The sequence below is a fragment of the Diplotaxodon limnothrissa genome, linkage group LG22, assembly GCF_057381915.1.
Source record: "Diplotaxodon limnothrissa isolate DT_005_m linkage group LG22, D_limnothrissa_male_GT1.1, whole genome shotgun sequence".
NCBI lineage: Eukaryota > Metazoa > Chordata > Actinopteri > Cichliformes > Cichlidae > Diplotaxodon > Diplotaxodon limnothrissa.
The window spans coordinates 22,807,435-22,951,613 of NC_140616.1; positions in this window are offsets into that span (position 1 = coordinate 22,807,435).

Consider the following 144,179-nt stretch of genomic DNA (forward strand, 5'->3'; position numbering starts at 1 on the left):
GACAAAGAGGTTTCAGAATATTTCACATTTCTGAAAATTCAGAGTCTGACAGTGACTTTGAAGAAGAGGATGAGGTTGAGCACCATTTAGTAACAAAACGAAGACGAGTACCCCATCAGCAGCCAGCTTCAGGACCAGAACAAGCCCACCAGACAGCAAGTGAAGAAATATGGATGTCAATAACTGGTGAAATTGAATGGTCTTCTTGCCCAAGAAATGAGCCACCCTACAGAGCTGTTACTGTGATAAGCCAAGGCCAACACGGCTGACAGTTATTCATGTGCAGGACATCAAGTCTTCATTTGAGCTTTTCATCGCAGATTCCATCCAGAAAATTATTCTGGTCTGGTTTGCAGACCGATACCGATACGTAATATCGGATCGGTCCATCTCTAGTTTGCAGTAATCTAGAATGAAGGTGTGTTTTTGGAGAGAGGTGGAAGGAGATGGACCAAATTGATCTACAGGCCTACTTTGGGGTTCTTATCCTTGCAGGAGTTTTCAGGTCCAAAGGGGAATCCACAGAATCTTGTGGGATGCAGAAACCGGCACGAACCTTTCCATGCATCAATGTCTCTGGAAAACTTCAACAAAATTTCCAGGATTATCCATTTTGATAACCGAGATGACAGACCAGCTCAACGGCAGAGAGACAAGCTAGCTGCCATCAGGACAGTGTGGGATAAGTGGGTGCACCACCTCCCCCTGTTTTACAACCCTGGGCCTAATGTCACCATTGATGAGCGGCTGATGTCATTTAGTTGTGACACATGTTGCTTCACGTGTAAATGTGTTGTGTCTTTCCACTCACTTCACTTGATTATAACTGATTTATTTTTTTATAACATTTTATAAAAAAAAAACAAAAAACGTGAAGCACATTAATTCATAAATGTGATCTAACAAAGGTAAAGGGAAAAAATTAACCATGTTTGCTGTTCATATGGCTTGTAATTGGGATGAAGTAAACATCTGTTGAGTAATTTAACATAAAATTGTTTGATAGAGTTAATTTGGAAAGCCAAAACTCTAGCGGGTCCACCAGACCCATGAACACTGGCTGAGTAACAAAAATATGAACACCACACAAGGGTTAAAATTTTGATTCATCAGTCCAAAATACCAGTCTTCAGTAGTTCAATGGTGGTGTTTCATGGCCCAGGCAAGCCTCTTTGTCTTATTCTGATGTCTTACCAATGACTTTCTTGATGCAACTAGTCCTGTTAAACCTGTAGCTCAAAGTCTTCTCTGTTCACAGTCGAACCTGAGACTTGCTTACTATGACCACTTTTAAGCTCTGCTTGAAGCAGTTTTCCTGTGAGCTGCCTATGACACAAGCTGTTAACTCTCAGAAACTTGTCCTCTGATTCAGTTGTGGCTTTGGGTCTTCCAGACCTCTTCCTGTCAGAGTTTGACCCAGTTTCTGAGTGCCTTTTGATGGTTAAGTCAACTGCACTCACTGACACCTTGACTTTCCTTGCAATTTCCCTGTAGGGAAGACATACATTTTTAAGTGTTATCATGGTCCGTCTCTCTTCCTGTTAGTTGCCTTTTTCTCGCCATTTTTGTATCAACACACTACTTTCTGCAGTACAATACTGTTCAACTGATGGTCACGAGGGTATGGTACCAGGGTGTGTTCCAACACTGCTTTCATGCAGACAGAGAGGGTTATAAGTAATGCAGAAAAGCTGGAACACCTGTAGTAATTAGTAGCAACAGCTTTCAAGACTTGATCAATCTCCATTGCTGCAGAACATCTTTAAATTGTTAACTCATTTTGTGTTCCCTGAAAAAGGCATTTTTTTGTGTAAGTCTGAAATGTACATTATTTTTCAGTTTTGGGTGACCTTACCTTTTTTTTGGCAGTTCACCAATTACCTTTGTACCCTTTCAAGCTATTCATTGGACTTGAACGACTTGAATTACAATAAATAACTGAAAACATTTGGGTTTTCTTAAACTGGAAGTGTAATTTTAAACATAAGAATGACTTTTATTACTTGTGTAAAATTCTCTTCCAGTCAGTACCAGACTACCTTCACTCCACTGACAGTCATACATACATAGTGCCTCCACCACGTTTGACATATAATGTGGCATGTGTTGTATTATGAGATGTTTCTCTCCTACACATTTTCCTCTTCCTACTATTCTGATACAAATTGTTTAATCTATCCAAAGAATTATTATTATTATTCAGAACTTTGAAGGTGCTTAAGATACTTTCTGGTACAGTAGTGACAATTAAACCATCCCCTCTATTTCTTTTCATAAAGGGTCTCTTGGTATTGGAAATATGATACTTCTACCCCCTTATGTTTTGTCTGACTTGTTAGAGCTGGTCAGTGTATTCATTGATTCAAGAATGAACCAACTTGTTGATTTAGCCACCACCAAAGGCTTTAGGTCTCCAAAAAACCATGGTGAGAGCCATTATCCACAAATGGAAAAAGAGCACAAAGACTTGCCTCACATTTACCAAAAAACATCTGGATAATCTCCAAGACTTTTGGTACAGTACCGTATTCTTTGAACTATCCATCCATTCGCTTCCGCTTATCCTTTTCAGGGTCGCGGGGGGGCGCTGGAGCCTATCCCAGCTGTCATAGGGCGAAAGGCGGGGTACACCCTGGACAGGTCGCCAGTCTGTTGCAGGGCCAACACACAGGGACAGACAACCATTTGCGCTCACATTCACACCTAGTGACAATTTGGATTATCCAATTAACCTATCCCCACAAGCTGCATGTCTTTGGACGGTGGGAGAAAGCCAGAGTACCCGGAGGGAACCCACGCAAACACGGGGAGAACATGCAAACTCCACACAGAAAGACTCCGGCCTGATATTGCAATTGAACTCAGGACCTTCTTGCTGTGCGGCAACAGTGCTAACCACCATGCCACCGTGCTGCCTATTCTTTGGACTAACAAGAAAAAAACATCCTAAAAAAAACATTATACCAGCAGTCAAACATAGTAGTGATAGTGTTCTTTTGGACCTGGAAGAATTGCCATAATTGATGGAACCATGAATTCCGCTCTTTATCAAAATATCCTGAAGGAAAAAGTCAAGCCATCAGTTCATGCTCTGAAGCTTGCACTCGGGTTATGTAAGAAGACACTGGCATGACCTTAAGCAAATTGTTCACTCTCAAAAACCCTCCAACACGGCCAAATTAAAATAACTTTGCAATGAAGTGATGTGATGTGAAACACTGATTGCCAGTTATCAAAAACATATCGTTAGCTTCATAGCATAAGTGCCTAAGTCATTGACTTAGTCAAATGACTTAGGCAATTATGCTATGAAGCTAACGATATTGCAGTTTCTCTAATGTAATGGATTTTTTTTTTTTTATCATTTTTATTCAGTTAATGGGGTGACTAGATTCTTTGATGTGGCCTAGAAGCCACAACACAAAAACTGCACAAATTTAAAAGACAAAACAGCTCTTTGGCCTTAAATGAGAGGAACTTTGATTTGATTTTACTGCAGTGTTTGCCAGTACTATTGCTGGCAACTTGCTGACAGAAGTACATTACTTTTCTGGCATCATAACCCGACTACTCTCTAAAAGTATCACAAGAAGCACTTCAAATTTATAGTTTTACAAAGTCGTAGTTTATCTTCTTGGAAGAGTGTTCCTGATTTATCATCAACTGTTCAAGTTTTGTTTGGACTTTGTTGCCCTTGCAGTGTTCTCTGGTCATTTTCTTTTGATTTTGTTATTGTGCTGTGCTGCTCTTTAGGCCTTTGTAGTACTGTTATCAAAGGGGCTCAGAGATTGAACCGTGTTCTGCTGAATAAAATATTTAGCAGCTGATCTTCTGCAAATACTCAAGCAAAAGAGATAGAAAGGAGAACTCTGCTCTTGTACTTCTGTTCGTATCTTATTTTCTCATTTGTGTGAGTGTGTGTGTGTGTGTGTGTGTGTGTGTGTGTGTGTGTGTGTGTGTGTGTGTGTATAGGTGTGTGTTTCTGTGTGGCAAAGTTTGAAGTTCCCTTTAGGTCGCTTCCTATCTCTCTTCTTGGCTTGCATAGCCCTGCAGCTCTGCAGAATGGAGTTGTGCCCTGATTATTTTTACTTGTAGCATCTCTGCACTTCTGCACACTGTCAGAGTAATGCATAGACCTTATCTTCCACAGATACCTCTCTGCATATGAACTTAGCCTTGGGCAGACTACAAAAGGATAACAGTACAGATTTGGGCACAGGGGAGAGAAATGGTAAGTGGAGAAGGAGGGAAGGAAGAAGGAAAGAAGAAGTGCAAAGGATTAGTTCACCTGAACAGCTGATAAGACCCAAAATGGCTGGAAAACTTTTGCTTATAATTTAATAACAACATTTGTTTCTCTTGTCTCTTGGGTTTTGCATTTCATTATAGAGATAGGATAAAGTATTGAAAAGTAATGGGATGAATTTTAATGAAATGTTTGAGGATTTTTGTTTTTTAAAAATCTTTAATGCACCGATATAGAGGGCACAAAGAAACCCGGCCATGGGGGTGGGGAGGTTCACTGTACTCTTAGTATCTGTCCAAAGCTTATGTAAATGGAAAGGGCTGAGTCAAGAAGAGCATCCAATGTAAAATCTTGGCCAAATCAAATATTTGGATCATAACAAATGAGATTTCCATACCAGATAAGTTTGGGCCTGAGATAACAATGACCATCTCTCATGCTGTTCCCCAACAGAGTACAACTGTGCTGCTGTTGGCAAAGGCAACTGAAGAAAAAACTGATAAGACCTCTTAGGAAGCAGCAAAAGCCAAGCCAAAGTTTGGAGGTAATAGTAGTGACTTTAAATGTAGCGAGTATGGTTGGTAAAGGGAGAGAATTGGCTGATATGACGAACGGAAGCAGGTCAGATATATTTTGTGTGCAGGAGACCATGTAGAAGGGAAGCAAGGCCAGGAGCATTAGAGTTGAATTCAAGCTGTTCTACCGTTGATAGGAAAACACATGGAGTAGGGGTAATCTTGAAGAAGGAATGTGTAAATAGTGTTGTGGAGGTGAAGATAGTGTCAGACAGGACCACGAGTTTGAAGCTGGAAATCGAAGGTGTGATGTTGAATGTTCCCCACAGGTTGAATGTCAGAGGAGAAAGAATCAATAGAGAGTGTGCCCAGGTGAGAGAGATTGATTGGACTTTAATGGTATCTAGGTCAAAGAAAGAAACAGAGATGATGAGGAGGTGTTGGGTAGGTATGGTGTCAAGGAGAGGAATGCAGAAGGACTGCTGGTAATGGATTTTGAGAAAAGGATGGAAATGGCTGTAGTGAACATGTGTACCAAGAAGAAGGTGGAACATGTACATATAAGAGAGGAGGAAGGTCCAATTGGAAAGCAATTGGAGACGGCGAGGTCGAGTCGTAAGAATGTACTCAGGCAGCATCAGCTAGTCTGTAGGATGACGCTGGAAACCAAGAAGAGGAAGCAAGTGAAGGCAGAGCCAAGTATTACATGGATAAAGTTGAAGAAGGAAGATGGAATTCAGGTAGGAGTTGAGACAAATTCTGGTTGGTAGGGAAGTATTCTCAGATGACTTTGAAAATATAATTGTAGTGTGCTGACTAAAATGGCCAAACTTTGCTGGGGAAAGCGTACAATAAAAGTTAAGAGAGGAAATGTTTGGCTGCATGAGTAATAGAGAAGTATGTGAGGGGTGCAGGACATGTATAAGGACAGCAAAATAGAGTTGAGGTGTGTGGTAGAAGTGACAGATGGGTTTGAGATGGGTGTTCAACTATATCAGAGATCAGCTCTGCCCCCTCTTGTTTGTAATGGTGATAGACAGGTTGACAAATGGGGTCAGGCAGGAGAATCCATGGATATGATGTTTGCAGATGACATTGTGATCTGTAGTATTGTGGGAAGCAAGTGGAAGAGAGTCTGGAGAGGTAGAGGTATGTTTTAGAGAGAGGAATCAAAGTCAGTAGAAAGTTTCATTTGCACACAGAATACATTTGTGTAAATGAAGTTAAAAAAATCAGTTTGGACATATTAAAACGGATGGAGGACAAGGAGCACGTGATCATGGTTAGAGGCTATTCTAATGTGTTTGTAAATTAAAAGTATAAAAATATTGATAAATCACTGATTTGTCCAAACCTTCCTATGCACAGATTTGTGCATATGCACTGTTAGAAAATGATGTCTGGTGACTATCAACTGGAAAGAGAGCCTAGACTACACAGAAACAATTCATAGTACAAAAACAGCAGTGTCTTTATCTCATTCCAAAACACTAGTGTCCACGGACAAATTGCAACAACCCCACATAACTGAGTTTACTGAATCCCTCAAAAGGGGGTGGGTGGGAGTTTGCATATTATTTTTTATGGTATGAATTCTATATTCATTCACACTATCATAGCACCTCAGGTAAAAATATTCTGTGATTTATGCACAACAGTGCATTCATGTGAACCGTACCTTTCTTGTTGTCTCTCTGAGGCACAGAGTGCCCATTCACACACAGACACACACATACTGCCAGGGATAATCACAGTTCTCTGTGCCAGCTCTTGCCCTGGGATATGGCTGCTACACTCCTCAGATTTTTTAGATAATTGAACAAATTATGTGTGCCTTAATGTCATGTTCTGGGGTAAGTGTGGCTCCTAGCATTAAATACTTGCCCCTTTGTCTATTATTAATTGTGAAACTTGTTGTTATTCAATGTTGTTTTGCTGTGAAGGCATCATTAGTCACAAAATAGATCTCCTGTAGGCTACACTTGCTACCAGTCAGCCAGTTGGCAACAGCAGAAAAACACCAGTAAGAATGAATGTAGGGAGGGTGTATGGTAAACATGTCTGTGCTAGAGACAACGTGCACAGCAGCTGATGTGAAAGTGGCTTTTGAAAATAATGATTTCCCAAATAGAATTGCTTTCAAGATTGGCGCATCTTGCCAAACAGAGGTTTAAAAAAATAAACCTCAATGCTGAACTTTTGAATTAAGCACTTGATGTGCAGCAACTGATTTTCGCAGCTGTTACCATTTTAACATCTACCAGTTAACGTTAAAGAAAGTACATCTTAAAGTAATGGAAATGCCATGTATTTTCATTTTTGGATATTCACATATAACAATAGGTATAACAAATTAAAAATTGGAGTCAAGTTAAACTGTGACTGTAGTGTAGTGTAGTGCCAAAATTGTGTATTAGTCTATCAAGTAGATGTTCAGTTAAAAGAAGCAGGCAGGGGCTCAGGCTTTAAACCATGTCTGACTTACTGAGAGTCCTTTATAAGAAATCCAGAGAATTACAAAAGTCATTAAGCCTTATCATGGCTCAAACATTTGTGTAAAACTGCATCTGATCCAACTGGGCCTGTGAGCATATCATTTAGCGCTGCAGTTAATCGACTCTGACATTCACAGGCATGTTACATATTGATTGACTGATTTATTGATCATTTATTTTGAGCATATGTTTACATATATACACGATAGAGCATGTAGGAAGGAAAATATTGTCTTCTGGTACAACAGGTGCTCGAAAAGGAGTGGGAAGAAGTTATACACATATTCACATATTCATAGATCAGTCATGTAGTCGGGCAGCTTCTTCCTGAGTAATATGTTTTCTAACAATGATAACTTATCACATTGGACATATCTATATTGAAAACATCTCTTGTAGCTTAATGCTGCCCTCATCCCTGTACAGCAGGTACATTGATTTAAATTTTGGGAGATTTCACGTTGCTTGTGCTTAGACCCTAACCCATTCCACAATTTAACCCCACACGCAGACACACAGAAATTTTTCCAAGTAGTTCTCACCATGTGCACTTTAATATTCAAATTGTAGCCCCCATCTCTCTCGCTGAAAATGACTACGTAATTGCCCATATGAAAAACATCTATATAAATCTTATAAAGTTTGTATCTGTCTTGTGTGAAACTTGTATGAAAAGCATACAAGAGTGAAAACAGATATAAGATCCCTTGAAAAATTATATAAATGAAACTTGTATGTTTTGGATACTTACTAAAACAATATATGTAAGTAATGAGAAAGTGGCCACTTTCACGAGTAAATCATATAAGCCTTATGTGATTAACTATATGAAGCAAGCCAAATCTTATGCAAGTCTTTTATAAGTTTTTTCTATTTCTTTTCCATATTGGTGACCCGATAGCTTGCAAACAACTTTTTGAAATGCACCTTTTCTACTTCAACATACTGCTAAACACTCAATGCAAAATGTTAGTTATGAAATCTAAACTAAATATAAGTTTTGCTTTCAGGTTTTGCATTTATTGAAAAATTGCACTCAGGGGTCAATCAGGGATGTTGTAATACTGTTGTATACTTTTCTGCCATCAGGGGCCCGTTCTTCGTACCGCGCTAAATGAGTTAGCTGGATGAGATTGTTGACGATTTCGCGTGATCCTGGATCGTTCGGTTCCCCGAAGCCCATCCGGGACTTGCTGTCATAGCAACAGAGCCGTAAGCGTAAACCTGCTGGGGAGCAGGTTTACTTTATGTAAACAGGATTAGATCGCGGCCACGCAGGTATGTCCGCGTCATTCATACGAAAGCAACAGCGATATTCCACCACTGTTTCACCATAAATAAATAACATCAATGTAACTAAAGATAATGCAGCACTTGATCCTTTTATTGATTTCACACAGATAGATACAGGTCATTCCCTAAAAAAGGGAAATGTACTATTAACATTCTATTACATGTATGTGATTATTACAGATGTAATTCATATTTCAGAGTAGTAATTGTAAATTACTTCGTGTAATCAAGATGAGAGACCACGGCTATAAAAGCGAAGGTGGATTTGGGAAGTCTGTCGCAGTCATATCCTGTCCGTTTACGCGAGCAACCCATTGCGGAAGGTGCAAGATTGATAAGGAGAGTCCTCAGAATTCAGCGTATATTGCGGGACAGACAGGATCCTTTAGCTCAGCGCGACAGTGTGCTCATAGAGAGATATCGATTTTCCCGTGAGGGTATTATTCACTTAACCAACTTGTTGACGAGGGGGTGCAGGACCACCACCTGTCTTTTTTTTTGCTCTGCCCTTTTCTTGGTTGCTGTTATGAACAAACAAACAGAGTATTCCAGGGTCTCTTTCCAAGAGACGACAAGCAATATAAGTGATAAATATTACCATTCTGTAGAATATTCTTATATTTCACTTTTACCTGTTCCCATGTTCTAGTGGGTCCTGTTGTGGCTCTAATGTGAAAGGGGATATAATATAACATATTATAATATAATATAATGTAATATAATATTGGATAATATGGTGTGATATGATAAATCTACCCTACCGCCTACTGGTGTTGGCCAGAGGGGCCGATGGCGCAATATGGCAGCCTGGCTTCTGTCAGTCTGCCCCAGGGCAGCTGTGGCTACAACTGTAGCTGCCTCCACCAGTGTGTGAATGTGAGAGTGAATGAATAGTGGCATTGTAAAGCGCTTTGGGTGCCTTGAAAAGCGCTATATAAATCCACTCCATTATTATTGTTATTATTGAATTACTTACGAGTTTGATTTGTCAGCAACTTTCTGCCAGCCCTCTCTCCTTGCTTTTGCAGCCTTTGCAGTGTTCCCTTGCGTTTTAATTAAACTCTGAAACTCCTGAAATCCCTCACTCAAGAGTTCTTGCTCTGCTGCCGAAAAATACCGAGCGCGCTCCTTCGACATTTTCGCCGACCAATCAGAGGGTTGCCGATCAATGTTTCTACTATCGATGCGTAGCCCCTGTTGGGCCACCCAGTGATCTCACATTACTTCATCCAGCTATACTAATCGTCAACAACAGGTGTGTTCGGGGAACCGGAATAGCGAGCTCAGAGTTAGCGCGATGATTTGGTCTTGGATGTTTCATTTGATCTTGGATGTAGTAAGCGACGTACGAAGCACAGGGCCCTGGTCTTCGGATAGTTATCTAGTTTAGGTTAAACTCGCATCTTGGGTAACTCATCTGTGGCATGTTGTTATTTACTTCAAACTTTTTCACAACAGAAGTTGTTAGCTTTAAAATAACCAGCTTTTAAATGTTAAATAATGCACATTAGCTTGCACTGATGATTTTGGTTTGTACATTTGTAAAGATTTAAAGGCCTTATTCTCATTTTAAACAGTATAACAAAGAGGCTGCTGCAGTAATGCTCAATAATGAAGCAGAATTTACCACTGTAGAAAATACTTAAGCATTAAAAAGTAATGGGTTCCATTAGGTATGGCCAGTGGATAAAAAACGTTTATTGAACTTTAAAAATTCATGTAAAATCACAGGGGCACCTCATAGGAACTGCATTATTTAAAACGTGTCAGTAGCTGAGCAGAAGTCCAATAAGTGGAGAACAAATGTGATTGGTAGCCTCCCGCCATTACATCTATGGTTAAAAAAAATTAAAAAAACAAAACATTTAATTAACTCCACAGAAAGTGTATGGAAGGATTCTATGGAAGGCGTTGAGGTGTAATGGATTGGGAATGAGTCCAGTTTTCAGGAACCTGCACACATTCTGTCAGTTTTGAAGCTCAAGGTATGATCTATATGAATCATCACTGTTTCAGGGATTTGAAGCAACCTGCAAATCCAAATGCAGAAGACCAAAGTAGAATGCAGCGGGACTGTCTCTAGTCTCTGAAAGACTGTTTTGGGGGCTTTGATGTCAGATTGCCAATTGCTGCTGCAGTTTTTTTGCTTTTGTTTTACTTCTGTGCCAACTCTTTAGGCACTATAGCCAGGCAATTCAAATATGGGCAGACATTCTACATTAAACTGATATTGGTATCTTATGCAAGTGGCCATACAAACTGACAATCTGTCTATGCCCAGATTTGTTTATAGTTTCAAGTTTTCAACTTTTTTTTAAATCTCAATTTTAATTAAATATACAAAAATCAAAACAAGAGAAACCCATAACAGCCGGTCTATCAATCTTTTTTTTTTTACAGTTTTTTACAGCCTTTGGCTATAAATTGGTTTTGGTCGCTAGAGCCAGGAAGAGCAATTTTAGTTTTTTCTGCTGGTAAATGGGAAAAGGGGCAGCCAAGAACAGAAAATCTTTAAAACGTGAATTTATTTAAAAAAACAAAAACAACCCAAACTATTAAGTATTTTGAAATCTGAAGAAAGAGAGAAAAAAAGAAAGAAAGAGAAAAGAAATGTCATAATAAATTACAACTTTTTGCTTTTACTTTGTAAGTCTATGTCAAGTATGTAGGTGTCTTTTTCTTTGGAAAAAGACCCTGTTCTCAGGATTTTGTGAAATGTTAAATCTGTGCCTCACATTCCCTGGCAGTGATTTTCACATTTGGTCTAATAGCTTAAAATCTGATTCTAAATTTTATGTGTAACTCTATTACATCATATGGCAGAATGTCACTACCGAATTCTAAATACCTGAAAAAAGAAAAATTACACAGCAGGTTTTTATCAACTGCTAAAAAAATCAATATTTATGGAAAATTACATAAACTACAACTAATATCTGATTTAAACAGAAAAAACATGATACAGGAAGAAGAAAGAAAACATTGGATTTGACTGAATTTGTTTAAAAGTTCAACTCCAAAAAACAGCAGAAGCTGCTTTAGTTTTAGTTTTCACTTATCCTTTAAAGAAAAATCAAGGATATGTTACTATAAAGGCAAACATCTCTCAACAGACTGAGTGATCAAAACAACATAGTTCAAAACAACACTTTTCAATTTGCTTCTTCACTACTTCACCAGTTACAATCACCGCACTACAGTTGAGGATGACAGAGCCAACAACGAAATCCTTCTCACTGTGCAAAGAGTTCTTCCCCCAGGCTAAGTGTTAAATGCTTTAGACCTTAAAACCCCTTAAAGGGCTCATGTAAGAACTCCAGTGGGCATTATGCCAATACTTTCAATCATCACTTAGGACCCACTCTCTGGACGCCATTAGATGATGAATTCCAATTTTCAATTTCAAGCATTGCTGTTTTGGTGGCTTGTGTCCAGAGGGAAGTGTTTCTTGTGCAAACAGCAGCCAGGATAGCAGATTGTGTAATTGTCTACGTCCGCTATTCACGAGGATGGGGGTGGCTTGGGTCTTTGTGGCTTTTTTTTTTAAATTAGAAAACTATAAAACATGTATAAATATCACAAATTTGCAAGAGAATAGTTGTTTCTCCTCATTTGATACGCCAATAACTCAGCAACATAAAACAAAGACGGCGTAAAGTATGGTGTGGATTAAAATCGGTTTGCTATATTTTGACTTCAACTTTCCGTAACAGTGTCCTTTCTCATGGTTTCAGTGCTTTATAAGAAAGCACATATTATGCATATTAGTTTGAATTCAGTGGGAGATAATGAATTTTTCTCTGCGCATGCTCCCTTGATACAAATCTCTCCCTTCTTTTCTATTTTGTGAAGACAGAGCAAGCGATCTCTAAGGAAAAATCACACGAGGGCTGAGGGCTGATTGTGCTATTCAATGGAAGCGTTATTACAATCAGTCCATGGCTGGCAATGCAGACAAATTACTGATAGGGAGTCTCAAAGAGAAGGAGAAAAACCAAAGAAAGGAAACCGAAGGAGATGATATCAGTCTATCATAAATCCTGCCACCAACATTGAGAACTTTTAATTTGTTCAAACTGTCATGGCTGACTACATTTTGAAACCTTTGTTTGTCATCAGATGAAGTGAAATGCATTTGGATTTCTTGTGATACCCAATATATGTGGGAAAATGATTTACTTTTTTCCCCTCAGTGTGTTATTGACTTAATGGTGTATCATAGCAGTTAGTTGAGGGGATGTATACAGAGCTGGACTCTATGTGTGTGTGAGTGTGTGTGAATGGCATTGAGAGGCGAGGGGAGAAATTGGACTGTCTGGCAGTATTATAGCAGCTATCAAACCCTGCTGCTGCAGCAGTGCTCATAATCAGAGCCAGGGAGGCAAATTGACTGCTGAATAGATTTTGAGTTTTGCCTCTTGTTGAAATGCCCTGTCAAAACTGAATAGAATCCTGGCTGGAGGCTTGCGACATTGCATTTTTTTCTTGTGGAAATTATTCACTTATAATAGGGTGGATGACCTTTGACATTGTAGGGATGTGTCATTCAGCTAATGGCCTCATCCTGAGTCATAAATTCACGCGCAAGAGAGAAGAGGTGGGCTGAATTCATTCCCTCATTTGACATAAACCACTGTAAGCGGGATACTGCTATTAATTCATATTTGTCTTAACAATTGGAAACATGACTCTTGTTGAAGTGAGAATTGGGTACGAGCCTGCCCAACACCATGAAATCACTGACAGCAGCCCTAAGGGTTCTCTGTTAATTAAATCACCCACCTGCATACGGAAGAAAGTGGCCACATATGTTTATGCTAATGCACACAGCATATAGCAAAAGGTCTAATAAACCCTGGCATCCCTGCGAATTGGCAAAATGAGTTCTGTGCTTGGAATAGCACTGCCTTGTGAAACCAAGTAAATCTAAATCAAAGAACGTGTTAGTCACCTATGGGCTTCTTCCAAATCACGTCAGAGGGTTTTTTCACAGTCCAACGTATTAGATAGATGCTTCAACCTGCACTGCCACTTGTTCTCAAAGACCCGACTGAGCCACTTAACTGGCCTGTCGTTTGATATTGAATTTGGCAGTTAAAAAAAAAAAGAAGTTAAAATTAGAATGTTCCTGAGTGGCCCTAATTTCCCCGGATGACAGTGTTGGTTTTCTACTTTGGTGGGCACTGCTGTTTAGACAAGGGAGACTACCTGCCATGGGACATTGTGGGTAATAACGCATTGGCATTGCACCAACTTAAAGTAGATCTGACAGCAAGGGCACAGAGAGCCATTACTGCCTGTCTAGAGGATTTATGGGCTATTTAGGTAAATGTGATGGGTGCTTATCGTGGCAAAATTATTACTGTCAGAAAAACTTGAAAGAAAAACAAAATATTTCCCATTGATACAAAAAGGGTTGTACTTTATGCTTTTCATGTAGTTAGTAAAGCAGAGGTTATGTAGAACACACATTTAGAAAACAAATACAAAAATTCAAGGTCTGTATCTTATAAACTTTAAAAGAATGGGACACATTTAATCTGAAAAGAAAATCATCTAAACCTAGAAGCCCAAAACACTTTAAAAAATCATGACAAAGGACTGTTTAATGAAGGGCATTACATTAGAAATTCCTCTCGCCGGAGACTTCACGTAAGATAAACACATGAAATAAAAAGTTTGAAACTGAAACATTAGCTAAGGACTGGAAATCAGTGTGTGCTCGAGGTCAAACTGTGGCTAACTACCTCAGATTAAAACATCACAGTTATTTAAATTGCTTAAGTTGTTATGATAAAGCATTATACCAGGAATTTACACTAAATGCAAAAGGAAAACCATTTTGCTATATTTTAGCAGTGCAGAAAGATTAAAGCACTTTGGGAAGAGGTCAGGGTGACATGACAAAATAATTTAAAAAGTACTGGCTGACAAATGTGTTGTCTATATTTGCTCCAAAATGATTCTCTCTCTTGCAGGTGATTGTCAGAATATTACATGTGAATTTAACAATTTTACTGTACCACCAGTTTTTCCAAGTTTTGGCAAATCCACTTCAACTTACATGATTCAGCTGTCAGTAAAGTGTATTTTTATGTTTACTTGTAGGTTTTCACTGTCATGAACCGTAGTTCAGCACACAAGCTGGACCCAGAAGCAGAGACAACATGCCAAGGTGCACGCAAAATAAACTTTATTTTAACTAAGGGTGTCCCGGAAGGGTCAAAGGAAAACACGCCAGGTAACTAGAAAACCAAGGGACCGGGAAATAACTGAGGAACGCCGTAATCGGGACTGTGGGAGGCTGCAACAGAAAGAGGAAGAGGGTTACTGGGGAACGGAGAAATAACAGCATACGTGGGTAGAGAATTAATCTTACGGTCCAGATGGGGCCGTGGGAACCAGAGGGAGGGGTGAGGGTCTGCGGGGAAGCTCCAGGTGAATAGAGGAGACGAGTGCCGGTAGTGATCCAAAAACTCCAGGCGGGCAGGAAGACAGGCAGGAGAGGGCTCCAAACATGCCGAGCTGTTACCTAAGCGCACAAGGAAAGGGTTAGCGTTTGTTCCAGCAAAAGAGAATTTCGCAACCGCCTTCATGTGGAAGCATGTTACCGCTGAGAGGCGACTAACGGACTGGCGTGGAGCACACCCGTGGGCGTGGGCATCCCATCAGCTCCTTGGACACCGGGCCGCGGACCATGACAGTTACTTCTTACCTCTTCCCTCTGTAACTAGTTACATCACATGTATTTGTTTTTGGTCACATTTACTTTGTGTGGAATTATAGTACACCCATTCATACTGACATGACTAATTTTACTGATTTCATACATCAGACTGTTATTAGTGTTTTGTTATTGTTTTTAAATAAATATTTGTAAATTGTTCTCTTGTGTCCTTTCCCATTTTTTGTCATAGCCCATGAGCCAGGTTGCAGAGGTGTGGACTCGAGTCACATGACTTGGACTCGAGTCAGACTCGAGTCATTAATTTTATGACTTTAGACTTGACTTGAAAAAATGTTCTAAGACTTGTGACTTGACTTGGACTTTTACACCAATGACTTGGGACTTGAATTGGACTTGAACCGGTTTACTTGAAAAGACTTGATATTTTACCCCAAATATAAAATTTAACATGCATATTATATAGAGATTGAAAATGTGACGTCATTCACGGGTAGAACCGCAAAGGATTCTGGGAACTCGTGGCAAGCGGTACTAGCGCACGCAGGCTTTCAATTAAAATCAGTTATACAGCGATAAAAAGAAACACAAAAATGTCAAGAAGCCGTTGTATTATTAACTGCAATAGCCGGTCGCATGACAGCCACGGGAAGCCGACGGGTAAAGAGATCGGTTGTTATCGGATTACGTCGTTGAAGAGAAATTGTTCGAGCCATGTTTCCGAAGTAACAAAGAGGCGACGGATGGCCTGGATTGCAGCCATTCAAAGACCAATTATAACGTCCCAGAACACTCCAGCTCACAGGTTAGTCTGCTCCAAGCATTTACACGAAGGTCAGTGTTTTTTAGTAGTTAATACGTCATTTTCATAACATAATTGGTGATATAGGTTACAAGCAAGTCTGGCGCTGAACAGAAATTGTCGCGCTATGCTCCTTTATTTATTGTGCATAAATAGTAAATTATCCTGACACAATATTGCGTTTCGCTTCTGTTATTATGGTACATTGACAAAAACATATACTTTTATTCACAGGATAAAACAGTTGTTTTGTATCACTAATTGTCCAGTACGATTACAGCATACAGTATTATTGTCACTGCTACATTTCTGTGATGCTACCAGAAATTATTTCCACTGCTAATTAATTACCATTGAGCTCAAAGGTCCTATTAATAAACGGTTAACGAATGTGTATTTATGACGACGATTTGTGAGACTGGTAAACTTATGATACTTACGATGGTCTTTACTTTCTACACGGTGCATTTCAAGGTCCTGTACCCATCCGGCGGTAAACTGTACCTGGGCTTGTTGCAGTGACCTGAAGTTACTAAACTTCATGAGTGTATGCACTCACTCCAAGAACCGTGTAATTATAAATATGCATATAAATATGCTACGATGAGATAGCTGACTTCATCTAACTAGCAAATGTTTTCCAGGCTACGTTGGTGATTCAGTTTTTTTTAATATGTATGATATTTTTGTCATGCGATTTTAAAGCCGGTCCTACAACCGCATCCAAGAATAACATGCAGCTTATCTCAGAACTGTCGGTGAAAATTATTCTTGGAGCTAGGTTTAATTGAGCTGCATTTTAAAGAGGTGCAATTTCACAATTTGTGTATATTTTCTAAGTTCACTATTTTGTCATGTGTTGAGAAAAACACAGATTTAAAAATTACATGGTCTAATATTTACATTTAGCATATAACTGCAACATTATTTTTTCATTTTTTTTTTTTAAAGACTCGAAAGGACTTGAAATTCAAAATTTCAGACTTGTGACTTTACTTGGACTTTTACACCAGTGACTTGAGACTCGACTCTGACTTGCCTGACATTACTTGAGACTTGACTTGAGACTTGAGGATAAAGACTTGAGACTTACTTGAGACTTGCAAAACAATGACTTGGTCCCACCTCTGCCAGGTTGTGACAAAATCTGGGCTGTTTAGAGATGGTTTTGTGATATTTTGTTGATTTGGTTAATATTTGAATTTTGCACAGCACTGTTCTGTCTGTTTTGGTTGGTGTTTAAATTTTTTGTAAATTTTACAATTATTTTATAAGTGTCGTGCTACCGTTGAACCTGTCAACCTGTTATTTTTTATTGATCACAGTAAACAAAAGTGCAACACCTGTTTCGGTTCATAGTCTGGAATTTGTTGTAGCACCTCCATTTTGGTGTGCTTTTGTTTAGTGTCACACAGGTTTGAACCTCTCTGATCACATAAGTTGTTCAAGAGGGAAAGGACGGGACAAGACCAATCTGTCTTGAGTGAGTTTTTTTCTCTCTTTGGTGGTTGTGTTTGGAGAAGATTTGGTGATTTTGCTTGAAATAATTGGGAGTTTTGGGCTCAATCTTGGTGCGTTTCTGAGTTGAGCATAGTTTTTTTTTCTCCTTTTCATGCATATTGTTTTTCTAAAGCAGTGTGAACGTTTCCCCAGTAGGTTTAGTGATGTTCCTCTTTAGGATCAGTGTGAAGGGCACTGTTGCGTTACAGCCAACTGTGGTTAAAGCTTTGCTTGTGAGTACATCTGTGGATATCAGTAGAGTTGCTGGTGTCTCTTGCCCCCTAGTCCATTGGGCTCTGGTACATCGATACCCACCACAAGTGCTGTATGACAATTAGGGAGGAGATTTGCAATAGATTAGTTAGGGGAAGTTGCAGTTATTTATATGTGTACATGAGAATCTGTCTGTTTTAAGAAGTGCAACTTAAAACATTTACTGCTTATCCATCAGAGGAGTTGTTGGAAAAATGCACCAAGGAGCAGTTGTTGACATTTGTTGAGCATTATTCTGTTCCTGTGACAGATAAACATCTCAAAGAACCGATCAAAGCGTCTTTGAAATTAAAGTTATTGGAAATGTGTCTTATTAAGGCTGGCCAAGAAGGGTTTTCGTCTGTGTTTCATCCAATTCCAGAGGAAGTGCTTCACTTCAGTTTTCTGGACTAACTTTTGAGCAACAAGAAGAGCTCCTTTTAATTCAATTGGAAACATGAATTGGAAGTTAAAAAGCAAATTGAAGTTGAGATGATTCGTCAGGAAACAGAAAACAACAAGGCTGGACATTTCTCGTTTGTCCTTGGAAAAATAGGATGCTGATTTAGTGGGAAATTGTCCACTGTGCATCCTTTGGACAGTAATGTTTAGTTCCTCAATTTAACAAAAAGGACACAGATTCTTTTTTTATTTTTTTTATTTAAGTGTGTTTCTAAAGCAAGAGACTGGTTGGATGCAGAGTGTGCGCTGTTGCTTCAGTGTGCCCTCAATGGTAAGTCAAAGGTGATCTTTGAACTTTAACGATAGCTCTATTTTACGCCAAAATAAAGACAGCTGTGCTTAAAGCTCATGAGGTCATTCCGGATGCATACAGGCAGAGGTTCAGAACATAAAAGAAAAGAGATAAACAAAGGGAAAAGAACATATGTTTGAGTTTGCCTGAGACTTAATAAGTAATTTTAAACGGTGGCTAGGCGCACTTGAAATTTCCACATTTAATCACTTGTGTTAGTTAATGATTTTGGAGCAGTTTAAAAACATGTTGTGGTTCAAGTAGCAACATATATCACTGACAAAAAAGACACAACTGGTACTGAAACTGCTGTGTCAGCAGATGAGTTTGCGCTGTTCCATAAGAGTGATTATCGGGAGCGCAAACTAACAGCGGAGAGGAGAGGTTCTAGTTTGTTTTGGTTTTTTTTGGTTAATCACATACGACCAAGTAAGGTTGACTGGTTTAAATTAGATCCCAGGCACTGACAGAAGTCTGATTAAAATGGATGTCTGCAATTACTGTCATGAAGGGGGTCACTGGAAGGCAGAATGTCCTGGGTTGCAGGCTAAAACCAAAGGAATTAAATCTGCACCTGTTACATTTGGTGAATGCAAAAAGCCTAATAATGATTTGTCCATTCCTGCTGTTTTGGATGACTATATCCCTTTTATTAGGGATGGTTTTGTTTCCTTGGCAGAAGGTGAGGATAAAGTCCCAGATAAAATTCTAAGGGACACAGCAGCTGATGACTCAGGTTTTGACACTTTCTAATGGTGTTTTTGTGGGACTGTTATGGATTGCAACATGAGTAAAAAGTGTAAAAATGTTTAATGTTGGTGTTTATTATAGAAAATATTTTTAAGAGAAACCATAACCGGCCATGCTATCTCAATGAGAAATCAGTGTTACACTTCTTTGTTGCTGTTAGCCCTATATCTTTATATTGAGGATGTGGATCTTTAAAAAAGATTTATATATATATTTCTTAATTGTAGTGCAGTTACACTAGAGTAAAAATAGGATATCAACCTCCTTGCAAATAGAAAAATCTGTGATTTTCCAGTTATTGCATTCAACTTTTTTCCATTTGGTGACAAATTGTGACAACTGGCTGATTGATCATACAATGCCCTGAGCATCTGGGCTACCACTTTCAGTGACAAGGCAACTCTACAGTTATGCTTAATGGGAAGCAAACAGATTGTAAGCTTGTTGCAGGATATCTCAGTCAGTCTGCGACTCATCTCTTTTGATGAGTCTTTTAAATGACTCTTCAGGTATTACATCACCATTTGTGGAATAATTTCTGTTTCAAATTTTTGAGGTTCTGTTTGGACTCTGAATGTTAGTAGTCGCATGGATTTCTGTGGATGTACATAGCAACAGATTTGAAACAGTTTACAAAAGATATGCAATTTTCACTGATTTATCACAATTAATTGCTGTGTTATCACAAACAGATTGTATGTAATTGCCAACTTTACCCCATTCAACTACCAACTGATAACAGACTGGCTCTATCTTGTTGCCATTTTATCTCTGACACACCAAAGTTGCTTTCAGACTTGGTCCCAGTTTGTAGCAAACATTTCATTACCAATGAGATTACAAGCTCATTGCACCTGTTCCAGTCTCCAAAAGCTAAAGAAAGGATTAAGGAAATCAATTTTCTTGAAAAGGAAGTAAGTATTAAATGCTACTTAAATAATAGTGAACAGTATATTTTTTATGGGGACTACCCAAGGTAAGATGCATTCAAAATAAGATACACTATCCATGGTCAGGGTAATGAAAGCATATATCATCTATGCAGTCCAACAATGTGCCTTAGCTGAACAGATGTATCTTATTTTGTTTTTGTGGTCTTTCAAAATCTTGGTGAGCAAAGGACATTTTTTCCGCCTTAGGAAAAGACAATAAAGTCATATTCTATTCCCAGGCCAATGCCTTGCAGACTCCAAATGCAACCTTTATGCTACTACCGGTTCACCACTCTCATCACTACTCTGCTTCAATTTTTGTCCATATTTCAGCCTCATCAGATGATTTCTGCAGTCATTTTAGTAAATATGAAGACATTATGATACAGACAGAGCTGCCAGCCACTATATGTTCTCCCATTCTGCAATCTTCACAAAGCTTTCTGCACTACATCCATGCTCTAGTGCTTCTTCTGTCCCTTAATCGCTGGTCCTTAGCGGGACCACTGAATGTCATTACCGGCTCCTCTGAGCTGCTGACAGACACATGCTGGGGCCCAGGAATGGCACAAGCTCCCCAAAAATCTCATTACCACCGAGTCACATACATAGCTGAGAGAATGAAACAGGATGTCCACTCTCACACCATCTTCATTACATACCCCGCTGTGTCACTGAGAGAGCAAACTGTTTGAAGACAAATGGTCATTCCATTCTTCTTCTACTTGTCAGCCTATTATTAAAGTTCACAAGAGCTGTACCTCCTGTGAAAAGCTAACTCGCCCTCCACTCTCTCAAATCACTAATTCCTTTGAAGAACATGCAAAAGCCATTATGTCATATATACGTGTATATTATCATTCATATTATCATCAATTCAGAGAATACGTGCTTCTTTTGCGGTGGAGGAACACCAAAGTAATTGCTTACGGATCTTGCTTATTCAACATCTTTAAGAGTTCTGAACAAATGTCTGTCCTCCTCCAGAACATCTAATGTACGCAAACAAGCATTCCAACTTCTTATCTGGTATGCGTCTTTTATTTTGACAGCAAATGCGCACCTGCGGACTATTTATGTGCAGCCCTGTTTTCCTGTGCATTTCAAACATTGTCCTTTCTGATGGTTTTTTTTTTTTTAATATTTAAAGTAACATGGCTGCTATGAGGCCAGCAAGGATCCCTGTGGACCTTGCCCTACAAATGATCCAGGGGGGATGGGATGAAGAGCCCATTGGAGGCTTTGACTCAGAATCTGACATCTCAGATATAGAGGACCCAGACTATTGTCCCCCCCACTGAATGAGAATGAGCCCATCTTACTGCTCTAGCCACAATATTCTGAATTAGTCGGCCAGGGCTTGCACCTGGGTTTAGTACTGGCTCCCCAATAGATGCATGGAAGCTGTTCATGTCCGATAATAGAAGAGGTGCTGACATGCACAAACATGGAGGCATGAAGAGTAGCCACAGACAGGGGAAAAGAGTGGAAAAATGTAATCAAACATAAGCTCCTGGCCTTCATTTGACTGACCATTCTTGCAGGAAGTGAGAAGAACTGGGATGTACAAGTTGGTGTGCTTTTTGGGAGTCCTCTGCATAACCCATTGTACAAGGCCACTATGTCAATTCAAAGATTTAAAGATATTCGCCGTTTCTTGCACTTTGATGACAAGAGGACCAGAGCCTACCCACTGAAAACAAACCACATGGCACCTTTCTGCTACATATGGGGCCTGTTCCTGGTCAACTGCAGGCAGAAATTCATCCTCAGTGATTGTGTTACAGTGGGTGAACAACTTGTGCCTTTCAGAGGGAAGACCCAGCTTCTGCAGTATATGCAGAGCAAGCATACAAAAGTGATGCAAGTGATACAAAAAATTCTTAAAATTAATGAAAAAATAAATAAAAATGCAAAGGGCCTCATGACACAAACATGTTTTATGAGGAATACCTCAAATATGAAAATATTACATCTCTTTGTTTTAAAGATTTTGAAGAATAACAATCCAATTTTATAGCAAAATGTATTGTTTCTATTTGGGGTCATTTTTGACCCCACTCGTGGAAGAGTGTAGGTATTGGTAGGTTGTGCATCCAAGGGTCAAAGTATAAAATCAAAACTTTGCAAAAAAAGTTCAGTGTTCTTGAAAGCTGTAGGTCAGGGTTAGTGCAGAACGTTCATCATCAGCTGGTATTTAATTTACCAGGTTCACAATTAGATTTCTCAGAAATGTGCTGACAATCCTTTCTGCCTCAAAACATGACAGAATTTTTTTCTTGATTTAAACTTTAGTTTTTTACTTTTCTTGAATGACTGGATAAAATGTGTTCATATATGTTAAACAGGAACACTTCTTTAATATTTTTTTAATACAGCCTTATAAGAAATTGTTCTGGGAAATGTCCTGGATGCAAGCTACGTATGTGTTCTTACATCATATGAGTTTGTTTTTTTTATCTACAATGCACTTCCTTGAACATTTGTTTTAGCATTGTAACTTGAAGGATTCTATAAGAAAATAAAATCACCATCAAGCACCATTGCATAGTGGTAGCAATGAAAACCTGAAGTTTGATATTACTGAATGAAAAAAAAAGAAGATTCATACTTTACAAAATTCTTGCACAAAATGGAATATAAAAAACCCTTAGTGAGTTTGAGTGTCTTGCGCTGGAGCTGCTGTCTGTTACATCGACAGCCTTGATAAACTGGACATCTCTAAAGAACTGTTCCGCTTGCGGGTTGTTGGCTTTGAGACTGATGGCACAGCTGCTGTAGTGGTCTGATCCAAAGGAGCAGCTAACCTAACCTGAAGATCATTCACTGCACGAAACACAAAATACAACTTGTGACTCGTGATACTGTACAGACTAGCGTAATAGTTGGATATTTTCCTTAATTTTTCTTGCAAAGTCTAAAAGTCTGCTGCCCATCTCAGTAAATGGGATAGGAGTTTTCTCCTTCCCTGACTGTAGATTTGCAGAGCGATAAAGAGAAAAAAAATGACACCCTGCAGATGACCCTTTCATAGCAAACTGTCATGAATCGCCGTGCGGCAGGCAGGAGTAGGACCCAAAATGCAGGACTCACAGGCACGAGGGAATGAACTCAAAACTCAGCTTTATTCGCTGGCAGAACAAATATACAAACTGAACTGGGAAACCACAAACTAAGAACTCACAGAGAAACACAGGGAGATCCACACACGGCATGAGGGACGACGTCACACTGAACAGAGGGAGACGCAGACAGAAATACACAGAGGGTTAACGAGGGAAGTGGGAACACACGGGGAACACAGGTGACACTGATAATCATAACGAGACAGGGCAGGGGTGAACTGAACACTGACGGGAGAGGTGGAACAGGAAGTACAGGAGGAGAGAGAGCACGAGTAGAACACCAACGTAACAGGCAGGGGAGACACGGAATAAACACGAAAGGGGACGAGGGCTCATAAATACATAGAGGGCACACAGGGGGAAGAGAGAGCACGGGGAGAACTTAGACATAATGGGCAGGGGAAGCATGGAATAAAACATAAGGAGAGACGAGGGCTCACAGATACACAGAGGGGCACACAGGGAGACATGAAGGGCAAGGGATCAAAACTAGAAGCCATAGAATAAATCACACAAGTACAATAATACGAAAATCACAAAGAACTAAAAACGCTGGGTCAGGGGACCCAGGACCGTGACAGTACCCCCCCCCTCAAGGGCTGGCTCCAGACAGCCCAAACACAGAAAAACAAAACCAAACAGAAAACAACCCAGGGCGGGCGGCGGGGGCCCAGGACGGAGGGCTCGGAACAGAAAACAAAGAGCACAGAAAACACCGGAGCCCAAGAAAACAACCCAAAACACAGAGCAGTTCAGGGGGCCGACCGTGCGGAAGGCAACGGCGGAGACGCGGAAACAGTTCAGGAGGCCGACCGTGCGCAAGGCAACGGCGGCGACGCGGAAACAGTTCAGGAGGCCGGCCGTGCGCAAGGCAACGGCGGCGACGCGGAAACAGTTCAGGAGGCCGGCCGCGCGCAAGGCAACGGCGGCGGCGAAGGAGACGACGGAGCAGTTCAGGAGGCCGACCGCGCGGAAGGCAACGGCGGCGGCGAAGGAGACGACGGAGCAGTTCAGGAGGCCGACCGCGCGGAAGGCAACGGCGGCGGCGAAGGAGACGACGGAGCAGTTCAGGAGGCCGACCGCGCGGAAGGCAGCGGCGGCGGCGAAGGAGACGACGGAGCAGTTCAGGAGGCCGACCGCGCGGAAGGCAGCGGCGGCGGCGAAGGAGACGACGGAGCAGTTCAGGAGGCCGACCGCGCGGAAGGCAGCGGCGGCCCTCCAGTCCCAGGCGTGCCGGCCATGGCCCGGTGGGCGCAGGGCCAGACGAGGCAGCTGATGAGGATGCTGGACCAGACGAGGCAGCTGATGAGGATGCTGGACCAGACGAGGCAGCTGATGAGGATGCTGGACCAGACGAGGCAGCTGATGAGGATGCTGGACCAGACGAGGCAGCTGATGAGGATGCTGGACCAGACGAGGCAGCTGATGAGGATGCTGCGGCAGACGAAGGCTCTGAAGAGGAGGCTGCGGCAGACGAAGGCTCTGAAGAGGAGGCTGCGGCAGACGAAGACTCGGAGGCCGGGCCAGGCGAGGTTGCAGAGGCTGAGGCCGGGCCAGGCGAGGTTGCAGAGGCTGAGGCCGGGCCAGGCGAGGTTGCAGAGGCTGAGGCCGGGCCAGGCGAGGTTGCAGAGGCTGAGGCCGGGCCAGGCGAGGTTGCAGAGGCTGAGGCCGGGCCAGGCGTAGCAGAAGCACAGGCGGATGTAGCCGGGCCAGGTGATGACGAGGCGGTCGCAGATGGCGGCTGGACAGGCTCCTCGGGCCCTCCAGCTGATGCGGCGTGAGGCTGAACGGGCCCCTCGGACCCTCCAGCGGAGACAGGAGGCTGAACGGGCCCCTCGGACCCTCCAGCGGAGACAGGAGGCTGAACGGGCCCCTCGGACCCTCCAGCGGAGACAGGAGGCTGAACGGGCCCCTCGGACCCTCCAGCGGAGACAGGAGGCTGAACGGGCCCCTCGGACCCTCCAGCGGAGACAGGAGGCTGAACGGGCCTCTCGGACCCTCCAGCGGAGACAGGGAGGTGCTGGCCGGGCTCACTGGAACCCCCAGCGGACGAGGTAGATGGCGGCGTGGGAGCCGCGGAGTCCTGGATGAGCTCATCCGAGCTTCCAGCAGGAGCTGATGTAGAGCCAGAGAGGATTAGGACCCCGGGCTCAATGTTAAGCTGGCTAGAAAACCGCACTGCTACGGGGAACTGGGCCAAAGGTTCAGGTGCGAGCTGAGCTGCTGGACACACGGGGACCTGAGCTGCTGGACACACGGGGACCTGAGCTGCTGGACACACGGGGACCTGAGCTGCTGGACACACGGGGACCTGAGCTGCTGGACACACGGGGACCTGAGCTGCTAACGGTGGAGAAGTAAATGACTGCACAGGGGACTGAACTGATGTCTGTAGTAACGGTGGTGGTGAGAGTGGAGTAGGTGGTGGAGTTAATGACTTCACAGGGGAATGAACTAGAGGTAGTGATGGTTGTGGTGCTGGTGGTTGAGTGGGTGACTGTGCTAAAGGGGACTGCACTGGGGACTGCACTGGGGACTGCACTGGGGACTGCACTGGGGACTGCACTGGGGACTGCACTGAGGGTGGCTGCGAGGGAGCTAACTGAGCTGTGAAGGGCTGCGAGGGAGCTAACTGAGCTGTCGATAAGGCTGATGATTCCTCTACCAACTGAGCTATTGACTGGGCTAAGGATTGAAATAAGGTTTGTAGTAAGTCAGGCTGTGGATGTGACTGTGCTATGGGAAGCGAGACTGAATGTGGTGGAGGTGGCGACTGAGCTTCGGGCCGGGCGGCTAACAGAGCTTCGGGCCGGGCGGCTAACAGAGCTTCGGGCCGGGCGGCTAACAGAGCTTCGGGCCGGGCGGCTAACAGAGCTTCGGGCCGGGCGGCTAACAGAGCTTCGGGCCGGGCGGCTAACAGAGCTTGGGGCGAAAATGGTGGTGGTGGAGTTGGTGTCTGGGCTACAGGCGGCTTCTGAGCAGGAAACACAGGACACTGAGCTACAGGTGGCTGCTGAGCAGGTGACACTGGAGACTGAGCTACAGACGGCTGCTGAGCAGGGGACTGAGCTGAAAGCGGACGGGCAGCTGACTGAATAAACATAGCTCCAGAATAAACAGTTCCAGATGAAACAGTCTTAACTCCTGGGTCCGAAGGAGCATCCACACAAACGGTTTCTAAATATATAGGTTGGAGAGCAGAATATTGTCCGAGTTGGTCCGACTTGGAAGTGGCATGGAAGAAACAGTTAGTGTCACTCACCACCGGAGTTTGCTCAGAAACGTTAGGGCGGCGGCGGCGTGAGCGCCGTTTTCGCCGAGAGGGGGGAGGAGATGAGCCGGGCCGCGAATCCTCCAGCGGACCGGGCTGAACGTCCTCCGACCCCTCACACTGGAGAGGCAGCTCCGGGCGGACGCCTACGGTGGAAACAAGGAAGTCCCGGATGTGGGGGTGCAGCGCGCCGAACAGCCACGGGAGTCCGGACACCATCCGCTGTAGACGGGCGGCTACGACCTCCCGGTGTTCGTCTCCTGGCAGCGCCTCCCACTCCTGACAGTGGTACTCCACCGTATAGATCAAATCCTCCCGGAGCTCAGCGGAGGGGTTGTGAGTTGCTGGGTCCATTACTGGTGACGTCGTACTGTCATGAATCGCCGTGCGGCAGGCAGGAGTAGGACCCAAAATGCAGGACTCACAGGCACGAGGGAATGAACTCAAAACTCAGCTTTATTCGCTGGCAGAACAAATATACAAACTGAACTGGGAAACCACAAACTAAGAACTCACAGAGAAACACAGGGAGATCCACACACGGCATGAGGGACGACGTCACACTGAACAGAGGGAGACGCAGACAGAAATACACAGAGGGTTAACGAGGGAAGTGGGAACACACGGGGAACACAGGTGACACTGATAATCATAACGAGACAGGGCAGGGGTGAACTGAACACTGACGGGAGAGGTGGAACAGGAAGTACAGGAGGAGAGAGAGCACGAGTAGAACACCAACGTAACAGGCAGGGGAGACACGGAATAAACACGAAAGGGGACGAGGGCTCATAAATACATAGAGGGCACACAGGGGGAAGAGAGAGCACGGGGAGAACTTAGACATAATGGGCAGGGGAAGCATGGAATAAAACATAAGGAGAGACGAGGGCTCACAGATACACAGAGGGGCACACAGGGAGACATGAAGGGCAAGGGATCAAAACTAGAAGCCATAGAATAAATCACACAAGTACAATAATACGAAAATCACAAAGAACTAAAAACGCTGGGTCAGGGGACCCAGGACCGTGACACAAACAGAAAAAGAAGGCAGACATTCTTAGTCTGACAAAATTAGACATGTAGGCACATAAAGCTGGTGAAGCATATCTGTGCATATGCATGGACATCCATGGCTAACTTGATTGTCAGTATGTTGCTGCATTTTGAGATTAACTAATTTGTTGTTTGTTTGATTACATCCAATATTACCACAGAAAAAAGAACAAAGCACAAGGCTAAAATATTATTTTTAAAGTCATTAAGTTTTTAACTTTAGTTAAAATTCACAATTATTCTGTATGCATTTCACCAATACCAGCAATTAATATACTAGGCTTTCATAGCCCACTTTGACTCCTGAACAATTAGTATTAAACAGAATTGTGCTTTATGTTCATCAAGACATTGACTTACATGGCTTTTCTTGGGAAATTATCTTGTATAACAAGTACACTGAAAGCTGTTCTGGTGAACAGAGTGACCCATCTAATTACAATGACACTGCTGACTCTAGGTTGATGTCAAGTATACAGCCGTGATTCCTATATCTATATATATATCAACTTATTCTCAAAATTGTACCTAGTAAGACACATTTTTACTTAACTCTTTAGTGGCAGTTCCTGCATTTTATCATCATTTCATTTTTATTTATAATCTGTTAATAATCTAGTAACTAGTAGTCACACTGTCATGACGTTCTGATGGCAAAGTCAAATGTGGGTTGTTGAACTGCATAAGCAGAGTCTCTCGCAGCGTTCCAGTCATGCAGAATTTCTTAAATGATCTTGAGGGTTATAGAACAAAAAAGTCAAGTGGAAGACCCCCCCTAAAATTTTACCAGCACTGAGTCGGAGAATCCAATTGGCTGTCCATCAAGACACTGGACGATCCTCGACCCAAATTAAGGCCATTACTGGTGCCGACTGCAGCCCCATAGTCATCCGATGGCATCTGAGACTGAAGGGCTTCAAAAACAACAACTGTCTTCAAAGGCCAATTATTATGTCAGACAAAAACGTGAATGGGATTCACTGTCAGAATAAGAACAGGAAGAAAGTAAATATTGAGGAGAATATTAATATTAAGACAACTTATTACTAATGCCTAAGCACGCTATAACTTTTTAATAGATGGTTGAGAAAGAGTCCCTTGTCAAACACCTGTACACAACTGCGCTGCACATAAGCGGAAAATTAGATATTAGATATTAATACAGTAGTAACAGTTTTAGAGTCGTGCTTAAGATTTGGGGTTTAGATATCACAAAAATGTGAGATAAATAACCATTCACCATTAGAAGAAAATAATGAATTATATTGTTTTTATTAATACTTGGGTGGCAGCCATAAAAGGATATAATATCTTTATATTTCTTTCCAAAACTCTGGATAAGAAGTATAATTAACAGCAATGTGAGTTTCTATTTTGTGCAATACCCAGCTTTTGTTTTGTTTGTTCATATGGATGCAAACAGTCCAGTGTTAAAATCAGATGCATGGAACACCAGCCTGGATTAGGGGTAATTGTTATGTGAATGCAAAAGCTCTTAATTGCAATGCGTGCTCATTAGTCAAGTTTTTTTTTTTCTGTAGTCCATTTGGACTTATGCGCAAAATGACCAGGTGTGGTTTTGATGAAGCATTCCTAAGAAGACAAAATGTAATTCAGCATGCTAATCACATCTATTTAAAGTAAATCATGGCTTAATTAATCTTGAGTGGCTCTGATCAAAAGGAGATGTGGGTTGGTTTTGCAAGTTGGAGGGTCCTTTGGAATATAATGTGGTGCCAGAGAAATCCAAAGACAACAAATGATTACAGTGTTTGAGATGATGACTACTGACTGGAGAAGTGAAGACAACAAAATGATGGTTATCACACACATCAGTATGCTCTGCATATTAGCCTGGGATTGTGTGTTTGTTGTATTTGGCAGTTCTGTAAAGACGAAGTGATGCCTCTTTGCAAACAAATTGTTGAACTGAACACACAATTGTTATATCATGTTGTAGAGAAAATAATTATAGCAATATTTCCAAATGCAACCAAACTATTACATTATTTGAGTTTGAAATTGCCGAGGCTTAGAAAAAGGAAAATTGGGTATAGAGTTGATTTGCACATTGAAGGGAAGACATTAACTTGGGGATCTGGGGTTCTCCCCTAGGACATTTTGGCCATAAGACACTTCATTTCATGCATTGTAGTTGAATTTTATGCAATTTCTGGTTCTCTGCATCAATTTATTATGGAAATTATTTTGTTTTGACTCTATATATGTAAAGGAAAATACAAAATCAGGTACCAGTGGATTCTAAACATAGTGGAATATAACAGAATACAGCCCACATGCAATCCGTGCTTTCATACAAATACATGTATGTATTTTCCTCCCTGGGGAAAGCCTCTCTGATTTAATATGATCCTTGGTTTGCAAAAACATATTTTTATAATTTTCATGCAAGGCCACATCAATATACAAACCTAACCTATAGGTTTGTGTTCCAGTTTTATGGAGGTCTCAGAGTAGGTGTTTATTATGTGACTGAAGACTATGAAAAGGCATGATTTAATCCCCAATTTTCTTTGTCTCTTAGGGTAAGTTATCTCTTTAAATGTACAGTGCTGTCCAGTTTACACTGTGTTTGAGCCACTACTCATTTCTCTGTATGTCATGCAGAAAATGGGAAATAGGTGAAGCAATTTAATGAAGCATGTGCAAAGATAAAGTTAAAGAAAGTATAGAAGGCAGAAGCAGAGTTCGGAGAATTCTAACAAGCTTAATAGTGAATATTTGGTAAGACTACATTTATTCTTCTTATCATTTCTTTAAGCAGTATTATCAGGAATAGTTCTCCAGTAGTTTTTAAGTCAACATTTTTTTGGGTGGGGGTGTTGGCCCATTCTTTGTCAGGAGGATCCCATACTACTTTAGCAGTGCCAAGATCCGAGCTTTGAAGAGGCCAATCCATGAGTGATACCATTCCATTGCATAATCTGGCCATAATCCTCAGTCTTTTTCACCTGTTTCCCTCCCTTCCTTCACAGTCACCATTCCACTGAGACCATGAGGCTTCAGCAGGCGTGCCACCTCTTCTGTCCTCCAAGTTTCTTTTTTTCCCTCCATTTTCTGCATGGCTCACAGCACATCATTCCAAGATATGGCTTAGAGGTTTGTTGAGACCATAGAACAAGACTTTCATTCAGCGCAGGAGAGGAAAGCGCTGCTCTACTATAGTATAGTGAGGATGGGGTGCTGCTGACATAAACTGAGGATATAGTTAGGTTGTGGAAAGAACACTGAGGATCTCCTCAGTCTCACTGACACGCCTTCCATAATGGAAGCAGTGCCATTTATGGTCTCATGATTACGATAAGGGTATAAAAAGACCCATGTTAGAGTCACTGGGAAAGTGTGGAGTTACTGTATTATCTGACATTGCAATATGAAAGCTATTAGCATTAGAAATATGTTTATCCAGTCAGTGTTTTTTTAATGCAAATTCTATTCCCTTCCTCTTTCTGTGCACTGTCATGTCTATCACCATTTACAGTACATGCTCAGAGCAATAGAAGTTTGAACCACATGTTTATTCATTGGGACGCAGAGAGTGGAACACGGGATGAACAAGTTGACCTTGCTTTGAATATTGCTACATTTGCATATGAAAGGGAGGTTCATAGAGTTCAAGTTCAGATAACTAGAGAATATGAACGTTCGCTTTCCTCTGTCTCCTCCCACCATTCTTCCATGAGGCATCTGATCTCATTGCTCTTTTTATTTTGTCGGTGGTTTATTTTTTTGTGCTTAACACAAATAGATACAAATGCTTTCATGAGCACACATGCCACACACATTCTCTCTGCATGGCTCTCTGTGAAAAAGAACACATAGGCTCATATTGAATCCTATCCCACTTCATCTTGCGCTAAGCTCTTGAACTCTGTAATAGGCACTTAAGAATTCAACAGAGATATAAAGTTTACCGTGCAGTTTCTGCACAGTACCAAGGTACTAGAGGTGGCTATGACTGAGAGAAGACAGAAAAAAAAGGAATTGTTGTTAATAGTTAGAGTACTCCAGATGGGGTCTGGGCTAAACTCACTCTTCACTCTATCCCAGGTAGCATTCTCCATGGCGCTGGTGTCAAAGTGGAGAATGTGTCATATGATTGTTTGTACTTATGCTATATTATTCTTGACTAATATAAGCTTTTCAGTTACAAATAATGTGTTAATTGTTCACTGTTAATTTTCTAAGGTGCAGTGGTAACATTTTATTTATTTTGGTTGAAAAGAGCAGGTTTTTATTGATAAGCGTCAGACATGTTATTAGCTGGATTTTACTAGTATAGTGAGGCTAGCATTATGTACTTATATGATGTCCTGTGCTAAGCCAAACTAAGCTTAACCAGAGCCCAACTATAGGCAGTGTAATACACAGTCAATCAGAATAATAAAAGGGAACAAAAATAACTGAAATAGTCTACACTTCAACTAAAGCCACTTGCTAGATTTTCTTTAATAAATAGGAGTGAAAAGAGGTGATAGGCTCAAATTAAATAAATAATAATGGTATACACAGATGTAAACTTTCTTTTCTTATATGTGTAACATTTTTAATGATAGTATTTTCATATTTTATAAATGACTGATTAACCTTTAGCAAATCAAATATGACATCAAGTCCAAACCAGTTCTTTAAGCGCTAGCTGTTACTGAGTGATGGATTTGGAAAGTCTGAGTAAATAAGTAACAAATTATTTCGATACACGCTTATGGGCTTTGGGTTATAGTTAGTTAGCTACTCTTCTTCACATGAGTGTCAAGTCAGTTTCAGTTCCAAAGCACTCTCCTATATTTAATGGAGTTCGATATAGTGCTTCAAGAGTTCTACCACACAGGCAAACTCAGTTAATGAAGAGGTTAACAGTTTCTTTCTTGGGAACAATGCGAAGTTAATGCAACTGCTTAGAGTACGGAGATGATCATCTTCTTTGTCAAGGAGAATCCCAAATCAAAGGGCAAACCATAGAATCTCAAATATACCCTGCCAGTAAAGAAAAAGGATATATATATAAAAAAAAAAACACCCAGCACGCCCCTGCGGGCGGTTTATCCTTCAAGCTCGGGTCCTCTACCAGAGGCCTGGGAGCTTGAGGGTCCTGCGCAGTATCTTAGCTGTTCCCAGGACTGCGCTCTTCTGGACAGAGATCTCCGATGTTGTTCCCGGGATCTGCTGGAGCCACTCGCCTAGCTTGGGAGTCACCGCACCTAGTGCTCCGATTACCACGGGGACCACCGTTACCTTCACCCTCCACATCCTCTCGAGCTCTTCTCTGAGCCCTTGGTATTTCTCCAGCTTCTCGTGTTCCTTCTTCCTGATATTGCTGCCATTCGGAACCGCTACATCGATCACTACGGCCGTCTTCTTCTGTTTGTCTACCACCACTATGTCCGGTTGGTTAGCCACCACCATTTTGTCCGTCTGTATCTGGAAGCCCCACAGGATCTTAGCTCGGTCATTCTCCACCACCCTTGGGGGCATCTCTCATTTTGACCTCGGGACTTCCAGATTATACTCGGCACAGATGTTCCTGTACACTATACCGACCACTTGGTTATGGCGTTCCATGTATGCCTTGCCTGCTAGCATCTTGCACCCTGCTGTTATGTGCTGGATTGTCTCTGGGGCATCTTTACACAGCCTGCACCTGGGGTCTTGCCTGGTGTGATAGACCCCAGCCTCTATGGATCTTGTGCTCAGAGCTTGTTCTTGTGCTGCCATGATTAGTGCCTCTGTGCTGTCTTTCAGTCCAGCTTTGTCCAGCCACTGGTAGGATTTCTGGATATCAGCCACCTCCTCTATCTGCCGGTGGTACATACCGTGCAGGGGCCTGTCCTTCCATGATGGTTCCTCGTCTCCCTCCTCTTTCTTGGGTTTCTGCTGCCTGAGGTATTCACTGAGCACTCGGTCCCCTGCAGGTACCCTGCTGGGATAATAGGCTGGCCAAAGGAGGAGATAGATATATATATATATATATATATATATATATATATATTTATTCTATATATTAGGGGTGCAACGATACACAAAATTCACGGTTCGGTTCGATACTTTGGTGTCACGGTTCGATATTTTTTCGATACAAAAAAAAATGTTCATGCCTTTTTAATTTGTCATTTATTAAAATTATAAATATATATTTTAACTCAAAAGTACAGTTTTTAAATTTAATGTTGCTGAAACAAAAGTAATTAAAAAAATAAATATATCTCAGGGCTCTCAAAATTTCAAAATCCCTGGTAGCCCTTTGGGCAGGGACTCTTCAGTTTTTGGTAGCCCAAAATAAATTTAAGTAGCCCGAATAAAAAAGAGAGCAATTTTTTGATTGATGTTTTGTTTCCTTTTACAATATTATACATTAAAGTATAATATTGTAAAGGAAACAAAACATTAATCAAAAAATTGTTGAAAAACAAATTACAACATTGTATAAAAGTTACAATCATCAACTCAAATACTTGGTTCTAATTGAACAGAAATTTCTATGAACTTGTAAGAACTGTGTAGGACATGAATCAGTCTGTATCAGATCCTGAATTTGAAATTTCCACTGAAGTCACGGGTAAGAGACAAGTGGAACCAAGATCTAGGCCATTTGCTTTTTGAAGTTTGCAAAGACTGCTAAATTTTGCCAGTGGTAGTTCACTCTTTGCAACATAGTACGCTGTTCTAAACAGATTTTTCAGGTTTATTTTTAGTATGTTATTTGCAATTGGTGTTTGTTCTGGGAAAGATTCTGCAGACTGAGCAATAATGCATTTCTTGCATTTCTCATGGGTTCTAATGGGGGCCTTTCTTAAAATGACTGGTCCCAGTAACAAAGGCGCTTGTCGACTCAGAAATCGAGAGAAAACCAACAACACACCTGGCAGAACATTATGTTATTTACACGGGTGCACATAAGTGGTCCGCATGTGCGCATTCGCTGTCAAAATAAAAGACGCGCACCAGATAGGAAGTTGCAAAGCACTGTTTTTGTCCGCTAGAGTGGGATTTTCACGGCACATTCCACACCACATCTCTGTGCGTTCATCATTTGTTTGAAGCCAGCTCACCTCCTGCAACCACTTTTCCGAGAATACGCGCTTCTTTTGTGGTTCGGACTCCTTCTGACATTTGTTTGGAGGTGGAGGAAGACCAAAGTAATTGCTTAAAGGAGCTTGCTTCTTCGACATCTTTAAGAGTTCTAAACAAATGTCTGTCCTCCTCCAGAAAATCTTATGTATGCAAACACGCGTTGCAACTTCATATCTTGTGCGCGTTTTTTTTTATTTTGACAGCGAATGCGCACCTGCGGACCACTTATGTGCAGCCGCGGTTATATAGCTCGTCATATTGCAGCCACAGAAATTATTTTGTCCATGAAACCATAAAGCTGCACTTTCTTTTTGCCTTATAGTCTGATTTGTCATAACTTTTCCATTTTGTGGTAAGCTTTTCTTTGGCTGTCACTTCTTCACCCTGACCTGTCTTATTTGGCTCAGCAGAACTAAAATATATATCCTGCTGCTTTTACACACACACACATAACGGTCAGCGATTCTCTGCGCGATCAACCTCTCATATGTTTAAGCTTGCTGCGGGAGATTTCACTTGTCATGTTTGCATAGTAAGCTAACGATTGATAAGACGATGTCAGAGGAATTGGTGCGCAAATTATCATCACTCACCAATTAGTACTGTCGCTCTCTATACACAGTTCGTGCGATTGCAAAGTGAAAGCAAAAAACAAGCGCAAATTCAAACGGGAAGCAAGACCAAACGACACCTCCGTCTCCTCCTTGTCTGAGCTCGCCACATTGGTGTCAGAAGTGGGATGATGGTGGCACCCCATGTTCTGACCCGAGTGACTTTTCCCCCGCCGGTCGTGACCGGCCGGTGCGCCAAAAGAAGGCACCTGGACATTTGCAGGACTTTGTGTGGGGTAATGGGGTCGTCGGGGACGACTGACCCCTTAGGTGGGGGCTATGTAGCGGGTCAGGGCTGTTCGGGGTTCTGTTTGTACAGTTATGTTTTGTTTATGTTGCCATAGTGACGGGTGACGCCCTCTCGCTGCGACGGTGTGTCCTTCCGGGGTCAGAGGGCGCCCTGTGTGTTGTTGTTGTTGCTGTGCGGTTGCCGCGCTGAGCAGTTAGCTAGCGGCAGTGTTCTTCTGCAGATGTCAATAAACAGCTGTGCTCCCTGGCTAGCTCACGGGAAGCAAGACCAAACGATACCTCCGTCTCCACCTTGTCTAAGCTCGCCACAATATTAAACATATCAGGTCCCCATAAGGAGAATCATGTGCTAACGGCTGTCTAAATGACACGGGTAAAGTTTGTAGCATACATGCTTGTTGTTTTTGTCTGCTTCCACTTGTCTTTGCACTAGGATGATGTCGGCGTAAACGTGCAGTCATATTCGTTGTGTTCCCACTAGTGCTGTCAGCGTTAATCTCGTTGAAATGACGTTAAAGCCACAACATGGCAAATCTCCGTTAACGAGCTACCCCTGATCGCCCCGTGCGTGGGGCTAGATATGAAAACCAAAATAATTCCAAACGCCAGATCTGAATGAGGGTGGGGGAGGTTCAATTTGCCATGTTGCAAGGAGAGCTTAACTTCTGTCTCGCTAGCTTGCCCTGCGCTCTTCCTTCTGACGATGCTGTCTGTGTTGAGCCCTCAGTGGATCTGCGCTTGACAGTGCAGCCTAGGCGGAGTAGTCGAACGCAGATTCACTGAGCGTTCAACACAGATAGCATCGTCAAAATGAAAGTTGATAAAATAAATTGCTACATCGATCACTACGGCTGTCTTCTTCTGTTTGTCTACCACCACTATGTCCGGTTGGTTAGCCACCACCATTTTGTCCGTCTGTATCTGGAAGTCCCACAGGATCTTAGCTCGGTCATTCTCCACCACCCTTGGGGGCATCTCCCATTTTGAACTCGGGACTTCCAGGTTATATATAACCTGGAAGTCCACTCAGTATATTATGTATATAGTATATCATGATTAGTGCCTATCATGATTAGTGCCTCTGTGCTGTCTTTCAGTCCAGCTTTGTCCAGCCACTGGTAGGATTTCTGGATATCAGCCACCTCCTCTATCTGCCGGTGGTACATACCGTGCAGGGCCCTATCCTTCCATGATGGTTCCTCGTCTCCCTCCTCTTTCTTGGGTTTCTGCTGCCTGAGGTATTCACTGAGCACGCGGTCAGTTGGGGCCATCTTACTGATGTATTCGTGGAGGTTCGTTGTCTCATCCTGGACTGTGGTGCTGACACTCACCAGTCCCCGACCTCCTTCCTTCCACTTAGCATACAGCCTCAGAGTGCTGGACTTGGGGTGAAACCCTCCATGCATGGTAAGGAGCTTTCTTGTCTTGATGTCAGTGGCTTCTTTCTCCTCCTGTGGCTAACTTATTATCCCAGCAGGGTACCTGATCATGGGTGGGGTGTAGTTGTTGATAGCTGGATCTTGTTTTTACCATTCAGCTGACTCCTCAGGACTTGCCTGACCCTCTGCAGGTACTTGGTGGTTGCAGCTTTCCTAGTGGCCTCTTCATGGTTTCCATTTGCCTGCGGGATCCCCAGGTACTTGTAGCTGTCCTCTATGTCTGCAATGTTGCCTTCTGGTAGTTTGAGCCCCTCCGTTCTGACTACCTTCCCTCTCTTTGTTATCATCTGACTACACTTCTCCAGTCCGAATGACATCCTGATGTCATTGCTGTATATTCTGGTGATGTGGATCAGTGAATCGATGTCTTGTTCACTCTTGGCATAAAGCTTGATGTCAACCATGTATTACTGTATATTAATCGCATTTCATTTTGCATGAGCAAACAGACTCGAGAAAAAAGGGAAAATATACGCACTTAACATGTTTATTGAACATCTTGAACATTCATATTAAGAAAAAACAACGTAAACATTTATCCACTCTCTCTGTCACTCTTGGGGGGGGGGCACTTGAAACAAGGAACCAAAGCTATTTAAAGTGCGTGTTCTCAACGATATTAATAGGTCTTCAGTTTTTTGCAATCCGCTTGGCAATTGTGTCAGTCAATATTTCCGAGGTAGACTTACTGAGTCCCCGATGCTCTGCGAGTGGTTTGTCGCAAGCTGGGTGACACGTTAGCCAAAGTCCTAGCAGCATCCCCGACTAGCGTATGCTTCGCCTCAATGTGATATTTTAACCTGGAAGTGCTTTGGTGAAAAGAAAATTCGTTCCTGCACAATGTGGATAATACTTTGTCGGCTGACTATTGTTATTTTTTAATACTCAAATTTCCCATCTAGAGGGCAGATGTGCATTTATCATCTTCCATAATGAGTTGATTGATTCAGCTGCCCGTCACTACCAGATCAACTGCCCATTTGCGCATGTGCGAAGGTAACTCTACTTGGACAAACTGCCCGAAATACGTTGTCGGACACATTTCAGGGATTTTGAGCCATTTTGCAGTCCAGATGCGTTAATTACGTTGACCAAGTTGACGGTGATGGCGGATCAATTTGTGTTAACGCGTTAATTTGGACAGCACAAATGTGTGCGTGCGTGTCTACATATATATACATATATATATATATATATATATATATACATATACATACATACATATATATACATATATATATATATACATACATATATACATACATACATACATACATATATACATACATACACACATATATACATACATACACATATATATACATACACATATATATACATACACATATATATACATACACATATATATACATACACATACATATATATATATATATATATATATATATATATATATATATATATATATATATATATATATATATATATATATATATATATATATATATATATATACCATCAGTTTGATATGTATGATCAGCTTTAAAACATGAACCAGAGGTGCTCACTGACACCAGGTGAGGCAGGCAAGTGCTTCAGGGCCCAGGGCATTGGAGGGCCTTCAAAGCACTCACAAACTTTAAGTTATTGCAGTGGATATGTGAAACATTTGCAGTGGGGGAAAAAAGATAAATGAATAAAAAATAAAAGTAGGAGAGGAAAAGCTAAGGAAAGACAGTGGTTAGTGGAGCAGATAATAATGATTAAATATAAAGATCAATGATTAACTAGTTTAGCCTTCTGTAAATGTAAATATGGGTGGGAAACATTTGAATGATCAAACTTCTATTAGCATCACATTATTTCTTGTGTTTACTTTGAAGTTTACTATTACTTCACCTAGCTAGCAAAGCAGCCTAGTTGTACTGAGTACAGTGCCCACTCCTGGGATTCAGCAGTTCAAAATCCACTCCCATTACTCAAAAGCCATCAAAACAACTAGCATGTTTTTGCAGTAGTCTGTCATCTTTTTATTTTTTTATTTTTATAAAACGTGTAACTATGAATCTCTGTGTGTGTTACGTGAGTGACAGTTTAATTTTCACCACCTGCATTATTGGGCCACCTCTTCTGTGAAATGTAAGAGAGAACCGTCAGTGTAACGATGGTGGTGCTGGTGACACTTTCATTCATTATCATATATGACTCTGCTAAGCTAAGGTTATGTTACTAAACATAGTGTTATCGAGCTGTTTGCTATAGTGTTACCTGTTCTTTTCTTCACTGAAAAGTTTAACCTTTGGGAACATTATTCTAATAATATTGACATTTTTTTTATTCCTTGCCTTCAGTCAAAACAGACAAGGTTATTTTTTCTCCGCAGTTAAAATAATACACTCACTAACTCAGTTTCCCCCAGTTTAAGTCTAATTTTTTCCTCTAACTTGTCTGGCAAAGTCGTGCTGTAGCAGTGCCAGAAAGGTCAAAAAACAGTTGATTTTATGCTGATATGATGGAATATGACACAGCTTGATAAAATACAGCTTGACGTGTTGTCAGCTTTCTGATTTTCATTAGAGTTGAATATCTTAACCTTGCCTGTGATTGCAGAGGGGATGCTGAGAAGGACTGGAGATGGGAAATTTTGAGGAAACGAACAGGTGGCTCAATCTGTCTCCACATCAATCTCCTGGTGTCCTGCCCTAATTAGAGTGCGCTCATCCACCACACCTGCTAAAATACTGCTGTTGTTATTCTCAAATCATCTTGTTTTTGCAGCAATAATTTGCTGTTGAGACACTTAAGATTTTGATTGCTCGTGCAGTTATGAAATTGAAGATGTTGGAGGAATTGAGGACAAGGATTATTTGTTGGGTGTGCCGAAGTAATGCTTGAAGACATTTCTTTGAAAAGTGATCCTATTTTAAAACTCCAGCTTAGTCTTATGGTAACTCCATCTTGATCTTCTGTAGCCAGAAACTACCCTATTTGTTATATTTATTTAGCCCATAAGAAGGCTTAGGAGTTTGGTTAGTGGCCTGCATCCATAAACCCTATGTGTGCAACACACTGGCACAGATACACAGATTGCCAAAACTGGAGCTGGATTTTTTGGATGGATTGGGAATTCCATTTGTTTTTTTCTTTTCTGGCTCGTTGGATCTTTGCATAACAATGCTCTTAGTAAACCCGAGTAAGTAATATAAATAAGTAAATACAAAATAAATGCAAATACACATTTGTTAACTTGTGTCAGGTTCTGTCAAAAACAATAATCTGGTTTCAAAAGGTTATGTTTTGTTTAAAGTAATGAACACAGAAAATTGTAGTAAATTTTAAAATACATGGCTGAATATAAAGTTTTTGTCTCGTCAGGCACTGGGTGAGTAGGCAGGGCTCACAAAGGCAGCTCAAAGTGTTCATGTACAGATAGACGATTTTTGGGAAACAAAGACAGGTGAGAAAACACCCAGGAAGGGAGGTGGTTCCAAGGGGGCTCGAGGGGATCACCTTGGAGGGATTCCAACTTGCAAACCAAACCAGCAGCCACTCCACACAATCCGATCTCATTCACTCGACATGTCTCCAGACATGTCGAGTGAATGAGAAATCACTTGTGGAGATGACAGAGATGTAGGAGCCAGGGTTTCACTACCAAAATAGATCAATGAGTCTATCCACACCTTAAGTAAGAGCCCATGATTGCTTATCTTCAACAGGTGGGGACCAGCCACAGGTGAGTTGGGTGAGACTCAGGAGGAGTCCCGTCCACAGATGACTTTGAACACAAAGCAAAGAGAGAGAGAAATGAACAGAGAAATAGAATCCACTGGAGAGCCCGGGTCCTGACAGTTTTACATACAACACTTACAACCCATATGGAAAAGAAATAGAAAAAACTTATAAGAGACTTGCATAAGATGTGGCCTACTTCATATATTGAATCATATAAGGCTTGTATGATTTACTCATGAAAGTGGCCACTTTCTCATTACTTTCATATATTGTTTTAGTAAGTATCCAAAACATACAAGTTTCATTTATATAATTTTTCAAGGGGTCTTATACAGTGGGTCAAAAAAGTATTTAGTCAAAGTTTGTATCTGTCTTGTGTGAAAACTTGTATGAAAAGCATACAAGAGTGAAAAGAGATACAGTGGGGCAAAAAAAGTATTTAGTCAGCCACCGATTGTGCAAGTTCCCCCACCTAAAATGATGACAGAGGTCAGTAATTTGCACCAGATGTACACTTCAACTGTGAGAGACAGAATGTGAAAAAAAAGATCCATGAATCCACATGGTAGGATTTGTAAAGAATTTATTCGTAAATCAGGGTGGAAAATAAGTATTTGGTCAATAACAAAAATACAACTCAATACTTTGTAACATAACCTTTGTTGGCAATAACAGAGGTCAAACGTTTACTATAGGTCTTTACCAGGTTTGCACACACAGTAGCTGGTATTTTGGCCCATTCCTCCATGCAGATCTTCTCGAGAGCAGTGATGTTTTGGGGCTGTCGCCGAGCAACACGGACTTTCAACTCCCGCCACAGATTTTCTATGGGGTTGAGGTCTGGAGACTGGCTAGGCCACTCCAGGGCTTTCAAATGCTTCTTACGGAGCCACTCCTTTGTTGCCCGGGCGGTGTGTTTTGGATCATTGTCATGTTGGAAGACCCAGCCTCGTTTCATCTTCAAAGTTCTCACTGATGGAAGGAGGTTTTGGCTCAAAATCTCACGATACATGGCCCCATTCATTCTGTCCTTAACACGGATCAGTCGTCCTGTCCCCTTGGCAGAAAAACAGCCCCATAGCATGATGTTTCCACCCCCATGCTTCACAGTAGGTATGGTGTTCTTGGGATGCAACTCAGTATTCTTCTTCCTCCAAACACGACGAGTTGAGTTCATACCAAAAAGTTCTACTTTGGTTTCATCTGACCACATGACATTCTCCCAATCCTCTGCTGTATCATCCATGTGCTCTCTGGCAAACTTCAGACGGGCCTGGACATGCACTGGCTTCAGCAGCGGAACACGTCTGGCACTGCGGGATTTGATTCCCTGCCGTTGTAGTGTGTTACTGATGGTGACCTTTGTTACTTTGGTCCCAGCTCTCTGCAGGTCATTCACCAGGTCCCCCCGTGTGGTTCTGGGATCTTTGCTCACCGTTCTCATGATCATTTTGACCCCACGGGATGAGATCTTACGTGGAGCCCCAGATCGAGGGAGATTATCAGTGGTCTTGTATGTCTTCCATTTTCTGATGATTGCTCCCACAGTTGATTTTTTCACACCAAGCTGCTTGCCTATTGTAGATTCACTCTTCCCAGTCTGGTGCAGGTCTACAATACTTTTCCTGGTGTCCTTCGAAAGCTCTTTGGTCTTGGCCATGGCGGAGTTTGGAGTCTGACTGTTTGAGGCTGTGGACAGGTGTCTTTTATACAGATGATGAGTTCAAACAGGTGCAATTCATACAGATAACGAGTGGGGGACAGAAAAGCTTCTTACAGAAGACGTTACAGGTCTGTGAGAGCCAGAGATTTTCCTTGTTTGAGGTTACCAAATACTTATTTTCCACCCTAATTTACGAATAAATTCTTTACAAATCCTACCATGTGGATTCATGGATCTTTTTTTTCACATTCTGTCTCTCACAGTTGAAGTGTACATCTGGTGCAAATTACTGACCTCTGTCATCATTTTAGGTGGGGGAACTTGCACAATCGGTGGCTGACTAAATACTTTTTTTGCCCCACTGTATCTCTTTTCACTCTTGTATGCTTTTCATACAAGTTTCACACAAGACAGATACAAACTTTATAAGATTTATATATATCTTTTCCATATGGGAATCTTTGCAAGTGCCCAGTGTTTTCTCATCGAGATGCATGTCATATTCTTCATACGATAGTTAAACTCACCCCATACTTTTGGGAGCATGTCTGGAGTCACATCAGAAACTCATAAATCTCCTCTTTTTAACATAGGTTTCGGTTGTACTGGTAAAAAAGCACTTTGAAATCAGATGATTTCTTTTTTCAAAATACTACGTTTTTACAATATTTTAAGGTTGAAAACATTTTTAAAGCAGCATCAAATAATTGTCAGAGTCAAAGTGCTGGCGTTTCTATCAGCAGGGTATTAATTATATGTGTTTATAAAAACAATACCTTTGCTTATAAAGATTAATGAAGCTACAGAAGGCAGACACTTATTTTCTTCTGTGACTCTGAAAATTACACTCATTTGTCATGTAATTAAAACTTTGGATAAGTTGTTGTTTGTGTGTTTGTGCTTGGTAATTACAAGAGACACTATCAGTATAAACACGTTCTGTTTCTAGTTTTCACCAACAGTTGCACACCAATACACACATTATACATCATGCTGCGTGTTAAAAAAAAATGCAGTGCTTTCCACCACAATTAGGGTTGCCAACTCCCTGAAAAATAAATAAGGGACACCTCGTGGCCAGGGCCGGGCAACCCAGTTGTCTTCACCCTTCCCAGTGTGGTAGCTCTTTTTTTTGTGTGTGAAATTATTTTTTAACCATTTGACTTGAATTTGATTTAAGCAGATGCATATTCTTTGTGATATGACCATATAGGAAACAAATGATCATTTAGCCATTTATTTTTAGCTCAAAATGACAACATTAACACAGTAAAACAGGTCTCTTTCTTAAACAGAAGCCTGTCATGCTTAACTTTTGAGAATATAAGTAAATCTTTCTTTAAAAGAACTCTGTCCTGCTTAACTTAAAATTATATAAATTAATAGAAAGCAATAGAACGAAAAATATTCTTGTAACTGTGCACATTTAGTGCATTTAGTACAATTGGCTTCAGTTGAGGTATTATTTCAGCTTTTCTAATGCTAATCAGCTGCTCCTGTTTGTAAACCCACTTGTTCCCATGATTACGCATCATAACTCATCATCATTATTAATCTATGTATTACTTTTATGTATTAGTCATCTATTTGTTATAATCATCTATCCTTGCAGTTGTCTATTACACAAAATAAATTATATTATCACACTTCTGGCCACATAGCGCTGATATTCACTGCACATGCCCATATTAACCTTAACCAGAGGGTTTAAAAACAACAAACCAATGTTTACATACCATATCTGCTTCTGCCGTGGCCTGGTGGACAAGAAATTGGTTAAGGGTTCCCCGAGCTTTCACGCCCCTCATGTTCTTCATGTGCCCACCACTAGAAGCATGCCTATGGAAAAAGTGCGCCGGCACACAGTGCAGTGCGTTTTATAGGTGTTATCGTGCACTTTTCCAGCCAGGTGTTTTCCTTTTCCCATTCCTCCCCGTACTTTTGCAGCCTTTTTTTCTTTTCTTTCTCTGAGCAACAAACATTGCTGCTCTGATGCTGGGCTCACACTGTGCGATTTTTGGCCCATTTTGAGAAGATTTTTGAGTCGTGCGACCGATTTGGTGATCGGCCCGATTTTGGCCTTCATCGTGCATCGTGTAGTATACGTGGGGTAACGAGAAGCGATTAACACCTCACGACCAGCTCCCGATCATCAATCGCTCGTGAGGGTGTCACCACAGCCGCTCACACTGCACATGCGCAAACACGTAAACGTCGGTGAAAAAGATGGAGCAGCACGGCTGTGCAGCGTGTGATCTGGACACAAGCGATGGAGGCACAACTTGTAGAACTTTGGAAAGCTCATCCGAGCCTTTTCGATGTGGCATCGCAAAATTTCCTCGACCAATGAGATGAGCGGTAATCTGAATTGTCATACTCGAATTGTCATAAGTGTGCTGTCAGCTCATTGGTCACAAAGCAGGAGAGGGGCTGGGAATTATGTTTTCAAACAAAGCGTTAATTCCATAAACATTTATAGACTACTTTTGATTCTCACTGTATTACGGGACAAAGTGCGTCCCTTATTAGCTCAATACGGGACGTGTACTTTTGTTTCTAAATACGGGACGATTCCGTTTTTTAAGGGACGGTTGGCAACCCTAACCACAATTAATCATGTGAAAAGTGTGTACAGAATACTGTGTGCCTGTATTTGAGCAGTCATAATTAAAGCAAGTTATACTGATTTAGTTTAAGTTCTTTGGGGTAAAAAAAGTTTTAGTTTTATTAAAATTTTAGCATTTCACGTTTTAGACTATATTTCAATAAAAAGTAAAGCCATTTTTGTTCTAGTGCTGCTTAATTACATTTTTGTATAATCTTGAAGTTTTTAATTTTCATGCCATCCTGCAGCTATTTGTGCCTTTGTATATTGTTACCATGGCTACAGATGTTACTCCCTTCTTTTGCCAGGATAAGGGGAAAAGCTTTGTTTTTGCAATTAAAACTGTGCCGTCTATGCTTAGCGGGCTTTTTTGTTAGCACATCCTCAACCAAGGCCAGTGCCTCGTTTTGTAATTTTAAAGTAAGTGACCTGGATCCACGCATAATTTAATGGTTTCTTCCTTTGGCTGAGTTATTGCATAATCTTGCAGACATACAGACAAACGGCACTGAAAGTATAGCTCTGCCAAGGCCTCACCGTTCACCTTGGCTCATGCCTTGGATGAAGAATAAATGGTTGCAATGTAAGTAACTTTGAAAGGATGAAACAAACAGGAAAAAAGATGCCATTGCATGAACGCCTTATACTGTGCATAATGTTGGGGGTCTCTATTTCTTCTTTTGCAATTCTGTTTAAAATTTGTATAGTTTTGAGATTTTTGTGCACATACTAACAAAGTTTTTAACGAACATATCATTCCTGCTGATCCATTGCCATGGGTTTTTGAGAGGGACCCTTAAATAAACATATTGATTTATGAATTAATTTCTGTCAGTGATATGTTTTTTGTTTTTTTTTTTAAATTGTAAAACTATTACGTCAGAAGAGCAAAATAAAATTCAGAAGCGATAATTGAATATTCTAGTATGGCCACCTTAATACATGTTTCCAATTTTTTTTAGCAACCCTCAAGATGATGACTTAGATGTCTCAAGATCTCCACATGTCTCACGTGAGTTCTTCTTTTACTTGTTTGGGATTTAGTTAAATTGTGAAAAATATTTACACTGTATTACAAGCATGCAAGCATTAATGAAGGAGTGGCTTGGTGTAAAGAACGTACTGAATGAGTGTGGGACTATAATGGGATGTCACAATTGAAGCAGCTAAGTTTGTCATATTTCTTTCCTTCTGGATTTTTCACCATCAACATCAAGTGGTCTTACTGCAGTGTGAAAATGTTCAGAAACCACAGTAGCTTGGGAACCAAATGAATGCTGAGGTGTATGGTCGACAGTGATCCATTGAATCAATAAGTAGTTTTAAACTTCCCGTGGCATTAACATCAGCACAAAAACTGTGCGCTGGGAGCTTAATGGTGTGGGATTCCATCTGCAAGCTTCCTCAGTGACAGCAGCCAGTCAGTGTTATATATCGGTAGTAAAATGGAGAGAATGTTGTCTCCGGGAGTTTAGCTGATTTGATTTAGAGCGGCAAGGTATGGTGGGTGTGTTCCGGTTAAAGAACACGGAGGCAGCTTCCAAGTTTAAGAGATTTATTCAGCTGTGGTCTGTTGTAATGATACATAAGGCAACTATCAGTACAGCACACATAAAACATTCAACATGCCCAGACATTATTCTAGCACAGAGATAGCACAAGGAACTGTATTCAACACTCACATCTATAACAACTTCAATAATTACACAAGATTTATAATTAGCATTAACTAGCTTAGTAGCTTACATAGCATATTAGCGCATTAGCATAAGATAACATTAGCATAGTCACGAGGGAACAAATACACACAATAGCATCTGACATACGCAACATCATGTAAACAGAACCCACCTTCTGGCATTCACACACAGCAATAAACCAAAACCCACGAAATGCTGATGAGAGGACACAAGGAGCAATGCTTGGCTATCAGCAGCTACAAGGCAGACTAGCAGCACACGGCACAGAGTGGTGCATTCAAGGAGCGTCAGCATAGATATGGTGAGTTCAATGACGTAGGACATATCAATTTCCACAGCGCAAACACTATCTATAAACAAACCACAACACTTCAACCAAGCAAATAATGTGTAAACAGTGGGCTTTCTAACACAGCCGCCCGAATCCAAGGTAGAAGGCCACTCAGGTACGTGGATCCTTATCATCTTCAAGCATAGGGAGTGAGACCAAGCGGGCTACTGGTCGAATATACGTTTGATCTTTGACCTTAACGGCAGCAGTCCGGATGCGTCCATCAGCTCCAGGGTAAGTAGTCGTTACCTTACCAACAGGCCATAAAGCTCTTGGGAGCTGAGGATCAACTATGAGCACCACTTGGTCCGGTTTGAGGCATTCCGCATCCTTCTGCCACTTCTGTCTCTCTTGCAAGTTAGGCAGGTAGTGACGGATGAATTGGGACCAGAAATGGTCGACAAGAACTTGACTATGTCTCCATCTGCGATTCCCAATAAGGTTACTGGGATTGTAAACCACTTGAGGGAGTGATGCATCATAGCGTCCCATCAGCAGGATGTTAGGTGTGATGGGGTCTGGATCTGCTATGTCTGATGAGACGTAGCCAAGAGCAGGGGCGGAGCGTGGGGGTGGCTTACTGGGCTTAAGCCCGGGTTGTTTTGTCAGAAGCCCGGGGTCTTTTGGAGTGCAATTTTTTCATAGTTAGATGTCTGGCTGACAACTGTATAAAACAAAAAGTACACACAATATTCGAAGCACATAGTGCACACTGTGGGAATTTACGACTGTGCGTGAATCCCCCCCTGATATTGGTATGATCCGAGCTCAGACAGTAAGCGACTGAGCGAGGGGGCGGGGCAGCTGCTGCCCGTCAGTGCGCTGTTGGAGAGACGGAGCCAGCCATACTAAGGAGAGCTGAAGTTTGACCAGGTACCAAAGCAAATCATTCGTACCGTACAAATAATGTAAATATGACGGTGAATCACGAAAGATTGATATCAAACTGATCACTTGACCAATATTACGTTACTTGCTCTTCAAGTGAATCAACAAATGGCGAAATGAAAAGCCGAACAAATGCTATTTTGTTTTAGAGATTCTTAGCTTACGTGTGTTTATTTCATATTTTCAGTTCTTACCCTCCCCGACTAAATCGGTTTCAGTTATGTACTGAAATATAAGAATGGACATTAGAGGCTTCTTTCAAAGAAAAACTCAGGTAAATGTTATTTTATATATTATGCTTTGTATGTTGTTCAGTATATTTCTATGCAAAACAAGAGGGATTTCAGTACACAGCAGGATATTCACATTTGTAACCAGATATTTACACTTTAGGGAGAAAACATAAAACATTTTTACTGTACAACATCAATTTAGAGTAAACTTTTGTTTTAGATAAATATTGAAATATCTTTTGAATTAGTTAAATGTCACAATAAAGAGAGACAGAGCTTTCTGTTTTTTATCACTTTCATCAAATGTAGGAGTACATGTACACTAAGTTTGTTAATTAATAGGAAAACTCCAGACGATTCCATTCTGAGCTGAAGAAGCTTCTGATAGGTTAGTAGAGTCCATGTGAGTAAACAGGTGGCACAGCTGTGGATGCATATAAGACAAAACACAGAGCCTGTTTCTGTGACATAGGAAAATCAAGAGATGTCAACCAAAACACCAGGAAAAGAACTGTGGAGCTCCATAAGTGTGGCTCAATTTTGAATACAATTTGGTGCCATTTGCAATTAAAAAACACAGACAGTTTCTCTCTTTACTCTTAAAGTTAACAAATATGTTTTTATATTTATCAATCTAAAAAAATAAACATTTAGTCTGATTTGATGTTACAATTAAAAAAGTGTTTTTATCTGAAGAGTAAATATCTGGTTTCAACTGTATATTTGATGATTGTCAGCACAAAGAGGGAGAGAGAGGAACAGAGAGGGAGATGGAGAATGAGGACAGAACAGAGATGAACAAGAGCAGGTGAGACACATGTTAGTCAAATGGTTGTTTACCACAAGTATCACCGTATCATAGGTACTCATGTATCTCGTACCTAGTGTTTCTTTTTAGGTTTGTTATTTTTCAAATTCTATATTTATTAAGTTATGAAGGCTTGTTTGCACAACAAGGCTAAATAATTATATAAACCTTTCTCAATCTAAATATTGTACTTTGGTAAAATTAAAAAATAAATGTAGTGCAGGTCTATGATGATTTTTAGTGCTACTATCATCTAGTTCTGATTCTGGTTCTGTCTTGGTTAAGTCCCAAGTAGTCCTGATTTTGAACTGTTGTAGTCCTGTTTTAATTCTGGATCAGTTCTTGGTCTGGTTGAATTGGGGTTTAGTCCTGATACAGCCCTGATCTTGTTCTGCCTCGCTGCTTAATTAAAAAACTAGTTTAAGGTGTTCTGCACATGTGATATATATTTTTCCCTATATGAAGTCATTCTTTTTTGAACAAAACTCAAAACAGAGCCAATTAATCTTTCAGTCATTTCTACACCCCCCCCCCCCCCCCCCCCCCCCAAGGGAAAAAAAAATCCCACATGCATACTATCCTTTTGGGCTAAGCCCCGGGTGTTTCAAATGTCTGGCTCCGCCTCTGGCCAAGAGGCTTAGCATTTACAATGCCTTCCACTTCCACAAAGACCGTACGAAGCACAGTTTCAGGGACCGTCTGCTCCTTGAGTACGACCTTAAGAGCAGTTTTTACGGACCTGACCTCTCTCTCCCAGGCGCCACCGAAGTGAGGAGCACTGGGAGGGTTGAAACGGAAAGCAATCTGCTGCTCTGCCAAACGCTCCTTCAACTGAGGCGCCATGGTCTCAAAGGCCTCATGGAGCTCTCGGGCTCCACCGACAAAATTTGTCCCGTTGTCACACAGGAGCTCAAAGGGTTTGCCTCTTCTGGCAATAAAGCGCCTTAATGACATCAGAAAGGAGTCAGTGTCAAGGCTCTCGAGGAGGTCTAGATGCACACAACGGGTCGTCATGCATTTGAAGACTATGCCCCAACGCTTCTCTGTTCGACGTCCAATTTTCACAGTAAAGGGTCCAAAACAATCGACTCCAGTCGAGTAAAAGGGTGGTTTATACAGACGCAGACGAGCTGGTGGCAGATCTGCCATCTTTGGAATGGAAGGATTGGCACGCCAAGCCTGACAGTGCCTGCAGTCCCTCTGATACCGTCTGACTGCTTCCCTCCCTCGGAGGATCCAGAACCGGCGACGTAGTTCAGCCAACACTTTTTCTGTTCCAGGATGAAGGAGGGTCTCATCAAAATCCTGGATGATGAGCTTAGTCAGAGGATGTTTTGGGTCCAGTATGATCGGGTGGATGGTGTCTAGCTCCAGCTGCTCAACTCTTCGTAACCTTCCACCAACTCTGATGAGTTCCGTATCCTTATCATATTCGGGTGATAAGGAGTTCAAACGGCTGTTGGTTGGCAATGGTCTGCCAGACCTGAGTGCCTTAGCCTCATCTGGGAATGACTCTGACTGGGCCTTCATCAGGAGGAGTTTCTCAGCTTTGATGTAATCATCTGCTTCACTGTGCGAGCTTGAATTTGGGTCAGCCGCCCCATGTAGAGACCGCGCTGTTGTCTTCATTTCTGATTTCAGGAAGTTGAGGGCAGGCGTTAACCCTAACCTGTCCACAGAAATATGATTTCTTCAGCTCACCATCCTCTGGCTCTGGATATACTGGTGGGCTGGTCGGCCAATGTTCCTCGGATTGACGTAAAAACTCAGGGCCTTGGTGCCACCGGTGTGGTCGTGAGAGCTCCTTCAAGGTCTTGCCCCGGGTAATGTCATCAGCGGGGTTATTCGCGCTATCCACATATCTCCAGGTACTCCCATCTGTAAGACTCTGGATCTCTGCCACCCGCGTGCCCACAAAAACTTTATAGGTGCAAGATTCTGACTTGATCCAGTGGAGAACGGTAGTAGAGTCCGACCACAGAATAACCTTTCAAATGGGCAGCGTGAGCTCAGCTTGAAGGAGACCAGCTAGTTGTGCACCAGTTAGCTCCAACCGTGGCATGGACAACTGTTTCTTTGGAGCCACTCGGGATCTAGCCATTACAAAGGCAACATAGACTTCCTTCTGAGCAGTTTCTGTCCGCAGGTAAGCGACAGACCCATATGCTCTCTCAGAAGCGTCGCAAAAGATGTGAAGATCTCTGCTCGAAGTAGATGAATCAGCAGACGCTGGTGCATAACATCTGGGGATTTCCATTTGGATAAGATCAGGAATCTCCTTTTCCCAGGCAAGCCATCTGTCACGAAGGCTAGGTGGCTGGATCGCGTCGTCCCAGCCGAGCTGGTCCTTCCAAAGATCCTGTACCAGAATCTTGGCCCGTGTGGGGAACGGTACTATATAACCTAGCGGATCATACTGACACGCAAGTGTTTTGTAGACGTTCCTCAGTGTGGGTTCAGTTCTCTCCCCCAGTCGATGTCTGTATTTGAAGGAGTCACGAAGGCAATCCCATGTCAATCCCAGAGTTGGCTCCCAACGGTCCGTGCTAGACTGAGAGAGCCATAGGTCACTACTCTCAGATCTGACATTGGATGGAAGATGTTCAATGACAGCAGGGATGTTGCTGGCCCATTGACGTATCTCAAAGCCCCCGGTGTGGAGCCGCTGGCGCAGACTGTCGACTAGCCTCCTCTTGGGAGTGGGTGCTGCGGAGTTATCAGACAGTTATCCACGTAGAACGACTGCTCTACACAATCGACGAGGTCATGATTGGACCTACAAGTGTCCCGGATGTGCTGCTGCAGTGCATAGATGGTGCAGCAAAGACTGCATGTAGTGCCAAATGGTAGCACTTGCCATTCATAGATCTTCGGCTCTTCATTCCTCTTCATGTCCCGCCAGAGGAAGCGCAGCACTGGTTTGTCTGCTGGCAACAGGCGTATCTGGTGGAACATACCTTTGATGTCGCCACTCACAGCAACTGTCGAAACCGAAGAAGAACTCCTAGCAAAGATGGACCTAGGGCAGGTCCAGGGAGGAGAATAGAGTTGAGGGACTTCCCTTCGTACTGGAAAGAGCAGTTAAAGACGATCCTGTCCTTGTTATTGTGTCGCACCATGTGGTGAGGTATGAACCAGGATTCTGCAGTGGTTCTAGCTATCTCATGTGGCACCACAGCTACATAGCCCAACTTCTCCAGCTTCTGAATCTCCTGACAATACACTTCGGCACGTTGTGGGTCTTTGACAAGTCTCCTCTCTGTGGAGTAGATGCCTGGTAAGAGATATCAGGTGCAAAGGTAGTAGACCGAGGTCCAGCTGGAACAGTATGCAATGGATGCAAGGCCATGGTTACTGGAGGTGGAGCTACCACGGGCACTGGAGGCTGAGCCACAGTAAGTGCTGAGGGTGGAGCGACTAGCGGTACAGGAGGCTGACCCATGGGACCGACTGAAGGTAGAGCTGCATGGGTGCTCGAATTACTATTCTCCGATGGGCATGGTGAGACTCTGGAACCACTGGGTTCATGTGCCTTCTCTTTAAGGAGAGAAGTAACCATCTTGGCTATCTCCAACTCGTTTACCCTCTTCTTTAGCTGTCATCGCCTCTCCAGCTCTCTGCTCAATGACTCTTGAGTTCTAATGGCTTCTTCCTGTAGCTGCTGGGCCTCTCTGGCTTGAGCTTGAAGTCATTGACATTCATATTCGACTTGTTGATCCTCTTCTAGGTGCTGTTGGAATTCCTCAAGTTCCACCTGCTTTACTCGCTCTTCGAGCTGGGCTGTTTCCAGGTCTGATAAGGCGTGGGAAGGGAATCTGTGTTAAGTTTTGTATTGTTGATTGTCATTTATGCTTAGAAATATTTAACCATGTATGCTTAGAGGTGTATAATCATTTGTAGATTGAAAGAATGTCTCATCCTAGGAGGTCTGTAACAACTCTGTGTAGCATGAAGAGGGGGGTGCGTTCACTCCTCTACAAAGTGTTCTGGCATAGATCACACACCTCCTAGGAGAGGTCGTATCTTCTCTTTGTTGATATATGGCATAGCAAACACACGTATATCTCTTTAAGTATAAGAGCCTTTTGTTCAGATGGACCCGCTAGACTCCTGGCACCAGCTTTGGGGAGTCTTCACAGGGTCACATCTTGACCTCACACAAGCCACACACACACACACACACACACACACACACACACACACACACAAAGGCAAGGTACTCTTTGTGTGTATGTAGACGTCATATGTTAATGAACCTATGCATATTCATGTAACCTCAATAAAAGAGCAGTGTTACGGGAGAACGGACGAGAGCAACTGGGGTCAAGCGAAGGAACGGCGTTTGTCCGGTTCTCTCCCGTGCACGAGGAACATGAAGAACTTTGCTTACTTCGTGTCTTGCTTGCGGTGTAATTATATTGCCTTCAACGTTCCAGCGAATAGGTTCAAGCTACAAACCTATCAATCTGCCTATCGACGAGCGTGATGCCCTTGTGGATCTGGAGCTGGAGCTCCTCTGGGATGAGCGTGTTTTACCACTATGTGAACACTGGGAAGCAGTAGCCGGTTGCTTGGTTTGAGTTTGTCCCTCAAGAGGGAGTGTTGAAACCTCATAATCGGTTAGGTAAGCAGGTGGCCGTCGCTGTCTCTGCGAAACACGTGGGGGTGCTGAGTCAGCCTGGATATCTGTCTGTTCCATACCTTAATCAGTACTCTAATCCGGCTCGAAGGACCATAAATGGAGAGAATTCAATGCAACACAAACAGCAGAGCTGGACATTAGACTATGTACAAACATGAAAGCAGTAAATGAAGCACAGAGCAAACACAGCAGCTGTGGTCATACTTTCTTGGTGTTGTGAGCATAGCACATGGGTCATCGGACCGGTGGGCCTCTGAGTTGCTGGTGGACTCAAAATCCACGTGAGGCTAATGTGAACATCATTCATGAGGAAACCTACCACTTACTCACCCCCACTTACTCACCCCCAGAAGTCCACTGGAGCTTGTAAATATTCACTGGATATTTTTGGTGGCAAGTTGTACTGCAAAGGACAAATCTAAAGCATTGCGACTGACAAATTTAAAGCATTGCGACTGACAAATTTAAAATTCACCCACTCATAGCGTATGCCATCTGCAGACCAATTGTAAACAAGTTACAGCAGGTCCTTGTCTGTGGAAATGAGTCTTAGTGAGGAGTGTGTTTGAAATGGTGTGCAACAGAGGAAACCTGGTAAGCATGGAACATTGAATACTAAAACTGAGAGAATACCTGCAAGACAACACACAGCATGTCATAGACACAGTATGTCTGCTGCTCCAGAGGGTAATGGCTGTCCTGAAGAAGAACACAGGTAAAGCCTTCCTCTGTGTGGATGAGCTTCTAGGCTTGAAGTAACATACAACACAGTAAAGTGAACACATTAGAGGAATCTGTTGACAACCGTACCAATACTTGCATACTACTATATGAGCAAGCCCACTGCTGTGCTGGCTGACGCAAGAAGTGATGGATTGGGGATGCAGTCCTTCAACTCTGTGGGGAGCCTTGGAATCCTGTGGCATATTGCTCCAGCAGTATCACAGAAACAGAAACATGCTACACCCAGACAGAAAAGGAAAGTCAGGCTGGTGAGTGGGCATGCAAAAAGTTTGTCATGTATGTCAGTGAGCTGGAGCAATTTACCAATGCTTCCCAGACCCTGTGAATCTTTTTAATCACTCGGAGTAAAAATAAACTAGAACTTTGCTTTGTTGATTATTTCTTAATTGATTCAGCAGAAGCAGCAAATAATTAGAAGAACAGAAATGAATCACAAAGTGTTCTTGTCTGCAAGTACATGATGTTTTATGATTCATTACGCATTAAAAATCATAGCTAAGAGGGAACTGTGCAGTTTTGATGGGGATAGCAAATAATATTTTGTAAATCAACATGTTTTCTGTTTGCACTGTGCAACATATGGCCCAAAAGCTGCCATCAAAGACTGTCTGAATAACAATATAATCACAGGTAGGTATACAGATTCATGCAGAAAAAAATAATCTGCCTCTATCATTATGTATGATTTTCACAGATTTGCACAGAAGTTAAAAAGCACAACTACACTACAGTGTAGGTTCAACTATGAGAAAAGCCTTTGCTCATGATAAACAAATATTTCAGTATAAAGAATTATATTTTGGATTTAGGAATCAATCCCCTAAACCGTCGTGTTACTATGTCTTTGATGCATATGAATGGAAAACATCCTTCTTTTTCAGCTTGCTTTACAAAATGCAAAGCTTTCTGTTTTTACAATTTAATTTTATACTGTATAATAAACAAATGAAACTTGATATTTTGAATAGAGCCATCTTTTTATTGTAACTGTTACAAGAACATTGAAAGGCAGTTTGGCATTTCTTCATGTGTGTGAAGTACACAATAGCGTAAGTATTTACACAATAACAGACAAATTTACATTTACACAAGAAAGATATGTGCAAGTTATATACCTGCAAACATACACGCACATACATACATATATGCATCTGTACATACATACACACACATATTTCCACATACACGCTTACATCTATATACATACACATACATGCCATCTAACTAGCAGGTGCATTGAGAGGTGCAGTGTGATCAGTGATATTGCACATTGAGTGGGGGGGGGGATGCTGTTCCAACTATACTAAATAAGGTTATAATAAATACAGTTTAAAGAGGTAGGGGTGTTGGTTGCATTGAAGTATAAATACAAATACGATTTATAAATAAGGTTTAATGTCCATGAGTGTTGGCAGTGCAGTTATCCTCCAATCAGGGTGGAGGTAGGGCATGTTTGACAGCCTGTGGGTAGAAACTTCTGTTGAGTGTGTTTGTCTTTGACCTGATGGTAATGTTTACCAGAGGGAAGGGGGGGGGGGGGGGGGGGGGGAGTGAGTGTCCAGGGTGCGAGGGGTCTTTAATGATGATGCTGGCTTTCTGCTGAAGTCTGCAGCAGATGTCTCTGAGGGGAGTTAGTGAAGTGCCGATTGCCCGCTCTGCTGCCCTCACCACCCGCTGCAGTTTCCTCTTGTCCTCCGCGGTGCAGCAGTTGAACCAGAGTGTGCAGCAGTAAGTCAGAAGGCTCTCGATGGTGGAGCAGTTGAACCAGAGTGTGCAGCAGTAAGTCAGAAGGCTCTCGATGGTGGAGCAGTAGAAGTTTACTAGCGGTCTTTGGGGTAATTGGGCCTGACGTAGTTTCCTGAGGAAGTACAGCCTTTGTTGTGCTTTCCCTACCTGGTGGGAGATGTTTGTGGACCAGGTAAGGTCGGCCGAGATGTGGACTCCGAGGAACTTAAAGCTTTCTACCCTTTCTACCTCCTCCCCATCAATGTAGAGAGTAGAGTGCTCAGATCGCATTGTTCTCCTGAAGTCGATTACCATCTCTTTGGTCTTGGCTGTGTTCAGATGCAGGTTGTTGTCGTCACACCATTGCTTCAGATGCTGAACCTCCTCTCTGTAGGCTGATTCATTGTTGTTGTCGATCAGTCCTATGATGGTGGTGTCATCAGCAAATTTTATAACGGTGTTACTGGTGTGGATTGGTGAAGTCATGTGTGAAAAGTGAGTATAAGAGGGGACTGAGGACACACCCCTGTGGGACACCCACATTCAGAATCAGAGTGGAGGAGCTGTGCTCTCCCATTCTGACGTTCTGGGGTCTGTTGCTCAAGAAGTCCAATATCCAGCTGCACAGTGAGCGGCTGAGCCCTAAGTTGCTTAGTTTATTAACCAGTTTGTGGGGTTGAACTGTATTGAAGGCAGAGCTGAAGTCCACAAACAGCATTCTAACATAGGTGTTACTACTGTCCAGGTGTGTGAGGGCTGTGTGAAGAGCTGTTATTATGGTGTCCTCTGTCAATGGTGGCTGACTTAAGGCAGGATGGTACTACAGACTGTAGCAGCGAGAGGTTGAAGATGGTGGTGAAAACCTCTGCTAGTTGATCTGCACATGCTTTAAGCACTCTACCAGCTACACTGTCAGGACCAGCTGCTTTCCTCATGTTGACTCTGCACAGTGTGTCTCTGACCTGATGCTGCTCCAGCTGGTTGGGAGCGTCGTCCCTCTCTGTAACGGCAGGATTGGTGATGGTGTCCCTGTTTTCTTGGTCGAAGCGGGCGAAGAAATGGTTTAGGGTGTCAGGTAAGGTGATGTAGGGAGAGTTGGTTTGTGTGCAAATGTCTTTGTAGCCAGTGAGTGTCTTGATCCCCTGCCACATGTTTCTGGAGTTCTTTGTGTTAAAGTGTTTCTCGATGCGCTGTTTGTATTTGCGCTTGGCTTCTTTTATGCCTTTAAGCAGAGATTGGCGTGCCTCTTTGTAGACTTGTTGGTCTCCTGATTTGAAGGCGCTGTCACGTGCTCTTAGTAGGGCTCTCACCTCACTGTTGAGCCATGGCTTCTGGTTTGGGAATACTTTAACAGTCTTTGTTGTTGTTACACTCTCAGTATAGAAGCTGATGTATGAGAGTACGGCAGATGTGTGGCCCTCCAAGTCTGATCCTTCTGCAAAAACACTGCAATTCGTGTTATCAAAACAGTCTTGTAGGGCCGTGGTGGTGGTCCACATTCGTACAGATGTTTTTTGCCTTTGAATTAGAGGTCTATAAGCAGGGATCAGGGACAGAGAGAGATGATCAGAGAGTCCGAGATGTATGCGTTTCCCGCTAGCTCAATCGCAGTGTCTGGGGTAAAAGAGTCCAGCCAAGTCTCTGTGATGATCATAACACAGTAATCCAAACAGCGTGAGGTGATCCACAGCGCGAGGTGATCCACAGTCGTAGCTCATCCATCTTGTTATTTAGTGACCGTGAGTTGGTGAGGAAGAGACTCGGAATAGCCATGTGGGTTAGCACGTAGCCAAGCTCTCAGCCCTGCTCTCTTCCCTCGCTTCTGTTTCCTGTGCCTCCGTCGCCTACGCCATTTCAGTGGTGGTATGGTGAAATTAGAGTCAGTGACCCTCCAGATCTCTGGGGGAATTGAGTCCCAGTCATTGTCAATGAAGGTATGCAGATTTTTGTGGTTTAGAACCGCAAGCAGTGCTCCTGCATGTCGGAGGAAAAGTGAAACAAAAATACACAAAATAAAAAGAAAACCGCTAAGTTGAGGAGAGCGCCGGGCCGCTCATGAAGTCTTTCTTTTTAGTTATGATGAAATGTGTCCATTGATTAAAGTATACTCCTCATTTGAAATCTAATGTCACTCTATTCTTAGTTTCGTCTTTAAAGTACTAAATGACCTTAGTCTAGTCAGCCAGTTAAGTCATTCTCCATCATCTTGTTTAAGCTTGAAACCCGTCTCCTTAAAAAAGCCCATCATATCCCTATCTCCCCTCTGAATCACTTCCTATTTCCTCTAATAACCCTAATTACTCTAAAAACCTTTAACTCTCTACTTAGCTGTTATTTTGTTCTTCCTGAGGCACTTCTGTCTAAGAGGATTATTTACAGTTTTATTTTTAATGTTATCAGGGCACAGAGGCCTTGACCTTGACCATAATTGCTGGATTTGATATAATAATAGCTCTGTGCTCAGAAGACAAAAAGCAAGTTGTCTGATTTTTAAGTTCTTGGAAAATTTTCATTAAAGCACATTTATGGTCTGTGTTTCTCTATTAAGATAAGGAAATGTCGGGTTGTGATTGCATTAATATAGTCTATACACAGTGATAGTAAACATGATCAGTGTTCCCTCTAATTTTTCATGTGTCTGTATAAATGGTAAAGAGCAGTGATGACATTCCTGTTTGTGTGCAAAGTGACCAATGCAAGAAACACAAATGGGCCCTGACTCCCTGATTGTGGTGTCAGAAAGGAGGAGCCTATCTAGGTCAGACCTTCCCAAAGTGTGGGGCCCATCCCCTAGGGGGGGTGCAGAGTCATGGCAGGGGGGGCGCAGTATGAGAAGGAAAAAAAGAAAACGCTTGGACACTGCTAGCACGGGGCGCCCACACAAACGCAAAGCAGGAGATGAAGCATCGCTGAATATGTTTCCAAACCAACTTCATTCTAAGCCAAAGACTAGAAAATATGGTGAAGCATATCTTCCCTTTGGTTTCACATGCACAAGTGCCGAGGTAGGTCTCCCCTGCAGAATTGGTTTTCCCTTTGTCGGGAGCACGTGCTGGGCTCTTCAAATCACGGACAAACAGTATCCCACATTCTTGATTTTTAGTTCACAAACACTTGTTGTAATAAATAACTACTCCTGACATTTTGGAGATGTTTGCTCTTTATACAATAAAGTTACAGCAGGATACAAATAATATCAGGCGAATCCTGCCACGATTTGTTCCCACAGCTGTTTATGTTTTTAAACCTATTTTGCACAGAGAGGCATTTTTTGAAAAATGTATTGATAGCAATGTTGAATATTATTACACAGAAGAAAAAAAAACAGCTACATGTAAAATAATCACACCGTGACGCCTCTGCCTTTGTAAATGGAGGGACAGTAACTGCATGTAAAACTTGAAAATAGTCAGATTAACAGTAACAGTATTTCGTCTCTCTCTGCCATTCTGCAATTCATCTCATGTAAACATTAATGTGGCGCACAGCATGGCGTGAAAAGAGGCACATACTTTTGATGTTGCCAGACGAACTCTGTATTCCTCGTCCGCGAAAAAAACACGGGGACTCAGGGGTTGGTGTGGTTGTGATGTGGCGTGAATAAGGCACGGCGGGACCACGGAGCAACGTTCAGAGCCATCTTTATTTAATTCACGTCACACCACAACCACACCAACCCCTGAGTCCCCGTGTTTTAACACGGCGGGTGTGATTGCGGATGCCGTGCAGGTGCGTCCGCACAGCACCGCAGACCACGCCCCACCACAAAGGAGTTTTAAAAATTCTCAGTTTTCGGTGATTCAAAATGCCGTTTACGTGTGGACGAAACAGCTGCGTTTTCAAAAATACCCGTGTAGTTGCGGACGTAGGGTAAAATAGTATTTTATTACTACCTGTCATTTATTGCAGGTTACTTGTATTTGCTTAATTGTTTACTAAATGTTTGAGGTGTGAAATAAACCCCAATGAAGCAAAATATGGGTGTGTGTGGTTGGAGGATGTGTTAGTGCGTGCACGCGCGGGGGATGGGGGGGGGGGGGGGGGGGGGGGGGGCAAATGTTTTTCGTGTAAAACAAAGGGGGGCCCAGCAAAAAAAGTTTGGGAACCACTGATCTAGGTTGCAGACCATAGTGGATAATCCTTTTCACCCTCTGGATAATGTGTTAAACCCACCACAGGAGCGCATCAATCAAAAGATTCATTTCACCACAGAATCCCACAGGAAAAGGCTCCTACCTCATGGCCAACAAACTTTACAACTCTGTATAGATAGAAAGATACCTTATTGAAAATAACAGTAATTTCACTTCATGGAACAATAAAGTATCAACCTATATAAGACAGCTAAGAAATTTTCTGTCATTGCTATGCAGACGATACACAGCTGTACTTTTCTGTTAAGCCAAACAACCTCTCCTACCTCAATGAATGTTTCAGTGCCATTAATAAGTCGAAGCTTCAAATTCCTTCCTTCTTAATCCTGGCAAAACAATGGAGTTTTGCTGAGCAGGTCTGTCATTAGATGAAATCATTTAGTAAGAACTTTGGTGCTATTTCTATACAAAAGCAGAATTTTGAATCTCACATCTTAAAGCTCATCCAGTCTTGTTCATTCATTTGAAAAAAAAAAAAACCCATACAGTACAAAATATGATTTAACTATGGAAAATTTATATTAACATGATGTACTTATTGGTGTTATTTTTAATTATTTATATAGATTTATATAGATTATATGATCTATTTTAATCTTTTCTAGCTTTCATTTTTGTATTTGAGCATCTTTAACACAGCAATTTCTGGCCAAAATCTCTGTTTGGTTCCTTTATAATGAAATAAGGGCAAAACATTGATATAGTGATGTGTCTCACAAATAGTCCATTTGAAGGATTCAAAAACATGTAGGCATGCTGGTTACAAGTCATGCAATACACAGTCACATCTCTTTTTGTACCTTTCTTCCTTTACATGTTGCCAAGTTTGCTGTGGGCTAAATTGGTTTTCTGGCAGCAATGCTCAGTGTGCAAAACATGTTCATATAACCTTTGTTACTATGAGATATGGAAAATGGTCTTTTGGTATTTCTGATGTTTTGCGTAAGTGCCTAATCACTATGCACGTACATTGCCTTGTATACTTTTTAAAAAGATTGAAGCAGTCCTTATTTTGTCCTTGTTTTGGCATATAAGTATAAAACACAGCAGGTACTTTAGTATTTGTGGGACATAGAGACATTACAGATCAAGAGGTTATGGCTGAGTGGCTGCAGTCTTTGAAAAATAGTATGAAGCCAAAAATCAATATTAGGAAGACAAATTGGAGGATAAACTGAAGAGGGAAAGTGAAGTACTTTTCACCTTGACTAGAGAGATTACTTTCAGTTTGTTTGTTTTTGGCTCGGCAAACATGCCACTAGAAGAGCTTTTAATATGTGAAATAAATTTAAGGTAGCTCAGTTCATCTTGCAAGTTTCACTTTCAGTCAAGGTATATTTTGTTATTCTAATAGTCCTTCTTCAACATCTAACGTAGTGCTACTGAACAACAATATACAAACACATTTGAAAAAGAATCAGACATTGTAAATGGTAAATAAAACAATGCTATGATAATCAAACTTCCCCAATATAGAGTAATAAAAGTGCCTCTATGGCCATATCAGTGAAATTCTGAATTTTACAATCTTGATGCCTTTGCACGAAGGATTTTGAATGACACCAACAAAGTTTGCACTTGCTCTGCTTAATTCTGTTGGAGTCAAGTATATTCCAAATGGCAAAAATGGCGTTAAGCATTTAGTTTAACATGGCTGACTTCCTCTAGGGTTGGGGTATGACTGTTGAATGCTCTGAATGCACCTGCTGCCAAATTTGGCACATGACGATCATACCCGAGTCTGAAACAGACAGGTTCAGTGGAGCCATTTTTCAAGCCCACTGCACCAAAAATAAAGTTTTTACCACATCTGATGCATGCATGAAGTTTTCACACATTTTTAAAGCATCCTTCACTCCTCAACAAGTGCAAAACAAAAAAAACTTAAAAAGGTAATATAAAATATACAATCATTATATCATATCTATTCTAAACTAATAACTAAACTAGCAACCAAAATGATGAAAAAAGGTAACATAAAATGACTAGAAAAAATATATGCTAAATATTTTAAGATTTATTTTACAATTTTTTTAGACAATAAAGATTTCACAGTGGTGAAGATGTGAATATAGATTGCACAAGGTTGTAAAAGAATAAAAGACAGGCATCATGTGACACAATGCTTTATTCTGGTCTCCCTTCTTAAACTGTGGAGTATGTCATTGTCTCTGCTTGCCTTTCTGTAAAAATTACCACGTGTCATTGTATGAGCGAGCATTATCTGGGAATCATGGATTACACTGGCAACTGTCATTATATATACGAGCTGGTGAAATATTCTAGCCTGGGTCAAATTGGAGAGACTGATCAGAGCAGAGTGTCATCACATAAACAACACTAACAACATGAATGAAAACATGGCCTTCAACTGTCTTACCTTTGTAATTTACAGTTACTTTCTAAAGGTGCATGAACGTACGCATAACGAAAACCAATGTCGAGTTTAATTTAGAAGACAGGGATTAGCTAAATAGATCTGGTCTTTGCGATAGCCTATAGTAAAGAAATCACTTATAGTTTTAAGAAATTTAAATATCATATTGTTATCTATGCTGCCTGTGGGCTAATGGCACGCTATAATGCTCACATGAGCATTATACAAGCGTTTGCTGCTAAAGCCAGTTTTGGAAGCCTTTGTTAAAGATACAAAGGTTGTAAATTTTGATATGAGTGGGTGTGAGAGTATTAATGCCCTTGCACTTTCCTTTAAAAGAACTCTGAGTAATGGCTATATAGTGGAGACAGTTCTAGTTATTATGTCTAGTGCAGTTTTTTATGGCATCTGTGCTAATGCCTTTCAGCCACAGATATGTGCAACGCACTACAACATCTCAGTGTTCTTTTACTACATCTTTAATGCTCACTGCGCACAAAGTCCCTCAAACTAGGATGAGGCGTGAAGTGATGTAATCAACTATTTCAATTACATTGATTAATATGCTGTGGAGAGTCCCCAGAGAGCAGTGAGAGATCTATGAGGAGGGATTTGTGAAGAAAGTGGTGATTAGTTTTTGCTGTGTGCGTGTGTGTGTGTGTGTGTGTGTGTGTGTGTGTGTGTGTGTGTGTGTGTGTGTTTGTAGTAGAGAGAGATAGCTTGGAGGGTAGTGTGGATTTCATGAAATGGGTTAATGCTTCAAACTTATAGTTTCCATGACAACAGCAGTCTGATGAAGGATATGTAATTTGTGAAACTTAGTTGTTGATGCTGTAAGTATTTTTGACTTTGGTCTTGTTTTGCCCATCCCAAACATGCCCTGGTTAATTTAACCCTTTAAGACCTACCATAGAACAAGTCCGCCAGACCTTATGTTTACATTTTTACATACTGTAGGCCCATTTTTTTGAGTATTTTAACTTACTATACATCAATACAACCCTTATATCCCACATTTTAATAATATGTGTGTAACAAATCCATAGTAACTATAGAAATTGCTAAAAAAAAGTGCAATAAACCACGAAAAAATTGAAAAACGTTTTTTGTTTTTCACATATTTTTGTTGATACAAAAATATCAAACCTATATTGTCATGGTCCTGGGCCATGTTGGCCCAGTGTTCTTAGTTTTCTTGTATGTTTTATTCCATGTTTCCCCTGCCCATTATGTCTAAGTTCTCCCCGTGCTCTCTCTTCCCCCTGTGTGCCCTCTATGTATTTATGAGCCCTCGTCTCCCTTTGTGGTTGTTTCATGTTTCCCCAGCCCGTTATGTCTGTGTTTTCCCCGTGCTCTCTCTCCTCCTGTCGGAACCTCTGTGCACTTCCTGTTTACCTTGTGACTCTCACGCCCGTACATGTCATGTTCAGTTCACCCTGCCCTGTCTCGTTATGATTATCAGTGTCACCTGTGTTCCCCGTGTGTTCCCACTTTCCTCGTTAACCCTCTGTGTATTTCTGTCTGCGTCTCCCTCTGTTCAGTGTGACGTCGTCCCTCATGCTGCGTGGATTTCCCTGTGTCTCTCTCTCCGAGTGTTAGTTTACTTTTCCCAGTTTAGTTTTGTATTTCCTATGTCCTGCCTCTTCAGCAATAAAGCTGCCTTTTTGAGTTCATTCCCTCGTGCCTGTGAGTCCTGCATTTTGGGTCCTCCTCCTGCCTGCCACACAGCCGAGCCTTGACAGTACGACGTCACCAGATATGGACCCAGCAGCACTCAACCCACCTGAAGAACTGCGTCTGGACATTATCTACTCCGTGGAAAGACTCCTGCATCTGTGGCTCGAACATGAGGGAAAGGAATTTCGCCGTGCTGTGGAAACCAAACTACAGCGTTTAATCTCTGGTCTTCCCTGGCTACTCAGTGCGCTCCACCCACTCGAACAGGATTTAATCCGCAACGAGCTCCACCTTCATCCCCCAGCTGCTACTACCCACCTGCCTGAAGGGCCGGATGTGGAGCCGCTCGGCCCGTCAGAGCCATCATCAAAAAAGAAACGGCATTCACGCCGCCGACGCGCCACCCCACAGCCGGACATTCGGCCTTCTAATTCACCTGCTGTGCTACCAGAAGCTCCGTCGGCTCCCTCGCTGCTACTTCCAGCTCGGTCAGTTCCCTCGCAGCCCTTCACAGCTCAGTCAGCCCCCTCGCAGCCCTTCACAGCTCCGTTAGCTCCCTCGCAGCCCTTCACAGCTCCGTTAGCTCCCTCGCAGCCCTTCACAGCTCCGTTAGCTCCCTCGCAGCCACCCTCAGTTCAGTTAGCTCCCTCGCAGCCACCCTCAGTTCAGTTAGCTCCCTCGCAGCCACCCTCAGTTCAGTTAGCTCCCTCGCAGCCACCCTCAGTTCAGTTAGCTCCCTCGCAGCCACCCTCAGTTCAGTTAGCTCCCTCGCAGCCACCCTCAGTTCAGTTAGCTCCCTCGCAGCCACCCTTAGTTCAGCTCCATCATCCACACTACCACCTGTTTCTCTTCCACCACAACCGTCACTACACCCAGCCACTCAGGCTGCTACTCAGTCAGTCATTCAACCCATAGCCCTGCCGTTACTATACCCTGTAGCTGAGCCACTAGCCGCCCGACCCACAGCCACTTCAGCCACTCCTTCACCCGTTACACCTCCACTACAACCATCACTGCAGTCTCCAGTGTCCCCAGTGCAGTCTCCAGTGTCCCCAGTGCAGTCTCCAGTGTCCCCAGTGCAGTCTCCAGTGTCCCCAGTGCAGTCTCCAGTGTCCCCAGTGCAGCATCCCTTAGCACAGTCATCCACTCAATCACCAGCTCCACTTTCCCCTCAACTACCACTACCACCTCTAGCTCAATCTCCTGTGCACTCACCTCTGGTTCATTCTCCTGTGAAGTTATCTACTTCACCACCATCAGTAGCTCAGCTCCCACTCTCACCCGTGTCTCCAGCAGCTCAGCTCCCGCTCTCACCCGTGTCTCCAGTAACTCAGTTAGCTGCCCAGCAGCCACTCTCCGCTCAGTCTCCTGTGTCGCCAGTTTTGCTCATTCACTCCATGCAGAGAGGTAACTGGATTCCTACTCAGGGTACTTTCCATGGTTTAGCCGCCGTTGGCACAGTTTGCCACTCCAGGGCTTCCCCAGAGGCTAGGTCTCAGTCACCAGCTGATTCTGGACCCCTGAAGTTTAAGCAGCCCCCTAAGAACTGCACCATGTTCGCATTGCCTGGGCAGAGTCAGTGCTCAGTGCAGCGCCAGTTGTCCTCATGTTGGCCGAAGGACTTCATGCCTGTTGGCGTTGTTTTGGCCTCCGCTGGAGGGTCCGAGGGGCCCGTTCAGCCTCCTGTCTCCGCTGGAGGGTCCAAGGGGCCCGTTCAGCCTCCTGTCTCCGCTGGAGGGTCCGAGGGGCCCGTTCAGCCTCCTGTCTCCGCTGGAGGGTCCGAGGGGCCCGTTCAGCCTCACGCCGCATCGGCTGGAGGGCCCGAGGAGCCTGTCCAGCCGCCATCTGCAACCGCCTCGTCGTCGCCTGGTCCAGCAGCGTCCGCGACCGCCTCGTCGTCGCCTGGTCCAGCTGCATCCGCGACCGCCTCGTCGTCGCCTGGCCCAGCCGCATCCGAGTCTTCGTCATCGCCTGGGCCAGCCTCTGCCTGTGCTTCTGCTACGCCTGGTCCAGCCTCTGCCTGTGCTTCTGCTACGCCTGGTCCAGTCTCAGCCTGTGCTTCTGCTACGCCTGGTCCAGTCTCAGCCTGTGCTTCTGGTCCAGCTTTGGCTTCCGCCTCTGCAGCTCCGTCTGGACCTGCCTCCGAGTCTTCGTCCTCGTCTGGTCCTGCCTCCGAGTCTTCGTCCTCGTCTGGTCCTGCCTCCGAGTCTTCGTCCTCGTCTGGCCCAGCCTCCTCAGAGCCTTCGTCTGCTGCAGCCTCAGCCTGTGCTTCGCCTGGTCCCGTCTCGACTGGTCCTGTGCCCACCGGGCCTCGGCCAGTACGCCTGACACTGGAGAGCCGCCGCCGCTGCCTTCCGCGCGGCCGGGCCCCTGAACTGCACCGTCATCGCCTGAGTGGCCGCCGTCGCCTTCCGCACGGCCGGCCCCCGGACCGCCTTTGCCTGAGTGGCCGCCGTCGCCTTCCGCACGGCCGGCCCCCGGACCCTCTTCTCCTGGGTGGCCGCCGTCGCCTTCCGCACGGTCGGCCCCCGGACCAGCGCTGTCATCGTCGCCGCCGCCTCCCGCGCGGTCGGCCTCCTGAACTGCTCCGTCGTCTCCTTCACCGCCGCCGTTGCCTCGCGCACGGCCGGCCTCCTGAACTGTTTCCACGTCGCCGCCGTTGCCTCGCGCACGGCCGGCCTCCTGAACTGTTTCCACGTCGCCGCCGTTGCCTCGCGCACGGCCGGCCTCCTGAACTGTTTCCACGTCTCCGCCGTTGCCTTCCGCATGGTCGGCCCCCTGAACTGCTCTGTGTTTGGGTTATTTTCTTGGGCTCCGGTGTTTGCTGTGCTCTTTTGTTTTCTGTTCCGGGCCCTCCGTCCTGGGCCCCCGCCGCCCGCCCTGGGTTGTTTTCTGTTTGGTTTTGTTTTTCGGTGTTTGGGCTGTCTGGAGCCAGCCCTTGAGGGGGGGGTACTGTCATGGTCCTGGGCCATGTTGGCCCAGTGTTCTTAGTTTTCTTGTATGTTTTATTCCATGTTTCCCCTGCCCATTATGTCTAAGTTCTCCCCGTGCTCTCTCTTCCCCCTGTGTGCCCTCTATGTATTTATGAGCCCTCGTCTCCCTTTGTGGTTGTTTCATGTTTCCCCAGCCCGTTATGTCTGTGTTTTCCCCGTGCTCTCTCTCCTCCTGTCGGAACCTCTGTGCACTTCCTGTTTACCTTGTGACTCTCACGCCCGTACATGTCATGTTCAGTTCACCCTGCCCTGTCTCGTTATGATTATCAGTGTCACCTGTGTTCCCCGTGTGTTCCCACTTTCCTCGTTAACCCTCTGTGTATTTCTGTCTGCGTCTCCCTCTGTTCAGTGTGACGTCGTCCCTCATGCTGCGTGGATTTCCCTGTGTCTCTCTCTCCGAGTGTTAGTTTACTTTTCCCAGTTTAGTTTTGTATTTCCTATGTCCTGCCTCTTCAGCAATAAAGCTGCCTTTTTGAGTTCATTCCCTCGTGCCTGTGAGTCCTGCATTTTGGGTCCTCCTCCTGCCTGCCACACAGCCGAGCCTTGACATATATAGCTCAAAATTGTAAATGAAAAAAAGTTGCACAAAGTCCTTTCAAACTACACAAAATTTATTTGGAGTTTTTTCATCAATTCATTTTTGAGATATAATCATTTTTATAAACAGTAGTAAAAAACGAAAATCAATAAAATGCATATTGGGCACAATTTAACAACATGACAATAAAAATACAACATCAAAATGAACTATTTATAATAGTACAATACAATAATAGTACTTATAAGTGTCACAGGAATTTATATACAGAAAGGCACAGTCAAATATTGCTGTTCAGTAGCCCCGGTGGAGCATAACCAATAAATAAATAAATTAATATTTTGCACAATTTGGCAACATGACAATAATTTAAAAAAAAGTTTACAATAGTGCAGTAAAAGTTCTAAGTGTCACATTACTTTTAGAGAGAGAAAAAAGTCAAATATCATTCTTCAGCAGCAGTAGTGGAGGTGTGATAGGCCCTGTGACAGTTCCTGTCCACAATGACGCACAGAGCCACTTTGCATGCCTCACACTTGAAGGGTGTGCACTTCCCACACAGCCTGCACTTCCGGCGCCCCTTTGTGGCTTTGTTTTGACCAGATGCCCCTTCAACAATGGCAACTGGGATGTGTTGGTAGCTCTTCGCTCCTGATTGTGAGGACACCCCACAGAGTTCAGCGACCAACTGCTCCTGGAAATCCTGGTGCGTCATTGGCTGCTGCTCCAGTCTGCCACAGAGCTCCTTGCTGACCAAGTAGCTGTTTGTGACAGCAATGTCTATAAAGTGGTGCAGAACTGTCACATACCACTTCCTGCTCTTTCTCCATGAAGAATAGGAGCCAATCAGCTGGTCTGACAGATCAACTCCTCCCATAAAGCGGTTGTAGTCCTTTACAGCTGATGGCACTGGCACCTCAATTGCTCTGTGTTGTCCTTCAGCCTTGCACATCCTTTTCACGGTGTCTCCTGAGAAGGCACTGTGCAGAGTTGAGCACACACTCACCTCCCTTGTGTCCATCCACTTGATAAAAATGAGAGGGCCCTCTCTGATCCACCTGATTGTCCCTCGTGGAGATTTTTTTGTCAGGGCGTTAAGTTTGGTTTTTGGGACTCCAACTCTAGTGTCCCGAAATGTCCCACATGCTCCAAACCCCAGATCATAAAGGTGGTGAAAAAGTGCTGGGCTTGTATAAAAGTTATCACAATAAATGTGATATCCTGTTCCCAGGTAGTTTTTGTTTATAAGTGCCATCACAGCATCAAATGACAGCCCCTTCCCAGTTACCAGAGTTGACCTCCCTGTATAAATGTTAAAATCCACTGTGTAGCCTGTGTTGTCAGATAGCACAAAAAGTTTTATCCCCCACTTTGTTGGCTTGCTTTTTATGTATTGCTTCAGGAAAACTCTGGCTTTAGTGGAAACCATGCGCTCATCCACAGAGAGGTTTTGCTGTGGGTGGTATACAGCTTTGCAGGATACACGTAAACTGTCATACAGGGGACGTAGTCTGTGCAGGCAGTCATAATCTGTAGTTCCTTTTTTTCTGTCATTGAGAGTGTCTTCCGCAGGGTCACTCATATGAATATTCCAAGTGATGGTGAGGAACCGGTCTCTGGTCATGACCTCAGAGGGATATTGCACATGAAAAATCGAATTCACGCGCCAAAAATCTCTCATTTTAGGCAGCTTTAGAACCCCCATGTAGAGTGTTATGCCAATGTAATGGTACAGTTCAGCCTCTGTGAGATCAGTCCATGTGAATTTTTTGCCTGCAGCAATATTTTTAGCTGCATTTTTGTTTGTGTTGACACACAGTGTTCTTATAGCAGCATGGTCAAAGTATATCTTGAATAGTTCAGATGGCGATGGAAGGTCCACACATTCTGAAAATGGCAGCTGCACACCTGGCTTTCTTTTTGGACAGAAATTCGGTAGAGAATGAGGCAAGCTGTCAGGGTCCTTTTCACTCATCCAGGCAGCTGCATCACCGGGAAGTGACCTGGAGCGCTTGCCTCTTTTTGCCGGAGGACAAGTCATCCGACTCCTTCCCCTCCCTCTGCTTCCCTCCGGAGTAGGGGCTGCTTCAGTTGAGCAGGAGACTTCAGTTCCCTCCTCTTCAACATTATCAACACTATACACAAAAGAAATTGTACCATCTGTTCAATTTGTAAAGCACGAGAGTTATATAACGGTGCGTAATTTGGGCAAAATTGTGTCGCGGTGCGAAATTCCTCTTTTGCACTGCAAACGTAATTTTTCCTACGTTTCTCTTCCATAAAAAACATTATTTTATTTCAAACAATATACATACTTGTCTTGGCAAGGGTCAATCCCTTCAACGAAGTCGGCCTCATCCTCACTGTCGGCAGAATCAGGATCCGACAAATGGCCAGAAGCTCCGTATTCAGGAGGGGCGGTAATCAGATCCAAAGCTTCGCGCAATGTGAAGTATTTGGTGTGTCTGGATTGTTGCTGCATAATAATGTAATGGGTGGATGTGTTTGAGTGTGTAAAAAGTGTGTGTTCTGTGTTTTGTACATGTATGTTTCTAGAAAAAGCGACAATATACACGAGCGAGAGAAAAAACGAAATTTCCCGGGTGAAATGACGTCACTTCCTGTTGTTGTTGTACAGGTCCACGTGATAGGTCACGGTGACAACGTGACGAGGCATAATCAAAGTAGGAAGTGATGTGTACGGCTGATCAGATCGATAAAGAGTCTGGCTGAGGATTATGTTTTTTTTTTTATTTGTTCACTTTTTACATGATTTCTGCAAACATATTAGAGGAAGGAAACATCTCTCTGGGAAAAGCTGCATGTGCGATATGTAAGTACAAGTTCTCCAGTTTCATATGCAAAAAAAATTATTGCGCTAGCTTACGTGGTTGCAGTTCTACTGGGATTTAAAAATAGTTAGGCAAATCGGAGCGGGACCGCTCTGCTCGGTTCTAAAGGGTTAATCATAACACACATGACCTGATGTGGCCTTCACTGTCCGTTTTAGGAAGAAGAAACACTCCGGCATTCTTAAACATTCAGATTAGGTCTATGTTCACATAACAAACATCAAAAACCTCATCTGACTTAAGTTTGGCAGATTGCTCAATCAAGGCCATCTTCTCGGGTATAACCAGACAGCTTCCAGTGTGCTTCTTGAAAGTCTCAAAGAGCACTTTTTTGAGGAATGGCTTACATGAAACTAGCAGAGCCTTATTATGCAAAAATGGGGCAGGCAACACTAAGGAACAGATTGATCAGGGACAGTTGTTCTCCCAATAGCAGACACACATCTCTTACTTTCTCCTTTCGGATTCTACATGGTTAGCTCACTGTTCTTGTCTAAAGTTGTCTTAACTTATTTATTACACAGTGTCTCTGAATTTTCCTCATCACCATCTAATGATAAATTTCACATTCATTTGAGCATCGTACCATGATAGTCTGTGCCAAGTGTTTTCTATAATTCTCCATAACTGGAGCGCGCCAATACAATATTTAGTCTTTGTCCATCTAAATCTCAAAATAAACAACTCTGAAAAGTCACACATTTTCAATTCTTGGAGCCTGATATCATCCTAGCCATACTTAATTTTGTGGCATTTGACACTCAGCACCCTATAAAGTTTACGAAAAAATAGTGCAGTGACCGAAGAATATCCAGTTAAGTAGAGGATCCTAAGGGGATAAAAATGCCATTTTGATGTGAGAGGTCACAAGAGAGTGGGAAAACGTGTTCAAGCTAACACACAGGCTAAAAAAGTGCTGATAATATCTCTGTACAACTGAGATGTGCAGAAAGGCTATTTCAGGGCAACAAATACCCATCCATGCTAGTTTGTAGCTTGTCAATTCTGGGCTCCAGGAGATGTAAACCTCCATACAATGTCTCTTTAGAGAAACTGAAGGTTCTTCTTACACTTTGGCTTGCCCTGGCAGGTTTTTCCTTATTTATAAGTTGGGTTCGAGCTAATATCTTTGTCATTATTGAAATGTGAGTAGTTAATTAATAGACAAACCTTGAAAATGTATTTCACATTTTCTCAGAACCCATCTTGTTATGTGTGCTCAATAGTACACAAGGACAGAACCTGTTGAACCATGTTACCATTGCTACCCAAGGAAAACTTAAAATAAACAAACAAAAAATCTTGTTTTTGATATAATGTCCAAAAAGAAAACACCGGGTAGCACACCTGTTAGTAAATCACAAAATTATTACAGCTATTTCTATGTATCTATCACCATACAGTATGTATTTAAAATCATCTTGATATGTATTTTGATAAAATAAACTTTACGCGAGGTTCACTTAACAGTCTGTTTCCTAAGTGTTTAACTCTATCTCTCAGTCTTTATTTGGAAAGAGATTTGCTCAGTTGCTCAAACTGCATAAGCCAATAAAGATTTCAAGATGTTGATAAATGTTTTCAAAAAATCTAGTTAATAGAGTTTGAGTTAAGATTGCTTTGTCATGCCCTTATGCTGTCATATTGTGCAGTAAGCCCTGTCATGTCCCTGCTTTTCATTGTCCCTCTTTTCTAATTTTCTCACATTTAAAGTGTGACTATTTTAAGATACCTTTTTTAATACCTTGGTAGAAACTATATAATATATACTGTTAAAAGATCACTGTTGTTTCAAGTAGATATCACAGTATCACCCAATAGCCCATGTTGCATTCTGCGTCTCACACTATGAGATTGCCCGGAGCAGGATAAACACACCTCTCAGAGCTACCTTATCATGTTGGCTATAGACCCTGGCTTATTCCACTCACTGACAGCTACCTTTAGAGCTAACTAATAGCCCTGCCACCCACCTTTAATTGGAAATCTATGGCTGCATTTATTTTAGAGCACAGCTGACAAGCGCGAGTCTACACGTTTACGTATTATCAAACTGCAAACAATCAATTACTAGTGGACAGGACCTGATATTTCATGGGCAGTGCTTTTATCAATACATAAGAAGGATGAGAGGTCAGAGCTGAAGAAGAGTTTGTGGGGAACAGATTGTAGTGTGTATCAGATGAAAGCTCTTCTTTACCAGAACAATACCAAGAAGCATGGCCAAGATATAGACCACTAGTTTGTGAAAAGTTAAGAGCTTTTAGGAACTTCCTGTTAGATGTTGTAAGTCTTTCCTGTTCCTTCAGCATATAAGGTACTGATCTCACAAATTAGGTTGGTTATACATGATTGTAAACTGTTACAAGTTTCACAGGATTTTCCTGTTATTTTTTAAAAACATGAACTATATGTAGAACTAAAATAACTAAAATGAAATTAAAAGTAACTGAATAACCATGACATTTAAATCTTTTTAAGAGTCACAAATGTAAAATATTGTCACAAATATGTAATGCTAATTTAATCAATGAAACTGTTAAGTTGAAATGTAACACAGTATGAAGTAAAAAGTGTAAAGTTAAAAAAAAAAAATCAGGTAATGTTTATGTGTCGATTTATGGTTTTCTTCTGTTTTTGTTCTACTGCAGAATATTTTTAAGGTGGTTATCTGCTATAAAAAGACAGGCCAGGAAAATCTCCTTCATGTTTTTCTGTGTTTTATGCTCTGTTACTTTGACACAAAGGCATCTGCTGTGATGCTTACACCTCTGATAAAGTTTCACAAGTGTCAGCTTTCTTTTTATAGCATATTACAATTCCAATAACATTTTTCTGGACTTTAAAAAAACCCAACACATGCATATGAAGTGTATACAGTTGTAACAATTGTTACTGAAAAATGTGTTAAATGTATATATATTCTAGTTTTATGTACAGTTACATCTAAAATATATTACTGTTAAAATGATAAAAAATGAACAGTAATTATGAACACAGTTACCAGTTTTACAAAAGTCTCATGTTATTAGCTGAAAACATAAATTGAACATCTGTGAATATAATACTTTTCATGTGTTTTGGCCCAGTTTTATGGAGTGTGAATTAAAAGCTTTGATCTACTGCATCTACAGTGTGTGTGATTGTATATTTATGTTCATTTTAATTTGAGTGGGTGTGTCTGTGGGACTTGGTGATTTGCAGCATGCAGGCAGGAGCCATTTAATCAAACGAATGTGTCACAATGAGAAGAACTTTGAATATTCTGCACTCTTCTTGGAAAACAGGACAAAAACTTGACCTTGGTTATGAACAAAGCACAACTTGTATTCAGTAACTCTTCATGCTCTGCAGCTTCATATCTGTTTGTTCATATTGTTTCATTTGAGAGCCCATGTTCGAAAGTTCAAAGTTAAAGTGCCTGTTATTTATTTATATTTTTAAAGTTGTCCTGTAGTTTCTTAGCAGCACCATGGACATTTGTCAGGCTGCATGAGGCTTTTGTGAAGGGATTGATGGTGAGTGATGAATTAGCATAGTAATTGATAATTACTCAAAGATCAGCAGGGCCATTGTTTCTTAGACGGCTCAACATGTTTTCCCTCAGGTTTGGGTCAGCTTTAAAAGGAGAAATATAATTGAGTGCCTTGTGGCTTAATTAACGAGCTCGCGCTAATTACTGGAAAATGAATGAAGAAAAGGGGCCACACATGTGCACATGCTCGAGACTTTAATTCTTTTCATTTAAGGTTCCACAAGTTACTTTGAACATAGACAATTTGTCCTCAGACAAATTACTGATACATAATAACTGTGAAAACTGATTGACTACTAGATTAATAATCAAAAAATACCAAAAAAATGCAGCTTCTCAGCCAGGGGCGGAGCGTGGGGGTGGCTTACTGGGCTTAAGCCCGGGTTGTTTTGTCAGAAGCCCGGGGTCTTTTGGAGTGTAATTTTCTCATAGTTAGATGCCTGGCTGACAACTGTATAAAACAAAAAGTACACACAATATTGGAAGCACATAGTGCACACCGTGGGAATTTACGACTGTGTGTGAATCCCCCCTGATATTGGTATGATCTGAGCTCAGGCACTAAGCAACTGAGCGAGGGGGCGGGGCAGCTGCTGCCTGTGAGTGCGCTGTTGGAGAAACGGAGCCAGCCATACTAAGGAGATCTTAAGTTTGACCAGGTACCAAAGCAAATCATTTGTACCATTCAAATAATGTAAATATGACGGTGAATCACGAAAGATTGATATCAAACTGATCACTTGACCAATATTACATTACTTGCTCTTCAAGTGAGTCAACAAATGGCGAAATGAAAAGCCGAACAAATGCTATTTTTTTTAGAGAGTCTTAGCTTACGTGTGTTTATTTCATATTTTCAGTTCTTACCCTCCCCGACTAAATCGGTTTCAGTTATGTACTGAAATATAAGAATGGACATTAGAGGCTTCTTTCAAAGAAAAAACTCAGGTAAATGTTATTTTATATATTGTATGTTTATATATTTGTATGTTGTTCAGTATATTTCTATGCAAAACAAGAGGGATTTCAGTACACAGCAGGATATTCACATTTGTAACCAGATATTTACACTTTAGGGAGAAAACATAAAACATTTTTACTGTACAACATCAATTTAGAGTAAACTTTTGTTTTAGATAAATATTGAAATATATTTTGAATTAGTTAAATGTCAGAATAAAGAGAGACAGAGCTTTCTGTTTTTTATCACTTTCATCAAATTTAGGAGTACATGTACACTAAGTTTATTGTTAATTAATAAGAAACTCCAGACGATTCCATTCTGAGCTGAAGAAGCTTCTGATAGGTTAGTAGAGTCCATGTGAGTAAATTGGTGGCACAGCTGTGGATGCATATAAGGCAAAACACAGAGCCTGTTTCTTTGAAATGGGAAAATCAAGCGATATCAACCAAAACACCAGGAAGAGAACTGTGGAGCTCCATAAGTGTGGCTCAATTTTGAATACAATTTGGTGCCATTTGCAATTAAGAAATACAGATAGTTTCTCTCTTTACTCTTAAAGTTAACAAATATGTTTTTTATATTTATCAATCTAAAAAAATAAACATTTAGTCTGATTTGATGTTACAATTAAAAATGTGTTTGTGTTTTGATCTGAAGAGTGTGTAAAGTGTTGATGATTGTCAGCACAAAGAGAGAGAGAGAGGAGAATGAGGACAGAACAGAGATGAACAAGAGCAGGTGAGACACACATGTTAGTCAAATGGTTGTTTACCAAAAGTGTCACCGTATCATAGCTACTCATGTATCTCGTACCTAGTGTTTCTTTTTAGGTTTGCTATTTTTCAAATTCTATATTTATTAAGTTATGCAGGCTTGTTTGCACAACAAGGCTAAATAATTATATAAACTTTTCTCAATCTAAATAGTGTACTTTGGTAGAATTAAAAAAACAAGTGTAGTGCAGGTCTATGATGATTTTTAGTGCTACTATCATCTAGTTCTGATTCTGGTTCTGTCTTGGTTAAGTCCTCAATAGTCCTGATTTTGAACTGTTGTAGTCCTGTTTTAATTCCGGATCAGTTCTGGGTCTGATTGAATTGGGGTTTAACCCTCGTGTCTTGATACAGCCCCGACTTTGTTCTGCCTTGCTGCTTAATTAAAAAACTAGTTTAAGGTGTCCTGCACATGTGATATATATTTTTCCCTATATGAAGTCATTTTTTTTGAACAAAACTCAAAACAGAGCCTATTAGTCTTTCAGTCATTTCTAACCCCCCCCCCCCCCCCCCTTTTTTTCAAGGTAGAGTTATTTTTTTCCAGTTTATTTAATAGAAAAAAAGAATAATGTATTTGTGAATATACATTGGTTAGTCTGTTGTTTAATTTCCAACAAAATCATAGATCGTAGAGTTACCATTAAAATACATAGGAGTGAGTGCTGGTTTGTGGAAGGTGCTATGTTATCCCACCACCTTGAATATCATGGCGTCAACGTTCTGCCTAATATAATGTGACACCTGCCACATAAATAGTATGCCTAAGGTGGAGGAAAAGAGAACTCTTATGTGTTCCTGTGCTGTGGAGGAAAGCCTTTCATTTGTGTCTGCACCGTCAGACTTAGGTATGAAACTTCATAACCTATGTTTTATCTCTGTTTTATCCTTACAGAAAGTTCTGTGTGTGGAGTTACTTCAGAATGAAGAAAAAAGCAAGACTGCCGAATGTAAGTTATGCAGTGCAAGTATTTTGGTGGTAGCAGTGTTGGGAACTTCAACACCACAAACATGATTAAACACTTACAGAAACACCACAGAAAGGAGTACACAAAACTTATCTAGGCCTCCAATACTAAGAAGAAGAAAAGTGTACCGTATCAACAAACACTTTTGGAAAACATTCAGAGGTGTGAGAAACTCCCTCCAGAAAGCAATAGAGCAAAGCTGATAACGGAGAAAATTGTTGAATTTGTCGTGTTCGATGACCAACCCCTTTCTGTTGTGGATACTGTCCATTTTTGATGCTTAATGGAGCATTTGGAGCCTCGCTACGTGCTGCCAAACAGACATTTTATCTCTGAGTAAGCTATCCCAGAGAAGTACAAGCAGGTGTGTAAGTTCATCTCTGAATGTTTGGAAAGCATTCCCACGTTAAGGTTAACAACTGATATCTGGAGCTCGGATGTTTGTCTATTGTCATTACTAAGTCTGACTGTACAATGGATAGACTCAAGTTTTACTTTGCAAAAAGCAGTGCTGCTAAAGAGTTTGGTTCACATTCAGGAGAGTCCATCGCTACCGCTATGGAGTGTTTTGTCTTTTTAAATGTGAGTATGAACTCATACAAAATGCAGCACGACATTAATAAAAACAGTTTTGTTTAAAAAATTGACTATATCGGATTCATATCGGTATTGGAGATATCCAAATTTATGATATTGGTATCGGACATAAAAAAGTGGTATCGTGCCATCCCTAGTTATAAGCTAGCATTATGTCAGCTAATGTTAGGCTTGTTATACCTTGTTGGGTCATAAAAAATCAAATTTTCCCTCTGATAAAGAGTTTGATTATATTCTGATGAGAGTTACACTAAGCATCAGAGTTCAACAATTAGTTTCACTTCAAAGAAAGTTTCACTTATGCTGACTAACAGCCGCTAGCAGAGGCCGACATGGAATTAAAGCAAAACCAGAAGTTTTTACCAAAAGAAAAGTTCCAGATATTAAAAAAACTCCCCTCAGTTTCGCTGTCAATATAATATCACCAGTCTAGCTACGATGATGGACTTGAACTGAGAGGGGTAAGAAAACAAAATAAAGTTCACAGCAACTTTGAGGCTCACACTAGGGCTGCGCGATTAATCGTTAGAAAATTGCGATCTCGATTCATACTTATGTGCGATCTCATTTCCAAATGACAACGATTAAAAAAAAAAAAAAAAAAGACGACGACGACTGTACCGCATTTTGATCCGGGACGTAATCTGCATGAAAACAAGCGCTCACTCTTCCTGCTCAACAAATGACAAGGGCGGAGCCTTATACCACGTGATACAGAAGCTGTGCCGTGTGATGCTAAAATTAGCAGGGAAAAAACAACGGAGAGCACATCAGGGATGACGAGAAAGTGACTGGAACCACCCAAACATCAATAACGGGAACCTTATACAGCGCTTCCCTATACCCGTCGAACTCCCACAGGCACAAAGAAATTACGGAGGCTATCACTTATCACCTGACCAAAGATATGGCTCCCATCAACACTGTGCAAAACGAGGGATTTAGGAAAATGATCAACACCCTAGACAAACGCTACACAGTGCCGTCCCGCAACTATTTTTCTATTGTTGCACTACCTGCTCTATACACGCAGAGTCGAGCAACGGTGGAGACGGAATTTCAAGCAGTACAACATTTTGCGGCAACAACAAAACGTGAGACATTTGTTGTTTTTATGTTTATTTATTGTTTTTATGTTCAGTCTCAACTGTTACGAAGTTGATGTCCAGTTAATAAGTGCAATACATATTTATACTGGAAAAGAAAATCGTGAGAGAATCGTGATCTCAATTCTAAGCCAAAAAATCGTGATTCTCATTTTATGCAAAATCGTGCAGCCCTAGCTCACACCATACTGTATAAGTCTGGAATTATGCTAATTATCGCGATTTTGTCATTTTATTTGAAGAAGTTATTACAGAAAAAAGAAGTATGTGCATTTTTGTAAATACATACACAACTAGAAATAGTGAATGAAGGGATTGTTACCCATTTATTTGGGGCTTACCCTCTTTTCCTTGCTAATGTTAGTGATATTACTTTTATTTGCTATATAATTATTATTATATAATTTTGGTCTTTTTTCATCTATTTTTCCTGTGTTTATTCCCTTTCTGTAAGGTACAGAGTCTGATACTCTTGGTTTATTCCCCCTCCACTAAGCCCACCAGTGCTTCTTGTCAGTCATTTAATCTGGCAGAGGTGTTATCAACCTAATGACAGACCCAATTTCCTCTTCCTCTAATGACAAGCAAATAATACCATCACATCAAACTGTAAGCCAGATGAAAGCGAAACCACAGTGCACATAAAAGAAGAGAGGTGATGCAGCTGTTTGTCAACCAAGGACAGGGGTGTCTGTCGATCTTTCTTATCTTTGCCTTTCTCCAGGACGTTTGTTCTTCATGTGCCCGCCTCCGCTTCTGATGTCAGATAGAATGAAAGCCGGGTGTTCATCATCGGGATCCAGGAGACCATCGGAGCACTCACTAGGGTCTCCCATGCGCGCAATTTCCATTTCAAAGCCATCTCCTTTTAATGTTATAATTCCATCTAAGGCAATTGTTAAATGAACATTCCTAACTGCTGACTAGGACAAAGATATTTTGAAAAAAAAAGATAGGAAGATGTATGCATTGGTAATGAAGTAGAAAGAAGGTAGCGAGAGTGCGATCAAAGGTATGGTAATGTCTGTGGTAAAAAGGATAGGAACGTGCAGGGCCTCTGGAATAAGGAGGTGTAGTGAAGAGACAGAAAAGAACGCCTTTTGGGGAACAGCATGTGGAGGAAGACATGCAGCGGGTTGGAGATATTTATATAATATAGCATTAAGGCTATAGATAGGTTGGTTAAGAAATCATCTGAGATGTATAGTCCTCTTGTGGGCAAGCACCTGGGAGCATCTTGGATATTTCATTCCCACTTGTTTCAATGTCTTTAAGAGTGCAGTCCCAAAAAGCAGATAAAGCTGCACCTATGCTGTTGGAAGAGAGTTTTTAAAAATGTCAAAGTGCCGACTGCGCTTTAAAAACTGTAGACACTAATAACAAATCCAGGCACTTTAAAAACTTTGAGAAGAACTACCGAATGAGTTAGGAAGAGAATGGTCCCATTTAGAGTTCCACTTCTCCCCATTTTGTGTCTTTAATACCAATAAAGCTTGCTCACCTCCTCGTCTCCCATCTTTTCTCTCTGTGAGAACAGATGGATGAAGCTGCACCAGTGTCGCAGAAATGAAATTTTGAGGCTGATGAAACACTGACAGCTTTCCCTAGTGAGAAAACAAAGTTCACAACAAAAGACTGAAGCCGTTCCATTTATCTATTCAGACACTGTGATTTAATAATCCGTCTGTAGGAGTGTTATAGTAGTATTAGAATCAGCTGTTACTAACTTGAAGGACCCAAGCTCACATAATGTGATTATGAACTGTGTAAGAGGCAGATACTTTTGCACAGTACAGTTTACAAAAATATTTCAGGGAACAAGTGTTCCCACTTGGCAGGCTGCATCTTGGTAATGCCTTTGGGTACTTATTTGGTTACACTGAAGCCCCCAAATAAATGAACGGGAAGAGAGCTACAACTGTCTATTGTTACTGGGACTAACAACTGCCTGTGTATAATCACCAGCCAAATCTGAATTTCTATTTAGCTTGGTAAAAAGTTTAGATTTTTTTAAAAGCTTTAATTCTGCTGCACATATACAAATCAAAGTTATATGGTGTCAAGGCCTCCCTAAAGACTCAAACAGAGTGCTGGTGTAATTACGACAAATCTGGCTTAACTCAACAGAGCTGTTGAAAGACAAAATGACATGCTGATCTCATGTGCCAGTACAGCAATGCCATTTTGCCACAAAGAAATTCTCCTTTAGATTTTTACTCAGCATTTCTTAGAACCATCTCTATCCGATGTCTTGAGCATAACTCACTGTCTACTCTCTTACGCGTGCCTACTGAGGTATTTATGTAAGAACAAATTAGTTTTGACACATACAAAAGAAAAAAAAACATAAATTTTAATAAAGTGGGTAAAAAAGTCCATAAAAAAGTCTAAAAATCACTCTTCACATATCAGCACGAGAAGGCAATATCACCAAATCTACATGCGTGTCTTTATAACCTCTGACATCATAATTGTGAGCCTTTCATCTGTCTCAGCTGGAGGTATTCTGAGTCAACAAACACAATCTGTTTCTCTTCGCCTTCATCATCATTGTTCTTCTTTCATTTTTCCCCCTCATCTGCAATTAATGCATTTATTTCTAGGCTTCCTCTTGTTCTTCAAAGACACTCACCGGGTACACAGCTGTCGCTCCAACCATCAAAGTCCTCCTACACACCTCCGTCTGCCCTTCATCTCATTTTTTTCCACTCTCTCCTTCCTTTCTATCCCCTTAGAGCTTTGCACAATTACTTTTCTCTATAAATTCCTGAAATCCTCCACGTCTATCTCTCGATCTCCACCTTAAAAGTAGAAACTGGCAAACAAATATAGCAGAAATCTTGGCTCTGATGCTAAATGGTCAAGGCCAGTTTCTGGACTCTCATGGTCTCCATTTGGTCTCGGTGTCTGCAATCGTCCTTTCATCTTCCCACAGGATGCTGGTTGAAAGATCCAGGTGCACATGGCAAACACTTATTCATCTCTGACTTATCATTTCAGTCATGATACCTGACTCTCCACACCAAAACACCACACTCCCGAGCAGGGCACTTTGGGACATGACTAATGCTTTCTCCAAATGTTGTGATTCGTCTAATCTACATTGCCTTCTGGGTGTAAGACTTCCTTGAATGTTTTCTGAGCTTGCTCACATCAGGTTTCCACTTGGTTGGCTAGTTGATATCACCCACCCTGCTTTATATGCAGTCATTCCCCCATGTTTATATGTTGGTTTCCTCTCTGGTTTCTTGCTTCATCACGTTACACACTCATGCATAAGCTCACATGTATGCAGGTGATGTAGTCTAAGAAAGGAGAGAGTCACATAGTTCATGGCACCTGGTTGCTGCAGTGCATCATTATCAATAACAGCCAAGGTTGTGTTGTTTACACTGCCCGAGTATATTCTGCTAGTTGTATAATAGGCCTTTCTTTGTAAGCTTGTTATTTCCAAATAAAGAATACATTAAACTTTCAGGTACAAATGTTTCTCTCCAAGGAGGCTCTCCTCTAATTCAACCAAATATAGCTGCTTAAACATCTTTTCCTTCAGGCTTATTTAGCTAATCAGGGAAAAGAAATTTAGCTGTCAAGAGGGATTCCTTTTATATACTTGGTGTTTGAAACTTTACATTTCATGAACAATCTCGCTCTCACACACACACATATACAGAGCTATACCCCTAGGAAAGAAATTTACTGGTAGATACAAACATGAAAACACATTATTTAATAACATCCAGTACCGTACCTTTTATAATAGATATTAATATTTTATGAAGCATATAATGTTCAGCAGTGCTGTACCTTGACTTTATGGGAAGGCGGAGTTTATAGCAGTGCAATCACAGCTTTTGAGTCTTTGTTAATGAAACTAGTTGTCGATTTAATCAAGCAAACCTACCAATAGCCAGCATGGTGGTGGGTCACAAAACCCGGGATTTGAATGTTTATCACTTGCAATTTATCAATCTTTGACTGTGCTTGGGGTCCCTCTAGCTGACTTGTGTTGAACAAAACTTACCTTGTTTTTCAAAATTTTGAGTAAATATTTATTATTATATATCATATGATCCATCAGAGGGGCCCCAAAACAATCAAACAAATATTTTCTCCCTGGGTACTTCAGCTTCCTCCCACAGTTCAAAGACATGTGGGGTTATGTTAATTGATGTCCCATGTGTGAATGGTTGTCCGTCTCGCTGTGTTCGCCCTACGACAGACTGGCGACCTGTCCAGGGTGCATCCTGCCTCTTGCCTTAGGGATAAGCTCCAGCACCCCCGTGACCCTGAAAAGGTTAAGCGGATGGGTGAACTTATACAACTGATTCATTTTAAATACATCAGCCATATAACACTGAAACAAAAACAACTTTTCAATCTCTGTTCTTTTCTCTCACTCTTCTGTTGGACTATTCTGGAAGTTGTACATTGTAGGCAAGTGTTCAGTACATACTGTTTTTACTGAATTTTGGGACTCATTTTCACTTATAAACTCAACAGACTGAAGATATTCTGTCGCGGTTTCCCGCTGGAGGAGACAGTGCTGTGATTGGAATGAGGTATTTTATTGTGCACAGGTGAATATGAGGCTGTTTGCCATGTCATCAGTCTGTAGCTGTTTGTTTGCTTGTGCATACAGGAAAGGTCAGAACAAATGACCCGTGCCATCCCTGCAGGGAAGTGGGTCATTGGACACACACACACACCTACACACACACACAGAGTCTCTAACGACATCCAGGCCTGTGTGAAATAACATATAAATATCTGAAATGACCTTACCTTGACCCACATAACCAGAAATGAATTTACAACATTCAGCTTAGCTTTTGACTTACAAGCCTCTGCACTGCAGTAACATGTGGCTGCAGTGCTAAAAGCTTTAGGTTGCTTTGTTGCCAAAAATCATCTGGGAGGAGATATTGTGAAGATATAGCACACTGTTGGGACTTTGAGAGAAATTTATCCCTGTAACTCATGAAGTCATGAAATATTGAGTGCGATGGTATCAAACTGCAAAGACGTACTGGTCTCAAGGTAGAACAAGAACAATCTATAAAGAGCTGGGATGATTCAGTTTTGATAATATGTTCGAGCGAGTGAGGAATAGGCAATAAGGTTCAACCCCGGTGACAGATAAACATGATATCTGCATCTTGTGTCAAACCTCATCCTGGCTGCAGTTCTGAAGCCAGCACATAATGATTTTGCCTCCTTTATTTAATCCTTCCAATGCCAAGTGATTGAATACACATATTGAATGTTTGTAAAAGATGTTCCACAGTGTTGTTTAACCTTAACATTATGTGCGTATTTTACTGTATCCAGAAGGGTCTAATTTCATTGATGTCCTTCGTGAATGATTGTAGCTTGACCACTATTGTTCAAAAATGTCTCGCAGATATTGAAACACTTCATCCATCTTTTTTTCCCTTTTTCTTTTTTCCCCACATTTGTCTACATTATTGCTTTGGGAGTTCAACCACAGTATTCACATCAATATTGATGTGAGTAATAACCTTGTGTACGTGTCTTCTTGTTATAGGCAACGCTTTAGATAGTTGGTATTTAGTGATATATTTCATAAGTCTACGCCTTGAGTTGGTCTTCTTGATACTGAATCTTGTGAAATCTTCAATGTCATATCTCTAGGCCATAAAATTTATTTCAGTTTAAATTAAAAATATTCAGATATAATGCTCTATTCTTGATGGTTTTCCTCTCTGTAATCTTATGGTGTCAATCTTTGTGTCACGAAATAAAATCATTGTAAAGAGATTACAAAATATTTTTTCCACAATTGTGTTGAACTTACCTCATACGTGGGAGCTTCTCTACACTGACTATTTGTTTGACAGTTATGGGCTACAGAGGTCCAGTCTTTGCAACAACACTTTCTTCATACTGTACATTATTTGCGACTTGTCTCAATCTTGTTTTTATTTAGCTTGGACTTACCTGCTTTAAAAACTGCCCAATACTGACTTGAGGTGCAACCTGTAATCAGAATATACCCTACTGCTAATAAGTGCTATTAATGCTACAGTCACACTAGGAAAAACAGTAGTTGGAGACCATCTCATGAATAAAATTAATGTGAAAATGCGCAAAGAATTTGTAATCTCATTCCTTTTTAATGGTTGTTTTGAAGCTGTGAAGTTACTTAGTGTGTTAAAGTGATAAAATGGCAAAAAGACAGCAATTATGCTATCAGGCTGTAATTGAGTGGGTTCCATCTGGAAGTTAATATTTGTGTAATAATATGAATGTTGACACCAATAAATCAGTGGAATTTGTTGCAATTTACATACAATTCACATAAACAGAAATTCACATTAGCCAGCCAGAAAAATCATAGATGGGAAGATCAGAATGTCTTCGCACAAACAATGAAGCAGTTGTTGCAGGACAGCTTTTTATAATGGAAAATAGCATATGGTTTTTATACAGGAATATATCTGTAACGCAACCACTTAGGAAGCAGCTGTCTCAAGTTTCCTACTTTAAAGAGATGCATTGTGAATGTGTTATGCTCATCTGTGCAGACTAACTCATACTGAAAGCAACATTATGGGACTTATGATGGGATTCTCCATTAATAAATTAGATACCAAATATTTGCAAACCACAGTTGCTTGGAGAAAGACATGAACATTTGTCTTTTAAGGTGGACCCATCATGGTCACATATATATCAGTCATATAGCCATTGTCTTTGACCGCATACAGATCCGTGAGTAAAGAGTAAAAATTCTGTCTGAAACTGAGCATTTAGTATTGTGCATCTTGCATATGCTAAACTCACTATTTCAATCTGCTGGAAGTCTTCTAAATTTTTCATTGAAATGCTGCAAGCTATTTATTAAGTTATTTATTTGTCTGTGCTCCCAGATTTTCTATGCATCCATAATCTAAATTTCACATTCAGCAAAAAGTCAGAGATTGCTTTTTTCTGATGTGATTCATAATGTGTACCTGAGCTGCTTTTAAGGACTCTGGGACTCATCTATAAAGTAGAAAATACTTTTTAGTAGCCCTTCTCAGTTAAACATCACAGTCCCTATTGTTACAGAGGTAATATACTTTAAGTGCATGTGTTTGGACAGTTGTGTGTAGTCCATTGAGTCCATGCGTATGGACATATATACATTTTGGTTTCTGTATGTCTGTTTTCTTTTCCTTGCTATTAAATCCTTTACGTTAACTGTACTCACTGTACTGTAATATATTCCCTTACCAGGCCCCATACAAAGACACACGCACACACACATCCTAGCACCTCTCTTTGTCCCTTTACTCTCTAATTCACTGCTTATTCTTCTAAATGCACCACAAACCTATAGCATCCATGCCTGGCCTACTGGTAAAGACAGGAAATGGCTGAACTCCCACCAGCTTTCTTCATGACCCATGTCAGAAATGCAGCAACAGGACACAAAGTCACTTATTCCCCAAGGCAGACAGCCTCGGACTCAACACACACAAAAGAAAATAACACTGAGATGTCAGTCAATCTTGTCTGTGTTCACTATGGTGAAACTTTAGTCTATGCTGTCAAAATGCCATTCAGTCTCCTCTGACCACCATATTATTGAAGAGGGAAATGTCATTTTCTAAGTTTTTTGCAATGTGTGAACACAAAAAAGACAAGAAACTTACAGAGAGCTGACAAACCAAAGGTATAATCACAACCCTTGATACAGTGAGGGGACTTGTTACTCTGTTTTGCTGCAGGGTTATTTTTCCAGCATATTTTGGAACAACTTGTCTCTCAGTATAAAATTGTTCTGTGTGATCATCTTTATCATATGATGGAGCATGTTTATCCTGATAGCAGGGGGTGAGGATCGGTGGAGGACGAGGACAAAACCAGGTAAGAAGAGGCCAACCACATAGACACGTTCCTGACGAAATCAGGGCAACACTTGTGGATCATGTGATAAACCATGGCCTCACAATGGCCGAGGCTGGTCGAAGGGTGCAGCCAAATTTTGGGAGAACTACTGTAAGTTCTATTATTCAGACATTTCGTTGGGAAAACAGGTGAGCATACTGTAATGTAGTTATTCAGCACAAACTAATTTGCTCTGCACTTTCATAGTCATACAGGAGACTTGCATTAGGACATGACCTTATAGATCTTTACATATAGACGTACTGTAACTGAAGCGCAGACTTGGCCTAGGTGTGGCATAGTGTGCTGTGGTACAATACAGTAATGCTGTAAAGAAAGGAGTTTTGAAGGATAGTCCTGTAACAATTACTGTAAGCATGTTTGCGCTTATTTATGTTTGTGTTTTTTCATTTGCATCTCAAAAAGGACTGCCAGACAACCTAGAAGAGGTGGAAGAGGTCCACTTTTGACTCCGCAGCAAGAGGAAAGAATTTGTGCAATGGTGGCTGCAAACAACGCTTTGAGACTGAGAAAAATACAAAGAACTGTCGTAGAAGATGACACCATCTTCGGAAATATTCAGTCAATATCAACTTCCACCATAGACAGAGTCCTCAGACGGAATGAAGTGTCCATGAAGCAATTGTACAAAGTACCATTTGAACGGAACAGTGATCGAGTGAAGGAGCTCCGTCACCAGTATGTACAGGTAAAACATGTTTGCATATGTACCTCTGTTTACTGTAAAAGTTTAGGCCATGTACTGCACTTACATTTATGCATGTTACTGTAATCCTATTTACAATTCAAACTGTACAATCTGTTGTGTCAAATGCACCATTACAGACTTCTGTATTCTCATCCTTTGTATAGCGTATCCTGGAATTGGAGGCCAGGGAACCCCTGCACACGTTTGTACAGGGAGTGCAGAATTATTAGGCAAATGAGTATTTTGTCCACATCATCCTCTTCATGCATGTTGTCTTACTCCAAGCTGTATAGGCTCGAAAGCCTACTACCAATTAAGCATATTAGGTGATGTGCATCTCTGTAATGAGAAGGGGTGTGGTCTAATGACATCAACACCCTATATCAGGTGTGCATAATTATTAGGCAACTTCCTTTCCTTTGGCAAAATGGGTCAAAAGAAGGACTTGACAGGCTCAGAAAAGTCAAAAATAGTGAGATATCTTGCAGAGGGATGCAGCAGTCTCAAAATTGCAAAGCTTCTGAAGCGTGATCATCGACCAATCAAGCGTTTCATTCAAAATAGTCAACAGGGTTGCAAGAAGCGTGTGGAAAAACCAAGGTGCAAAATAACTGCCCATGAACTGAGAAAAGTCAAGCGTGCAGCTGCCAAGATGCCACTTGCCACCAGTTTGGCCATATTTCAGAGCTGCAACATCACTGGAGTGCCCAAAAGCACAAGGTGTGCAATACTCAGAGACATGGCCAAGGTAAGAAAGGCTGAAAGACGACCACCACTGAACAAGACACACAAGCTGAAACGTCAAGACTGGGCCAAGAAATATCTCAAGACTGGTTTTTCTAAGGTTTTATGGACTGATGAAATGAGAGTGAGTCTTGATGGGCCAGATGGATGGGCCCGTGGCTGGATTGGTAAAGGGCAGAGAGCTCCAGTCTGACTCAGACGCCAGCAAGGTGGAGTACTGGTTTGGGCTGGTATCATCAAAGATGAGCTTGTGGGGCCTTTTCGGGTTGAGGATGGAGTCAAGCTCAACTCCCAGTCCTACTGCCAGTTCCTGGAAGACACCTTCTTCAAGCAGTGGTACAGGAAGAAGTCTGCATCCTTCAAGAAAAACATGATTTTCATGCAGGACAATGCTCCATCACACGCATCCAAGTACTCCACAGCATGGCTGGCAAGAAAGGGCATAAAAGAAGAAAAACTAATGACATGGCCACCTTGTTCACCTGATCTGAACCCCATTGAGAACCTGTGGTCCATCATCAAATGTGAGATTTACGAGGAGGGAAAACAGTACACCTCTCTGAACAGTGTCTGGGAGGCTGTGGTTGCTGCTGCATGCAATGTTGATGGTGAACAGATCAAAACACTGACAGAATCCATGGATGGCAGGCTTTTGAGTGTCCTTGCAAAGAAAGGTGGCTATATTGGTCGCTGATTTGTTTTTGTTTTGTTTTTGAATGTCAGAAATGTATATTTGTGAATGTGGAGATGTTATATTGGTTTCACTGGTAAAAATAAATAATTGAAATGGGTATATATTTGTTTTTTGTTAAGTTGCCTAATAATTATGCACAGTAATAGTCACCTGCACACACAGATATCCCCCTAAAATAGCTAAAACTAAAAACAAACTAAAAACTACTTCCAAAAATATTCAGCTTTGATATAAGTGAGTTTTTTGGGTTCACTGAGAACATGGTTGTTGTTCAATAATAAAATTATTCCTCAAAAATACAACTTGCCTAATAATTCTGCACTCCCTGTATATCTTGACGAAGCGGGATTCAATCTCGCAAAAGGCAGACGGCGTGGACGAAATCACATTGAAGAAAGAGCCACCATTGATGTCCCAGGCCAACGAGGAGGAAATATTACAATGTGTGCAGCAATCTCAGAAAATGGCGTTCACACCCATATTCCTCGTATTGGTGCATACAATACACAACACCTGTTGGCTTTTCTGGACGCTCTTTATAGGGACCTAATCCCACAAAATGAAAGGGATGATCCTGGTGACAATCGGACAATGTATGTAGTGGTTTGGGATAATGTTAGCTTCCATCACTCTGCTGTAGTCAGGCAGTGGTTTGCAGCACACGACAGGATGCTTATGGAGTTTCTTCCTCCTTACAGTCCATTCCTAAATCCAATTGAGGAGTTTTTCTCTACCTGGTGGTGGAAGGTATATGACAGGCATCCACATACCCAAATGACCCTGCTAGCAGCTATGGATGCAGCTTGTGATGACATCACAGCAGAGTCCTGCAGAGGGTGGATTCGACACTCCAGAAGATACTTTCCCCGATGCATCGATAGAGCTGACATTCGCTGTGATGTTGATGCAAATTTGTGGGCAGACAGACGGGAGCGTCTAGATATCAATGATTGATATGCAGCAGTGTCTGTTTTTCAGGGGTTTTTTTGTTTCATAACTACTGCAGTAAGGTTTACTGTCTAAGTGAGTTTATGTTTGCTGTAAAATGTTTGATTTACTGTATTTCCCCAGTTGCACAATGCTTGTAGCTGACGCTGAAATGTTTGTGTGGGTTGCCATGACAACACCAAAGTGAATCTGAGATCGTTATTGTTTTCTATTTGTTTTCTTTATTTGCTTCTCATGCTTGTGTACATTTGCAGTAGGAAAGATAATCTATGAATCCAGTGATATATCCTTCTTATAAGAAATGTTTCTGTTAAAATATTATTGTGAAGTAGTCACTTCCTGTGAGTTGCGGGAACCAGAAGTTGTGCGCGGGAGAGACAAGACAGAACGGTAACACGGCGGACTTTTCGGAATGTACAACTTTTCTACTGCTGGTTTTACAAGGCGTACACGGTAAAAATCATTATGCTGTTATTTGTTTAACACTTGTGCACTTTGTGAAAGGAAATAAGTGGCTGAGATGAATATCATATGTGCTATTGATATTATTTTACTTGTTTCTAGTTTTCACGGTGCTCCATGATTTTGAGAGGAATAAAAGAATTGTGGACATCAGTACGAAGCGTGGATTCTTTCGACCAGAGTAGATACAATGCTGTGAACAGTTTCAATTAAATATTATCAAGAGTGCATATGAAGTGTCTTGATTTTCCTTTACAATTTATGGTTTTCAACATGCCATGCATGCTGTCCAGACTTGACATGTCATTGGGAAGCACCTACAAAGAAATCCGTCACAATGAGAACATGTTCAAACCATTTGATTTTGTGACCAAAGGTGCTGGTGTAATGACTTGTAATTGTGACAGCCCTGACACTTTGATTGATATAAGTACTTGCTTTTGATGAATATATTATCTGTTTTGATTAAGTGACTTGCTTTTGAAGCATTGACTACTTATTTTGAACAACTGACTTTTCTTTTTGATGAAGTGACTCACTTTTGCAAGTTATCCACCATGTTTTGCAGTTTGCACTAATTGTTTTGAGAAGAGCCTTAGTAGTGGTGCAGAGATCAATTCTGTTGTGAGAAATGCACCAAAGCAACTGAGAAAAACTGTAATAGGCATTTAAATAGCCCTCAGTCTAAAACATGTCTAATAATCTCATTCAGACAGTTTTTTGTTGCACTTTCACATGTGATCACATTATTATCCATGACATGTGCCCAAAACATTATTTAATAAGGTACCTCAGTTCCAACTGTATGTCAGAAAAGAAACCAACTGATGAAATCCAGGGAACTCTCTTGGAAAAATAGGTCAGGGCAATCGTATAAAACCGTTTCTAAAGTATTCAGAAATGGAAGAAATGAAAGGAGTACAGAAACACAAGCACCCCTCCTGGAGCTGGCTAAGTAACCTGAAGGTCCTCGGTCAGAAAGGTGTTCTACAACGTAATGATCTTTTCTAACAGCACTCTTGAGTTAGCATCTAATATTGCCACAACCAGATACTATTACTTAAGGAAACCTTGGATACATCTTGAACACCAGTGGCTTTTGACAAAAGAGCCCCATTTGACACACAGGGAGGAGAACACATTGAGCTGGCAAACTAATCATTGGCTGGTTAATAGCATTCCTGCAGTGAAGTATGGTGGCACTGCTTCTCATCCATATGGACAGAAACACTAGTCAAGGCTTAAGGAATGATGAATGCAGCCAAATACAGGAGGGAGTTTAGGACAAGTCTCTCAAGCTTTCATTCCTTCCCTTCAACAAGTCCACTAGGGTCCCTTTGGAAATGTAAATTCTGGCATCAGACTGTGGGGACATCTGTATGCCTGCCATGTTTTTTGACGATGCAGAGTCATTTGGTGGGACTTTACATTACAATACACCAACTGTGCAAGCAGGTGATGGACTTCAAGCAAATTTTAAAGGAGTATAACAAAGAACACTCATCGGCTATAGTGTTTACTGTCTATAATTGTGTCCCCAGCAGAGTATAATCAAGACTTTACCATGTTTGATGGACTCAACGATGAAGCTCAGACTAAGCTCCACAATCCATCTGTCAATATACTTGAAAATGGCAAGCTAGGGACACCATTCAGTCTGGGAAAGTTTGAGAGGATCTGCCACTAATAATCGGTTAAACTGACCAAATAAAGATCTTGCAAAAGTATAAGTTCAGCTGCTAGTTTTTTCCTTTACATCACTAGTCCAACCATTTTCATGCCCACCTTCTTTGAGCCAATCAGCTTCCATTCTGCGTACTTTAAATCTCCATGTTCTTGAGTTATTTTCCCCTTTCACACTCTCATTCATTTAACAAAAAACTTCCTCCCCTATCTCCACCTCACCTGAGTCACCCTGAGCTCAAGCCAAGCCTTAGTGTTGGATTGTCACCACCTCCAGCTGCTAGACTCGGGGAGAAATCCTATCACTGTAGGGATTCCGTTCTCCCCTGAAGAGTCAGTGGGAGTCTAAAAGCTAAATAGTTTAATTTCTCAATCAAAATAATTATTGCTCAGTTCTTCCAAATGATATCTCCTTATTGAAATCCAGGTGTGCAAACCTTGGACTGACTTTTGCAAGGGTTGATGTGCATGGGATATGATTTCTTATTTTTCCATTATCTTATTCATTTGCATCATTTTAATGTTGATATTTTCTAGAACTAGTTTAGAGGCATATTAACAATGTTAAATTAATCCATTCTCTGGATTGATCACCAGTGTTGGGACTAACGCGTTATTAAGTAACGCGTTACAGTAACTACGTTATTATTGTGGTAACGAGCACGGTGACTAGTTATGCCAAAACCAGGAACGCGTTACTCGTTACTGGGATTTGAATAGGCTCGTTATTCGTTACTTCGTGTGGTGGCTATTGCGGAGCTTCCACAGATTCAATAACATTAGTAAGTGGTGGAAGCCAGCAGGTGGATGAAGGAAAAGGGAGGCAAGAGGAGAGACCCGAAGCGGCTGCCGGTCCGAGTGTCAGGTGAACTGAACTTCAGGTAAGAAGTTATGACCTGCAGTCTATCTGAGTCAGATATGAACCAAGTTTAGGTGGAGTTTATTTTCGTTATGCTGACTTTTTCGTACTGCGTGCTAGCTAGCATGACGGAGTTTCTATACAGCTGGGTGGGTGTTGAACTTTATTTTGTTCATAAGGTTAATTATTAGAGTTGCCTACTGTCCCGTAAAAAACAGAATCGTCTCGTATTCAGAGAAAATATTACGGGTTTCGTATTGAGGTGAAAAGGAACATTTTGTCCCGGACTTCAGCTACAATGAAAAAGACACAAAGCTGGAGTTATTCTGTCTTTGCTGCACAGCTGCCTCTTCTCCTCTCATTCTCTGCCCCTCCCTCTCCTGTTTCTACTTCAATCGTGAAACTGATCAATGATCAGCTGATCGGCTTTTCTCTCTTGTTTATTTATCGCCCACTTTGCGCCAGAAAGAGGAAACCAGCGGATGTCGCGCTAAACAACAGCAGCACGTTTAAGCTTGATCAGCTGTTGTTAGAATTTATTTAATATTACTTTTTGCTATCAGCTGATGTTTGCTGGAGCCACAGCTGTAAAGCTGCTGGTCATGATGTCACCTTTTAGGTGACATGAATGAGTTGAAGGGAAGTTATGAACTGTTTCTGAGAGACAAATAACACCAGGATCCTTTTTTTATGTAGCTGACAGCTGGTAACTGTGCAGGGGCGGGTCTAGCAAAGTGTTGCCAGGGGGGCAGGTAGGGCATTAACAGGGAGAGGTGGGCACAAGGAAATACTTTTCTTTCTTATTCTCATTTAAAATTTCTCGCTTTTAAAAAAATAATTATCCGAGTCTTACAACAAACGATTGATAGATTAATGCATGTATACCATCAGAACAGTGTACATCACTGTCACAACAGCGTTTGTTTTCATTCAAAGGCTTTATGATTTTTCCTATAATGGTGGGCCGGTCTCTAGTCAAATTCCCTGGGACAATTTTTTTTTGTCCCAGTCCAGCCCTGTAAGCAGCTCATCTTCAGTCTGGTGTTACCTACATCTTCCTATTCAGAAGGCAGAATTTCCGAGTTCTGAGTACAATCGAAAGCACCACGACTGCAGTTTTTGTGTTGGATGTAAAAAGCAGGCTAGAATCATGCGGCGGTCAATGACGGTCCAGGCGTGGGATTTCTCTCGCGGAAGTGTGCACATTATTTTTTTCCTTTCTATTGGTAGGTGGCACAGTGCACTTGTGGCAAGTAAGCAAGCTAGAAGACTGGCAGTCTGGCTGGGTATCCAGTTACGGAAGCAACACATTAACAAGAGAATTCTGAGTAAAACCAAAGTTACTTTCCCTAGTAACTAGTTACTCTGAAAGTAACGAGTAACTTGAAGTAACTGAGTTCCTTTTGATAGAAGTAACTAGTAATGTAACTAAGTTACTAATTTAAAGTAACTTACCCAACACTGTTGATCACTAAAAGTATGTCTTTGGACTGTGAGAGGAAGCAGGAGTACAAAGGGAGAACCCACGCAAATAAGGGGAGAAGATGCAAACTCCACACACTAACCACTGTGCCACTATGCTGCCCACAATGACGCAACTTCAAATCAAAGTTTTCTAAGGAACTGTACTTTGTCTCTCCATCTATAATCTTCTATATCATAGCTATGTTGCATGGCTTAAAGCACAGTATTGTGGTGATGAACAAAAGTATTTTACCAGCACTTAAGCTTCACTGGAGTGACTGTCCAGGTGATACACGCTGAGGGAAACTAGAACATAGAAGGAATTGCAATACATGCTTACAAAACACTTATATCAGGTCATTTTTATTATCTTTTATATGTTCATATTCTTCTATTCTTGTATTGAGTTTTAAGTAGTATCAGTTGGTTAAAACATTTATTCAATTTATATTACAGCTATAGCTTTAGTAAATTGTTGACAGTGGCCTCTGTTTGACTGTGAGCGTTAGTAGGTGAGAGGTGACACAGAGGGCCACGTAAGGTCGTGACATATCATGTTTGCTTGTAATTGTGGGCTTGCAAAAGTGCTCGCTCACTGCAAAACATTGTCTGCAGTTTTGAAGAAGCGCTAATCAGAAAGCTTGACAGGAAACATCTGCTATGAAGACGAAGACAATGTTCTCTTCAAACTGTGTTAAAAGTCATTGTGGTTTTGATCTGACCTATGTATGAAATGGATCTGACGTTGAGGGGGCGTCATTAAATTTAAGCCCTGATGGTATAAAATAACTGTTTATGCTTTGATTAAGTCGGAGATCAGCCCTGTCTGCGAACGGAGCTGGTCTTCCCACGCGTGTATTTCATTAAAATCAATTGTCTGACCAAGTTCTGGATCATGGTTGTTTGTACTCTCCTTCCCCAATATTTGAACCTTAACAGTATATAATCAACATAAATGTGCATGCCCCACTGTGCTTTCCTTTACATCACAAACTTTAAATACATGCGTACCACTTGTACAACATATAATTACAGTGATTTTTTCTTTGTATTTTTTTTTATGGTTAGGTCTTCTGGGAAATCTTAGTGGTTCCCAAGAATGCAGTCCTTTAGACAAAGACCACGGATGTTATACCTAGAATCTGATAGAGCCAGTCTTATAGGTTGTAGGTTACACAGACGTCGCCAAGTTTCTATTTCCACTGTGTCCAATTGGACTTTACCTTACGCAGTTAATCAGTCAGTAGTTTGACAACATCATACCCTTATGGGGATCCTTCATGATCATCATTCCTCTGCTCTATGTTAACCAGTTTGGGTGAGTACCTGTTGTTAGTAGCCCTTCTATTTATGCTGCCAGGTGCTCCTGGAGTGCTGTTAATGCCTTCAACCAGTAAATTCAAATTTTATTTGTCACGTACACAGTCATACACAGTACGATATGCAGTGAAATGCTTGGACAACTGCTCGTGACCTAAAGAAAACAAAAAAGGAAAAGGCTATGAATAAGATAGGAAATAAATATGAAAAATTAAAAAGGGTAAATTTTACTAAGAAGGAATAAAATATAAATTAAGGTTAAAAAGGAAATAACTGTACAACACAAATTAGAATGAAGGGTAACTTTAACTGGGAAAGAATAAGATAAAATATAGATTGAGTGCAGGTCAGGGAGCTCGGAGCGGATGGTGCGCTCAGCTGACCGCACAACCCTCTGTAGAGCTCGTCTGTCCTGCATGGTGCTGTTTCTGAACCAGGTTAAGATGTTTCCCGTCAGGATGCTCTCTATGGTGCACGAGTAAAAGTTCCTGAGCACCTTGGAGGGCAGTTGGAAGTCTCTCAAGCGTCTGAGGTGGTAGAGACGCTGACGGGCCTTTTTCACCACGGTGTTGATGTGACAGGACCATGACAGGTCCTGCATGATGTGAACTCCGAGGTATTTGAAGCTGTCCACTCTCTCCACTGGGCACTCGTTGATGACAGGGGTCTGGTAGTTCCTCTCCTACTTAGTGCTGAAGTCCACTATCAGCTCCTTTGTCTTACTGACGTTTAGAAGGAGGTTGTTCCTCTGGCACCAGTTCTCCAGATTCCTAATCTCCTTCAGGTAGGCCGTCTCGTTGTTATCAGAGATCAGGCCCACCAAGACGGTGTCGTCAGCAAACTTGATGATGGTGGTGGAGCTGGTAGTGGCACAGTCATATGTGTACAAAGAGTACAGCAGGGGGCTCAGAACACACCCCTGGGGGGCTCCAGTGCTGTAGGCACTCCAGTAGGCATGAATAACAATCAGGGCCTGGTTCCTGATTCCATATATTAAGGCTAAAGGTCTCAGCTTGTTGCTTGGTTTAGCTCATTTGGTGGAGTAGGTGAGCCATATGTCTAGGCCACTACAGAGACCCTTATGTCTGATCCAGACCAATTCTTGGATGTAATTCCTCCTGTTCTCTCTACCTCCTTTCCTGTCTTCTTCGCTGGCATAGTAGCAACAAAGGTAAAAACATGCAAAAGTAACTTGAAGCCTGAGCTTATTGCACAAAAAATACAGAAATAGTGTCATGTTGTGAGGGGAGAGAGGGAGGCAGGGAGTGGACCCAGAAGGCAGGACTCAACAGAGAGAGAGCAACTTAAAATCACAGCTGACAAAAAAAGCAAAACCAGAATGAACCAGCTGACTGACTACAGACTGACTACAACCCAAAGTGTTGGACAAACGGAAACTACAACTACAATAAGGGAGAACACAGCAACAAACTGGGAGAGACACAGACAATATATACAGAAGAGGGTGATTAACGGAAGTGAAGACACATGGGAACACAGCTGAACTAGATCATAACTACTGAGCAGTGATGGGAACAACGGCGTTACAAGTAATGGCATTACTAACGTCGTTACTTTTTTCAGTAACAAGTAATCGAACTAATTACTATTTCTATCCTTACAACGCCATTACCATTACTAACAAGAAATTGCAGTGCGGTCGCGTTACTATTTTTTAACAAACAGACGGTTGAAGCTGTGTTCAGCTTACTGCATCTTATATCAGTTGCACAGAAGTAGCTGTCTACGTAAGTAATCTGGGCGCTACAGCTTTGAGCAGCTGCGCGCGCTCCCACGGACGGCAATCACTTTCTGCCTGACGATCACTTTTTGGCACAACACCTGGAGCTAAGGGGGCAAAACAATCGCATGAGTGCTGCTGTTTGACTGAGGAAGAATAAAATAGTCATGGTAAGCCAAACACATGACCACTTTAAGATGACAAACCAACAAGGTGATATATACCAGTTTTTAAATTGTGTTGATAGGCCACGTAAAACCAAAGTCATCATAAACAATATATACACAGCGTTTTTTCCTCAATAGTTTCGTCACGTTTACTGTCTAAGGACAGCGCCAACAAGCACTCGCTGCTTATGAGCAAAAAAAATAAAAATAAAAAACTGCCCTTTCATGTTGGTGGAAAAATGCACCAAGTCAACCAATCAAAAATGATTTGGCAACATGACATTTGGTTGTTTAGGAAGAGGGGGAAGTTTTAGGAGTGATGGCGAGAGAGAGAGAGAGAGAGACAGCGGAAAAAGAGAGAGAGAGACGAGTTTTGAGATGTGAGAGATTTGTGACGTTTAGCGTGTTTGGAGTGTGTAGTTAATATGTTGTAGTGTTGTGGATAGTTTTGTGTTGTGTGTCCGAACAATGAGTCGACTGCTGTCTCCAGGTAAAGAACAGGAGGAGTGATACATCTGCTGCTGTCAGACCTGCAGGTATCAGGCTGTGATGTTCTCCTTTATAGTGGACAGAAATTTTTGGAGTGGCACAAATAATTTGTGTGGCATCTTATTGAATACAGAACAGCTGATTGTTATGCAAATAGTTTGAAATGGTTGTTTAAAAAAGGGTAAAAGGTAAATGGCTGCAAATAACAAAAATTGACAATTTATATTTGCAGATAAAGTTATGAAATATGATTCAATAAACATGTTTGTGGTTGTTACAGTAAAAATATAACTACTAGGATTTTATGTTTTTTGTCTGATTTTAGATCAATCATATTAATACAATATGCCAAAATGAAAACATAACTGTAAATTCAGACACGTGAGGTTGTGCTGAAAAGAATGATACCAAACAAGGCAAAGTAAACAGTTTTTAAAGGTGAAATGTAGAGGAAACATCAAAAGTAGTCAAAAATGACCAATTATACCCTGGACCCCAGAGGGTTAAACATTTTTTTAAAAAGTAACACAATAATTACTTTGAAATAATTAATCACTTTTAGAATCTTGTAACTCAGTTACTAACTCAGTTACTTTTTTGAAGAAGTAACTAGTAACTATAATTAATTACTTTTTCAAAGTAACTTGCCCAACTCTGCTACTGAGACAGGGAAAGCAAAATTGAACATCACACTTGCAACAGGAAACTATCACAATGAAACAGGAAGTGACACATACACACACTGAGATTCAGACTAAGATGTGAAGTTGACACTGGGTCTGGGGTTGAACAGACATAACACGCAGGGCTGAACATGAGAAACTGAAGGGAGAAAACACAGGGACAGGACTACATATGTAGTTAAAGGAGACACAACATGGGACACTGATTACTGGATGTGGGCACGAGACATGAAGAAATAAAAAAGAACAAAAGACGAGGAAAAAGAACTACCCAAAACAAATAGAATAGAATAGAATAGAATAGCCTTTATTGTCATTGTATAGAGTACAACGAAATTGGAGTGCCACTCCCTTGGTGCAAGTTTCAATAATAAATATAAATGTAAAATATAAAAAGTACAAAAACACAATCGTAAGTACTCAAACAATAGTATGTACAATATATACAGGATAGCAGCATTAATATAATGACAGTATGAATAGCAGCATAATGTAATGACAGTGATGGTATGGAATAGGTTCAATTGTTTTTGTGCTTATTTACTACGGTGATACAGTGGGGCAAAAAAGTATTTAGTCAGCCACCGATTGTGCAAGTTCCCCCACCTAAAATGATGACAGAGGTCAGTAATTTGCACCAGAGGTACACTTCAACTGTGAGAGACAGAATGTGAAAAAAAAAATCCATGAATTCACATGGTAGGATTTGTAAAGAATTTATTCGTAAATCAGGGTGGAAAATAAGTATTTGGTCAATAACAAAAATACAACTCAATACTTTGTAACATAACCTTTGTTGGCAATAACAGAGGTCAAACGTTTACTATAGGTCTTTACCAGGTTTGCACACACAGTAGCTGGTATTTTGGCCCATTCCTCCATGCAGATCTTCTCGAGAGCAGTGATGTTTTGGGGCTGTCGCCGAGCAACACGGACTTTCAACTCCCGCCACAGATTTTCTATGGGGTTGAGGTCTGGAGACTGGCTAGGCCACTCCAGGACTTTCAAATGCTTCTTACGGAGCCACTCCTTTGTTGCCCGGGCGGTGTGTTTTGGATCATTGTCATGTTGGAAGACCCAGCCTCGTTTCATCTTCAAAGTTCTCACTGATGGAAGGAGGTTTTGGCTCAAAATCTCACGATACATGGCCCCATTCATTCTGTCCTTAACACGGATCAGTCGTCCTGTCCCCTTGGCAGAAAAACAGCCCCATAGCATGATGTTTCCACCCCCATGCTTCACAGTAGGTATGGTGTTCTTGGGATGCAACTCAGTATTCTTCTTCCTCCAAACACGACGAGTTGAGTTTATACCAAAAAGTTCTACTTTGGTTTCATCTGACCACATGACATTCTCCCAATCCTCTGCTGTATCATCCATGTGCTCTCTGGCAAACTTCAGACGGGCCTGGACATGCACTGGCTTCAGCAGCGGTACACGTCTGGCACTGCGGGATTTGATTCCCTGCCGTTGTAGTGTGTTACTGATGGTGACCTTTGTTACTTTGGTCCCAGCTCTCTGCAGGTCATTCACCAGGTCCCCCTGTGTGGTTCTGGGATCTTTGCTCACCGTTCTCATGATCATTTTGACCCCACAGGATGAGATCTTGCGTGGAGCCCCAGATCGAGGGAGATTATCAGTGGTCTTGTATGTCTTCCATTTGCTGATGATTGCTCCCACAGTTGATTTTTTCACACCAAGCTGCTTGCCTATTGTAGATTCACTCTTCCCAGTCTGGTGCAGGTCTACAATACTTTTCCTGGTGTCCTTCGAAAGCTCTTTGGTCTTGGCCATGGCGGAGTTTGGAGTCTGACTGTTTGAGGCTGTGGACAGGTGTCTTTTATACAGATGATGAGTTCAAACAGGTGCCATTCATACAGGTAACGAGTGGGGGACAGAAAAGCTTCTTACAGAAGACGTTACAGGTCTGTGAGAGCCAGAGATTTTCCTTGTTTGAGGTTACCAAATACTTATTTTCCACCCTAATTTACGAATAAATTCTTTACAAATCCTACCATGTGAATTCATGGATTTTTTTTTCACATTCTGTCTCTCACAGTTGAAGTGTACCTCTGGTGCAAATTACTGACCTCTGTCATCATTTTAAGTGGGGGAACTTGCACAATCGGTGGCTGACTAAATACTTTTTTGCCCCACTGTAGCTCTGGGAAAGAAGCTATCCCTGAATCTGTTTGTCCTGGTTTTATGTGACCTGTACCGTCGGCCTGACGGTAATAGTTCAAACAGTTGGTTGCTGGGGTGAGAGTGGTCCTTGATGATATTGCCAGCTCTGCTGAGGTACCGAGAGTTTGCAGTGACCTCCAGGCTGGGCAGAGAGCAGCCAGTGATCTTCTGGGCTGTGTTGATGACCCTCTGCAGTGCTTTCCTGTCCGCAGCTGAGCACCCTGCATACCATGTTGTTATGCCGTACGTTAGGATGCTCTCTATGGTGGCTCTGTAAAATGTCACCAGCAGCCTCTCCTCCAGGTTGTTCCTCCTGAGCACTCTCAGAAAGTGGAGACGCTGCTGGGCCTTTTTAACCACCGCTGTAGTATTTGCAATCCAGGAGAGGTCATCAGATATCTGCACGCCCAGAAACCTCATGGAGTGTACCCTCTCCACACAGCTCCCGTGAATGTAAAGTGGGGCCGGGTCTGCTCTGCCCTTCCTGAAGTCCAAGATAAGTTCTTTAGTTTTCGTGGTGTTCAGTTGGAGGTTGTTAACTGAACACCACTCAGTCAGTCTGTTGACCTCATCTCTGTAGTCCGACTCATCCCCCCTTGAGATGAGTCCAACCACTGTGGTGTCATCCGCGAACTTTATGATGGTGTTTGAGAGATGGGTAGGGGAGCAGTCGGATGTGTAGAGCGTAAACAGGAGGAGACTCAAAACACATCCTTGTGGAGACCCGGTGCTGAGTGTGATGGTGCTGGACCGGTGGGGGCCGAGTCTGACGGACTGTGGTCTATTTGTCAGGAAGTCCTTGATCCAGAGGCAGATGGGGGTGGAGAGTCCCAGGTGAGACAGTTTCTGGACCAGGATCTCCGGGATGATATGATTGAATGCTGAGCTAAAGTCCAGGAAGCTTTAGCTTTAGCTTCCTCGGTGCTCCAGGTGACTCAGCGCAGTGTGGAGCGCTATGGTGATAGCGTCCTCGGTGGAACGATTTGTCCTGTAGGCAAATTGGTGGGGGTCCAGAGTGGGAGGCAGACCGGCCCTAATGTGCTGACAGACCAGTCTCTCAAAGCACTTCATCACTACAGGCGTACAGTGGGGCAAAAAAGTATTTAGTCAGCCACCGATTGTGCAAGTTCCCCCACTTAAAATGATGACAGAGGTCAGTAATTTGCACCAGAGGTACACTTCAACTGTGAGAGACAGAATGTGAAAAAAAAATCCATGAATTCACATGGTAGGATTTGTAAAGAATTTATTCGTAAATTAGGGTGGAAAATAAGTATTTGGTCACCTCAAACAAGGAAAATCTCTGGCTCTCACAGACCTGTAACGTCTTCTGTAAGAAGCTTTTCTGTCCCCCACTCGTTACCTGTATGAATGGCACCTGTTTGAACTCATCATCTGTATAAAAGACACCTGTCCACAGCCTCAAACAGTCAGACTCCAAACTCCGCCATGGCCAAGACCAAAGAGCTTTCGAAGGACACCAGGAAAAGTATTGTAGACCTGCACCAGACTGGGAAGAGTGAATCTACAATAGGCAAGCAGCTTGGTGTGAAAAAATCAACTGTGGGAGCAATCATCAGCAAATGGAAGACATACAAGACCACTGATAATCTCCCTCGATCTGGGGCTCCACGCAAGATCTCATCCCGTGGGGTCAAAATGATCATGAGAACGGTGAGCAAAGATCCCAGAACCACACGGGGGGACCTGGTGAATGACCTGCAGAGAGCTGGGACCAAAGTAACAAAGGTCACCATCAGTAACACACTACAACGGCAGGGAATCAAATCCCGCAGTGCCAGACGTGTACCGCTGCTGAAGCCAGTGCATGTCCAGGCCCGTCTGAAGTTTGCCAGAGAGCACATGGATGATACAGCAGAGGATTGGGAGAATGTCATGTGGTCAGATGAAACCAAAGTAGAACTTTTTGGTATAAACTCAACTCGTCGTGTTTGGAGGAAGAAGAATACTGAGTTGCATCCCAAGAACACCATACCTACTGTGAAGCATGGGGGTGGAAACATCATGCTATGGGGCTGTTTTTCTGCCAAGGGGACAGGACGACTGATCCGTGTTAAGGACAGAATGAATGGGGCCATGTATCGTGAGATTTTGAGCCAAAACCTCCTTCCATCAGTGAGAACTTTGAAGATGAAACGAGGCTGGGTCTTCCAACATGACAATGATCCAAAACACACCGCCCGGGCAACAAAGGAGTGGCTCCGTAAGAAGCATTTGAAAGTCCCGGAGTGGCCTAGCCAGTCTCCAGACCTCAACCCCATAGAAAATCTGTGGCGGGAGTTGAAAGTCCGTGTTGCTCGGCGACAGCCCCAAAACATCACTGCTCTCGAGAAGATCTGCATGGAGGAATGGGCCAAAATACCAGCTACTGTGTGTGCAAACCTGGTAAAGACCTATAGTAAACGTTTGACCTCTGTTATTGCCAACAAAGGTTATGTTACAAAGTATTGAGTTGTATTTTTGTTATTGACCAAATACTTATTTTCCACCCTGATTTACGAATAAATTCTTTACAAATCCTACCATGTGAATTCATGGATTTTTTTTTTCACATTCTGTCTCTCACAGTTGAAGTGTACCTCTGGTGCAAATTACTGACCTCTGTCATCATTTTAGGTGGGGGAACTTGCACAATCGGTGGCTGACTAAATACTTTTTTGCCCCACTGTAAGTGCAACAGGCCTGTAGTCATTTGGGCTGGCCACAGCTGTCTTCTTGGCGATGGGGATGATGGTGGAGGTTTTGAGGCAGGGCGGGACGGTGTTTGATGACAAGGAAAGGTTGAAGATTTTAGTGAAGACTCCGGTCAGTTCGTCAGCACATGCTCTGAGAACCTTTCCATGTATTCCATCAGGACCTGCCGCCTTCCTGGGATTCACTGACCTTAGAACACACCTCACTTGGTGCTCCCTAAGTGTTAGTGTGCCAGTGCTGGGGGCGGGTGGAAGTGGTGTGACAGCTGAGGGCCTGGTCGTCTCAAAGCGGGCGAAGAAACGGTTTAGATCCTCAGCCAGTGAGGCATCAGTCCTAGATGTTGCCTGGTTATTGCTTCTGTAGTTGGTAATGTGATTGATCCCCTGCCACATTTTTCTGGGGTCGTTGTCAGCAAAGTGATCTTCAATCCTCCTCCTATAGGCAGCCTTAGCTTTCCTGATGCCTCTACTCAGGTCTGCCCTGGCCGCCCTATACACAGCCCTGTCCCCTGACTTGAAGGCAGTGTTTTTTAGGAGGGATTGCACTTCGCTATTCATCCAGGGTTTTTGATTTGGCAACACCCTGACCCTTTTGTTGACAGTGACATTGTCAACACAGTTCCTGATGTACGAGAGTACAGTGTCCGTGTACTCCTGGAGGTTGTGGCTGGAGAATAAATCCCATACAGTTGTTGAGAAGCAGTCCTGCAGTTGAGAAAGGGCTCCTTCAGGCCAGGTTTTTATAGGGCTTTGGAGCGTGATGTCACGGGGGTGGGCGTGGAAAGGATTTTGGCCTGATCCGCCATTTTGGGGGTCTAAGTGAAAAAGGAGCAAAAGCATAGCCATGGTTCGTTCTTGCTGTGTGGTCGGCTGCAATGTTCGATCGCACAACCGGCAAGAGAATAAGCTTGAAAAGGGTTTGTCTTTTCATTCTTTCCCAACCTGGAAGCAACATGAGGCAGCTCAAACGAAGGCGTCCAGCCTGGATAGCAGCTGTGAGACGAGCTGACGTGCAGTTCTCTTCCATCTCCAAATATCTGTCGGTGCTCCAGACATTTTCATTCCGGTAAGTTCTAAATATGTTCATATCACTCTTTATAGCCTATTAGTTTTATTTTCGATGCGCTCTGAGGTCATAACAAATTAGAACATAGATCCTATTGAGTGATTTTGCAGAACTACCTTCTATTTATAGAGTTGCTAATTATTTGGCATTATTGCAGCAAACCAGCCAATGAAATGGATGAAACATCGGGACTGGGTTCCAGCGCTACACAAGGGACCTGCTTCAAACATACCACCATGCCAATCAGATTACTTCTTCCATGTGAGGGTGAAGAGGTGACCCTTCTGGATAAGATGGTGAAGGTTTGCTGCGTTTGGTGAACAGTGTGATAATAAAACCAGGGAAAATGAAACCTGTTCCTGTTAAATATTCTTAAGTCTTTTGCTGTATAAATAGTGGTATTTTTTCAAAAGATACAGTAAATAAAGTAATGTTAGTAGTGGGTGATATCATGTAAACACATGATTTTATGTAAACATTTTGTCATTTGTAAACTATAAAGGACATGGATTCTACACTGTAACTGATGTGATGTTCTATAAAGTGGTTTTAATAAAAAAGAGGCAAAAATTAGTTTGTTTCTTTATTCAACTTTTGAACAGTGGGACTCAGTCAGTAGATATTCAGTAAATGCAAATTATTTACATGGCAGTGCACTACAGGCATAAATCTAGACCCCTAGATAAAACATTATGGCATTATAGCAGTGACAACTCCTCCACAGTAGCAGGTGGGATTTTTCTTTTTTGAGGATGGCTCCTTTTACCTTTCAATACGGATGGTCTGTTTATGTTTTGATCAAGAGCCTTTTTTTAGGCAGCTGAAGAGGAGAAGTCTATCTTATGGCCAACCTCTGGCTGTATCTTGATCATATTATCCAGCAAAACCCAGTATGCAGGTTCATCTGTAACAGTCATTGTGCCGTAGATCAACACTGTTGCTTCTACATTAAACAGAAGAGCAGCGACATGGCTGCAGGTCTCCGCGACTCCGGCCATACAGGTGCAGTGGGCAGCTTCAACCTTCCCTGTGATGCTCACAGTGACCCATGGCTGCAATGCTGGTTCATTCAGTCTTTGAGAGTGCAGGACCTGAAACACACACAAAGTTCATTTAAAGACAAGAACTATGAGCCAAGGCCGACGTAAATGTGTTTAATCTACTTTATCATAAATGTAACAAAGTGTCTAGAAAGTCAGCACACACATGTAATTATGCATTTCTTTATGTGTCCATCTATAGAACGCTGCATGTTATAGTGTAAATCTGCCTGTTCTGTCAGAAACCTGCCTGCAGAAAATGAACCTAAAGTATGTAATGCAAGGATGTAATCATTTTCAAGATGGAGAAAGCATAAAGTGACAATTATGAATCACTTAATATGATAAGGAGATTCTGCAGGTCATTAATCAATGTATAAAATTAAAATAAAATGTATTTTTAGTGACACAAGATACAAATATGGAAGCAAGATGTATAATTAGAATTATTTATAATAAACATTAATAAATCATTGCAATTTCTTTAACCATAAAGAATAACAATCCTTCAGGACAATGTCACATCAATGCACTGAACTCACTATGTTATCCACCTAACAGCCTCCACATGTTCTCACTGTAATTTCCCCTCATGAATGAATTTATGCTGCACTAATCTGAATGTTTGCAGGGAAATCAAACGCGTTTCACTCGCAGTACTCGAGCTGACTTACCTTTGTTTGAATGACGACTTGTACGCGCTGACTCCACAGATAAGGTACGAAACATATCAGGCTACGTCAATAGCGCTTGGTCTTCAGGGTTTCTACTCCAAGTTCGTATGTCATACGGGTCCACATTTCCAATGCACGCTATTTTCTGCAAGTACAGCTGCTTCGCCTCTGGACGCAATCGGTCTCTATACAGTCCATTCTCTTTTGAGCTGCTTTTAAGCATCTTGTAATCGTCGTTCCAACACACTGTGTTTGTTTTGACTCGTAGACCCCGAAAATGGTGCCGCACTCCCACAATGCATTGCGGCGTGACGTCAACTCCAAAGCCCTATTGTCTTTGTCTGGGGCTTTGTTTTTCTCAGCAGGGGGGTGTAGGTGGGGGTGAGGGACATGCAGAGGTGGTCAGATCCAGCCAGGTGGGGGAGGGGTGTCGCTCTGAAAGCATGCTTGATGTTTGAATAGACATGGTCCAAAGTGTGTTCTCCTCTCGTAGCAAAGTCCACAAACTGGACAAATTTAGGAAGCACAGTCTTTAGGCACGCTTTGTTAAAGTCGCCGGCGACAATAAAAACCCCATCGGGGTGGGCAAGCTGTTGTTTGTTTATGGTGTTGAGCAAGAGGCTGAGAGCCGTGCTAACGTTAGCATCCGGCGGTATATAAACAGCTATCACAATAACTACTGTAAACTCCCTCGGGATGTAAAAAGGTCTGCACGAGACTGCCAGAACCTCCAAATCAGGAGAACAGTGTGTGTGAATGATCCTGCTGTTACAACACCACTCGTTATGCACGTAAACACATAGCTCCCCTCCTCTGCTTTTACCTGAGTTGCTGTTTCTGTCATGCCGGTGTAGCGTGCGGCCTACTAACTCGACTGCAGCGTCGGGAATCAGCGGGTGAAGCCACGTCTCCGTAATAAGAATAATGCTGCAGTTACGTGCAAAGCTTGTGTTGGCTATCTGTAGCTCCAATTCGTCTAGTTTGTGGGTGATGGATCTGGCGTTCGATAGGAAAAGGCTCAGAAGTGCTGGCCGGTGTGGATGTTTGCGTAGCCTAGCGTCTGAGCCCGACCGGCATCCCCTCTTCTGCTTTCTTTCCCTCCATCGCCTTCTACGCTTGCTGGGCGGGCAGACCATCCAAGGTGACCCTGGCGGTCTCGCTATCTCCACCAGGATGTTGTGTGTTCGCTGATAGTCACCAGAAACGGACAAACTATATTTAAAACCTAGGTCAATTAGGTTCTGGCGACTGTAAGAGATGGCGGCGTTGCAAACATTCAAAAATATCCACATTATAAGTAAAAACGAGCACCAAACTGGAGAGCTAAGAGCCGCTGCACCCGTGCGCGCCGCCATCTTGTTTTATGATGATCATATCATATACAAAAAGACAATAGATCCAAAATACTATGTATCATAGTCTCTTGTTTTCACAACTCCATAACTTTACATCCACATGTCAAAGTCAAGTACCTACCCTTTTACAACCTTAATATATAAATCACAGTCTTGAATGGACAGTAGCGGCCTAGTCATTGCGAATGACCAGTACTCTCTTATGAAATGTCAAATTGAAGCTGAGTAGATATTTAATATTTCCTGGCATACGCTGGATTTGTGTGTGAAAGATGAGAGACGGAGAGAAAGTCAATTTTCTCTGATGCTCTGAGGCAAGCTAGCCGGAAGTAAATTCCCTGTCCTTTTTAATTCAGCAGTGCATCCCTTATAAGCCATTATTTGGATGCAAATTCCACACAACAAAGTGCTCTCAGTAAAGGTTTTTGGCAAACAACTATGATGAACAATAAACAAAGTGTAAAGTGCTGAGCAATGTTTTTTGGAAGGCTAATTAGGAAGCACCCAGTGACAAAGTTGAAAGAGTGACTTTATCCAGATCTTTCCATTTTGTTATTGATTCCTTAATAAGTGTGAGTGCAAACTGTTAAATAGGCTGTTTAATGTTCAGTCCACCGGATAAAACTGTATCGATCGTTTATAGCTCCAATTTAGAGCCAGGTATAAAAGGGCTTTAAATTAATAGTGAGGGACAGACAACAAAATGTAAATCACAAACACACACAGCTAATGACAAATGAAACCAAGCTGACTAAGAAATATTCAACCCAATAAATAATGGACAACAAGTTTGTCTGTGTCTTCGAAATAGGTCAGCTGCTACACTAGAGTGATTTATGAGTCATAGTACAGTTGGAGAGAGTTCTAATTCCCCTTTGTAGCCTTTTTTATACTCAATATTGAAATATAGCCTTTCACCAACAAGCATGCATGGCATTATTTACATTAGCTTAGGTTGTTTATTCCTCCCCATTCCTCCTCTTCTTCTCCCCCTCCTTCCTTCTCTCCATCCTTATTTCATTTGCTCTACCCGTGATGATTTACCTCCCAGACCTCTATTTATCCACCACTAACAAATTGGGTTATCATGCTCCACCACTCCCCTTTTCCTCCCCTGCCTCCTCTACCCTTTACCTGCCTTCCCTTCCTCATCTCACCAGCCCCTCATTACATGCTCCCCCCTCCTCCCCGACCCCCCAGCCTTGCCAGCTGACTTATGATATGCCAAGTCAAGGTGAGGCATCTCGTCTGGCGCAGAGGACATGTGGTTTTAAGCAGTGTTTGTGTTGTGGTTTTGTGTGTGTTTTCATACTCTTTCTCCTTGTATATATATTTATGTGTGTGTGTGTTTAGGAATGGTGCTCCTGCATTGTTGTTCCGCATGATTTCTGCCTGCTCTTACCGTGACAGGTGGCTGGTCTAGGACAAGATGTGTGGGTGTACATGTTTGCATTGGTAACCTAAAGAACAAATCTAATAACTACACTTCAAAATGTAGTTTGATTTATCACCAAAATCTTCATAATTCACCCCCTAAATGCAAATGTATTTCATGTTTTTTGTCTGGTATTGTTTTAAAGACAATATATACAGTGCAAATGTGATGTGATGTTTGTGTGTATTTGTGTGTAAGTGAGGCTGAAGTCTGACTGTCTGACAGCAAGTTGTATCCTTGCAGGGTTTCACAAGCTAATGTTGGCTTGACATTTAAACTTGGGTGACAGAGTGGGTGTAAAAGGCCAAGAGCAGCTGCGTACAGCTGCCATTCTGCAAAATGTACCAAGCTTTAACTACAGATAAAGTCTTTCTCAAGAAGACTTAATGTCAAGAGGCACTCTAGCACATAATGTGTAGAGATATATGATGGGAAATCCTTTCACTTCCTCACGACACACGGATGTTTTTTGGTTCTAAGGTCATTAGCACTTGCTGTTGGGGCAAAAGATAATGCTTTTAGGCTAATAGAGTTATGAATATCACAAAGTGAGTTGTCTACAAGAGTGTGCTTTGTTATATATACAGTGGGGCAAAAAAGTATTTAGTCAGCCACCGATTGTGCAAGTTCCCCCACTTAAAATGATGACAGAGGTCAGTAATTTGCACCAGAGGTACACTTCAACTGTGAGAGACAGAATGTGAAAAAAAAATCCATGAATCCACATGGTAGGATTTGTAAAGAATTTATTCGTAAATCAGGGTGGAAAATAAGTATTTGGTCACCTCAAACAAGGAAAATCTCTGGCTCTCACAGACCTGTAACGTCTTCTGTAAGAAGCTTTTCTGTCCCCCACTCGTTACCTGTATGAATGGCACCTGTTTGAACTCATCATCTGTATAAAAGACACCTGTCCACAGCCTCAAACAGTCAGACTCCAAACTCCGCCATGGCCAAGACCAAAGAGCTTTCGAAGGACACCAGGAAAAGTATTGTAGACCTGCACCAGACTGGGAAGAGTGAATCTACAATAGGCAAGCAGCTTGGTGTGAAAAAATCAACTGTGGGAGCAATCATCAGCAAATGGAAGACATACAAGACCACTGATAATCTCCCTCGATCTGGGGCTCCACGCAAGATCTCATCCCGTGGGGTCAAAATGATCATGAGAACGGTGAGCAAAGATCCCAGAACCACACAGGGGGACCTGGTGAATGACCTGCAGAGAGCTGGGACCAAAGTAACAAAGGTCACCATCAGTAACACACTACAACGGCAGGGAATCAAATCCCGCAGTGCCAGACGTGTTCCGCTGCTGAAGCCAGTGCATGTCCAGGCCCGTCTGAAGTTTGCCAGAGAGCACATGGATGATACAGCAGAGGATTGGGAGAATGTCATGTGGTCAGATGAAACCAAAGTAGAACTTTTTGGTATAAACTCAACTCGTCGTGTTTGGAGGAAGAAGAATACTGAGTTGCATCCCAAGAACACCATACCTACTGTGAAGCATGGGGGTGGAAACATCATGCTATGGGGCTGTTTTTCTGCCAAGGGGACAGGACGACTGATCCGTGTTAAGGACAGAATGAATGGGGCCACGTATTGTGAGATTTTGAGCCAAAACCTCCTTCCATCAGTGAGAACTTTGAAGATGAAACGAGGCTGGGTCTTCCTATTTGACAATGATCCAAAACACACCGCCCGGGCAACAAAGGAGTGGCTCCGTAAGAAGCATTTGAAAGTCCTGGAGTGGCCTAGCCAGTCTCCAGACCTCAACCCCATAGAAAATCTGTGGCGGGAGTTGAAAGTCCGTGTTGCTCGGCGACAGCCCCAAAACATCACTGCTCTCGAGAAGATCTGCATGGAGGAATGGGCCAAAATACCAGCTACCGTGTGTGCAAACCTGGTAAAGACCTATAGTAAACGTTTGACCTGTTATTGCCAACAAAGGTTATGTTACAAAGTATTGAGTTGTATTTTTGTTATTGACCAAATACTTATTTTCCACCCTGATTTACGAATAAATTCTTTACAAATCCTACCATGTGGATTCATGGATTTTTTTTTTCACATTCTGTCTCTCACAGTTGAAGTGTACCTCTGGTGCAAATTACTGACCTCTGTCATCATTTTAGGTGGGGGAACTTGCACAATCGGTGGCTGACTAAATACTTTTTTGCCCCACTGTATATATATAGATATAGATATAGAGATAGATAGATAGATATAGATATATCTATATATTTATATATATATATATAGGGATGGGTATCGTTTAGGTTTTATCCGATACCGGTGCCAAACCGGTACTTTTGAAACTGTGCCGGTGCTCAAACCGGTGCTTAAAGAATGGAGAACACAAAATTGGTCCAAAAACCTCTCATGTTCAGCTGGTTTTTGTAAAAAGATAACAATGTTAGCCTTTTCTGCAGCTATGGGGCATATATGGTATCACTCTTGGCTGGAAGCAGTCTTTAAACAATGGAAAAAATACAAACTTTGTCCAAAAACCTCTCATGTTTAGCCGTTTCCCTCTTTTTCTTTGGTCATTTTAGCCTTTTTGGCCAGGGTGAAGGGAGTATCTGCCATCAAACAAGAAGACAGCCGCATGTAGCTATGATGATGTTTGCTAGTTCACCTTACATGCATTAATGTAATAACGTGGTTAGCCTACTCAACGTAAATTACACATGAACAACATTAAGCTACTCACGCAGAGAAGAACGGCTGCTGCTGCCATCATCATCCTCATCATTTCCGCTACACTGGCAGGGCTAGGGGCCAGGACTCTCCTCTTCGGGTTTTTGGGGATGTTGCTAACTCCAGGTCTGATAACAGGCACCACAGCCGCAGTAGATGCGCTCGGTGTGAGGTCTCGCAGCAAGCTATCAAATACAGCGCATTTCTTGGCTTTTAAAAAAAACCGCTATGCGTTGCCAGGTGTTTCATCGGATTCGAGGTGTTACCTCCTTTGACTGTATCACAGTATCAGCTTAAAGCACTTGTTGCAGGCTGCTGAGTTTGCATATTTTGCTGTGAAGTACAGCCAGACTTTTGACCGCTTCGCCTTGGGCATTTTTAATCTGTAGCTCTGCTCTAAAAGAACGTACGTACCTGGACCCGCCTACTATCCTCGGAAACGTAAAGTGATTGGCTAGACTTGTATCACAGCCCAGGAAAAAAAAGCACCGAAATAAAGCACCGAAATGTGCGCTGCTTTTTGGTCTGGTTACTACCGTTTATGTCAGAACCGGTGCCATCATGGCACCGGACACCGGTACCCATCCCTATATATATATATATATATAACACCCAGCACGCCCCTGCGGGCGGTTTATCCTTCAAGCTCGGGTCCTCTACCAGAGGCCTGGGAGCTTGAGGGTCCTGCGCAGTATCTTAGCTGTTCCCAGGACTGCGCTCTTCTGGACAGAGATCTCCGATGTTTTTCCCGGGATCTGCTGGAGCCACTCGCCTAGCTTGGGAGTCACCGCACCTAGTGCTCCGATTACCACGGGGACCACCGTTACCTTCACCCTCCACATCCTCTCGAGCTCTTCTCTGAGCCCTTGGTATTTCTCCAGCTTCTCGTGTTCCTTCTTCCTGATATTGCTGTCATTGGGAACCGCTACATCGATCACTACGGCCGTCTTCTTCTGTTTGTCTACCACCACTATGTCCGGTTGGTTAGCCACCACCATTTTGTCCGTCTGTATCTGGAAGTCCCACAGGATCTTAGCTCGGTCATTCTCCACCACCCTTGGGGGCATCTCCCATTTTGACCTCGGGACTTCTAGGTTATACTCGGCACAGATGTTCCTGTACACTATGCCGGCCACTTGGTTATGGCGTTCCATGTATGCCTTGCCTGCTAGCATCTTGCACCCTGCTGTTATGTGCTGGATAGTCTCTGGGGCATCTTTACACAGCCTGCACCTGGGGTCTTGCCTGGTGTGATAGACCCCAGCCTCTATGGATCTTGTACTCAGAGCTTGTTCTTGTGCTGCCATGATTAGTGCCTCTGTGCTGTCTTTCAGTCCAGCTTTGTCCAGCCACTGGTAGGATTTCTGGATATCAGCCACCTCCTCTATCTGCCGGTGGTACATACCGTGCAGGGGCCTGTCCTTCCATGATGGTTCCTCGTCTCCCTCCTCTTTCTTGGGTTTCTGCTGCCTGAGGTATTCACTGAGCACTCGGTCAGTTGGGGCCATCTTCCCAATGTATTCTTGGATGTTCCTTGTCTCATCCTGGACTGTGGTGCTGACACTCACCAGTCCCCGGCCCCCTTCCTTCCGCTTAGCGTACAGCCTCAGGGTGCTGGACTTGGGGTGAAACCCTCCATGCATGGTCAGGAGCTTTCTTGTCTTTATGTCAGTGGCTTCTATCTCCTCCTTTGGCCAGCTTATTACCCCAGCAGGGTACCTGATCACGGGCAGGGCGTATGTGTTGATGGCCCGGATCTTGTTCTTACCATTCAGCTGACTCCTCAGGACTTGCCTGACCCTCTGCAGGTACTTGGTGGTTGCAGCCTTTCTAGCGGCCTCTTCATGGTTCCCATTTGCCTGCGGGATCCCCAGGTACTTGTAACTGTCCTCTATGTCTGCAATGTTGCCTTCTGGTAGTTCAATCCCCTCAGTTCTGACTACCTTCCCTCTCTTTGTTACCATCCGACTACACTTCTCCAGTCCGAACGACATTCCAATGTCATTGCTGTATAGCCTGGTAGTGTGGATCAGTGAATCGATGTCTCGTTCACTCTTGGCATACAGCTTGATGTCATCCATGTACAGGAGGTGGCTGACAACTGCTCCGTTCCGTAGTCGGTATCCGTAGCCAGTCTTGTTAATGATCTCACTGAGGGGGTTCAGGCCTATGCAGAACAGCAGTGGGGACAGAGCATCTCCTTGGTAGATCCCGCACTTGATGGTAACTTGTGCTATGGGCTTGGAGTTGGCCTCTAGTGTTGTACGCCACATCCCCATTGAGTTCCTGATGAAGGCTCTTAGGGTCCCATTGATCTTGTACAATTCTAGGCATTCCAGTATCCAGCTGTGGGGCATTGAGTCATAGGCCTTCTTGTAATCAATCCAGGCAGTGCACAGGTTGGTCAGTCTGGTCTTGCAGTCTCGGCTGATTGTTCTGTCTACCAGTAGCTGGTGTTTTGCACCTCTGGTATTCTTGCCAATTCCTTTCTGTGTCCCGCTCATGTATTGACCCATGTGCCTGTTCATCTTAACCGATATGATGCCTGACAGGAGCTTCCATGTAGTACTGAGGCAGGTTATTGGTGGGGACCGGTCCCTTCTTGGGGTCCTTGGGGATCAGGACCGTCCTGCCTTCAGTTAGCCATTCCGGGTGTCTTTCGTTAACTAGCAGCTGGTTCATTTGTGCTGCCAGACGCTCGTGGAGTGCAGTCAGCTTCTTCAGCCAGTAGGCGTGAACCATGTCGGGCCCTGGTGCTGTCCAACTCTTCATACTGGAGACCCTTTCTTGGATATCTGCCACTGTGATGGTTACTGGACCCTGTTCAGGGAGGTCGCTGTGGTCTGCCCTCAGATCCTCTAGCCACTGAGCATTGCCGTTATGGGTTGCATCCTTCTCCCATATGCTCTTCCAGTATTGCTCCGTCTCCAGCCTTGGTGGTGCTGTTCTCTTATTGTTCCCTTGCCACTGAGAGTACACCTTTGCTGGTTCTGTGGAGAACAGCTGGTTTATTCTCCTGCCTTCTATCTCTCTGGTGTACCTCCTCAAGCGGCTGGCCAAGGCTGTGAGTCTTTGCTTGGCAGTTTCCAAGGCCTCAGGTATGGACAACTTGCTGTATTTCTTAGGCACCTTATTTGTCGCACCTTTCTGCAACTCCGTTAGTTGGCTAACCTCCCTCCGTGCTACTTTGATCTTGCCCTCTAGCCTCCTTCTCCATGGAGGGTACTGCCCCTTGTGGCTGTTCAACTTGTAGCCAAGCATCTCACTGATCACTGCTGCCGTATTGTAGATCAGCTTGTTAGTGTCGGTAATCGTGGTTGTAGGTATTGCCCGTAGTGCTGCATTAACATCATCTAGCAGACCTTCTGAGGGTACTTCATATAATCTTGGTAACCGGCTACGGGGGATCCAGGTTTCAAGCTTGGCCATGATCCTATTTTTCAGGTCAGTTCCTCTCGCACTCAACGATCCTTCTCCTATCGCACTTGGGGCTATGTACCCAATCTCGGGTGGGGGTGATGATATCTCCCCCCTGACCTGGCGTCCTGACTCCTCCTTGCCGTAGCATTTGTGTTGTACCTCGTCAATCTCTAGCTGTGAGAGCAGTCCCTTCTTTCGAATGTTGGAACACTGAGCTACTAGTTGTTTCGCCGTCATTGTGGATGTTGGGTATCGAAGAATCCATAGGTCCCTCATCCTATTCATGTAGCCCCTTCCGCCGGGGTTACTTGCGTAGTAGCATTCCAACAACGCCCTGTTTTCGTCCCTTGCCCACCGATGCCTTCTTGTTCCAGTAGCCCACTTTTCGTCAGGGTGCCCTGGTTCCTCAACACCTGACGCGGACCTTGTTGATCCGGGCGACGTCCGAGCCGGCATGCCTTCATATTTATCTGTCTCGCTCATGTCTGCGGTAGGCTTGCTTAGCATAGGGGGTCTAGCCTTAGGCCCCTTACTGGATACAGACGCCCCAGGCAGGAATCGAACTTGCGATCCTCTGTTCCAAAGGCGTGTAGTTTAACCACTACGCTATCCAGCTGCATTGCATATATATATATATATATATATATATATATATATATAAATAAATGTTAATACAGAAGTAACACTTGGGACTAAAGAAATAAAGCCAAATAAGTGCAGAGTCCTCAAATTTACAAGGCTGTAACTGTATTTGGTTTCAATGCAATTGTATTTATAAGACTGTGAGTACTGTCTCACTGTAAAGGCAATGGTGACAAGAAAACAAAAGCACTCATATCAGGTAGAACATTGAGCAGAACACATCTGCTTGATGCCGACTGATATGGAAAGATGGAGAAAAAGAGCGGTAGGAGGGAAGAGGAGGATGAACTGCAGAGAACAGACAATCAGAAGCAAGAAAACATATCTGCAATAGGACAAAACATGTTATTTTATACACAGAAATCAAAGGATTAATTACACAGACGGTCAATGTGTATACTTTATCCTCATAAAGTTATTGTTAATAACAGTTCGCTGGCAACGAGGCATGAACTATGCCAATAATGACTGTCTGTCTGTTTGTCTATCTATCTATCCAGTACTGTTACTATTAAAGGTACATTACAAGAAGGGTAGAAAAGTGCACACTTTATTGGGAATGGGCAGCTGTAAACAATACACCTGGGGGAGGATGGTGGAGCCTGTAACTCCACATCAGGCCAAAAATGCTATCACTACTGCAGAGGGAGGGAGAGGACGGGGAGAGAGAAAAAAGGACAAATTAGGGGACAGACAAGACACATGCAGTAGTTGCATATAAATGCATGGAAAGTGACAGAAAGGAGAGTGGAGTTGCTCAGTGCATCATGGCAGGTGAGCAGCAGCTCTGGGTTATAGCAGCATAGCTAAAGGACAGTTTAGGGTCACCAAAGCCAAATTAAACTATAAGCTTCAACTGAAAGTAGGGTGCTTGTCTATATTGTGTGACTAATGGACAAAACCTTTTTTTAGATTTCTTGGGATTTTTGCAACCTGTCAAAATCTGTTAATAGCAATAAGAACCACGTTGTCAAAAAAGAGCAAGTGCTGTTGTGGAAGCTTTCCACTTAAATAAAGCCTGCAGACGAGCGGTGAGCGGTAGCTAACATTCTTTAATCCAAGCACACAAAGACAACATACAACCAAGCTTGATGGAGAGCCTACATGACCATGGGGCAGGGTCAGCAGAGTCTCACTGAGCCTAGCATGGCTCTCAGTTAAATACCTTCTTCAGGAACAAAAGGCAGTACACAGCTGTTTCACACCTTAAGGTTCACACTCCCTTGCTACCTACCAGAGTCCTCGAAGAGACAAAAGATTCCTTCCTGTGGAGTTGTCTGCTTCCTTACTAGACCCCCACCATTTGTCTTTCAGTATGAGTGTCAGACATGTTAATACAATAAAATAATGTGATTAAAACCTAAGTAAAAGAAATTCCTATACAGTGCTCACCCACAACTGCTTTAAACAGATCAGCATGACAGATAACGCTCTTGCCATTGCACTAGCAATGCAATGTTTACAGATAGCTTAAGCAAAAGATGTGATCAGTGTTAGCCAGTGATGGATCACACCTTTGTCTGTGCTGCATCACAACCCTCTCCCAAAATGTTTCCATAGGTACTAGAGATGGCATGATACCACTTTTTTATGACAGATACCGATACCAATATCATAAATTTAGATATCTGCCGATACCGATATGAATCCGATATAGTGTTCTTTAATCAATAAAATTGTTTTTTTAATTTCTTGCTGCATTTTGTATAAGTTCATACTCAAGTTTAAAAAAACAACAACAATAAAGCTATTCTGTTATACCTGTATGCAAAAAAAATTTCGCAATACTGATCAATCTAATAAACTTGAACCTACACCATCCTCCCTATTCTGGTATTTTAAAGAGTAATTAGCGTAAATATTAAGCAACCTAACTAATAGGGTTCCAACTCCCAGCAACAAAAAAAAACAAAAAAAAAAACATAGGGAACCATGCCTCACGCTCCACCTCATGATACTTAATTGACATAATCAACCTTAATTTGATGCAGTGTGGAAAAAAATGCACAGAAATCAATTATTTTTCAAGAATAATTGAACAGATTCAACATCTTTCTTCAACAGAATTGCAGACTGCACAGATGGTACCTTCCCAAAGGAAAAAGTACTATAGCTTACTAATAGACTTAATAGTTACTATACTGTATACAGTAATGGATTTCTATACATTTTACATCAGATTAAAACTTTGGGTGTAAAATTCGGATAATTATTTATTAAAAGCTAGACATTTTAAATGAGAATAAGAAAGATAAGCCCTACCTGCCCCCCTGGCTAAACTTTGCTAGATCCGCCCCTGCACAGTTACCAGCTGTCAGCTACTTAGAAAAGGATCCTGGTGTAGAACGTAATATTAAATAAATTCTAACAACAGCTTATGAAGCTTAAACGTGTTGTTGTTGTTGTTTAGCCGCTGGTTTCCTCTTTCTGGTTTTTATTTAGGTCCGTATCGGACCGATACCAATACATAATATCGGATCGGTCCATCTCTAATAGGTACACAGATGGTACTTGGGAGCAATACATAAATGGAAGAAGTCTCTTTTTTTTAGGACCTGCAGTCAGCGCATTACTGAATAAAAGCTGTATTTGCTTTGAAACCTCAGAAGAAAAATAGGCTCATGATGTATTTTACAATGCACTCTATTAATAACGAGAGAGTGAAGAACTAGCATGCCTGCAAGTTTCCTAATTGCTAGTAAGATTTTATTGATGGTTTTTAAAGCATTAGACAGTATGGCCTTTGGCTGTAATTCACACCTCTCTCTTGTGAGATAAGGCACAGTTTCTTTTCTTAAGGCCAGGCCTTTTTTGTTCCAAAGTTGAGTTTGACAAATAAAGGTGATCAGCCTTATTCCATCAAAACCTCCATGCTCCTGGAACAGTGTGCCTGAGGAGAGAACGGGCAGCTGAATCAATATATTCTTCTGAGTTAGTTTGAGAAACTTCTGCAACTTGACTTTTTATGGAGTTGTACTAACCCAAACATACGCGTCTTTTATTGTAACCAATTCTTTGCTGTTACATGCCCTATGCATTCAAGCCTCTGTGAGGTGTTATTAAACTTTGACTGTCCTCTTTCTACCCTCATCACCCGACTTCAAAAAGAAAGAGTTATCCATCATCTTTATTTATTTCCCACTGTTCATCTTCATTGCAGTGCGGTGATAATAACGCCTCACAATTGGTTTTATAATAGATTTTAAACAGTCTTTTGCCTTTTATAGTGTTGCACAGCTTTTCATTTACAAATTGGGCCTGTGGATTCACTGCATAAGGCACTGGCAGGGTGTAAAAGCTGTTATGTGTTTATCACAGGTTGGCTCGGCAATCAGTCACTCCATAAAGAATGAACAGATGTGCTTTACAGGGTCATAAAGTAAAATCTGATTGCTAGACTTTTACTGGAACTTGTACGATTTCAAATGAACCCAGGATTCTTGCATATTAATGAAATTCTTTGTAAAAGGTGACTGCTCATTTCTAACTGCATGCAACTGAACTCTTGTTGTGAGAAATTGCTGCTATTGCTGTTGGCAGGAGTAGTGTGTCTGATGTGGGCCTGTCTGATCATTACTGTGTTTTCTTTGAAAGTAAAATTTCAGTCCACACAAATATATCAACAGCAGTGATCACAAAATGGTGTATAACTGAATACAGTAGTGAGATATTTAACCAGGTCTTCCCCTTGACACCTGGCCTGTCCAGAGGTTCAGTCAATGAGCTCGTAAATAGTTTCAATGCTAAAATGTTAAATGTAATGGACACTATTGCTCCCATTAAGGTGAAGGTTATCTCTGGAAGGAAAAAGTCTCCCTGGAGAAACTCCACACTGGTGAAAAATGAAAAAAGAGAGTGTAGGAAAGCTGAGCGCAGATGGAGAAAAACAAACCTCCAGGTTCATTATGACATCTATAAAGAGAAACCTCACAATTATAATTTACAACTGAGGAGTGCAAGGAGGTCCTACTTCTCTGACATCATCACCAAAAACAGTCATAAAGCTCGGGTCTTATTTCCTACAGTTGACAGGCTAACAAACCCTCCTGTGTCAGTGGCAGCTGAACTTCAGTCGACCATGACTTCGCCAAATTCTTCACAGACAAAATCCAAAAGATTAGACAAGCAATTGGTACATCAACAGCAGATTCAGGATATGTACTGTGTCCACCAAAAAACTGTTTAAACACCATCAAACAGTTTCACCCTATTAACAGCAAAGACCTGGAGGACATCTTAGGTCTACTGAACTCCTCCTCTTGCTGTTTAGATGTCCTGCCAACACGTTTTTTCAAAAAGGTCTCAAAGACTTTGGAGTCAGACCTGTTACAGATCGTCAACTTTTCTTTAATGTCAGGTGTGTTTCCAGAACCACTAAAAACTGCTGTAATTAAACCTATACTGAAAAAGGACAATCTTGACAAGACACAAATGAACAACTACAGGCCGATCTCAAATCTCCCATTTTTAAGTAAGATCACTGAAAAAGCAGTTTCTCAACAGCTCAATTACTTCTTAAAACAGAATAACTGCTACGATGCCTTCCAGTCAGGTTTTAGACAGAACCACAGCACTGAAACTGCTCTGACTATAGTGTTTAATGACATATGTCTGAATACAGACAGTGGAAAAATGTCAGTCTTAGTTTTACTGGATCTCAGTGCAGCATTTGATACAGTTGACCACAACATATTACTCAAACGACTGGAGAACTGGGCAGGTCTTTCTGGAACTGTACTAAACCGATTCAAAACATACTTAGAAAACAGGAAATACTTTGTATCAATAGGTAACTTCACATTTGAGCAGACAAGTATCACATGTGGAGTTCCCCAAGGTTCCATCTTGGGACCCCTTCTGTTTAACATTTACATGCTCCCACTGGCACAGATTATAAAGAACAACAAAATAAACTATCACAGCTATGCAGATGACACACAAATATATATCACAATGTCACCAGGAGACCGAGGCCCTGTACAGGCTCTTGGTAAATGCATTGAGGAAATTAATGACTGGCTGTGCCACAATTTTCTCCAGCTAAACAAAAACAAAACTGAAGTAATAGTCTTTGGTGCCAAAGAAAAACGATTACAGGTCACCAGAGAACTTCAATCTATACACCTAAAAACCACAAACCAGGTGAGAAATTTGGGTGTAGTGATGGATGCAGACCTAAACTTAGAAAAACACATTAAGACAATAACAAAATCAGCTTACTATCACCTCAAGAATATTTCAAAGATAAAAGATCTGATGTCTCAACAGGACCTGGAAAAACTAGTCCATGCATTCATCTTTAGCAGGCTTGATTACTGTAACAGCATCTTTACAGGTCTACCTAAAAAAATCAGTCAGACAACTACAGCTCATTCAGAACTCTGCTGCTCGAGTCCTCACTAAGACCAAAAAAGTGGACCACATCAGTCCAGCTCTGAGGTCTTTACACTGGCTGCCTGTCCATCAGAGGATAGACTTTAAAGTTCTGATGCTGGTCTATAAAGCTCTGAATGGTTTAGGACCAAAATACATTAGTGACCTCCTGACCCAGTATGAACCTTCCAGATCCCTCAGGTCATCTGGATCCGTTTTTTTATCAGTTCCCAGAGTCAGAACCAGACACGGAGAAGCTGCATTCAACCTTTATGCTCCAGTTATCTGGAACAAACTCCCAGAAAGCCTCAGATCAGCTGAAACACTCAGTTTATTTAAATCCAGGTTGAAGACTCACCTATTCTCAGCTGCATTTGAATAAAATACCAAATCCACACTTTTAAGCTTAAATTTCAAAACTTATATTTTAACTACTGATTTTATCTACTGTTCTGATTTTATCTACTGTTATTTTTTAATCAATTTTAAATCATGCTTTTTATTGTTTTTGTTTTTTAATGTCTCTGTGAAGCACTTTGAATCACCTTGTTGTTGCAAACTGTGCTATATAAATAAACTTGCCTTGCCTTGTCCATTGGACTAAGAATGAGGTCTGTCTCCTAATTTCTGCGTTTTGTATTGCAGGCTGTAATTAAAGCAAATGGGCGTGTCTTCGAAAAAATAGCCACTATTTGCAGTTTTTACTCACCCGTCTGCCGAACTTTACTTCTTGGAACCTCAGAGGTATTTGCAGATATGTGCGTAGGCAAACAAAGCAGTTAGAAATGATAATTACACATTCCCAAATGTTTGGTTTCTTTCATCCTCCTTAATTTATTTGTGCTTAGCGCTCCTGAATATGCAGCATATTGAAGTTTAAAACCTTTTCTTTCTTAATGAATGATAATGGTGCAACATGAGACTTTGACTTGGGCTATTGAATTTAATTAATTGGATGAACAAGAGCCAAGAGTTATGTTAATGGTGATTGATTGGAGATCTTTAAAAACAAAAGAAAATGACTTTCCTGACAATGGCTCATTTATTGGACTGAAGTAATCCGAAGCATGATGGTAACTCTCAATACAGTGTTTGGCATCAAATGCAAGGGCTGAAGAATGATTCAAGCATAATTATATCGTAGTCTTTGTTTCCCTTTTTTGCTGTTTTACAAAGTCTTCTCTGCCTATTATTATACATTTTGTACATGCATTAATACCAACTGTTAAGGTGCCATGTTAATGTCAGCATATGTTCACATATCACTTGCTGCTATTTACATCATGATAATCACAGTACTGTAATGTTTTATTTGTGGCCCAGAGCAAAACTCTTAACTGCTGACTAAATCCCTTTCTTTTCATGCTTTCTGTCTTTTGTTCTTTTGATTCTGGTGCTACAACAGCTATGAAAGCTGTACAATGTATCTCAAACATGGCACACAGCTTGTTGTTGATACTCGGCTTGCTCTTGAGCGCTCAAGAAGAAGCTTACACAATTTAATTAAAACAATGCTTCTATTTTTAAATATAAATGCTATCATTCAAAGTCAACAATGCCCTGCTCATAGTTTCAAACATGAACAGACAGCTGCTCGGCATCTCACTGAAAACTGTCACACAACACCCGATATGTCTTGATGAGCGTTGATAGTGAAGCTTACCATCTTGTTACATCTTGTTAAAATCATAAGCAATAACAGTAAGTAAGCATAAGGTGTTTCACCTGTAATAAGATGTTTGTTTCACACTTTGGTATGCATGAAATACACTGCAGTTTCTTAAAATGTAATCCTTATTCATTTTTCACACGACACACCTCAGACATTTCTTTGTTGTTTTGACTGTCAGCCAGGCTTCATGCATTCAAGTTTGTGAAATGAGCCACTCTCCCTCAGTGTAACTGGCAGGTGAGTTGTAGAATAAGTTGATGCAAATTTAAAAACAACAACAACAAACAGTTAAGGTCACTTATCACTGTACAGGTTACCTGATAGTTTACCTTTTATCTCTTATGGGGTTTGTTAATATCGAGTTGGAAAGGCTAACAGCATGAATGCCCTCCTTTACTCAAAGTCAGTAAAGAAAACTGGCAGACTTACAAACAGATACCATCAGTACATGGCCCTGATAACAGCTTATTGTGGGGTAAGTTTGGGTAAGCACATAAGACAGATTAGAAGAAAGAGGTACCTCCCACGTTATTATAACTCCCTAGTAAATGGACTTCATCTTTTTTCATTTATCAGTTATCAGTTTCAGTTATCTTATGATCTGTAAAGTTAAAGTGTGTAAAATCTGACCACTAGATGCCAGTCAATTGCAGACTGCAATCAATAGTTTGCAGTCAATCATCAGTCAAACTATGAATAGCTTTGTTTTCTCACCCCTCCCATTCCTAGCTAGGGTGGCAACTGTAGGACAAACAACTCTGGCCGCAATTCATCTGCAGTAAGTGTAGGCTGTCAGCCTGCTTTTTACCATAGCTGTCAAAATACCAGGTATCTGGAGTATGATAAAAGCTAATGAATCGGTGAAACTTCTGTACGATGACAGTGATACTGAGGTGAGTTGTTGAGGATATCCTAAACTTTTCTCATGGTAAGCACTGTTCTTGTAGGTCGCTGTTAACTGCTCGTTGCCTCTGTTAATTGCTCTTAGCCTGCCTTAGCGGCTGTTAGCAAGGGTTAATGATGTTTCTTTTGGTGTTTTTGTAAGTGGGTCTAATGTTGTTGGGCTTAACAAATAATTTTTCATACCATGCAAGAATGCAATCAAACTGTTTATAAGAGGGAAAGTGTGATTTTTTAGGACACTTGAGCCTAACATTAGCTAACATTAGCTAACATTAGCTATACTATTACAAGTATTCTTCCAGCAGCTTGACTTCCCTAAACATGAGAGTGATGTTCCTTGTGCATTTACTTTACATGTGTGTGTAGGTCTGTGTGTATGTGTGTTGAATAAAGCTTAAGAAGCCACGATCCTCTTTGTATTTGTGTCAGTTCTCTAGCTGCCTTCTGTTGTGGAGATTCTGGCCTGCCGAATAGGTCTCCTGTGAGGGAGAGAAAAAGCAGGGGAGTCAGAGAAGTGAGCACCTCTTGCTCCACCCATCCATTAAAGGGTAAAACCCAAACTGGTTTCCACATGCTGAGGTTAATAAGCATCCAAATATTCCTTGGGCAGCCAGCCCTAGCAGCGCGCGCGCACACACACACACACACACACACACACACACACACACACCCACAAGGAGATTTACACAAGCTAACAGCAGACTCCTAACAAGGGATACAATATGGTCAAGGTTCCCTGGAGGTTTGGAAACTGGAGACAGAGATGTCTAGCATTAAACAAAACAGTCCATCCATCAATCCATCCCAACCAGCTATCCATCCATTCACTTCTGGCAATAAATAGTAGTTTCCTCTTCTGAGGCAGGTGGTGGCAAATATAAGGCTCAATCAAACACTGAAATCAGCATTGCTGATGTTATCAGAAACTACTCTGAAATGCCTCATTGAAAAAGACATGAAATTTAAGTCAACAACCTGGAGCCATTTTTTTCAGTATTTTCAGCAATCATCTTTTGAAACACAGTGTCGCAGGTTTGGGGCAATTATAGACTTTGACATTTATCACATATTAGCTTAAAACCTGTTGATTAAGAGTTTGTCAAATTGTGTGTGTGTGTGTGTGTGTGTGTGTGTGTTGGGGTGGGGTTGTTGTATCAGCTAACACAATTTTAAAGTAAGGTGGGGGTGTTGCATTCTGCTGAATCTCGTTAAAAACCCTGACAGGTAGCATGTTTGTGCTGTGTTATGTGTGTTGATATTGCATCTTGTGTTGTGGTTCAGAATGGTCTTATTTTGTCCCAATCTCTCTAACTAGGTCAAATACATATATTTAATGCAAGGTAAAACTCTTAATTGGAATAAGTCACAACTAATAAATGTTAGTGTGCAGAGACATTAAAACGTCATTGCAGCTTTTATAAAGACGGAAGGATTGTTTCTCTGTTTGTCTTTGTTTTTACGAAAAAGTGTACAGATTACCTCCTTATTAACAATGCACACTGATTGTTTCATCAGAATGCTGCTTTGCTGACTACTTTCACTAGCATGCCAGACACATACTGTAGTCCCTAATCAATAAAAGCTAAACAAAAAATGCAGCAGCTGTATGTAATTTATGACTTATTGTTGACTTTGTGTTGACTTGTGGGGTTGTATTTTACAACTATGTGACTTTGTATTTTCATGCTGTAACCATCATCAAATATTAAAGTCAGTCAACCAATACAAGAATTTGTAATTGCCCACTGTGAATGTGTGTGCTTGCACACATGGCATGGATGCTTACGGAGCTGGCGCTGCCATCAAAGCCTCAAGCCTCCATTCATTTGTGGTACAAGGATTTGTGCAGTCAGGCAGATCATCACCCAAAGGACTTGCATGGAAAAATAGCAGTTATTTATTCATTTAGCAACACAACGGTATCAGCACTATCTTTAGACACTAAATAATGGCACCACAACTGACTTCACACCAGTGAAACAGCATAATTCAAGTTTTATGACATAGTGTTGACCATAATTCTTGAGACATCGTGAACTGCTTTGTCACATGTGTACTGATTAAACTGTGAAGGGCAGCTTATTAGGGCTGTATGTCTTTTAGTTTAAATACAGGCATGCACATTTAAGGATTGCATCAACAGACGGATGGAAATATACTGTGCTTAAAAAATTTGTTTGATTCGTTACTAGCTGACAGTGGGGTAAACTTAGAGTGATGGTTATTGCTGTCTCCCAAACTGAGATAGCTTGTATTTTCACATTTAAATAAAACTAATTTAAAAATCCTAAAATTGAAACCATATATATACCCAACAAAAACATTTTCTGGCTGACTGTTTGGATAAAGTGGGACATTTTCATTGACATCTCAGTGATCTACATGGTGTAAGCCTCATTTGTTTGGGTAATTTGTGGAAAATTGGGACATTTTGGAAGTGATTTGTGGAATTTTACTGGATGCAGTGCAGAAGCAAAAAAGAAGAAATTGTCCACATTATATTGATTTACAAATGTCCCCAACAAGTGAAATATCTCAGGAGACACAAATTCCCTGTGACTTGCACCAGGACGGACATCCAGTGTAAAAATATACAGAGCTAGCCACTGTGGTGATTTTTTTTTGTGAATAAGGGAGCATTGAATTTTTTTTCTTCTTTGTCTTAATAACAGAAGAAAAATGAAGTTGTGCTGCAAAAGCCATGTTTTTCTTCTCCTTACCCAGTAGCAGTGGTATAAAGCATGGCCAGCTAGGTTTCAGTGATACTGATGGTTGTAGATTAGTTTGTCTGAACTTGTCCGCTTATCTGCAAAACTTGAATTGTACAAGAATTGTGAGCTGCAACTTCACCTCAGTCATAATGTGGTAATAGTGGAGTAACAAGTAGGAGACAAGAAGGTAATAATATGGAAGTAGCCAGTTATTAGCACTTAAAAATCAAAGTTGTATTCAAGCAAAATCTGATATCAACAGTGGCTATAGCTAAGTAACCATATAGGATTACCACATAGTATTACCACATAGGGAATGATTGTCTGTTTTTCTGAACGATACAGTCAGGAAAACACACATTCTGGTGATGGATAGAGTGGAGAACAACAATTAAATATTGCTGGTACATTGCTGATGAGAAACAGCTGCACTAGCAGAAGCCTTGGGCAGCCACGGCAGAAGCCATGACACAAAGCTTCGTGACTTTATGCCATACTTTTACAATGTGGTATGGCGGCTCTTCCACAAGTAAAGAATTTGTGTACTTCCATGATGAATAGCTATGGCATTACAAAAAAATAAAATAAAATACAAGCATTTTTTTTTTTTTTACCACTGCTTGCTCTAAATCAGCATTCCAAAACTGTGCATACTTGCCGTGTCTATATATGTAATTTCATTATAGCAAACACAGGTCAAACATTTAGATGAAATATTACTCAAGTCACTATTATGAGAAAGTTTTTCATTATTTATGAGATACTATGGTCCAGATTTACCAAGATGTTACACTAGTGAAAACTGATTTTTGGCATAAAGAAAGTGCGATCTATATTTATAAAGACAATGCATTTCTGTTCTTTCCCAAGTGATTCTTTCCCAAGGCACAAAAGTATATGGAGAAGAATATTGAAATCAAGTTGGAAAACTAATTTACTAACATTTACAAATACCAGCAGCAACAACTTGCAATCCTTTGATACATTTTTATGTATAATGGCTTCTATGCCAGGAATTTCATATCCTGTGCAATGTGGTTCAAAGCAAAATTGCAGAAGAACTGAAAGAATGGAAGGATAAATACAGTTGCTTTGGACCCTGCACTGAAAAGAAACAGGCCTTTGGACATCAGGCACAGAAAGTCTTAACATTTTTCATCTTGATGTTTGGTGCTGTTTATTTTTGATCAGATCAGATATGATAAGATAAGATAAGATAAGATAAGATGAAACTTTATTAATCCCTCAGGTGGGTCCCTCTGGGAAATTCAGTTTCCAAAAGCACAGGACCGACAGAAGTTACAGTTACAGAATATTATATATACTGTACATATATATATATACATACATATATATATATATATATATATATATATACACATATATATATATATATATATATATATATATATATACACATATATACACACACACACAGAGACATATATAAATAAAATATAGGAAGGGGATAAATACAGGGAGTGCAGAATTATTAGGCAAGTTGTATTTTTGAGGAATATTTTATTATTGAACAACAACCATGTTCTCAATGAACCCAAAAAACTCACTTATATCAAAGCTGAATATTTTTGGAAGTAGTTTTTAGTTTGTTTTTAGTTTTAGCTATTTTAGGGGGATATCTGTGTGTGCAGGTGACTATTACTGTGCATGATTATTAGGCAACTTAACAAAAAACAAATATATACCCATTTCAATTATTTATTTTTACCAGTGACACCAATATAACATCTCCACATACACAAATATACATTTCTGACATTCAAAAACAAAACAAAAACAAATCAGCGACCAATATAGCCACCTTTCTTTGCAAGGACACTCAAAAGCCTGCCATCCATGGATTTTGTCAGTGTTTTGATCTGTTCACCATCAACATTGTGTGCAGCAGCAACCACAGCCTCCCAGACACTGTTCAGAGAGGTGTACTGTTTTCCCTCCTTGTAAATCTCACATTTGATGATGGACCACAGGTTCTCAATGGGGTTCAGATCAGGTGAACAAGGAGGCCATGTCATTAGTTTTTCTTTTTTTATACCCTTTCTTGCCAGCCACGCTGTGGAGTACTTGGACGCGTGTGATGGAGCATTGTCCTGCATGAAAATCATGTTTTTCTTGAAGGATGCAGACTTCTTCCTGTACCACTGCTTGAAGAAGGAGTCTTCCAGAAACTGGCAGTAGGACTGGGAGTTGAGCTTGACTCCATCCTCAACCCGAAAAGGCCCCACAAGCTCATCTTTGATGATACCAGCCCAAACCAGTACTCCACCTCCACTTTGCTGGCATCTGAGTCGGACTGGAGCTCTCTGCCCTTTACCAATCCAGCCACGGGCCCATCCATCTGGCCCATCAAGACTCACTCTCATTTCATCAGTCCATAAAACCTTAGAAAAATCTGTCTTGAGATATTTCTTGGCCCAGTCTTGACGTTTCAGCTTGTGTGTCTTGTTCAGTGGTGGTCGTCTTTCAGCCTTTCTTACCTTGGCCATGTCTCTGAGTATTGCACACCTTGTGCTTTTGGGCACTCCAGTGATGTTGCAGCTCTGAAATATGGCCAAACTGGTGGCAAGTGGCATCTTGGCAGGTGCACGCTTGACTTTTCTCAGTTCATGGGCAGTTATTTTGCGCCTTGGTTTTTCCACACGCTTCTTGCGACCCTGTTGATTATTTTGAATGAAACGCTTGATTGTTCGATGATCACGCTTCAGAAGCTTTGCAATTTTGAGACTGCTGCATCCCTCTGCAAGATATCTCACTATTTTTGACTTTTCTGAGCTTGTCAAGTCCTTCTTTTGACCCATTTTGCCAAAGGAAAGGACGTTGCCTAATAATTATGCACACCTGATATAGGGTGTTGATGTCATTAGACCACACCCCTTCTCATTACAGAGATGCACATCACCTAATATGCTTAATTGGTAGTAGGCTTTCGAGCCTATACAGCTTGGAGTAAGACAACATGCATGAAGAGGATGATGTGGACAAAATACTCATTTGCCTAATAATTCTGCACTCCCTGTAGAATAAATAGGAATAAAAATAAAAATACAAGTGAATTGCACATTTCAAGTATGGAGTCTATTGCACCGTTGACTATTAACAAAAGTATTGCACAGTGAGGTGAAGAGGCACTACAGCTTAGTTGTTCCCCCCTCCTTTGTCCACCTGTTTCCCCTCCCTCTCCCCTCCAGAGAGGAGTTAAACAGTTTGATGGCGTGTGGGACAAAGGAGTTTTTAAGTCTGTTAGTTCTTGTCTTGGGGAGAAGCAACCTGTCACTGAACAGACTCTTCTGGTTGTTAATGGCCGTGTGCAGAGGATGCCCAGCATTGTTCATAATGTCCAGCAGTTTTTTTAGTGATCAATGCATTTACATTACCAAACTTTAAAAAAGAAATGTTTTCATAATATTTTTTTACATTCAAATTAAAGTATTATAGTTTCAGGACCATGTACAGCGCATTCAGCTTTGACCGCACTCTCATGAGCAGGGCTCTGACACATAGCTGTTTTTGGTGGTGGGCCAACACAAATTCAGCTGCACTTTGGCAATGCTTAAACTATCAAAGATACACACAAGACTCCCCTGAAAATCATTTTTTTTACTAAACAAATCCAGCATGTAGAACGTGTGGTTGTACCATTAACACCACCAGTTGTAGAGTACACAGATAAACTTTTGTCAATCAGGCATTTCCAGTTCGGTTTATCCCTTGAAGGGATGTAAGCTGTCTCAGTACAAGAAGGCTGGAACTCTGTTGGCTATTTTACTATTTTACTATTTAAAAGTGAAAGTGCTGTTTTTGCCATAGAAACCAATTCAACCATAACTTTAGTGTTTCCAGTGACTGCATTACAACAAAATAAAATCAACGTTCTTAAAAATAATAGTCCAAATGACATTTTGACGAACTTGATTTTTATTCATAGATTCAACAGAAACCAAGAATTAAAAAGAATGTGGACATATATCATGTCTATCGTATGACAAACATGCCTTATTTTTTATGCTTTTTGGTTACTCCCTGGCCTCCAACAGACTTCATTTTTGTGCCCCACAATACTTGTCATCCAGGGTGAGTGGAGCTGCAACTCATTGTTCCAGTTATATTTCCTAGGACCTTGTGCTAAATTGCATGGCTGACAGATTGGGCATTTTTTACTGAAATGAACTGAGTGTGCCAGTATTTGTAAAGCAGCATGATGTTTATAAACCACCCATAAAACTAACCACACTAATTAATATGATATGAATGAAGGTATAAGTAAACTATTAAGTTAGTTCATCTTTGAAAGTTGATAGTTTTATATATATATATCTGGTGGTGGTCAGAGGGCCCGGTGGCACCAGTGTCCGGCAGCCTCGCCTCTGTCAGTGCGCCCCAGGGCAGCTGTGGCTACAATGTAGCTTGCCATCGCCAGTGTGTGAATGTGTGTGTGAATGGGTGAATGACTGAATGTAGTGTGAAGTGCTTTGGGGTCCTTAGGGACTAGAAAAGCGCTATACAAATGCAGGCCATTTACCATTACCATATATATATATATATGTATATGTGTGTGTGTGTGTGTGTGTGTGTGTGTGTTTGCATGTGTTTTGGAACCCTTTCAGCTCAAGCTATCACCTTAACTGACACCTGAGTAACTTCTGACTGAACTGACAAGCTAAGGACATTTTCCCCAAGAAGTGTGCACATTCCCTTCTCAATATTTCATCACTAAGTTATGTTGCTGAGCAAGGTGAAGTGCTTTAAGGCTGGTGTACTGCTGGGCTTTAAAATGCTTATTAATAGCTGTGTATTATACAGCTCAATGTCTGTTCTTGCCTTATGCCAGAGAAGCTAAAATCTTAATCCGCACAATACTGCGACTTCCTGCCTCCCTCTCCTTTGTTGACATTTGGATCTGCCTGTGTGTTTGACAAATAGGATTGGCTACATTTGTCACCATTTAAACTGCTAGAATGTGTAAGAGCAATGGTTAATGTATGCAACTGCATGCAGGCATGCACACACACAAACCGAAATTGTGAGTAATCACCCAGCATTGCATTAGGAAGCGCTGCACGTTACACCTAATTTCCCAAATAAAAATAAGCTTCATGCATGAAAAAGAGAAACAAACTCTGCATATTAAACTGCTGTAACAACCTGTCAGAACGCTTCATTTTTAGACAGGCTTGCTCCATTTGCGGTGGACTGTGTGCCCTATCTGTGTGGGGGTGGTGATGACTGAGGCTGGGTGAGTGACACTAACAAGAGTGTAACAGGCCTGAGATACTCCTCGTGTCAATGTGCAGGGTGAGAAGAGGTGAGTGGGACCTTTATGGGTCAATTACCTATGGACATCTCGTAAGACACAGTTCCTTAGTGGTGTGTTTGTGTATTCACTCTGAGACACTGTCAGAAGCAAAAGGAAATTACGGTGTTCTTCCATAGCAACTGGGTTTCATTCAAAATCAATACACAGCACTTTTGCTGCTGTTTGACGGTATGACTGTTTGTCTTTGTTCCACCCTAGACTGTAATTAATTTGGTGAACAGTGAATTGTGTTTCTTTTCGTTGCCCTCTGGATGAAAACAGAATTCAGACAGTGCCAGTTCTGGCACCTACTTGGGATGAAACCACAGACAAATTCCTTGTGGAAGAAACATGAGGAAATTATTTCACGAGCTGCTTGGTGAATTAAGATCATTGTGATGCCAAAGGCATCTGCTCAGGAAACTCCTGCTCTGTTTTTAATGCAAGACATTTCAGTAAAGAAAAGCGCATTGTCTCACTTCCTTCACGCGTCTGCCTCCCTCGTCAGTGTTTTTTCCTCTCTTTATGGTGAGTGGCTGGCCAAACTGTATTAGGCTGACTTGATAGACGGGAATATTCTCATTTGCAGTGGTGATACAGCTCCCTTTGACATTTCCCCACAGAAATGACTTCTTTGATGGTTTTGCTTCTCTCCAAGGCCCTTTTCCTATTCTGTCCAGTTCATTGTGTGGAGGAGACCCCGCAGCAAGTGAGTCATTGTCTTTCTAACATCTTCAATCCAATTTACTGCAGCCACATGTCACACTCTGTTGCATGTCTCTTTGGTCACTGGCGTGCGCGCACACACACACACACACACACACACACACACACACACACACACACACACACACACACACACACACACACACTTACTATGCATACAGACATTCAAATGCATAGATTTACACACTGAAGTCGTCACCCATGCACAGCTATGGACTGAAAAGGTGTCATTTATTGACTGCCTCAGTATCCATGCATCTGTAAAGATCAAAGCATGAGGGAAAATAAACACAAGTGCAAAGTGGGTGCTCAAAGACTCTCTTTCCTAGTAAAGAAGATATACACAAATATAAAAATGTCACTCCTAGTTTTGATATTGTTGCTCATATTATCAGTGAAAGACACAGGTGGATTCGTACGTCTTAATGTTCTCATCTTCAAACACCTATAAATTTTTCATGCTTGAAATGTCATTGTATGTGACTGTGGGTTTTTTTAAACAATCAAATTCACAGAGCAGAACCCACAGAGTCTCATTATCTTGCCACCATGTTATCTATGTTTTTCATCACATTTCATTCTCATCAGTCACAGTGTGTCTAACTGATTGGGTGTGGGCTGGAACAGAATTCAAAGAAGCCAACTGTGTTTTAGGCGTCATGCCACAGTGCCTGTTTTCTAGTTCAGAAGGAAGAACAATTTACTTGCAGAGCAGTTTTTCAAATCAAATTTCAAGTTGTCGCAAGTGTCACAGAGCCATAGAAGTGATATTTAACATCTAATAAAAATTCAGACAGGTGTTTTAGAATAATTACTTTATGTCTTGCAATTGAAGCTGTTTATTTATGAGGTGTTTAACTTCTATACTGTATATAGCTTAGTAACTTTCTTTTTCAAGTTCCCCTGTATCAGCATGTGGCTCACTTTTGTCTAGATAGAAACTAAATATCCACCCATCCATTTAACCCCACTAAGACAATTCAGGGCCATGTGCCTGGAACCACTAACTACTTTTCTGGGTTCAACACTGCCAAGACCCTGACCAATTGAAAGGAGCCACTTGAGGTTGTTTGGGCATCTGACTAGGATGCCACCTGATCACCCCCTTGGTGGGGTGTTTTGTCCTACAGGCAGAACCAGGACTACAGAGACTATATATCTCAGTTGGCTTGGGAATTACTTAGTGCTCCCCCAAATAAGCTTGAAGAGGTGGCCAGGCTGAGCGAAGAAGATGGATGGATGGGTCTAGATCCTACCCAGCTGTCTTCGGGCAAGAGGCAATTGGTACATCCTGGGCAGGGAACCAGTGTGTTGCAGGGCTAACACATACAGACAGATGACACACTCACATTCGCAACTACAGCCAGTTTACAGTCGTTAACCTTAATTAACCTAACCTGATGCACATCTTTGGACTCTGGGAGTGAGATAGTTATGCTGCTATAGACTTTTGCTGGGCTCCTGGGGCCTTGCACTTGTACATGGTGTGTGTGTGTGAGGTCTTTCCATATACTCTAAAGGCTGGTTCAGGGTCACCTGCCCAGCCTTAACTATAGCACAAGTTTTGTCAGAAAGGAAAGTCAGAAAGTTGAGAGAGTGTATTTCTAACTCTGTGCACTTTTCTCTGCTGGTTTGTTTTTTTAATAGCAGATAGAATTGACAAGAATGATCCTTTATGCAATAAAAAGTCAGTGGAGAGCTATAAATTGTTTCCCCCTCCAGTGTGGGCGGGACTTATTTGCAGTCTATCTCCGTCAAGTTTCTTCAAGTAATGAGCATGTCTATATCTGAATTTATATTGGATCTTTATATTTAATGTGCTTAATAAAATCACAGAAATAACCATTCCCACAGAAGCAGGAGTATCCCTCCTGGGGGAATTATCAATGATGAAAAAGACAATGATTTATTAGACTTGTCATAACCAGCAAATGTACTGCTTCTCACTGAAAAGATGAATTCCCACTTGTGTTTGCTAGATGGACTTATGAATCTGCATCATCTAGATCAATTAAAAAGATAGTGTAGAAGATGAAGGATACGATTTGAGTACATTCATTTTAAAATATATTTTCAATCTGTCATCATGACTCAGACATGTTTGTTCAAGCTATTTTGTTTCCTGCTATTTTGGGGGGAATTTTTATAATGCTTGTCCAAGTAAAATTGGTGCAGGCATACTTTGAAATGATCCTTGTATGTTTATCGATTTCCTTTCAGTTTTGGAGTTTTTTTTTCCCTTTATCTTTTGAAACTGAAGTTCTGTCAGATCTGAAGGAATGGATGAACCTAGTATTCATTAATTACATTTTTGGACTGATTGCAAAACTTCATCTTGAGATTGATCATATCAGTCTGCTGTGCTGTAGAGCTTCTTCCTTAAATGATTTTTAGCGGAGCACAGAAAAAAGCTGGTAAAACGGTAGTTAAATTTTTGCCTGCTATCAAGTTACTCATATATTTGATGCCTGATATGAGTGAGAGATTCAGAAATGGTGAAAGCACCTTTCACTGATTCATAAAAAAAACAATTTTTCTGGAGAAAAATGTGTTTCCGAACAGCCTAGCTCTTGTAGAGGACCCCAGGGATTAATCACAAACAGTAAATAAAGTATGCTAAACTGCTGAAGCTCAACTTTATTTTAAATAATAATGTTAAACTAAAATATCTGTTGAGATTATATAAGGACAAGAATTGTAGTTTTACATTTTATATAACAGGAAATCAGGAAACCTCAGACTAGACATGCCTGGGCTTTGACCTATGGGGACTCAGTACGAATACACCATGGGGTTCGAGATTCAGGTCACTCAGGGCAGAGGAAGCAGCTTCCTTCTACTGTATTTGATGAGGAGGGAGTGCTGCTGAGTTGAGGACATATGAAGGAGATTGAAGAAATTTCCTTAATCCTATTGACATGCCTTGAATAGAGGAAGTCTGGGGATGAGGGGAATGACTTGTCCATCACTATGACTGAGATCACCGAGGTAGTTAGAAAAAACTCTGCAGTGACCTGGCCTCTAGAGTGGATAAGAGCGAAAGCTGTGGGTATTGTGGGACACACTTCTGCAACATTACATGGGTGTAAAACCCTTGAATGAGTAAACTGTGCTGGTGGTCCGCCTTTTTTCAAAAGGACAAGGGTGAAGGGCTTCTCCAGGCTCACTACAGCCAAAGGAGGACTGTGTGTGTGGCTTCAGGATCTCATCCCTCCTTTTTGCACGTGATCTGGTTCTCTTGGCATCATCAAGCAATGACCTCAACCTTGCACTGAGGCAGTTTGCAGCTTACTGTAGTGCAGAGGAGTTTGAGTGACCTTGGGTCTTATCCATGAATGAGGAAAGGAGAGAATAGGAATTCATTGCAGTAATGTGGATGCTGTGTCAGTCTGCCTTTGTAAAGAGAGAGATGAGCATGAAAGCAAAGCTGTCGATTTACTGGTTGATGTACTTTTCAGCCCTCACTTATAGCCACAAGCTCTGGGTAGAAATTAGCTTCTTACCAAGGGTGTATGTCTGCCCTTTGAGGTAGGTTGAGCAGCTTGGTTATTCAGGAAAGAGTCAGAGTAGAGCCAAAAGGGACCAGTTGAGGGGGATTCACAAGCTGGGATGGATGGATGAATGGATGGATGGATGGATGAGCCACCTTGATGACTACTTTTTGTTACAGTGACAATTAGAAACACTTTATTATTAATAATAATTATTTATATTAATTTATTAATATTAATTTATTATTAATTATGTATAATATATTATTATATAATATATTAATATTATTCACTATATTATTTGAAATGTGGATGCATAACTCAATCATTATGCCCTATTGCTTCACATGCTAAAACCTAAGCTACAAGACACTTCAGTTATTGTAACACACAATGGTTTTTGTTTGTCTGTTTTTATGTTTGAGGTATAGTTATCAAAAATGTAAAAAAATAAAAAAAAAAGATTTTAAAGATGGTACTTGGCAAATTATGGCAGTCTAGTAATCAAGCTGGTATTCAGTGCTTTGACATGAAGGAGCTTCGGTTTATATTTAGAGGTGAAATTTACACAAAGCGTCTCTTTCTTAGTCCTATCATTATGTAGTCATTCAAACTTGAACAGTGTGGCATGTAAGAAGTTTAAAATTAGCTTGCATGACATTAATTTTAAAGTCTTTGATTATACTGAATGCTGACAGTCAAATGCAATAAAACTCCACGACTTAAAAGATGTTTTGGTGCACAAACCATTCTGGTTTTATTAAGATCGTTACCTGAAGTACCGTGCGGTAAAACTGCAAGGTAAAATTAAGATCAATAGTGCAATTTATTTGCCATAATAGATCAGGAGAGGTACAGTTGTCTCAATGAAAACCAAGTAATTGTGGTAATTAACACGTTGATGTGGGTGGTTTACTTTATTTGTTGTACAAAGTGTTAATGAGTGTACAGGCAGACAGACATGATTATTCAACAGCAGGAGAAACGCACTAATCCGGGGTGCAGATGCAGATTGCAGAAATCAATGAAGAAGAGAGAACAGAGGAAAGGAAGCAGCTAAACCAACTACTGTTGCATGGGCTGGTTTGAAGGCGTGGAGACCAACATGAATAATAAATGAGGAGAAACGGGGTGAAGCAGTGTAGTTATGGTAGAGATCTGCATCAGCAACTATGCACAAAGTTGACTGTTTAAAAGTAAACTGTAAAAATGTATGAATCATCAATACAACAGATAGATCAAAGTTTAGATTAAAGTGCATCCTTGTTTCCCAGTGCAAGTAGTCTATTAAAGTCTACTTTATGTGAGTAACCCATTTTATGCTATCTTAGTCTTATATATGTGATATAAAATTATTTTAATATGAAATAAATTAGAGCATTTATTGGACAACTTGGAGTGTTAATTTTCGAGTCATAATTTAAATGCACATGTGAAAAACAAACATTAAAATTGTCTTTTCCTCATATACAGTTTATAGTAACCAACCTTATCTTAACTTGCAGAAAACTGATGTTTTTTTAATATATGTTTTTAACAAGCTGCAGTTTTGTTTCTGTGTTGCCCCTCCCTGAGTTTGGTTCTGCTGGAGGTTTCTTTCTGTTAAAAGGATTTTTTTTTCTTCCAACTGTCACCACTATCCCTCTAAGAAAACACATTCCAGTGGGGTTGTCTGATTGTTAAAGTTTTCTCTCCATCCATCAAGAGCTGTTTTTGTAGCTCTCAAGAAGCTACCAGTATGTCCACTGCTGCACTGCTGACCAGTATAAACCATTACTTGTAAATCTTGATTACACATACCTCTTGATCCTCAACAGGAGATTTTTGATCGTGCATGTCCTCTTATTTTTCAGCTTTTTGTGTTGTTTATCTACGTGTTGAGCTAAAGGTCAGGGTGTAATCACAGGCCCAGACATTGCTCCGGCACATAGACAAAGCAGATGATAAGCCAGAGGAAAATGTCAGCCAGATATAGAGTGCTGATTGTCCATTAGAACAAGACCAATGTTAAGCTTGAATGAGATTCGTCAGGACCTCAGGTCTTTCATCTCCTTTGGGTCCTCTTGACAAGGTCAGACAGCACAAATCAAATACAAAATGCAGATAGCAATGAATAAAATTCACCTTGATTTGATGTGTTTACGTAATATGAGCCACTAAGAATTCACAGCAGTATATTGTGATTGTGTACTTTGCTCTTTTATTTCACTGTGGTTGTACTCAACAGTGGGGGGTCAGTGATATTATCAAGCTACACGATATGGCCAGAAGAACTGGGTCACACCTCTTAATCTTTGAAGGTATTTTCAGTCTTGTTGCCACAAGTGTATAATATCAAGGCCTAGCGATGCAGCCTGCCTTTACAAAGATCTGTGAAGGAAAAGAAGAACTCGAAAGTGCCCAATGAATTCAAGCATGATATTATGGTACGGTGCCGCAAACGTCTTGCCTCCTAAATATTTCTTAATCAGCTGTAAATGGTATATTTGGAAAATGGAAGTGTTCAGCAACTCAGCCACACAGTGTCAGACCACATACAGTCACAGAGCATCGTCACCGAGTGCTGAGTCACATATTGCGTAAAAGTCACCAAACACTCTGCTGACTCGATAACTGCAGAGATCCAAACCTTTTCTTTCATTAGCATTAGCACAAAAACTGTACTCCGGGAACTTTGTGTCATGAGTTTCCATGGACAACAGCTCTTGCACACTAAGTCTACTTTCATCCATATAGCGTATGTGGTGTTTACCACACCTTTTAATTACTTTATTTCTTCTACAGCACTTGTATAAAGTGAAAGTTGATACATTAAGTTCATTTCTTTGTTTTACTATCTCTTCGGTGTACATGATTTTCTTGTATGCTCATAAGTATAGCTTATGTACATCAGAGAGTTTTTGTTATTGAGTGGGACTCTTTTCATGCTTTCATTATTTTTTCTTTTTCCAACTGCAGGCGTGAACACAGCATTACAAAAATGAATAATTCTAAAAAATAATAGACTGAATAAAATATTTGGAGGTAGTATTGCTTTTTGCTCTCATTAAAAAAACAACAACAAATAAATCACGCATCATGTCAGTGATTTTTGTGTCTGTTGCGGGGTCCTCTCCTAAACTTCTCCCGAACAAATACAGGCGTAGTCGGAAAGCATTCAGTGTGGATAATTTATTTATTTTGCCGGCCTCCCAGGTGCACAAAAAGTTATTTACAAAGAAAATAGAACTGACTTAAGTCAGCACAAACAAACATCTATATACAAAACACAGTCTGCATGTTACCCTCTCTGTAACAGCTCACTGGAAAGAAAGCAAAAGCAACAGGTGGGCCCTGACCGCCTTCTCTTATACCCCATAGCCCCTCCCACTAGGCGTAATAGTCATCTCTTTATTATTATCAAACCGTCTTTCCCCCTCAGCTTATTTCCTACTGTAGTCCTACAATACATATATGTATATACAGACATTTATGGCCACTTCCCGGCAGCCTACAGTGTTTCACAATAACACCAAACAAACCAAAAGAATAATGCAGTTCACGTGACTCTTCAAGCGCGCGCGAACCCACTATTTAAACCCCGGAACCCCATACCATCGGCTTGCATAACCCCCGTATAATTCGGCGATCATAGCGAGTCTCCGCGACCGGCTTTATGGAAGGTAAGTGGGAAAATACGTTGGCCACCTTCTGCGCTGCTCAAACTATACCTCTCACCCCTTTTTGTTTATCTGCCCGGTCGCCGAAAAGCCGCGCAGCCCCGGTAATTGTAAAAACTAATGGTGGTGGTGCGTGTATGCGCCCAGATCAGCTGTCGGCGGCTCGGGACGGGGTGACTCCGTCACATCATCCCCTTCCACCCGGAGGTTGGCGTTGTGCGGCAACCTGGAGAGATAATCTGCCACTACATTGAGCTTGCCTGGTCTGTGACGGATGATGAATCTGAAAGGCTGCAGTGAAAGGTACCAGCGTGTCAGTCGGCTGTTATGGTCCTTCATGGAATGGATCCAGGTGAGCGCTCGATGATCAGTTTCCAGCTCAAACTCTCTTCCAAGTAAATAATACCTGAGTTTCTCCAGTGCCCACTTAATGGCCAAAGCCCCCTTCTCCACCGTTGAGTAGTTGGTTTCCCGTGGCAGCAGCTTGCGGCTCAGGTATAGGACCGGATGCTCATCTCCCGGGTCCCCTTGGGCCAGCACTGCTCCCAGGCCACTTTTGGAGGCATCCACCTGGACCAGAAACTTCTTCCTGAAGTCGGGGCTCCTGAGAACTGGAGTCGTACACAGGCAGGTTTTCAGCCCGTTGAAGGCTTGTTCACATTCCGCTGTCCATATGACAGGATTCCGTTGGTCTTTGCTGGTCAATGCAGTAAGAGGGGCCGCAATAGTTGCAAACTGGGGCACAAATCTTCGGTACCAGCCAACCAGCCCCAGGAAAGACCGGACTTCCTTTTTTGTGTGAGGCCGAGGGCAGTTCTGGATAGCGTCCACTTTATCCATCTGCGGGCGCACCTCACCTCTGCCCACTTGGTAGCCAAGGTAGCGGGTCTCCTGCCGTGCCCACTCACATTTAGAGGGGTTGAGGGTCAATCCTGCCTTATGGATTCTTCCCAGGACTTCGGACAAGTGCTGCAGATGCTCCTCCCAGGTGTTGCTGAAGATCACTACATCATCCAGGTAGGCAGCACTATAGGGGTCACACCCCTGTAGTAATTTGTCCATCAGCCTTTGAAAGGTGGCCGGTGCCCCATGTAGGCCAAATGGCATCACTGTGAACTGGAACAGGCCGGCAGGGGTCCTGAAGGCGGTGTACGGTCGAGAAGACTCCTCCAGTGGCACTTGCCAGTACCCTTTACACAGATCCAAGGTGGTGATGTACCTGGCCGCTCCGATCTTCTCCAGCAAGTCCTCGATTCGAGGCATGGGGTAGGCATCAAACTCTGAAATAGAATTTAGCTTCCGGAAATCAATGCAGATGCGTAGGGAGCCATCCTTCTTGAAGATGATGACCACCGGGCTACACCACTCTGAGCAGGACGGCTCTATCACCCCAAGCTCCAGCATCTTCTCCACCTCCTGTCGCAGTTTCTCCACCAAGTGTTGTGGAATCCGGTATGGCCGTTGGCGGATGGGATGTCCCTCCTTTAGGCGTATCACATGTTCGACAAGGGTGGTCCTGCCGGGGTTAACTGAACACAAAGAGGGAGTCTCCCGAAGGATTTGGAGTAGCTCCGCCGCCTGCTGTAGGGGGAGATTAGTCAACACCGGAAACATCGGATCGGCTCCCTGCTCGGGTTCGGTCTTCCCTTCTCTTGGCACTTCTCTTGCCATCAGAGCTTTCGCAGGGGCCTGGTGGGGACGCTCTTCCCATTCTTTCAGGAGATTCACATGGTAAGTCTGCTTCTGTTTTCTCTTTTCAGGATGATGAATCTCATAGGTCACTGGCCCCATTCTGCGAAGAACTGTGTATGGCCCTTGCCATTTCGCCAGCAGTTTACTGTTGGCTGAGGGGAGAAGTAACAACACCTTTTGACCAGGTTGAAACTCACGTTGCCGGGCCTGTTGGATCTCCTCCGGAAGGGTTGGGAGTCTCCTGCTTCTGCTGCAAATGAGAAAGGAGTGGTGCAATTTGTGCTGGAAATGAGAGATCGGTTGGGGAGATACCATGAAGAGGCCGAGGTCAACCTGCGAGACGCTCAACGAAGCCAGAAGACCTGGTATGACCAACAGGCCGGCAAAATAAATAAATTATCCACACTGAATGCTTTCCGACTACGCCTGTATTTGTTCAGAGGAAGTTTAGGAGAAGGAGCCCGCGACATATGGTGTCAGAAGTGGGAACCGAACCCACGCCTCCAAAGGAGACTGCGACTTCTCATTTGCAGCAGAAGCAGGAGACTCCCAACCCTTCCGGAGGAGATCCAACGGGCCCTGCACATCCCAACCATAGAGTAGCTCGAATGGTGAGAAACCAGTGGAAGCCTGGGGAACTTCTCTGTACGCAAACAGCAGGAAGGGTAGCCACTGGTCCCAGTCTTTCCCAGTGTCTGACACAAACTTCTGCAACATCCTCTTCAAAGTTTGGTTGAACCTCTCCACCAACCCATCTGTCTGTGGATGGTAAGGTGACGTCCTGATGGCAGAGATGCCTAGCTGATTGTGGAAGAGCTGCATCAACCTAGAGGTAAAGTTAGTCCCTTGGTCAGTCAAAATCTCATCTGGTATCCCCACCCGGGAGAACAGCTGTACCAGTGCACGCAGAACATTGGGTGCCGTGAGCGTACGCAGGGGGAAAGCTTCCGGGAAACGAGTCGCATAATCACACACCACCAAAATGTACTGATGACCCCGACTACTTTTTACCAGAGGACCCACAATGTCCATAGCTATCCTACGGAAGGGGGTGGAGATGACTGGAAGTGGCTGTAGCAGAGCCCTGTCAGACTTGCGAGCTGGACATGTTTTCTGGCAGATAGGGCATGTACGGCAATATTTCTGTATATCTGTGTACATTGACGGCCAAAAGAAACGTGAGCTAACTCGCATATAGGTTTTTTGGCGACCCAAATGACCTGCCCAGGGGAGGGTATGTGCTAGGTGCATAATGAGGGGTCTACAACTAGAAGGTATCACAAGCCGTTGGTGGTCACCGTCAACTGCATACAACACATTTTTGTCAACAATGAACTTCTCTTTCCCTCCCCATTTCCCAGTTCCCCCTTCAGTCACATTAGCAAACAAAACTTTCAACGTTTCATCCTCCCTTTGCAACAAAGTGATATTTTCTGGCACATCCCATTTCATGTTCTTAGTGTCCGGCCCCTTTGACCATAGCTGCTTTTCAAAGCGGCGTTGGCGGCGGGATTTTCTTGGCCCCTTAGTGCCACCCTCGCACAGACTACTGTCCAAGTCTGGCAGGGGTTGGCATCCCGCCTTCGCCTGGGCCCTAGTGACCACTGGGCCTAACGCCTTCATTTGAACATTCCCCGTTTCCCTCCCTTTTGTCTCTGTGTCCCGCTCTTCTTTTTCTTGCAACAAATCCATAAGCACAGGCACATCCATCCCCAGAATAACCTCTACCGGCAAATTCTGTACCACCCCAACAGACAATAAATATGGCTGGTCATTAATAGTCACTGTTATTTCCACCTTTGGGTAGGGATGTTTGTCACCATGCACACATAACACTTCTTCTTGTCGACTATAGTCCACACAGTTCACTGGTACCAAGCTTTGCTTAATTAAAGACATAAAACTACCAGTGTCCAGCAAAGCAGTAGCCTGCTGACCATTGACCTTCACTTTTTTATAGCGTTGCACATCCACTGGCTGGACCCTTGTGGGCTCCATTTCCAGCCGGGGTGCATAGCAGGCACCAGTGACTTTAGCCTTCCGGATAGGGCATACCGAGGCTTTATGACCTGGCTGCTGGCAATAATAACAAAGAAAGTCCTTACCCGGCCCTCGTACGTTGAATACCTTGGGGTTCCCGGGTGGCTCTGGGTTGCTCTCCCTCTTCAGAAGACCCGATGATGGGAGTGGTGGTCGCTGTGGCGTCCCAGATGAGCGTGCAGGTGGTGCTCCTTTACGCGCATTGAAGTACTGTGACACCAGCTTAGCGGCGGTCAGTCCATCTGCTGGCTCATGCTCCCTCACCCAGGTCCTCACCTCCCCTGGAAGTACGTGGATTAGCTGCTCCAAAATAATCGCTTCTCCCATCTCGTCCTTCGTATGCTGCTCTGGTCGAAGCCAGCGCCGGTACAGTCCTTTCAGCCGGTAGTACGTCTCGGTGGGGCTCTCCCCAGGTGGAATAATATTAGAGCGAAACCGCTGCCGATACGTCTCCGGGGAAATGTCAAATTTAACTAACAAGGCAGCTTTTAAATCCTCATAACAGTGGGCTCTTTCTTCATCCATTGCGGTATAGGCCTCCAATGCCTTCCCCGCTAGCAACGGAACTAGCCGACAGGCCCATTCATTCTCCGGCCATCTCCAGGTTCTGGCCACCCGCTCAAAGCGCAACAAATAGTTCTCAATATCTTCCCCCATCTGGTACGGTGGAATCTTTGGCCCCTCCGATCGCCTCCACTCTCCGCCCGTCTGGTCGAGGCTGCTTGTCGTTGCCAGGGACTGGCGAGCCGGTTCCTCCAGTAACGACGGCCGGTATTCTCGCTGCCGGGCCGGGGTAGGCAGCACCATCCTGGGGCTACTTGCTGTTGCCGTGCTTGGCGTAGCCGTTGCTGCCGTGGTGCTAGCTCCAGC